The sequence below is a fragment of the Meriones unguiculatus genome, chromosome X (assembly GCF_030254825.1).
Source record: "Meriones unguiculatus strain TT.TT164.6M chromosome X, Bangor_MerUng_6.1, whole genome shotgun sequence".
NCBI lineage: Eukaryota > Metazoa > Chordata > Mammalia > Rodentia > Muridae > Meriones > Meriones unguiculatus.
In genome coordinates, this window is record NC_083369.1 from 24701482 (window position 1) to 24845660 (window position 144179).

The following is a 144179-nucleotide window of genomic DNA, read 5'->3' on the forward strand; positions in this document are numbered from 1 at the left end:
CTACCTAGTCTCTTGTTTATGTTTTCAAGGTTAATCCTAGGATGGGTGACTACAAAGTTTGCCTGTGTAGATTTACTTAAAATGGATATGGTCCTAAAACACTTATCTAAGGAATATGCCAGAATTAGAGATTATAACATTCTGTTTTACAGGATGCAGTTTAGAGCAAATAACTAAAGATAGACAAAGATTAACTCACATATGCTGGCCCTCAAGCTTGTCAGAGATCTGATGACTATGTCATCTGATATATGTAGATTTTATTATTACACAGAGTCCCAAAATCCTAGCAGTAACTTCCTAAGGTCTCTGAGAAGATTTGGGTACAACAACAGATGACTGCGACTCTGGATTGTGGTAGGCTGACCACTGGGCAAGGCTGCCCCAATGGGCCCACCGCTAGGGACCAGTCTAAACTGTGGACAAAATTGTGGACACCTGGAGAGTCATTGTTTCACGTTGCTGAAGGTGAGGTGAGTTCGGTGTCTCATATTCTTTTTTTCCACAGAAACAGTCTCTTGTCTTCTGTGCCTGATAGCCAGACTGCCTCTGCTTGTGATACCATGAAACCACAGGGGCCAGGGATAACTGCTTAGGTGGTGGACTAACCACCTAGTCATCTCTGTCGTTTTGATTGGTAGATAGATTCATTTAGCTTATAATTTATCCTTCTCGGGTCTCTGATCACACTGATGGCTAAGCTAAGCTAATGGTAGCTTTGCAGCTAAAGAGCAGATAGTTACATCCACTGTTAGTCCATTAGTCACTTTATTAGCTAGTTAAAACTACTAGGTACTGGATCTCTCATTTAGAAAGAAAGGCAAACAGGTTTGTCTTACTCACAGGCTTCATGTTAACTGCCTATGTCTTATGGTGGATAACTAGATAGAAAGACATAAAGTTTATATAAGACCTGAGGATATAAAAGTTTAAATTATGAGGATCTAAAAAATTGTTTGAGGGTCTAGGAAGATATTTCAAGGTTGGTAAATGAAAGTTACAAAGGAAAGACTCTCTAAAAAGATGTTTCAAATTTAGTAAATTTAAGGGAGATTGGGGGGTCTAAATAGGTTTTCAGTTGGTAAATGCAAGTTGTAAAGTGTTTGTGGGTCTAAAAAGATGTTTTAGGGATTGGGAAATAGATGAAGTAGGGAAGGAATGCTAGGAGGGAGGATTGTCTGTGGGATCCACAAGCTCCATGGGCCTGGGTGGAGGAGAGGAGGATGCAGCTGGTGGTCTGTTGCAGTGCTTGGGAAGACTCTGAGAACTGAGTCTTGGTGAACAGAGATGCTGGAGTAGGTTTGTGGCCAGCCTCCCTAGTCTTCTCATTCCACAATCTCTTTTAAGATTTATTTGTCTTTTAAATATGTGTATGTCTGTATGAGGGTGTGTGCACATGTGTTCAAGGCATCAGAAATTGGTACTGGAAGTCAAACTCTGGTTTTCTGCAAGAGCAGTCCATGCTTTTAACCATGAAACCATCTCTTTGGCCTTCAAAATTCCCACAGTCCTTTAAAATTTCACATTTTAAAAGTCCAAGTTGGCTATCCATTGTCATTTCTACATCTGGACCCAGAAGACCTTAGCAGCCAGACCTTGCTTCTGTCAGTCTCCAGCTTCTAGTTGTGTCAATTCTGTCACCATGTGTGATGCATGCTTGATTCAGGGCTCCACCCTGAAGAAGGTATTAGAGGTACTCGAAGACCTCATTAACAAGGCCTGCTGGGACAACAGCTTGTGTGGTGTGAACCTGCTGAAAATAGACTCACTGCATAGTATAGCTTCTTGGTGACCACCTCCACAACCCCCCAGCTCTGAAATCTTCAGCACATACTACTGCAACCACAACCTGGTCTCTGAGTGTGAACCTCATCAGCATGACCAAAATATTAAAATGTTATGGTAATGAAGACATAATTACATTAAGGGTTGAAGACAAAGCTGATACCTCAGAACTAGGATTTTGAAGCACTAAATCAAGAGAAATTTCAGACTATAAAATGAAGTTAATGGACTTAGAAGCTGAGCAACTTGGAATTCCAGAACAAGAGTACAGTTGTGCAGTAAAGATGCTTCTTCTGGTGAATTTGCACCTATATGGTGAGATCTTAGCTATACTGGAGATGGTGCTGTGATATCCTGTGAAAAGAACTGGGTGAAGTTTTCCACAAGCAGAGAGCATGTAAATGGAAACAAGTTGTCAATAACAATTAGTGCTGACAAAGAGAAGAAGCTGTAACCAGAGAGATGAATGAGCCAGTTCAGGTAACCTTTGCACTGAGGTACCTGAACTTTTTCATATTAACACCCAGTATGCCTGCAGATGTATCCCTTGTTCTAGAGTATAAAACTGCTGACATGGGACACTCAAAGTATTATTTAGCTTCCAAGATCGAAGATGAAGAAGTGTCTTAGGCCTTGCTAGAATCTAAGAAAACTAAGTCTTTGAGAACTGTTTTCTGAGATGCCAGCATGTTCTGAAGCCTTTTCCGTCACCAAGTTTGTACCTGAATACATATGTAGACATCGTCTATAAACGACGTAATTTTTTCTCTCCATAATTTGATTAAAGAGTAAATTTCCAAGTATAAGCTGGTTTTGTTAAATATTTCTGCATTGGAAATACTGATGATTTTTATAACAAAAGGATCTTGATGTTAAATGCACTTTTAAGAAAATATTTTCTGTGGCGGAAGAAGATGATGACGGCTAGTGTGCACCTTAGCTGAAGGGCAAAGGAACTGCAATGCCGAAATTGGTGAGTGAAGGGGCTGATCAATCCTGAACAGAGTTATCTAGGCTTCCAGGAAGAAAAAGACTAACTATGAACTGAGTCCATCTAGAATCAGGTCACGGCTGACTTTTCCAGGAGGAGACACCCAGGGAGGTGATCCCTAGGCACTTCCCGTATCCAACTCCTTACTCCCTCTTTGGAGGAAGCAGGAGGCGGCCAGCAGAACCCACCACAGACCACACTGTCTCTACTTCAGCCCCAGTGAAAGCTGCAGCTTCCACCAAAAAAAAAAAAAAAAAAAAAAAAAAAAAAAACCCCTCAGATCTGGGGCTGAGTAAAACCAGTCCTTTCAGCACACTGCTATAACTCTGCCCTGGCAGAGCAGAAGGATAGAGAAGCACACAGCAGCTTCACAGTGCCTGGACCCCATTGCTGCCAGCTGCCCCTAGCAAACAAACTTCAGCTTGGGATCTGGGACTGTGGTCATTCAACATGTCCTGACACTCTCCCGGGTCCAGCGCAATAAGTTCTAGAACCAAGTCCTAGCACCGGCGCCCCCCCCCGGCAGAGAAACCCCCGACTCAGGATCAGGGACTGAGAAGTCCCTACCCCTCCTGGCACTCCCCTGAGAGTGCCACCATAAGCTTGCCATAGCAGAGAGGAAGGTCAGAGTGGAAGAACAGAGAGGCAGCCTGCCACAGCCCACAGCACCCCCTCTCCAGCTCACCCAGCAGCCCCTGGCAGAGAAACCTGAGTTCTGGATCTGAAGACACTCAACCCTACCTGGTACTCTCCTGCAACTGCCCGACATATGACATATGCGCTAGCACCAGGCACCTTTTCGCAGAGAGATCTGGGCCCAGGATCTGGGATTGAGGACACTCAACCCAACTCTTTCTGGTGCTACCCTTGGACCAGCCACCATAAGCCTTCCCTGGCGGAGGGGAAGGTCAGAGAGGCAGGGCACAGTGCAGGTGGACACCGAGTCCTGCTGCTACAGTGCCACAGAGGTGACTGTTAGCCCGCATTTGCCCCAGCAGGATCAAATCAGAGAGTAGAGAGCAAGGGGAATCCCTGTGCAATCCAACCAGTCCTGAAAGGGAGTGAGTGTGCCTTCTAGGGAGTGTTTGCCCCAGACCCAGGGCCTCTCTACATAAGCAACCATACAAGAGATCCCTGCCACCCACACCCCTAGTGTGGGCACCATAGAGATTCTTGGGATAGTGACCCCAACGCTGAAGCCTCTGCCTTTTGGGACTACCAGTGAAATCCAGGCAAACAATCCCTGGATCCCAGACAGAGCTGCATACTAGTGGCCTGCAGGCCACTGCAATAGTCAGAGAATCTGCGTATGCACACTGTGCCTGCTAAAAGCCCATGCAAATAGCGCCAGCATCACATTCCTTACTTAGGTAAAACTGAAACCACAACGCACACTCCCAAACCAGTGAACCTCTCTCATCTTCCTGAATAAACAGTCCAGAAAACAGAAAGAGACAATCTTAGCCTGATCTACAAACTCCAGGAGCAAACAGTGAGAGATATAGATAGCCAGATGGCCAGAGGCAGACGTAAGAACTCATCCCAAAAAATCAGGACATTATGGCTTCACCAACAACCCCACAAATCAATGAACACTTCAATTCACTAGATACACAAGAAAAAGACTTTAAAACTATGTTTTTCAAGCTATTAGAGGCCCATAAAGACAAAATGAACAAAGCCCTCAAAGAAATAGCCACAGAAATCAATATGAACAAAGAGGAAATAAATAAAGCTCTCAGAGAAATGACCACAAAAATTGAAGTAAACAAAGAGGAGATGAACAAAGCTCTCAAAGAAATATCTACACAAATGAAGGCAAATAAAGAAGAAATGAACAAAGCTCTCAAAGTAATACAGGGAAATACAGCCAAAAAAGTAGAGGCACAATTAGCGATATATAGAGAGGAAACAGACAAAAAAAAATAGAAGCCATCATTGAAAAGCACGACTTCACATTCAATCAGATGAAGGAAATGGTGCAAGACATAAACAGAATTAGAATCAATAAAGAAAACACAAATAGAGAAAAACCTGGAGCTGGAGAACATAGAGAAAAGATCAGGAACTACAAAGGTAAGCATCACCAACAGAATATAAGAGATGGAAGAGAGAGTCTCAGGTGCCAAAGACACACTTGCAGAAATTGACACGTCTCTCAAAGAAAAAATAAAATCAGAAAAGTTCCAAACACAAAACATCCAATCAAGGACACCATGAAAAGACAAAATCTAAGAATAATAGGAGTAGATGAAAAAGAAGACTTCAGGCTCCAAGGTCTGGAAAATATTTTCAAGAAAATTATAGAAGAGAATTTTTCCAACTTAAAGAAAGAGATGTCCATAAACATACAAGAGGCCTGCAGAACAGCAAATAGACTACACCAGAAAAGAAATTCTTCATGTCACATCATAGTCAAAACACTGAATCTGTAAAACAAAGAAAAAAAATTAAAAGCAGCAAGGGAAAAAGGCCAAGTAACATATGAAGATAGACCTATCAGAATCACACCAGATTTCTCAACAAAAACTATGAAAGCCAGAAGGGCCTGGACAGACAACATGCAGTCCTTAGGGGACCACAGATGCCAACCCAGACTACTATACCCAGCAAAACTTTCAATCAACATAGATGGAGAAGTTAAAATATTCCATGACAAAACCAAATTTAAACAATATCTACACAGTAACCCAGCTCTACAGAAGTTACTAGAAGGGAAATTCCAACCCAAAGAAAACAACTACATCTAAGGAAACAGAGGAAATAGATAACTACACAAGAAAAAAAAATACAGGCAATGAAACTCAGCAACACCACCAACCCCACATCAAAAGAAAGTAACAATTGTTGGTCACTAGTATCTATCAACATCAATGGACTCAACTCCCCAATAAAAATACACAGACTAATAGAATGGTTGCAGAAACAAGATCCAACATTCTGTTGCATCCAAGAAACATACCTATGTAACAAAAATAAACTCTACCTCAGAGTAAAGGGCTGGAAAAATATTTTTCAAGCAAATGGTTCCAGAAAACAAGCTGGAGTAGCCATCTTAATATCTAATAAAATAGACTTTCAAACAAAATTAATCAAAAAATATAAGGAGGGCCCCTATATTCTCATCAAAGGAAAAATCCACCAAGAGGACATCACAATTTTGAACATCTATGCCTCAAATACAAGAGCGCCTACATTCATAAATAAAACATTATTAAAGCTTAAATCACACATTGATCCTAATACCTTAATAGTGGGAAACTTCAACACCTCACTCTTATCAAGGGACAGATCAACTAGACAGAAACCAAATAGGGAAATAAAGGCACTTACAGAGTCCCTAAATCAAATGGACCTAATAGATGTCTACAGATCTTTTCACCCAAACTCAAAAGAGTATACCTTCTTTTCAGCACCTCATGGAACCTTCTCCAAAACAAACCATATAGTTGGTCACAAAGCAAGCATCAACAGATACAAGAAGATTGAAATAATCACTTGTATTCTGTCTGACCACCATAGACTAAAGCTGGACCTCAACAACAATGGAAATAACAAAAAGTTGACACGCACATGGAAACTGAACAACTTGCTACTCAATGACAGTTGGGTCAAGGAAGAAATAAAGAAAGAAATTAAAGACTTCCTAGAATTCAATGCAAGTGAAGGCACAACATTCCCAAATTTATGGGACACATTGAAAGCAGAGCTCAGAGGAAAATTCATAGCATTAAGTGCCTTCAAGAAGAAATTTGTAACATCACATACAAGCAACTAAATGGCCCAACTGAAAACCCTAGAAAAAAAGAAGCAGATACACCCAAGAGGAGCAGACAGATGGAAATAATCAAACACAGGGCTGAAATCAATCAATTAGAAACAAATAAAACTATACAAAGAATCAATGAAACAAAAAGCTGGTTCTTTGAGAAAATCAACAAGATAGACAAACCTTTAGCCAAACTAACTAAAAAGCAGAGAGAATCTATCCAAATCAGCAAGATCAGAAATAAAAAGGGTGACATAACTATAGACATGGAGGAAATCCAAACAATCATTAGGTCATACTACAAAAGCCTATATGCCACAAAATTTGAAAACCTAAATGAAATGGACAATTTTCTTGATAGAGTCCATCTATCAACATTAAGTCAAGATCAGGTAGAAAGACTGAATAGCCCTATATCCCTTAACCCTCAAGGAAATTGAAGCAGTCATTAACAGTCTCCCCTAAAAAAAAAAAAAAAAAAAAAAAAAAAAAAACCTGGGCCAGATGGTTTCAGTGCAGAATTCTACCAGACCTTCAAAGAAGTACTAACACCAATACTCCTCAAAGTATTCCACAAAATGGAAACAGAAGGTATATTACCAAACTCATTCTACAAATCCACAGTCACTTTGATACCTAAACCACACAGGAACCCAACAAAAAAAAGAACTTCAGTCCTATCTCTCTTATGAACATTGATGCAAAAATACTCAACAAAATACTGGCAAACCAAATCCAAGAACACATAAAAGATATCATCCACCATGACCAAGTAGGCTTCATCCCAGGCATGCAAGGGTGGTTCAATATACAGAATTCCATCAATGTGATCCACCATATAAACAAACTGAAGGAGAAAAACCACAAGATCATCTCCTTAGATGCTGAAAAAGCATTTGACAAAATCCAACATCCATTCATGTTTAAAGTCTTGGAGAGATTAGGGATTCAAGGAGCGTACATATACATAGTAAAGGCAATATACAGCAAGCCTATAGCCAATATCAAACTCAATGGAGAGAAACTTAAATCAATCCCACTGAAATCAGGGACAAGACAAGGCTGCCCATTCTCTTCATATCTCTTCAACATAGTATTTGAAGTTCTAGCTATAGCAATAAGTCAACTAAAAGAAATCAAGGGAATACAAATTGGAACAGAAGAGGTCAAAGTTTCACTATTCGCAGATGATATGATAGTATACATGAGTGACCCCAAAAATTCAACCAGAGAACTCCTTCAGCTGATAAACACCTTCAGTAAAGTGGCTGGATAAAAAAAATAACGCAAAAAAAATCATAAGCCCTCATATATACCGAAGACAGAAGGGCCGAGAAAGATATTAGGGAAAGAACACCCTTCACAATAGCCACTAATCACATAAAGTATCTTGGAGTGACTCTAACCAAGCAAGTGAAAGACCTGTATGAGAAAAACTTCAAGTCTCTGAAGAAAGAAGTTGAAGAAGGTATCAGAAGATGGAAAGATCTCCTGTGCTCATGGATCGGTAGGATTAACATAGTGAAAATGGCTATTCTGCTAAAAGCAATCTACAGATTCAATGCAATTCCCATCAAAATACCAACACAATTCTTCATAGATCTTGAGAGAATAATTATCAACTTCATATGGAGAAACAAACAAACAAACAAAAAAAAACCCAGAATTTCCAAAACTACCCTGTACAACAACAGATCGTCTAGAGGCATCTCCATTCCTGATCTCAAGCTGTACTACGGAGCAATAGTAATAAAAATGGCATGGTTTTGGCATAGAAATAGAATAGTGGATCAATGGAACTGAATAGAAGACCCAAAATTAAACCCACATACCTATGGATATTTGATTTTTTAACAAAGAAGCCAAAACCATTCAGTGAAAAAAGACAGCATCTTCAACAAATGGTGCTGGTCCAACTGGATTTCTTCATGCAGCAAAATGAAAATAGATCCATATTTATCACCCTGCACAAAACTAAAGTCCAAGTGGATCAAAGATATCAACATAAAACCAGATACACTAAATCAGTTAGAAGAAAAAGTGGGTAAGACATTGGAATTCATTGGCACAGGAGACAACTTCCTGAACAGAGCACAGGCTCTAAGAGCAACAATTGATAAATGGGACCTCATGAAGCTGAAAAGCTTCTGTAAAGCAAAGGATATAGTCATCAAAACAAAATGACAGCCTACAGACTGGGAAGGGATCTTCACCAACCCTATATCTGACAGAGGGCTGATATCCAGAATGTATAAAGAACTAAAGAAGTTAAAAAGCAGCAAATCAAGCAATCCGATTAAAAATGGGGTAGAGAGCTAAACAGAGAATTCTCAGTAAAGGAATGCAGAATGGCAGAGAAACACTTAAAGAAATGTTCAACGTCCTTAGCCATCAGAGAGATGCAAATAAAAACGACCCTGAGATTTCACCTTACACCCATCAGAATGGCTAGGATAAAAAAACTCAAGTGACAACACATGCTGGAGAGGTTGTGGAGAAAGGGGAACCCTCCTCCATTGCTGGTGGGATTGTAAACTTGTACAACCACTCTGGAAATCAATCTGGCATTTTCTCAGACAACTAGGAATAGCGCTTCTTCAAGATCCAGCTATACCACTCCTAGGCATATATCCAAAAGAGGCTCAAGTAAACAACAAGGTCATTTGCTCAACCATATTTGTAGCAGCTTTACTCATAATAGCCAGAACCTGGAAACAAACCAGATGTCCCTCAACGGAGGAATGGATACAGAAATTGTAGAACTTTTTTTTTCAGATTTTGAATTTTATTAAATATATTCAACACAGGTTTAAAAGCAGATATTTAAAAAAAGAGCAGATATTTTTGTATTTGTTATTTTTAAAAGAACTTTTACACAATGGAACACTACTCAGCAATTAAAAACGAGGAAATCATGAAATTTGCAGGCAAATAGTGGGACCTAGAAAAGATCATCCTGAGTGAGGTATCCCAAAAGCAGAAAGACACTCATGGTATATACTTACTTATATAGACCTATAAGATAGGATAAATATACTGAAATCTATCCACCTAAAAAAGATAAATAAGAAAGAGGACCCGGGGTTAGATCATCAATCCTCACTTAGAAAGACAAATGGGATGTACATTGGATGTAGGAGCAAACAAGTAAGAGGACAGGAGCCTACCACTGAGGGCCTCTGAAAGACTCTATCTAGCAGTGTATCAAAGCAGATATTAAGATTCATAACCAAACCTCCAGCAGAATGCAGGAAGTCAAAAGGGCGGGGGGGGGGATACGACCTGGAAAGGATAGGAGTTCCACAAATACCAAATATATCTGGTCACAGGGGTCTTTCATGAGACTGTTTCTCCAAACAAGGACCATGTATGGATGCAACCTAGAGCCCCTGCTCCGATGTAGCCCTTGTAGCTCAGTATCCAAGTGGGTACCCTAATAAGGGGAACAGGGACTGTTTCTGACATGAACTCGATGGTGGACTCTTTGTCCCCTCCCCCCAGGGTAGAGCAGCCTTGCTAGGCCACAGAGGAGGACTTTGCAGCCAGTCCTGAAGACACCTGATAAACCAGTATCAGATGTAATGGGAGGAGGTTCTCCCCTATAAGTGGACTTGGAAAGAGGCAGGGAGGAGATGAGGGTGGGAGAGTGGGATTGGGAGGGAAAGAAGGAGTGGGATACAACAGGGATACAAAGTTAACAAACTGTAACTAATATTAAAAAAAATAAAAATTAAAAAAGTATCATTTTCTTGTAAGAAAAAAAGAAAATATTTTCAATTTTAATAAAGTTAACTGAATTTCTAAACAGGCCAATTTATCTTTAAAAACTCAGTATCTATCTAAAAGTCCAAAGTCTCTCAACTGTGAAATCTTAAAAAATAAAATAAAAAAATAAGTTAAAAACTTTCATACTTCAAAAGTAAAGAATCAACAACAACAACAAAAAAAAAAACAGTTACAATCATGTCAAAGCAAAACCAAAATTCAACAGTGTAGATGTAATCCAACATCTGGGATTCCCTCATGTTCTTCTAGGCGCCTAAGGTTTGGGAAGCGCCACCTCTCATGTTTTGCCACTCATAACACCTACAGCTTGTATTCTAGACTCAGGCTGACTCCAGCCCGCAGTTGCTGCTGTCCTGGCTGTTGTCCCACAGTGCTGAGGCTGCACCTTCACCAATGGCTTCTCCTGGGTTCTCTTCACAGATTATGGCCCCTGCCTGACGGTGCAAAGCCTCAGCTTCTCTCCATGACATCATCGGTACTGGGGTTTTCACTGCAGCTGACGCTGCACCTTCACCAATGGCTTCTCTTCACCTCCCATGATGTCAAGTCTCAGCCTCCTTTGATTACCTCTCCACGCCTTCAAAACCAGTACTACCTAGAAGAGTCTTAAATGTTATCAATTTCAGCTGTCAACATTCAATTTAGCTTTTGGCCCACCCCTGAATCACAGCTTCTGTGTGCTGGCCCAAAGGAACTATTCCCAGAAAAATTTACCTTAATCATAGCTGATTTCTCTGCCTCAGCTAACCAGTGTTCCAGAAAAGCAAGAAAGAAAAAAGAAAAGAAAAAAAATCATTTTAATGATTCTGGTCTCTTACTATTCACAGCTGATTCTATATCTGCAGCTGACCAAAAATCATATGTTCATCTTCAAAATACCACATAAATGGCCTCTTAACTCTGAAACTTCACAAGTCAGACCTCTGTATCTGAATCTTAGAATTTCGATCTTCTAATATCTCACAGTAGCCCACTAAATTCTGAACACTCAGTGACTTTTCCAGCCCAAAGTTCAAATCTCCATCCATAATCCTCCCCAAAATAACATGATCAAATCAGTCACAGAAATAGCCCCAGATCCTGGTACCAATTCCTGCATTAGTTTGTCTTCTAATCCTGTGATAAACATTATGACCAAAATCAATTTGGGTGAAAAAGGACTGCTTAAAGTCCATGAAAAAGAGAAGCCAGGACAGAAAGTCAAGGCAGGAACTTGAGGCAGGAAGTGAGTAAGAGAATACGAAGAGTCTTGCTTATTGGCTTCCTCCTCATGATTAATCACCCTACTTTCTTATACCCCCTTAAACTATATGCCAATGGGTAGTACCACTTTCATTAGTCTGGGATCGCCCATATATATCATTAACCAAGAAAACATGCTCCATGGGCTGGAGAATTGACTCACCTGTTAAGAGCACTTGTTGCTCTTACAGAAGACCTAAGTTCAGTTTCCAGCACCCACATGGTGCTTCACCTTTTGAACATACTAAAAACCACTCAATTGTACATTTATTTCTATAAATCATACATTATATGAATTACATATTGTTGCAACTTCCACAAAAAAAGAAAATTAAGTATGTGATACACGAATATGTAGAATAATTTTGCCCTAGTCTCCTTTCTCTTGGTATTATAAAACACTGACTAAAAGCAACATAGATGAGAAAAGTGTTTATTTCATCTTACAATTCTAGGTCACAGTCATCAGTGGAGGGAGGCAGAGCAGGAAATCAAGGCAGGAAGCAGAAGGCAGACCACAGAAGAAGACTGCTTTCTGGTTGCTCAGGTTCACATTCAGGTAGCTTCCTTATATAATTCAAGATCATCTGGGTTGGGCCCTCCTACATCAATTAAAGATCAAGAGAATCCCTCACAGACATGGCCACAGGTAATTTATAGAACTCTGGTTCCAGCCTTGCTCTTTGCTTCCTGTCCTGCCATAATATAAACAGCTTCTACCACCCACTCCTGCCACTGTGAAGTTGATTGTTCTGCCACACATCACCTCTATGATGGACAGAAACCCCTTTGAAACCATCCATGACTTACTATTATATGCCGTGACCAAGACAACATATAGAAGACAGAGACTATTGGGGATTTACAGTTTCAGAAAGTGAGTTCATGACCATCATGGAGGGGAGCATGACTGAAGGCAAGCAGACATGGTATGGAGCAGTAGCTGAGATCTTACATATTATCTACAAGCAGAAAGCAAGACAAGCTAACTGGATATGGTTGGGCTTTTGAAACCTCAAAAGCCCACCTCCAGTGGCATACCTCCCCTAACAAGGCCACACCTTCTAACCTTTCCCAAATGTTTCACCAACTAGGGACCAAGTACTCAAATATATGAACCTATGGTAGCCACTGTCATTCAAACCATCACAGTGCCCAAACATATATATGGACCAGAGGGTAGAATGAGGGCCAACTTGAGATCTGGGCTACCTCTGACCTGTTGGAGCTACTAAATGCTGGTTTGTAAGTTAAATTATGGAGATTTATGAACCCTTTATGCTGGATGCTTGTAGTTTTCAAGAGCTTCAGACTGCAGATTTGGAGCATAAGAACAGTCTAAGAGGAGTGGTTCTCTTTCCAGTGTTTTGAAATTCCCCCCTATATCTGCACATTTCCCACATCCCCAGAACAACACAGAGATGGGCACTTTGGATGCAAGCCAGAGGAGACAGCAGCACCTCTGCCACAGCCAAAATCTCACCAGTTTGAGCACTTCATTGGCTTTTGTCCTGCCTTTATTCCAGGAAAAAGTCATGTTCCTGAAGGTACTGTGCAGAATGAGGAATAAAGACCTGGGAAAAGTGACTAGAAATGTGGGAATCTGACTGCCTTTCTTCAAAAGTCACCCCAGGTGAGGAAAAGTAATCTCAGTTACCATGGGGGGGCAGCAGAGGCCAATTTACAGAACCTTAAACCTAGACTAGGAACTCCTGGCTTATGCTGTCTGGGTGCTCTAATTCTTGTCTTGGATCAGCCCCATCCCACACTGGGAGCATCTTTCTGCAGGACAGCACACACCTGTCCCAATGGGTGAAAGAGTGATCCAAAAAGCACTCAGAGAAGTCTCGGAAAAGGAAGGTTTCAGGAAAATAGGACAGTCTTGGGGACCAAAAATGTTACACTAGAGAAAACTGGTAAGAGAGAAAATATTATCTGCATACAATTCAGTCCCCACAATCCCCCCTCACCGTATTTGAGCACAGGAATTCCTCCTTCCCAACTGACTATTCGTACATTCTATTTCCCTCCTTTTGATATTCTATGCTGAACTCTCCTAGCCTAAAACTACTCACAAGAGCTGCTTAAACTTCTACCCCAGATCTCATTGGCAACAACATTTTTTTTTTATGCCCACCATGCTGGGCCTTTCTGATATGGAAAAGCTACCTTCGTAGTGGCCCCATGAATTCAGGGTATTTAGGTATTGTAAGGATGTAATTTGCTGCTATTGAGAATAATTCCATCCTCTTCTGATATACCAGAAGGGCAAGCAATTTCTTGGGGAAGATGGGGAAGAACACGATAGTGGTTACCTGTGCTAACTTGTTTAGCTATAAACTCAAAGACTTGGCTGCTTAAACTCTACAAATGAGACAGAATCCAAAAGCACTTTTGAACTGGGAAACTTCAAAGGAGAGCTAAGACTTGAGAACAGGAAGAACAAGGCTGACCTAAGCCCCAGACACCAGGCACTCCAGAGGCCACATAGCCAGTGCAATCAACTGGTCCAGATAGGAGTTTAGATCAACAAGGGACGATTCTGAGTCTCAAAGCAATAATTGGGGGAAGCCACACATGTGTTTCCTCTTAAATTTCCTGACCATGTTCCAGGTTCAAACCAATCCCAGGAGACCTCCTAGCTTATTTACAACAGGTCCAGGTATTTGGCTCTATCCTTTTCTTCTTAAAGCTGCTGTAACAACCCATCCCTTTGGGTTAGAGTGAGATAAAGCTGGACTAACATACTCCCCACTGATAAATCTAAACACAGTCTTCAGATACAGGAATCTACTGATAACCAAGAAAGCAAACAGAAGTCACACACACACACACACACACACACACGCACACACACACACACAAACACACACACACACACACTGCATTTACTAGGTTTGGTGGATTATTATACTGGAATAAATATAAAATGGCAAAGGCTCCATCTTCCAAAGTCTTCAGAGAGATGGCATTTGGAACCTGTCTCCTAGATGGCCAATGGAAGCTCATTTAAACTTCTTTTCTCCCACTCTCCTTATCCTGAAGATGGAGGTTATTTTTTTCCCTGATGTATTCCCTTTACACTAATACACATATACAATCCTCCCAAACCATACCTAAAGCATATTTGTGCTGGCCACTCTTCTTTGCATAGGGAATCTGGATCTCCAAGGACATGTGCACTGGGTGCTGAAAAGAATTGCTCAACCCACAAGCCTCTGCTATACATAGAAATTGTCCCCTCTAGGGAGTTTCTTCCCAACAGAGAATCAGACTTAATAATCTTCCTGTGAATGTGTCTCAAGCAACAGAACAGCACAGAAGGATACAAGGAGAGAAGGCAAATGGAGTGGTTATCCTGTCCTACAAAGACTAGTTTAAGATGGATTAATATGTTCCCAGGGCTATGTACAATACAGTATAGAGCCATCGTGATATTTAAGATGCACACCAACCTTATAAAGCAGAAATCTCCTTATTTTATTGAAGGGGAAATTGGTTGAGATTTTTGGTATATGGAAGTACTAACCTGGGGTGTCAGATCTGCCTGACCCCCAAATGAATAAATATTGTGTCCATTACACATGACGAGTGGATTCCTCAAGATGGTGGAAGATCTGGGACATCCAGAACAATAAACTAAGGCCCACAAGGCTAGACTTAAAAGGCAAGCTCAAAACAATAGAAAATGGCTAAATTCACAGGAGAAGACCCACAGGGCCTATTGGGCACATGAGAACCACAGAGCCAAAGCACAGCTTGTATCAGGTTATGCCTCCCACCCATCCAGGGACAATAGAGAAGCAGGTTCTTGGAGGTGCTATGAGAGAAGCTGTGAGTCCAGGAAAACCAAAGCAACCACCATTGGGAACAAAGTCCCAGTTCATGAATGGGTCAATATCCAATGTGACATGAACTCTACCGCACATGCCCGAGTCTTAAGACTTACAGACAGTCTTTCTAGTGGCAGGGGATGAGGGAAACAGTGATATTATGTTGGTTCATGGAAGATGAAACTCTTTTTTTATTCCCCTGGGCCTACCTATTACCACCTCCATGAGACAGCATCCCTGCTTACAGTGAAACGGAATGCTGAAAGAGAAGTTTTCTGGCCTTTGCAGAGTCATCTGGGCCAAGACCTTTCCTTGGGCAAGAAATTTCCTGGCTTAGAGACTGACTCTGAAGAGGATCTTCAAAGCAGTGCTAGTGGGTCCTCATCCACCTACTGCTAGAGAGGAAGTTCACCTCTGTCTCCATGGGTAGCTCTCTTGTTGACCTATAACAAAGTACTCTGTGAGAAGAGAAGCGGAAGAAAGAAGCTCTGTGGGAGAAGAGGCCATAGACACCCTTTGAATCTCTCCTCTCTCCACAGGGCTCTGGGTCTCATTATGATCTTAACATTGTCACTCCCTTGGTAAATGAAACACGGGGACCTCCAGGTCAGAATGAAAAGATCTTTAGGAGGAAGTCATAGTAGAGGAAAAACTCTTGTTTCTGGGCTCCCCCCATAGTGAGTTCTGTGATAGAGCCTGATTCTCTCTCTCTTATGTCCCCTATTGACACACACACACACACACACACACACAAAGCATTGGGTATGTATCACTTTTTTCCTTAATGCTCTGGCCTGAAAGGGCTGCAAAGTTCAACCCTGACTTTTCTTGAACACACACACACACCACACACACACACACACACACAATCTGAAGCACTCTGAGAAGCAAAGGACCTTGTCAAAACCAAAAGCAGCCCAGCTTCCACAGTACATGTCTCCCAGCCAACCACAACTACCTTTTCTTATAAACATTTTTTTATACTACATCCAGGCTTCAAAGCAGCATAAATTGGGTCTTTCCCTCAATGTCAATGGTACATGCTCACAGAACATGTACTTCTTGCCTCTAACCTCAGGGAGCAAGGGTTTGATGGTAGAAATTCCTCCACACCCAGAGTCCCAGAGTCATAGTCTCTCCCTTGCCCCACCAAAACCTGGCTTCCTTCAGTAAGGAATACATGTTTGTTTGTTTTTGTTTGTTTGTTTGTTTGTTTTTTCCTGAAAATCTCCTCAGAAGTCAGTTGCAATTGATATTATTAGCCCACATTCCGGTGAGAACTAACCCCCACATTGTGCTATTTAGACTGACAACACTTCAGCCTTACAATAAACCTTAACATCCAGACACCAAGGTTTCAATTGCTGGGAAATGATGCCATGACCACAGCATCTCTTATAAAGGAAAGCATTTAATTGGAGCTGGTTTACAGTTTCAGAGCTTTAGTCCATAATCATCATAGTGGGAAGCCTGGCGGCATGCAGGCAGACATGGAGCTGGATAGGTAGCTGAGAGCTCTACATCTGGATCCAAAGGCAGCAGGAAAAGAGAGTGAGAGACAGTGGGCCTCGCTTGAGCTTTTGAAACTTCAAAGTCCTACTCTAGTGACACTCTTCGTCCAACAAAGCCACACCTTCTCTAACAAGACCACAATTTCTAATAGTGCCACTCCCTGGTAACCAAGCATTCAAATATATGAGTCTATGGGAGCCACTCTTATCAAATCACCACAACAGTCCAATAAGGAAGTGATTCTGCCACAGAGAGCACCTGATTTCTCTCTGCTGTGAAATATGGGAACTTGCACTCAGCCATAACTATGGGCTAGGGATGTAGTTTAGAGGTAAAGCTCTGTCTAGTTCTTTGCAAGGTTCTCTGAATCCTCTTTGTACAAACTGCTGTCTCCATGCATTCAGTAACTCTGGAGGCAGTCATAGGCAATGGTTATATTTCTACTAGTTGTGGTTCATGTTTACTATTAAAGATATTAGAAGGTTCATTATGGTAAAGCCCTACCACATGATTGAGTGTGGACAGTTTAACCTGATGCATCTATTCACTAACTCATTCATCCGTTCAATAAATATGGAGCAATATGTTCTAGGCACTGTTCTTTGTACTACAGAAACAATGAGGAGCAAAACAAGATATGATCTCTACTCTTACAGAGTTTGGGATGTAGTGAGAGAGATAGTACTTATCCAAAAAATATACAAATAAGGATAAAAATACAAATAAATTCTTTAAAAAAAAAAAGGAAAAACATTTACTACTAGGGAAAGCATAGTATCTGGACAAGTATTTGGCCAAGACCTGGTAGAACATATTAACAATCCTTCCTTTTGAGAGTAATTGGTATTATTGGGGTTTTTGGTATAATAATTCTATCAGATTTAACTTTTAAAAATATTACTCTGGTAGTTATGTTTTTTAAAAGTCGTTGGAGGCAAATGGATAATGTGCAGAGAGTGAAAGTTTACGGAGCATTCCTGAATGGGATGTCTTCATCAATCCCCTCTCCTCAAAGCTTGATGACTTACGTGGAAGAGGGGGCAGAAAGACTGTAAGAGCCAGACATGGTAGATGACTCCAAGGGAATACCATCTTCCAGATACAACAGGACCAATATACATATGAACTCACGGAGACTGTGAGAGTACACACAGTACCTGTACAGGGTTAACCCACACTGTATCCTAACATTGACAGAAGAACATAGACACAAGATCCCACCCTAATCAAGAATCTATTTGCAACTGATACCTTCTGGGAAAGGGGAAATTAGTCTTCTCTAATAAGTGTTACTAAATATATCAACCATACTTCAGGGCAGACCCTATTCCCAGGAGTAGCTGGCCAACACAAAATGAACTCTGTGGGCTTTTGGGCTCATTTTGTTTTGTTTGGTATATTTTGTTTTATTAATCTTCTTCTTCTTCTTCTTCTTCTTCTTCTTCTTCTTCTTCTTCTTCTTCTTCTTCTTCTTCATATTCTTCTTCTTTTTCTTCTTCATATTCTTCAAGTTTGTGATGATTTGTGTTGTTTTTCTTGTTTCTGAGCAAGAATCAGAAGAGAGAGAACAGAGAGATAAACATGAGAAAAAGAGAGAGAAACTAGAGAGGATGAAGTTGGGTGCTAGAGAGGTGATAAAGGTCTTAGAGTTGGGTGAAGGAAACAAATGTACTCAAAATATATTGTATTAAAATGTTTTGAGAAGAATTTTTTTTAAATGGCTGAGGGGCACAGTGTGGATGTGTAGATACCAGTTTATTTTAGTAAATAAAGTGGCATGTGATGAGCAGGTGGCTGGCAGTACAACTACTTATGTATGGCTGGACTAAAAGACTTCCAAATACAGAAAACTTACTGACAGATTGGATATGAAGAAGAGGGAACTCAGATGACTCTTTGTCTTTGGAACTGCTATTCAATATTCCAACTGGATATTTGAGAGTATCATTGATTAAAAGAGAGGGAACTGATAGAGAACCCAGCTCTAAGGGGGAAGATGATGGGCTTGGCCTTGAATTGTTATTTGAGCCATAATTAAAACATCTCAGTAAAGACAAAGATGTGGTATGCAAACCATGAGTATGAATGCATGAGATTTCCCGAGGAAACAGTAGAGAATAAGAAAGATAGACTCTGGGAACTCTAACATTTAGTCTCAGTGACTCAGGAGGCAGAGGCAACTTGGGCTGCTGACTAAGTTCAAGGTCAACTTTTGGAGCTACTTGAGACCTCTGTTCCACAATAAAAAGTAGAAAGGGGGCTCTTGATGCGGATCAGCCATAGATCAAAGGACACCTTAAAACATTCTCAAATAGGCAGGAAGAAAAACAGAAAAAGGAAGTTTATGAAAGAAAATCTCAACAAAGAAGAAATGGCCAATCATGTCAAAGGCCACTGAAGATTTGGGTAAAATAAGAATTGAAAACATCTTTTGAATTTACTAACACTTTGGAGAAAGAAGATTCAGGTTGTTTATGGGAGGTTGGAGTAGGCTGAAACAAATCTTCTTGTTTCAGAAGAAATTTCTTTGGAAGGAAAGAGTGACTTGGGGAGCATTAATCTAAGATAGGAGGGACTATTTCATCTGCTACTAAGAAGCACCCACTTGAAGGAAAGTGGCTTACTGTATGGGAGAGAAAATTTAATAACAGGAGACAGTAGGAAGGGATAAACTATAGTGTAGTTCCTGAAAAGAAAAGATGACGACTCCTCCACCATTACATACAAGAGGACCTATGGAGAAGATAGAAGAGCCGATGTGTAGATACGGTGGCAGTGAAATAGGTGACAAGGTTATCTGCTAAAAGTAAGAAGGTAGACATGGTTTGAAAAACCATGCGGTTGAAGGTTTGATAAAAGAGTGAAGAAGGTTATAAACAGTCATCTTGGAGAATGAGAAGCACTTAAGAAATTTAGTACAGAGAAGAACTGTAAAGCAGTGATGAGGGCTTTACTGAGGTACAGGTGGTGACAGTGAGTGGACATAACTGAGCTATAGAGGAATATGATGAAATTGAAGAACCAGGAGACCCAAGTGATGGTTGGATAATCAGCATATACACCCACCGATATCACCTCGGATGATGGCTAACCTTGTGGTGGTAAGTGGGGAAGTCAGGGAGACAGAAACCAGAGTCTTCACTGAGAGAGTAGTTGTATTGTTTTTCTAGGACTGACCTAACAAATTGTCACAAACTGAGTGCCTTGAAACACAAGTTAATGAATAGACAGGCCAGAAATTCTAAGTATGGGTGTCAAATGCTTGGTTGTTTCTATTGGCTTCCAGTGAAGAATCTTTGCATGACTTACTTTCAGCTTCTGGTAGCCACCAGCAATTCTTGGTGCACAGCTGGATCGCTCCAATCTCTGCCTCTGTTATCATAGGTCTGCAAGTTGTCTCTGTGTACAATTGTATTCAAATGTTTAAGAAAATCAATCATGGAACTGGGGCCCACGCCACTGCATTATGTTCTCATCTTAATCCAGTCTTAATCTTCAAAGGCCCTGTATTCAAATAAGTTTGTAGGTCCTTCATAGGTATTCTGAGATTAGGATCCCAACACATCTCTTTAGTGGCACATTTCAACTGACTACAGGAAGAATGATCAGGAGATTGGTTAAGTGACGGCAGTGGGAGTATCTAAGACATCCAACGTGATATAAGACTCCAAAACGTGTGGTTTGTTCAACAAAAAGCAGAAGATCTGAATGTGGCAGTAAAGGGCAAGCAAGACTCTTAACCAAACAGCTGACCGCACAATTCTGGAAAAGGCAACTAGCAGATCTCATAGAAGAAGGCTGCAGGGGAATCAAGGGTCCTTTATCTAGAGCTAGGTTTCAGTTAGGACATAGGTCTTGAGAATGCCAGTTGAGGAGAGCTGACAGACTGGCAGTTTTGGAAAATAAAGAAAAAAATATAATGAGCCTAGATTGACTGACGATAAAAGCAGAGCAGTTTGTGAATCAGTGTAAGGATGGATATGGGGCTTACATGTTGGGAGCTGACTGAAACTTTTAAAACATGTAGGGCAGAATGAAGTTATTCACAGAAGCTTTGAGGAGGTGGGCTCTGGACCTGAGCCTAGTGGCTAGAAATGTGTCACAGTCTGCCAGAGTTGATGGCAGCTGTGGTACTTTCAAAATATGCACACTGAAGGCTCTAGAGTACTAGTGATTCTAGGGGAAGCCATCTCAGCTCCTTTGTTTCCTAAAGTGCATATTAGGATAAGGCCACTCCATCAGTTACCTAGAAATGCTGCAACCTTCTTCATATTAAAAATGGGAACTGAGCCCAGAAGGTGCTGGAGCATGCCTTCACTCCCAGCACTCGGGAGAGAGGCAAGAGGATCTCTGTGAAAAATATTAGATTTTATCTTATATACAGTATCTATATTTTAGGAAGATATGAAAGAAGAAAGTTAATTCTTTGAGGGAAAGGAAGAGGAGCAGAAGGAGGTTAGAAGGGGCATATTAAAGGGTAATGTGGATGAATTTTATCAGAGTATGTCTTTTGTGTATGAAAATGTTATAATGAAATGTATAATGAAATGTTATAATGAAATGTGTATGATTATACACTAATAAATGTTTTTATTTGGAAATGAAATGAAAGCTAAGTGACAATATGTACAAAGACATAAAACAATATCAGGTGCACATTATGTTCTATGTAAGTGTTCATTTTGATTGTTGGTTATTCTCTCTCCTGCCCTCCTATTTAATCACTTGATACTGTTCTGCTTGCTACCACCCCCATGGCTTTTGACCCCAATCTAAATGAGCTCAACCTTCTGTTCTGTGTGCTCTTCTCTGAAGCTGTTTACCTCCAGACTGAAGAAGCCCAGAGCTTTCAAGTGTTTTCCATATGGTGTTGCTGCTGTTATTCCAGCCTGGTAACTCACTTTTAGATATCTTGCACTTTGTCATTGTATGGCAGTTTAAATGGGCTGTCTAGACTAGATCCCAGTGCTCCAGGTAGGATGTAACAAGTGTGGGAAAGAGAAAAAACATCACTTCTCTTGCTCTGGTTCTATACTTCTATTAATGCAGCCTAAAAATCTAATGAGGTTTGTTGGCAGCATCATCACTCTGTTGGCTCACAATGACTTTACAATCAAATCAAGTTTTTTTTTCCACATATGCTGTTGTTAAACCAGGCAGTTGTCTTCTATTCTGTACTAGAGGAACAAACCAGCTATAATTGCTAGGAGAAATTCCTGTGCAGCAATCAAAGTCAAGTATCAGAAGAATTTTGTTATAAGGAAAAGACAGTCCAGGCAAGCTGTTGATAGTTGGGAGTCATGATAGATGCTACAAGCTTCCTACCCAATAATGATTTTCCTCTTCTTCCTTATTTACAGAATTCCACCATTGTTTAGAACGGCAATGTGCTAAGCAAAAAATACTGCATTTCCCAGCTTCTTTTGTAGCTCAGATTGTTCATAAAACATAGTTGTAGATAAAGAGGTATAGGTGTCTATCACTGGATACAGAATATCATTGTGAATGAAAAAAAAGCTCTATAAACTGATCTTTGCCTTTAGTCTTCTCATTAGGTGTGTTCCTGGATCCTCTTGTCTAGAATACAGACAAGAAGCTCAGAGATAAAGCACAATGCAAATGAATAAAAGCCCATATTAAGAATAGTAGAGGGCTTAGCGGTTAAAAGCACTAGGTGCTCTTCCAGAGGACCAGAGTTCAATTCCCAGCACCCACAGGCCAGCTTAAAACTGTCCGTAACTCCAGTTCCAGAGGATCTGGCACCCTCACACAGACATGCAGGCAAAACACTGAGTGCATTAAAAAAAAGAAAAGAATAGTAGATATGACAGAAAATTAGGAACAGTACTACCTCAAGATCCAGCTATACCACTCCTAGTCATATATCCAGAAGATGCCCCACCATTCAATAAGGAAATTTGCTCAACTATGTTCATAGCAGCTTTATTTGTAATAGCCAGAATCTGGAAACAACCTAGATGTCCCTCAACTGAAGAATGGATACAGAAAGTGTGGTACATTTACACAATGGAATACTACTCAGCAATTAAAAACAAGGAAATCATGAAATTTGCAGACAAATGATGCGATCTAGATAAGATTATCCTGAGTGAGGTATCCCAGAAGCAGAAAGACACACATGGTATATACTCACTTATGAGTGGATATTAGCTATATAATACAGAATAAACATACTAAAGTCTATAGTCAAGAAGGAGCTAAACAACAAGGAGGACCCTAGCAAAGATGTTTAATCCTCATTCAGAAGGGCAAACAGGATAAGCATCAGAAGTAGGAGAAGACAAGGAACAGGACAGGAGCCTTCCACAGAGGACCTCTGAAAGACTCTACCCTCCAGGGTATCAAAGGAGATACTGAGACTCATAGCCAAACTTTGGGCAGAGTGCCTGAAAGCTTATGGAAGAAAAGGGAGATAGAAAAACAAAGCCAAAAAACCTGGGCCCAGGGTGGCCTGCAGAGACCAATACTCCAACCAAGGACCAAGCATGGAGAGAACCTAGATCCCCTGTTCAGAGGAAACCCATAGGCTGCTCAGTTTCCAAGTGGGTTCCCTAGTAAGGGGAACAGGGGCTGTCTCTGGCATGAACTCAGTGGCTGGCTCTTTGATCTCCTCCCCCTGGGAGGTGCAGCCTTGCCAGGCCACAGAGGAAGATGATACAGCCACCCTTGATGAGACCTGATAGGCTAGGTTCAGATAGAAGGGGAGGAGGTCCTCCCCTATCAGTGGACTAGGGAAAGGGCATAGGGGAAGAAGAGGGAGAGTGGGTGTGATTGGGAGGAGATGAGGGAGAGGGCTGCAGCAGAGATACAAAGCGAATAAATTGAGATAGATAGATAGATAGATAGATAGATAGATAGATAGATAGATAGATAGATAGATAGATAGAATGTAAAGAAATGGAAAAAAAAGAATAGTAGAGATGAAAAGCCATGATCTTTCTATTGGGGTGGTATTGATAACCAGGCTAGCTTAAACTGCATCATCATCATCATCATCTGGGTTCATCCACTCAAGTTACTGAAGCTATAAGAATGCACCTCCACACCTGACAAAAGCCAGAGTATTAAGGATGCCACTGAACTGCCTTAGTAGCCCTAGATCAAGGAAATCTTGTTAAATGAAGCAAATAAATCTTTATCTATTTAAGCTACAACTTTAGATTTCTTTATTTTTGTGGCTGAAAAAAAAATTCTAACTGGAACAAAGTAATAACAGAAAAACTAAGGATACAAATGAAACACAAGCATTATTCTAAAAATCAAAAGAAGGGGCTACTTAGAAATACACATAAGCAATTGGACCTGCCTGGACCCTTCTGGGATGGAGTTAAATTCAGGTTCAGGGTCAGTACTTTTTCCCTAAATAGTAGGCTAAAAGAGCATTGCCAGGCCCGGGTCTTGATAGAATATAGGTATGAAGCTAGGACATGGGTATAGGATATGAAACTGAAGGCTAAGTGTCAGAAGAAGTGGGTAATGAGGCAGAGGATCAGGGAACTTGAGAGCAAACTCAGAACAGCATCAAAAAGACAAACTTGGTGCTGTATTACAGGTAGGGAGTTGGGTCAAGATGGGTTTACTTTAAGCCTATTCATCTAAGTGTAGGTGTGGGCTATAAACAGAAGAAAAATTCCTCAGACCATGGAAGTAGAAGGTCCCCCCAGTGTGATATAGGCAGAGCCTGACAAGCTTTAACTGAAGTTGTGCTTTAGCCATCCTGACACTATTCTTAGATTCAGTCTTCATTGTGTGCTTTTCTTTCCTGCTTTTGCTCATGACTTTTTAAAGACCTGGCTTTAAGAGAAGGCCTCCTGTGCAACCACACTTGTCTCTTTAAACACTTCCCACTTTGTCTTCTTCCTATTGTCAGTATTTTTCCACGGACACCTATCCCTCTTTCCTCTATCCCAATTTGTCTTCTCCCTTGTCAAGGTTCTGGGTGCTCTTCCTGGCTAATGTGTGTTCCCTTTGACATAACCAGCCTTTAGCCTCTGGTCTCTGCTTGGGGTGCAGACGGAGAGCAAGGGCTAGAAAGAAGCCTGACTGGAGCTTACCAGTTGCAGGATGCAGTGTGCCACTCCAGTCCCCCTTCTAACCTTGGCTTCTTTGTTCTAGCAGAAGCCAATGCTTTTTTCAACTCTCCATCCACTTGCCAGTGCCATCTAGAGTGAGAGAATAGATCCTCTTCTGATCCTTTGTGTGTTTCAGGTGCTAAGTGGGTAAGTCATTGTGATATTGTGCTCCTGTGATAAATGGACCTTTGTGAGACAGTTTTCGCTTTGTGTGCACAGAGAAAAAGAGGGAGTCTTGCCGTAGTGTCTTCCCACAGAAAGCTCTAGAAGGTGTTCAGAGATGATCACCTAGGCCAGTGAGGCTGCTCTTTCAATTGACAAGAAAGAGTGTCAGTCACTGTGGGCCTGCCAATCAGCATAAAACTAGGCATCTGTAAGCCACTAGCCTTCTTTGTTAAACATAATACTGAATCCTCCAAAGAATGATAGTGGCTTAAGGATCCCGGCTAGTGTCACTAATGGAGCTCTTTAGTTCCACCCTCCTTCTTCACAGAATTGTCTCCATTCCTCAACTTAGGCCACTCCTAGGTCTTTTCAATTATACTTCTTCTGTTTTTCTCCCATTTTCATTCCTTCTCCAGCTCGGCTCATGCTCCATTTGTCCAGTCCTCAATGCCTCTCACTTGGGCTCCTCAACAGTCTCCTAAGTCATCTTCCTGCCTCCAGTCTCGCCCCCTCCAATGTAACCTCCATGCTTCAGCAAATCAGTCCTTTGAAAATACAAACCTGGTCATTTTATCGTCTCTCAAAAACCATGAAACCTCTTCTATTGATCCAGGTATCTTTTGTTGGAATAAAATCCTCATGATTAAGTTTCTGTCAAATGCTCAGCCTTTGTTTTTGCATTGTTCCCCCTTTACACCTAGCCACAGCAAACTACTTTGTAGGTTTCTAAACATGTTTTTCCTATCTTTGCTTCTACACCCTTACCCATGACTTCCTTTCTTCTGCGATACCCTTCACACATCACGTTCTTTACTTTCTGTTCAGCCCTTACCACTTCAATGAGCGTCTTCCTATCCCAAGACATACATTTTACTGGTTTCTCTATCACTGATAGCTACATGGAATGTCATGCATTCTCAGTCGATGTTTGCTAACTTACCTGGCTATGGGCAAAACTGTCTCTGAAGAAATCGTTCAGATTTGACTAGTCCATCTCTTTATGGAAGGGAGACATCTCATTGATATCACTCTTTTTAAATTGGGTTACAATTCCTTCTTTAACATGTCTGCTCCCTTAATTCAACTGTAAGCACTTTCATAGCAAGGCTATATCTGGACAATTGCAGCGCCCCATGTAGATCCAGGGAGTGCTTAAGTAGAAGGAATAAATAGGCCTCCTGAATGTCTGACAATTTGTTTTTCTTTTGCCATATCTTGCTTAACATTGCCTAAACTCACAAACATTGTCTTAACTCACAAATATATGTGGCTGCTTTCTATTCCTGAAATTTTTCTCTCTCACTTCACCTATGTGGAATGTCTTCACTCTTCCACCTAATTCTGTTACTGAAAACCAGCTCCAGCCCCCCCCCCCCATCCCCAAGCATCCTTTGCGGTTTAGCTCTGAGTTGTGCTAACAGTTGGTATCTTCTCATGTTGCCAAGAAAGAGAAAGGATTCTTTAAGGCTACAAAGCGTGGTCATTTTTTAGAAGTGTTCCTTGAACCCAGTTTTATCCGTGAATTCTACTAGCCATTATATGTCTGATTCCCTCATTCTGAGGACTGTCATTTACTTTAAGGCAGGTGTGTGTCTTCTACTCCTTCATCCTTCTAAAGCCTTCCTGAAGTTGTAGAGACCTAAGACCAGACTCCCAGGGTTTCTGTCGGGATGCACTGGTTATCTGAAGTGGTTTAAGGACACAAAAGTTCAGCTTCCTTTCATGCAAATCGAGACAACGCTAACATAATACAAGATTGTTAAGATTAGAAGAATAAAGCTAGTCAAAGCCCTTAAGTGCGGTATCCAGCAAGTTGTATGTGTGCTCAATAAAGGCTCTTTTCTTTATTGTTATGATTAGTAACAAATCTCTGCTGCAGTAGTCCGTTAAAAAAAAAAAAAAAACGACAAGGAGAGAGTTACAGAGGAAAGAGGGAATGCAGAAAGGAAGTATATCATAGGAGCAATCTGAGATTTTTGTGGCGTCCAAACCAGGTTAGTAGCGCGGCAGGACATTTGTGCGTCGGAGTTGAGCTCCTAGAGCCATGTGAATCGATGAGCCCCGAGCACAATGTTCCACCTGGCGCAGCTTCCCTAACTCTAGCACTCAGGTATTCTCGGCAGCCTGTAGAGGGAGCCAGGAAGCTAGGACGGGGCTTGGGGGAGAGGCTGCTGGAAATCTTCCTAAGGGCAAAAAAACGACACCCCACCAATACTATACTACGGGTCTCAGTGCACCGCCTTGCCACCTTCAGGACGTACTCCTAGCTCTGTCTCCTGCTGCTGCTAAACTGGGAGCTGTCCTTCAGCACCAGGGACAGCCTTGGCCTCAGGCAGGACGGTGAGGGCGTCTGCGGAGTTAGGGACTCCGGACCGGTCCGATCCGCAACTGGCTTCAGTGTCCCCTAGACATGAGGACGAGGACAAGGCTACCCAGGGAGGTAGCAAGAACCTGAGGAGATGCCTCCTGCTTCTTAGAATCAACCTCAGAAGTCTCCTAGCCCTCGGGGGGGAGCGAAGGGCGGTCCTGGGGAGGGAGGCTGGCGCCGGCTTAATGGGGGAGGGGGAGCTCCAGGCCTGGGACTCAGCGTTTGGCGAGTGCACGCGGGGGGCCGGTCGGGTGAACCGAGGCGCTGAAGTCAATGGAGTTGGGGGTGGACTGGAAACATCCCCAAACAGCACAGGCTGCCGCCAGCGGGGGCTGGGGTTGGGGAGGGGGGGAGTCCTGAGGCGCAGGCGCAGTCGGGTCCCCAGTCCCGCTCCCTCCTCCTCCTCCCCGTGCCTCTTTCCCCGCCCTACTCCCCCCCAAACACACTCGCAAACGGGCTCTCAAGGTGTTCTCCGCACAGCGGAAGATGGCGACAGACTGAGGGGGCATGGCCAGCGGGAGCCACGGGGCCATGCCTTTGGGCAGCCGCCACAGCGGTGCGAACCAGAGGCGGAAGCGAGAGGCGCACTAAGTAAAGCCCGGCGTCCGCGTCCGGCGTCTGTGGCGCTGCGGGGAACCAGGTGGCCAGCCCGAGCCGGAACTCTGGGAGCCGCCGGTGCGGAGCCAAAGCAGAGCCTGCCCGGGACCGGCTCCGGCAGACGGTCAGAGCACAAGTGAAGCACGAAGGGCCAGCAGCGGACCGGCCGGTCGGCTGGCCTAGGAGGGCGCGAGCGAGGCAGGGAGCTGCAAGGAGCGGGCAGACGGGCGGGAGAGGAGCAGAGCGGGCGAGGGGAGCGGAGCAGAGCAGAGCGCGGCGGGGCCCGCACGGCGGCGCTGAGGGGCGCAGAGCGGCGCTGAGCCGAGACGGCCTGAACAGAGTGCGAGCTGGGGGTCGGGGGCTCGGAGTGAAGTGTCGCGGAGCCTGGGGCAACTGAGGGGCCTGATACTAAGAGCAGTGCGGCGCCGCCGCCTCAGCCGCCACCGCCCCAGTGTCCCGCACCGCCCCCCGCCGGGACGCCGGGTTGTGCCTAGCGGGCCGGGCGGCGGCTCGCCACCTGCCAGCGAGAGAGCGCGTGAGGGGCGTGGAGACAGCCCAAGAGAGCGTCCCGCGACTCCGGCCTGAGCGGGGGACCCGGGCCGTCTGGCCTGCCTAGCCATGCGCCCCCCATGGTAGAGCCTGGACGGCGCTGAGGAGCGCGGTGCGGTTCACAGCCCGCCCTCCCGAGACGGCCGTCCGGCCTCGCACCTGCCTACTCCCTCCAGCCTGGACCCCCCTGAAATATGTTCAGGGGCGCTTGGATGTGGCCCGAGAAAGACACCGCCGCTCTGACTCTTCACCGCCGCCGCCGCTGCTGCTGCTGGGCTCCCAAGCCAAGCGACAAACCTTGCGCTGATTATGAGCGGGCGCAGCGATGGCGACTGTCGCTGGCGTCCCTGCTCTTCTTCACCGTGCTACTCGCTGACCAACTGTGGCTGTGTGCTGGGGCCCGACCCCGGGACAGTGAGCTGAGCAGCGCCGTGCGGCCACCGTGGGGGGCCGGCCGCGAGCGGCAGCCTGTGCCTCCTCGCGCGGTGCCGCGGCCGCGGCCGCGGCCGCCGCCGCCGCCGCCGCCGCCGCCTGGAGAACCCAGAGCGTCCTCGGGCACCTGCAGCCCTCGATACAGCAATCTGACCAAAGCTGCCCCCGCCGCCGGCCCCGGGCCGGTCTGCGACGGCATCCCAGAGCCCACTGGGCTGGACGCAGCTTGCACCAAATTGGAATCTTTGAAGAGACTTTTCGAACCGACCACCCCAGCTCCCCCTCTGCGACCCCCTGACTCCCCTTCCCATGCCCCGGCCGAGTTCCCCTCTGCCAAGAAAAACTTGCTCAAAGACCACTTTCGGAACTTCACTCTTTCCTTTTGCGACACCTACACTATCTGGGACTTGCTGCTTGGCATGGACCGCCCCGACAGCCTGGACTGCAGTCTGGACACACTGCTGGGGGATCTGCTGGCTGTAGTTGCCAGCCCGGGCTCGGGGACCTGGGAGGCATGTAGCAACTGCATAGAGGTGTACCAGCGACTGGACCGACATGCTCAGGAAAAATATGACGAGTTCGAACTCCTGATGCATAAATACTTACAGGCAGAAGAGTACTCTATCCGGTCCTGCACGAAAGGCTGCAAGGTAGGGATTGGCAATTCACACCACATTAGCTGCTTGGCCAGAGGCAGTGTCTGTGGCAGTGAGACCAGGAAAAAAAAATCTCTCTCTATATCCACCGCACCACTCCCACCATTCCCAATGTAGCACTGTGTCACCCTGAACCCCTCCCTAGAGAAGGAGCCGCAGTGATTCAGGTCAACTTCTATGAGTTTAAGGTTTGAACATTTTAAGGCTGGAGCTTCCTGGTGCACTGCTTCCTGAATGAGGGGGAAGTGGGGCTCTGGACTGGCAAAGCTGTAGGAGACAAGTCTGTGCTCGCCAGTCTCCAATCCTGTTTGGCCCTGAACCCCTCTCCTGTACTAGAATCAGTCTGGGACTGGCTGTGAAAAGCGGAGATGAGGGGTGTTCAAAGGCAGGAGGAAGAATGTTTGACTACCTAATCCTCATCATTTCGTTCCTGCCAAAGGATGAGAGGCTAGGCAAAGCCTGGTGACAGGGTACACCAACCATACTGTTGACCTTATATGACCTGAGGTAGCTGGCCATCTCCTAGGCAGGGGAGCCCAGGTATGCCTGCCTTCTCTTAAGAAGAGAACCTGTAGGCTTCTGTCTTCTGAGGAAAGCCAGCTCAGAGAACAGGGCTTATCAGCTCGTGGAAGGGCTGTGAAAGGTTGGTGCATTATAAAACTCCCATTGCTCCAGAGTGGTGACAGGAAAACCTGGCTTTCTGGCTGCTAGTGATGGCCATCTAGGGGAAGTCAGAGAACAGACAACTGTAGAAGGGACCTTCCTATGGAAGAAGTGAGTGTTGAGAAATTTCTTGAATCCTCAGTAGTGTTGTTCTTTATAGTAGGTAGGTGGGACTATACATACTTGGGGCCTGAAGCTACTTCCCTGTATTTCCTGCCTGGCCAGGTGGCCTGCTTTGGAGACAAAAGAACAGCAAGGTCAAAAGGTCAACTGACAATGCCACCAGGTAGGTCTCACACATTCTGGAGCTGGGGGCATTCAGCTGGAGAGTGAGGCTTTTGCCTCCTCCTGTAGAACATCTCATTTTAAGGCTTTGAGGAGGGGTAGCAAGTGTCTCTTTACAGCAAACTGCTCCTGTGGACTTCTGCAAGGTTCTGCTGTTATCTGTGCATCCCTTAGGGATTTGGAGTGGAGGACTGGGGAGAAAAGGAGTAGTTCCTTGATCCTGACTTAAATTTCTCCTCCTTTTTCCTATTCTCCTAACCTCGCAGTCTCCTCCCGCCTCACTCAGCCTCAGCTGACTCACTGCCTCACTCACACTACCAAATGAGATATTCCGCTTCTTAAAGGTGTACAGACAAGACAGACAACATATACAGCCATGCATCACAAGAAATACTCTGGACAAAGTCATACAGAGAAACAGAAAGGTTTTCACTTTCATAAACAGTGCTGTAGAAGCAGGCACTATGTCACACATCTCCCTATAGTGTCAGAGACATGCAGTCAGACATTCAATAACATGAAGACATTTTGTCATACAGAGCTAAAGACACATGCTCTAATTGCCTGACACAGACACAGGTCCTCAGTGAGAGCAGAGGGATATGATCCCCTGGCAGGCAGAATAAAAGATAGCTATATTTTGCAGTCTCCTGTCTAAGCTCATGGCCACAACTATTCTTTTTTTTTTTCAGTCTCCAGAATGAATGAAAACCATGACACAACTTTTCTATAGGGTTTTCTCCCTGTTATAGTTGACTCCAAGCTCCTTCTGACCCTACATTACATTAAAGTCCCTCACATTGATTGCGATACAAAGCAGTTTGATGTCTGGAAAAGCAGACGTCTTTGATTCTGGAGGTCTTATCACCTCTGTTAGGGCTTGTTAGCAGTTTGCTCTTGGGCATGTTACTTTACTTCCTCTAAGCTTTCATTTCCTCATTTGTAAGAGAGGAAAAATATCCTTGCCCTGCCTATGACCTGAGTGTTGCCTGAGATTTAAGTGGGAATGCATGGCTAGAAGCATTTTGGATTAAGAATTCAATACCTGACATAGATCTAATATTAAGGGGTTTCAATCATTCATGTATATTATGAGAGCACAACTGCCTAGATTGCCTCCATTTTACAGATTAGGGAACTGAGGTGCAGAGGGGTCAGACAGTTTGCCCTGGGCAATGAGCAAGAATTCCAATACTCCAGCTCGCTGTCCTCATGCCAAGCCTTTGCTTTTCGCCATGGCTTCAAGTTCCCCAGGCCCTGTCTCCTGTCTCCTTGTTTGTTTCTCACCAGCATTCTCCTGCTCTTATTGTCTTATGCTGGCAAAAGGACTGTGCTGGCTCTTTAGTTCTTCTCCTGTTTTTTTTTTTTTTTTTTTTACCTCTTTCAGAGCTTTCTCCTTCAACTGGGGCCCAAACTTCAGTTTGGCCTGAGTCTTTAATTCATTTTTCTGATGACATGAAAGAAAAAGTCAGCCCCGATTCCCTCCTTGAAACCCTGTCTCCTCAATCACTTACCCACCTTCTCACAGGTCTTCTTTTTACCATCCTAGTCTTTCCCCTGAGCTCATAGCCCTCCTTTCCAGCCCCTACCCCAAGTGGGATCCTGTGGAGATAATGCTCTCTTCCCCCCCACCCACCAGAATCCCCTTAAATTCGATCCTAAAGTCTTAGGCCAATATGAGGATTCTTCTAAGTCTGTAAACCAAGTCTGGAGCCTGGTTCTAGAGCCAGGTGATCCCCTATCCACAGAGTCCTTGTGCCTCAATCAGATCCTTCTGTTGTGGCCCTAGAAAGGTTGTTTTCTGCCTCTGAGATGTCTGCCCCTGTTTTGGGCCACACAGGGCTCCAGGAATCATACCTGTCCTCACTGCTGCCTGTGACACCTCCCAATTTAGTACCAGCTGCAACATTTTCTTAATGTGAGACTGACTTCCTCTCACATAGCAGAGAGATGTAGCTAACCCAGGCCAATGCCCATCCCCATACTGGTCTCCCTGGTCTGAAGGCCATACCCCATCCTTCCCTTGATTCCCTGTGAATGACCTCCCCACCCCCTTCACATACACATTCTATCTTTCCTTTCGCCTTGCCCAGGGTTACCATACAAATAAACCCCCTCCTAGATTTTATCCTCCTAATCTTATCAAGCTCCTGCCTGCTGCTGATCTCTCCCACCTCTGCCTCTTTCCTCCACTCAAATCGGAACACTCAGGATGAAGAGATGGGGAGCATGCAAGCAAAACTCTGGCTTCTTTTCTCACAGCTATTCCTCTAAGAAGGCAGAGAGACCCAAGAATAGGGACATTGTCAGTTCTTTAAGTGGCCATTAGCTGCACTAATCAGCTAGTTTGAGGAACTAGTCTGTATGACACCCACTGGCAGCCTGCAGGTTTCATATTGGATCAACTGAAGAAGCTGAGAAGACTAGAACCTGAATTTCCTGGAGGGTGTTAAAAGAGTTTGACTTGGAGAAGAAGAGACTCAAAAATATGTCCCCAGATTTCACACTTCAGAAGGGTTTCCTTGTATAAAGGATTCATATCTTGATTGGCCCCAAGGGACTTCATAGAAAGTCCTGCATTCCAACCTAGATTTTTCACTTCATTCCAGTGTGACCTTGAAGCTATGAACATCAAGTCTCTTAGCCTCACTTTTTTCTTCTCTCAAATGGGGCTCATTCATCAGAAAAGTCTATGAATCCATTATTAATGAGAAAGTCCAAGCAGCATCTAGGCTTAGCACATCAGAGGTTCTTCATTCAGGTTTTTTTTTTTTTTTGCAAAGATGGAACGAATTGCCTCAGAGTTCCTGTCCCTAGGAAATATCTGTCCTAATACAGGTGAACTGCTGGGTGAAAATGCCATGGAGATGACTCTAGAACCGTATGTGTGTAGAAGAAGGAATTGGATCAGGTAACCTCAGAGGTCTGCTTCAGTCCAGAAGTTAGGCATTGGAGTAGAGCCTGCTCCTTGAGAGCAGCATTGGACTGGAGAGTGTTTGTCCTCAACACCCCCACACAGGGAGAGGGTGGGAGGGGGCTGTCCACCTTCTACCCATACCTACTGGGGCTCTGCTATTCCTCCATTCTGGCTGGCAGCTGTTTCTGCTTCACTGCCTTCTCTCCTCCCACCTGCCACAGCTTTCCTGCCAAACAGGACTCTCAGGCTCACACTAGAGATGACAGGTAGTAAGAGGTAAGGGCTTGAAGTACTGGGCAAAGGACAGGAGTCCCAGGTTGAATAGTTGTCTCTCAGATGTTTTCTCTGGCCCACAACTCTGAAAGCTAGAAAGGGTGCTCTGGTCCATGTTTGGAGGATGAGGAAAACCATCAATATGGAGACTCCTGGGAATTACAGCAAAGCTGGCCCTGAGGTTGGGCCTTCCAGATCCACAGCAGTTCATCAAATCACTAAGGACTGTACACATAGTGTTCTAGGAAATGCCAGTGACCCAGAGTAGAAGAATAATCACAGAGAAGAGGTAATACTTACAGCTAGGACAAGGACATAACGAATTAAAGTTGGGAGTGACAAAGCAGTTACTTGTTGAAATATACTTCTCCAGATCCTTGACCTACATCCTGACCCAACTCCCTCCACTCCAACTCCCATGTTCTTCCTACATTGTGGCTCATGCCCAACATTTCCCTCCATATTTCAGTGAATGCCACCTGGACAGTGTTTTATCACCTTAGACCCTTCCCAAACCACATTCCACACCTCACCTCTCTAACCCTCATCCATGTGTCTACATACCTCTGCTCCTCCCAAAACTTACTTCTAATCTTCCTGGAATGATTACTTCTTGTCTCATTTTGTTCCTCTCCAACAGTTGAATATTCCTGTGACACTCCCCATCTACTTCCAACCTCCTGACCTTTAAAACAGATCTCACATGCTTCTCTGCCTTGTCTGCCTCACTTTTTTGGCATCATACTTCCTGCCCTTGGCACATCCATACCCCCTCACACCTCACACCCCCCACACTCTACTCTCACATTACCTCCCTCATCCCTATCTTTCTGCCCCTGTTTTCTTTCATCTTCTGATCTTCTCTTCTTTTGCCTCTTTCCCCCTCTGTCCTTCTCTCTTTCTCTGATCTTTCTTCCACATTTTTTCTCCCTATTCCAGCCTACTCAGGGCAGACATGCATGAGTGCATGCACACACACTCATATACATAGACACACCGGCACACACATCCCCCAGTCTTCATGGCTACTTCCATCATTTCCACAAGCTGGTGGCCTGACTACTAGTACTTGTCACCATAGCAACGGGAACCTCCAGGAAGGATGTACTGGTATCTCCTGAAGATGGGGTTGGGGGAGTAAAGAAAGAGGAAAGGAGCCCAGCAACCTCCCACCCAATATTATTCTGTCTGGAAGTATCTGCTGAACATGGTGAAGGTGGGGGTGAGGAACAATAAGAAGTGGGTGGGACCAAACTCAAAAGAGAGACAAGGAATTCTGGATACATCAAAAGACTGGAGGGTCCTCCCAACCTATGTGAACATGCACTGGTGACTTCTGCAGACATTAGTACCCCAGGGAAAGAGTATACCCACTCTTCCCTGTGTGGTTGGCGATGTAGGCCAACACCTAAGCCTCGGGGTTGGGGGGTTGTCTTAGAAAACTTTCACTCTCATGGCAGTTCTTCTGGTCAAGTAACCTGACCCTTCGTTCCTCTCAGTCATGTAGCATTCCAGCCTCGTGTATATGCTAAATACTAGGAGCCACCTCTCTTTCTGGAGACTATGCACAATTTGGGGACCCACAAACCCAGTTCTCCGGCGATGGTCAGGTAGAACTCTGGAAAATGGTTATGTCTGAATTCCTGTGGTTACAGGTGTACAGATCAGAATCTATACAAGGAATGACAAATCAGTCTTTTGTCCATGGGCATAAGAGAGAGTTCAGAGAAGCCTGAATTTATGAGATGCTGAATCAAGTCGGATTTTAGAGGAAAGAATAGGGGCACCAAGTGACCAAGTGGGCTAGGCTTGGGGAGGTGGAGGAGTTACTACAGAAGGAGAAGGGTTGCTATAGCCAAATCTCTTGCTCAAATGGATTCTGGAAAAGGGATCTGGAATCTGAGTCACAAGTTTCTGGGCAGAAAGATGAGTCCAGCTGGCACCAAAGAAGAAAGGGATAAGAAAAGGAAGTCATAAAAATAAATAAAAATACAAGCTTTTGAGTACCTAGGAGGTGTGGGTGTGTTGGGGGGGTTATATATGTCCATGAACTCAGTCTTACAATAAACCTAGCAGGAACGCACCATTGTTATTCTTATTTTACAAATGTAATAGTTGAGGTTCCACAAGAGACGACCTCCCTAAATTACAGAGGGCAGGGAGCTGGGATACAAACCTGCCTCTGTTCTTTCCACAGTGCACAGATGTATAGAAGATGTTAATATTCTCTCCCAGATGTAGGAGGCCATGCCCTGCTGGCTATGAATAGACTGGTGAGAAGGGAGGCTGGGTAGAGGGGAGGGTCAGTAGAGCCTATTGGAAACTGAGGGAACCCTCTGGACTAGCTCAGATTCAGAGTGAGGTCTCACTATCCTCTTTGTTCAAGATACCTGTTTCATGTCCTTAAGATCCAGTAATAGATTTTTATTCTTCTCTTGGCAGCCATTATTGCCTATAGTTCTTCATGATAGGTTATCCAATCCCAAGTCATCAGCCTTATACACATAAACACATGAACAACATTAAATGGACTTAGCAGATTTATATGCATGTATGTGAACATGTGACAATAATAATTAAAGAAGAAAAAGTCATCAATTTGAGTGAGAGTAGGGGGTGACATGGGATGAGTTATGGGGGGAAATGGAGGAGTAGAAGTGATATGAATATAGTACATATGTAGGAAATTCTCAAAAGATAGTAAATTAAAATTTGATTTAAAAAGATCCAGTAACAATCACTGAGGTATCCTCTTAGGACAGAGACAGGAAGATAGCAGTAAAAGTTTTGTTCATGCCTTTTCTGCAGGCTTAAAAAAGAAGGGAAGAGCTGAGTTCCACTTGTGTTGAGGAAAGGTACTTTTGTTATCTTCTCAACCCCAATCTACTGGAAGTATCAGCCTGGGAAGAAAAGGAGAAGATGCCCTACACAGACCTAATGCCTGCCTGAGCCACACACACCCCAGCACATGCTGGCAGGTGGTAGAATCAAAACAGATAACAAATGCAGTGAGATCTTGTCATGTAAATCCCAGGCCAGATGAAGCCTGGCCCAGAATTTAGATGTCCAGTTCCCTTGCAAGGATTTGGTTGAGTCCCCAGTCTTAGATGCCTCATCTTCTCCTTAGAAACAGAAAGGAAGAAGCAGTCCATAGCATTCTGTCTAAGAGAAGGCCATGTGGTGGTGTGAATGTTACTGGAGTTTCCTATCTTACTTGGTTTGAAGCAGATAGAATGTCTACCCAGCTGATTTGTGAAAGCTGAAGTGTGTCTGTTCAGTGTTCAACTGAAATTAATTCTTCAAAATTACTATAGACTCAAAATCTTTTTAAAATATATATTTCTTGATTATTAAAAATGTGGCCTTTGAGAACTTTTATAAATTAGAAATATAACAGAAAAAAGGGTTTTAGAGAAATGTGGGTTTTTTTTCTATTGTCATGAAGTATACATAACAGAACTTACGATTTAAGTGTGAGTGGAATTGGGTACATTTCCATTTCATTACCACTTCTAAAATATTTTCATCCTCCCAAACAGAAATTTTCTGTTAAAGAGTAATTCCCCATTTCTCCTTTACTCTATTTTCTGGCAAATCAGCAATCTACCTTTATCTCTTTGAACTTGACTATTCTAGATAACACACAGAAGTGGAGTCATACATGATTTGTCCTTTTGTTTGGCTTATCATATAATATATATTATATAATGCTTTTAAGGGTCATTAAAGTTTCAGCATCTATTAGTATTTCATTTCTTCTTGCGACTGAATAATATTCCATTGTGTGCATATGCCACATTTTGATTATCTATTCATTTTAAGTAGATATTTGAACTATTCTGCTTTTTAGCTATTGTGAATAATGCTGCTATGAATACCATTCTACTAATATTTGTTTGAGTACTTATTTTCATGTCTTTTGAGTATCTTTAAGAAAGGAATTATTTGGTCATATAATTCCATGATGAAATTTTATTAGTTTGTTTTGAGAAAGGCTCTTGCTATGTAGCCTAGACTATTGTTGAACACATGGTCCACATACCTTAGCCTCAACTGCTGACATTGCATGCATGCACCATTATGTCCAGCTTACTCTTTGAGTAATTACTTTTTGAGTAATTATCTCTCAATTCTCTATAGCACCGGTGCCACTTTACATTCCATTCTTACATTTTGCATTCTGCACCACTTTATATACATACCAACAGTGAAATTAGCAAGGTTCCAAATCTCCACATCTTTGTTAAATTAAAACTTATTATTTTCTGGGTTCCTTAAATAAGAATACCCATGTTGATGTAACCACATGGTTCCCTAATATTTTATTGTAGATCTTTTAAAGTTACTGGTATGAATACCTTTCCATGTACTTAAAAATGCATAAGCTCCATCTTTGTTGAGTATGATATTCTATCACAAGTTACATAATTGATTTAACAGGCCATGTACTATTAGATATTTACATTACTGCCAACTTTTTACTATTATAAGTAATCCTGATATTAACTATCTTTGTTCATAAATTCATATCAGATTTATAATTTTTACTAATAAAGGCTATCTGAATCATTTTTCTTATTCCTGTACTTTGCTGTGTTTCTTAAATCACAAATGATGCATGCTAATTTATCAAATCTGAAAATATGGAGATTTATAAAGAGAACGTTAATAATCCTCCTATTCAGTCTTTCCTAGTTTCAGTGCCCTAAGGTCCTGGATGTTAACAATTTGTGTATATGTTCTCTTTCTCTGTAAGCTTACATAAACAGCTACACAAATTACTCTTTCTTTGTTTTGCATACAAATGGAAGCATAAACATCCATTCTTCAGAATGAAGTTTAGAACAAGACTTACAGAATCACAGTATTAACCTTTTTAATGCTGGTTGCATACATTACTAAATCTCTTTCAAATTACTGGATTATTGTAGTTTATTCCCTCAACAAAAATGTGAGGCTAATTTACTTGAAAAATGATCTAGCCTTAGCTTCTCATTGACATTACTTTGGTCAGACATTTGTTTTTCTTGTTTAGAAGCCATGTGTAGAGCTTGTTTGTAAATTGTTATGTTTTCTGTTTTTATCCATAGTTTGTTCCCCTCCATATGGATTAATGATATTAGCCTGTTTTGATCACATTTGTGGCAGACTTGAAAAACTTGCTTTTCGAATCTGAGAACTGAAAAGAGAATGAGAAGGAAGGGTGTTATCCTAGTCATGCAATATCCTTTATCATACTTAATTCTTACAGCCGTCTTATGAATTGTACACATACTGTCCCCATTTGTGGACAAGACAGTCTCAGAGGAGTCAAATGACTTGGAGTCATCAAACCCATAGTTAGATCTGGAAATTGTGTGTTGGCAGGCAGCACTACTACTCAATCTGTGCTAGTGTGCATATGGATAAAGCTCTCTACTTTTTCTTTAGAGGCATCATTTACCTCATCATTCAGAGGCAAGGGTTGTAAATGTAACTTTTATTTGCCTGACATAATTGTCATCTCCAAAGCTTACTGCCTCTGTCTGCTAGCTTAGGCCTAGTCCTGGAAGCTTTTAGCCTCTCTACAATCTAATCTAGGCATAGAATGTTTCAGCCTCTGAGACTTGCTGCTGAATAAGCTCACACTTTCTATCTCTTTCTGAACTCTTGCTGGCTGATTCAACTCAGCTGTCCTAGCTCAAACTCCTCTCCAAGCCTGACTGAGTCAAACTGGCATGTTCTAGCTTCTGGCTCCTCATTCTCTGGCTTGTTCTGTCTTCACCTGTAGCTAGCTTATTTTCTCTTCAACCTGTCTCTGTAAAACTCTCTTGGTAAAACTGACTCCTCTCTCTCTCTCTCTCTCTCTCTCTCTCTCTCTCTCTCTCTCTCTCTCTCTCTCTGCCATACCGTATTCTACTGTCTCAACTCTACTGTACTGCTCTTAAGTAGCTTCTCTTTCCTGACTCATTCTGTCAAATCTTTCTCTGATTTGTCACTTTGTCTGTCCCTCAAATAGACATCCCTTTCAAACATGGCTGCTTCCATCTACAAACTAACTTTACCTTCATTGTTTGGGATTAAAGGTTTGTGCTAAGGCCATGTCTGCATTGCAGGCAGGGGGATGAAAGGTGTATCATATCAGCCAATCACACAAACCAAGAAGATCTTTGGATGTGATCTCTTGCCAGTACAGCCATGTTGCTCAATTAAAATTACTCTACAGAGGATAATTTCTTTTAGAAGGGACACAGCCTGCCTATCAAGAAAGGGTGAGTCAGAAAGGTCATCAGTCTTGCCTGCGCTTTTATAACCAGCAGGGGTACACCTGGGATTTTGACTGCAGGTCTGTTTGAGTTAAAGGTGTTTGACCCTACCTTCCCACCACCCATGCTGGTTACTTAAAACAACTATCTTCTCAGATTCAAGTTACAGCTCAGGGAAGGAAAAATACTTGGCTCATAGTCATATAGCAAATTAGTGGCCACAGCTTCTTTCTAGTGATATGTCCAACTTCAAACAGCTAATTCTTGGCAGGGGCAGAACCAGAACCAAGCTTTGACTAACTATCCATCTGTTGGAACAAAGGCTTCTTGAGAAAGAATATTTATGGAGAATGCTATGAGGAAGGGGTAATTTCGCATGTTTTCTGCTCTCTAGCATCAATCTTCCAGTATAAGGCTACTTCAGACTACCGGAAGCCCCCAAATGGTAGGACTTGGGACAGAAGAACTATGCCCTAGAGGTAATAAAGCATTTCTACTAAAGACAGCTTCTAGTTCTGTACTAATCGTGTATGTGTGTTGGGGAAGAGGGAGAGAAAGACTTTGGAAATATGGTTTGCCTCTTGTTCATTTTTTTTAATTGGTTTGCAGTGCTGGGGCATGAACTTTGGGCCTTGCATTAGCTGGGCAAGTGCTCTACCATTGAACCACATCTCCAGTATGAACAGAGTGCTTTGATAAGAGAATGGAAATGTACATTTGTGGTGTCTAGTATTCAAATGTTCTTTCTCCCACAACCACTTACAAAGAAAATTCTACTTCTGATTTTGGAAAATCATTCTCCTCTATCCAAGCCTAGCATCTCTCCTCAACTTGGCCTGAAATTACACCAAAACTAAATTTGTTTGAGTTGCACAGTGGTAAACTGAAAGAACTGTCTCCAGGGCAGTATGGTTGCTATATAAGAGCTTGGGCAGTGAAGTGAAGGTAATACTGATTTCAGATTCTACTTTTACATCGGTCTTTTCTATAGAATAGTTGTTGTGACATTCATTGCATTGTTTTTTGCATTTGAAAGTATGTGTATTTCTGTGTGTGTGGGTTGTACATGCACACAAGGGCAACTTCTGGGAGTCAGTTCTCTTTTTCCACAAACTAAATCCTGGAGTTTGAACTCAGCTCATCAGGCTTGGAGGCAATCATCCTTACTGCTGAGCCATTTTACTAGCTTTTTTTTTTTAATTACAGTTTATTCACTTTGTATCCCCCCATAGGCCCCTCCCTCCTCCCCTCCCGATCCCATCCTTCCTCCCCCTTCTTCGTGCATGCCCCTCCCAAGTCCACTGATAAGGGAGGTTCTCTTCTCTTTCCTTCTGATCTTAGTCTATCAGATCCCATCAGGAATGGCTGCATTGTCATCTTCTGTGGCCTGGTAAGGCTGCTCCCCCCCAGGGGGAGGTGATCAAAGAGCAGGCCTATCAGATTATATCAGAGACAGTCCCTCTTCCCATTACTATGTAACCCACTTAGACACTACAGCTTTTAATATAGTCTTTAATCTCACTTGTAACCCCACTTTTTTCACCTTCAAGACTAAGAAGTAGGGTCATTATGAGGCTTGAGGGGCATAAATCATCCTAATTTCTTATAGTGTCTCCATGGTAGAAGGTGTTCAAGAAATGCTAACCAACATCATGATTATCATTGGCTATGAGTCTTGGATAAGTTATTTAAACTCTTTGCTCCTCTCTGTCCTTATCTGTAAAGATTTGTATCTCCCTCGAGGGGTGATTATAGGGAATCAATGAGTTAATAAATGTCAGGATTAAATGCTTAGACTAGAGCCTGGCATATAGTAAGTACTTAATAAATGGTAGCTATTTTCTCATCTTAATTAGATGTATTTAGTCCAAATGATTGCTTAATACTCAATTGAAATTCTCAACACTCAGGTGTGTTCCTGAGGAGGAGGAAAAGGTAATGTTTGAAGAAGAGATAAAGTGTCTGGGATGGGGGTGGGAATTGGAAGCTAGAAGGCAACAAACTGGAGATATTTTACTAAGCATATAAAGACCTGTTTAGGTGGGTGAGGTAGGAGGTGGAGAGAGAGAGAAGGACTCCAGAAGCCCTTGATTTGCATTATAACCAAAGAATAGCTGTAGTCACCTTTGATTAGGTCTCTGTTCTTCCCAGCCTGTCCTCCTCCCACCTGGAGGAAGAAAGTGAGGCAGGGGAAGGGAGCTGTTGTTGCTCTTTTTCCAGTGATTGGTGATGGCTGAAGATGGTTTTCTGTAAAAAAAAAAAAAAAACAAAAAAACAAGTGTGCCATGAAGGGAGGAGTGCGCACAACTCAAAAAGATGCTGTGCTTGCCTGTGTCACACTAATGTCATCCCTGTGGTGACCAGCACAGTCACTGTGCAGAAAAGCCCCCAAAGCTTCCTTCCTCTCCTCTTAGCTTCTCTCTTTGCCCCTAAAACTCCTTGTTTGTTCTTTTGCTTTGTTAAGTGCACCTGGATGGAGCTATAGCTCAGACACTGGTGATGGATTAGCGGCCTCCGGGCATCTGGGGTACGGCTATGTGGACTGAGTCCCTCAGAGTTGGTCATATCAAGTCTTATTTTGCTTTCCTGTTTTTGAGGTGCTTGACTGCAGTTGAGTTTTCTATCTCTTTTTCATTTTATCAAAGTAATACATATCCATAATATTCAATTACGCTCATGCTACACATATGTACTGTAAAAGTCCATGAAGATATATTTATATGTGCATATGTTTCCAGTTGCCAGTGATTTTGCTCTCCAGATTTATGCACTTGAAATTTTCTTGGTTGCTTCTGATAGGGCCTGGGTTAAATGTTAAATATTATGCCAATATTACTACTACTTGATTTTCCATGCGTACATAACATATAAACAGATAAAAGTCCACCATGTACATATATTTGTTCATGTATTATCACACATATTTATCCCTATAGCTTATCTGACTTTTAAATAATATATAAATATGAATATTTTCCGTTGGAACAGTAGCCTTCAGCTCACTCTTGAGTGTTAAACACTTCTGATTTTTCTGACTATGATTGTTTTACTAATGCTTACCTTCATATTCTAAATGGCACATCAATAGGCTATTTTGGGTTTCTTCTCTTTTAAATATCTATTGACTTTTTTCTTAATCTGGTTAGAGGAAGATTTAGCTTTCTTACTATTGCTAGCATCATATGTGCACACACACTTCCCCTCCCCTCATACATTCAATATTGGTGTATACAAAGCTCTGGTTCTAACGGTTTAATTTCTTTACATTTTTACTTTTATAATTATTGTCTACATGTAGCAATATAAAACTGAATGATTAACCTTTTATTCCTTGGTCAACTTGCTTTCTTGGAGTTAATAATGGCCTTTCATTTCCCCTTTGCTTGGTTTTCTTTGATATTTTGCTAACATATCCCCAATTTCTTTATTCACTGTAAAAGTCCATGAAGGTATATTTTATAACCTATTATTTTCATTTTTCTCTTTCTTGAGAAAGTTCTTCACATTGTTCACTCTGAACTAGCTGCTAAGAACTTGGTTTTCAAGTACTTGTTGAACATCTTCCAGTCTGTATAAAGAGGCCCTGTGAGACCTTGAAAAGAATGCATGTCTAAGTAAGATATGATGATCTCTGTTCCCAAAGAACCTGAAGTCATAATTATTTTCATTCTATGCAGAGGTCTCATTGGAAAGCTTGAGCTCTATCCTGGGACTTTGAATTAGGCCAACTCTTTGGTCCTGCACTGGAGGCAAGCTTCCCTTCTCCATCTGCAATGAGTTATCAGAAGAATAAGATATAGTTCCCCAGAGAGCGAATGGTATGTCAGGCTACATTAACAGAAACAGTTTCTAGGACAGAGGCTTTTGTGACAGGGAACAACAGGGAACTAAAAACCACATCCATTGAAATAGTTGAAACCTGGGGATGTTTGACTTCTTGGAAGCTTTGCATACACATACTTACATTTAGTTTTCTTTGCTTGCATTCCCTTTCCAAATTACTATAGTCTGGCTTCTCCCCCTGCTGCTCCACTAAAACTGTTCTCACGGTGAGGAAACTCTGTCTTAATTACCCAAACCAATGTGTTCTCACTTACATAAATATTTATCTGCTGACCCCGCCCCAGTCTTTGACATCATCTCCTTCCTTAGTTTACAGAATGCCATTCCCTTCCTTTTGCCCCTTTAATTGCTCTACGGGACCTTGTGCATGCCACGTAAAAGTTCTACTGCTGAGCTACACCTCCAGCTCTTCTTCAATTTCTTAAACCACTCATCTGTCCATCTTCATCCCATTTCTTTCCTCCACCTGTACTTCAATTAAGTTAGTGTTTTCTCAGGAATCTACTGTTGAACTCTTTGTCTCCTCCTTTGCCTTCTATATTGCTTTATCACCAAGGGTAAGTAAGCTAGGTTACACTATCATAACAAGTAATCACCAAATATCAGAGACTTAACACAACAGATGGTTATTTCTTGTTATGATTCATGTGGATCTACCTAAGACAGGTCAGCATGGGTAAGGCATCTCTTCAAAATGATCACTATATAGGGAAGAGGGATCATCCATCTCAACTTTGCTTCCACAGTTAGAAGCAGAAGAAAGAAAATGGCAAAACATGTGTCAACCCTTAAAGTGTCTCCTCAGAAGTAAACTGTATCACTTCAAGTCATGTGATGGCCATGCCTAACATTAAAGAGGAAAGCACAGTCCTACTGTGTTGACTAGCCCCTTAGCTGCCCATGACTTGGAGCCTTTATCAAGACCCTCATCTTTTTTATAGTTAATTTTTTGAAACAGTCTCATGTAGCCTAGATTTTGCCTAAATTCACCACGTAAGGCAAGACTAACTTGAACTTGCAGCTATTTCCTCTTGTTCTGCCTTCGAACTAAGTGCTAGGAATATTGGCATGTGTTGCACATCAGGTTCAGATCCTTCTTTAGAGCTCTGACCACTAGTCCAGCTACATCCTTGACATTCCCATCTAGCAGATCCACATATACGTGAAAGTCAACATGACCACAAATTGAATTCATCTTCATTCTCAGATACACCCTTCCCCCATTTCTTTCCTTAATAAAAGAATCTAGCCAGGAGTGGTGGGTGGCACATGCATTTGATGCTAGCAGTTAGGAAGTAGAGGGAAGAGAATCGGAAGACTTCAAGGCCAACCTTGGCTACATAGTGAGTTTGAGGGCAGCCTGTTCTACATGAGGCCCTCTCTCAAAACAAATTCAAAAAAATAAAATGAAATTGGGATTCATCTTACCACGCAAGCTGGAAGTCTAGTGGTTATCCTAGACCCCTCTACTTTGGGGGTTTTCCATATCTACGAGTAATACTGTTGGGTTTATTTCATTAACATTTTTTTCACATCCATTCCTTCTTTTCAATTTTTCCCCTCAGGTAAGACACTTTAAATTTTATTCGACCATTTTCTTAACCATTGTGAACCAAAGGTCTCTCTCTCTCTCACACACACACACACACACACAAATCTTACTATTGGATCTTAACATTAATTCATTTAGGGGTATATTATTCAAGTGGATACTATTGCTAACCTCAGTGTTAGAAGAGGTTCCTACTCTCATAAAATATAGTTATTCATTATTACCTTCATAGTATTTCAATACTTGAGTTATTTTTCTACTCTCAGATTTTCAATTCTGCTGCTACTGCCTTAGTTGAGGCCCTTCTACTATCATATTCAGGTTGTTGCAATAATCTAGCTTGTCTTAATGTCAACACTCCATCCTCCACACTTTCAGACAAAAGTCTGAAATGTCACAAAAGTGATGTCCAATCTCTCCATAATCCCCTAAGATAGGGTCATATTCAATTACCCAGACTGGCTCAAATTTGTAATACTCCTGCTTGTGATACGCCCTCCAGTAGCGGGGATTACTGACCTGCACCACCAGGCTAGGCATAAACATCTTTAAATAAGCAGTTATGTCATGCCCATTAAACACTCTCCATTGCTCTTAGGAAGATTCCTAGTTTCTCGCCAGTATCTAAAGCATATTGATATGGTCATGTCCTCTCTGTGCAGCACATGTTCCTTCACAACCTCCCATTCACACCCTCTAATTACACTGAACTACCTACATTGTCTGAGTCCAGCATTATTTCCTACTTCCAGTTTATTATGCCTGCTGATTCCTTTGAATGAAGAGCGTTTATTCTCTCTCTATTTCATCTACAGAGCTTTTATGCCTTTTTTTTTCAAGCCTGAACCTTTTCCACATGGAGATCTTTTCTGTCCTTCAGCCTTCAAAACACAGTTAATCATTCTTCGCTTTATCCTACCATGGTGTCAAGTACATGTGACATCACACCGAAATTTATACTAATTGGTTCACATGGTTATTTCCCTTGCTCAAGACAGGAATCTTGTCTTATTCATCCCCTTTGTCTGTAGGGGATGACATAGCTCCTAACATAGAGCCAGACACTCAGGTATTCAAGGTGTGTTCAGTGAACAACTAAATGAGGAGACTCGTTCGGAGAAGTCTATGAATTCCTAAGAGTTGGCTTGAGGAACAGGGCTGTAAGTGTTATATACGACCTCAGAAGAACTAGTAAGATACATGATTAAAGTCACAGAAAGGCATTTATTTCGGCTCCAAAGAAGAAAGAACTTCATTAGTCACTAGAGTTGTCTGGAGCTATGGGATGCCCTATGAGAAGATGAGCTTTCTATGACAGTGTTTACAATTAGAAGCTAGATGGCAATTTTCTGAGCTGCTGGGGTGGATTTGGAGTGATGACTCTCACAGTCATTTCCATTTGGAATAATTCTGAACATGCTTCCTCTGCTTATCTAATTTGGCATCAGTCTTCTAAGGTCCCTTCAGAACTGTCCCTGGATTATGGATACTACTTCTCCATTAGTCCACTCTTGGCCAGACTAGGCACATGTAGCCTTTGAGCAGGTGATCTAGGAGCCTTGGCAGTATGAAGACTAGCTTTAGGTTCTCACCCATGTTACCAGCCATCTCCTTCACCTTTCCTTCAGGCCTGACCAGACCACTTTGATTCATAACTGCTCATACTAAGAAGCAGGACATCTGTAGCTTATAGACCCTTAAATAGAACCCTGTAATGCCTGTAATATGATTCTGACTTTACCTTTCCCAGCAGACTAGTGCTATCTGCAGAATTATATCCATTCTCTGACACTTACCTTATTCTGTTCTGACCCAACTGTTGGCACCCAGGGGAGAAAAAAAGAGCACTTTCTTGTGCCCAAGAGAGTCCTTCTCATAATTGAGGATTGCTGATAGATGCTGAGCAAGACAGAATCAAGTTAGTAACCAAGGTGCCTCTCATAATTCTATCTTATTCAAGGCATTCCATTTCTATGGACCTCAGTTTTCCTATGGGTAAAAAATGGGCGTTAGGTTGGTAAGTTGTATACTGTGGCTTTTTCAGACAGCACATTTTGTCCTAAGCTCAGCCCCCACCTTTGCTGCTTTCCTTCTACAAGCACTAAAGCTATGCCTCTTGGCCAGAGGTCCCATGAGTACATTAAAAAGATAAGCAGCCATGAAGAAAAGGTCTGTAGGGAAGATTTGGATGCGGAAACAGACCCTAGGGAAGGAAGTGAGTTAAAACTCAGGAAGGAACCTGCCTACTTCCTGGTTGGAAAATAACTGAAGCTTTCTGCCTAGAGGGCTTTTCCACCCCAACCCTAGGAGCTGCCAGTGGCCTCCTCTCTGTAAGCCTTCTGGCCCCAAGTCCTGACTTTGGAGTGTGACTGTGCTTTTACACAGCCCTCTATGAAGTCAGACATTTCTAGAGGAATGTAGAACTAAAATGCCCTGGCCAGGGCTACAAGCCAATAAGCTGAGGATAAGTCTGGCTGGCTCATTCCACCCCTCCCTAAACTGACAGTTGCAGAGCTCAGGAGGGGTGGAGATCCCCTTTGTCACATCCCTCTTGTTTGAGGGGTGGTTCTGTTGCTCAGATAGGAGAAGGGATAAGAGAGCCTTCCTAGCTTCCGTTTTGGGTTAATTGGTGTTCTCTTTAGTTATTCCCTGTTTCCTTTCCCTCCCAGTTCCCATAGCAACTGGGCTGTAGCAGTCAGAACTTGACTGAGACCTGTGGTGGCCCTATGAGTTGGGAAAAGGAGGGCACTGGTAGTTCGTCTTTCTATCAATCACCTTCTTTCCCCCATCCTGTTCCCTCGAGGATCTAGAATGGTTCCACTCAGAGAACAGCACATAATGGAAAGGGCTTTTTTAACAGGGCTTGAGTAGGAAGATTCTTTAACTGTAGAATAGATCTTCTCAGCTCTCTTCTCCTATCGAGGCCCCTGTTGTCTGGATTTGATTGCTGACAGTATTTTTCAATAGGAAGATTATGAAACCAGGTTTCCAGTTCCTTCCTCTGCCAATATTTTAAGAGGTTGTACTCAAGTTCCTCTCCCCTCTTTAGACCTCAGTTTCTCCATCTATACAATGGTAAAAACTGACATTCTCAACCCTGGCTACATGTTGAAAATTGCCTAAGGTCATTTTCCAATTACAGATGTGTGGGAGTCTGCCTGCAGAGATTCTGATTTTGTTAGTCTGAGTGGCATGTGAATCAGACAGATTTATTAAAAAAAAAAAAAAAAAAAAAAAAAAAAACAACTCTCTAGTGGTCCTGTATACAGCCAGAATTAAGAGTTTGAGAGCAAAAGATCTACACAGGTTTCCCAACTTCCCTCAACCTCGTTCTAAGACATGTTGTCCTCTTCCTACAATGCTCACCTTCTCCCAGCCCTTTCCTATCCTTCCAGAGGAGTACCCAGGCCTCCTGTCACAGCCCCAAAGCATCCAGCCCCCTTGCACAGTTATCGCACGGAAGAGACAGGACAAGGTAATGAAAATGTTTTGGGGAACAGGGTTTCAGAGTCTAAGGTGGACTTATTGCCAGTTGGTAGCACTGTGACATGTACTATCACCCGAGATGGGCCCCAAGCCACCTCAAAGCATATGGGCCCACAGTGGCTCAGCTAGCCAGGAATTAGATTACCTATGAGCTCAGTGTGGCACTTCTACTTCTATTCCCCTCATTAGCTTCTTGCCTGTTCCTGCCTCACCACCCACAGGCCTGGTGTCCTCCCCAGGCAATCTGCTCACCCACTTGTTGCCATGGTGACTCCAACTGGGGATGTGGTGACTGAAGGGGGGTCGGCTAATTAAGGAGAAAGGCCATATTCCCACTGTCAGGCCACCCCTTCTCCCTCCCCCACCTCTCAGATGAAGGAAGTGCCCAGACTCTATAGTGTGTTACTGGGCTAATTGCAACTGCCTGTAAGGAGAACAGGGATGTCACAGGGGACTCCTCATCTAGAAGCAGGAACATTGGACTGGAATTGCTAAGACTGTCACAGGGCCCTCTGAGCGCCGGCTCCACTGATGACCACAGAGTACGGGGCTGATTACACAGTTTGGGAGAGAGTGAGATGGGCTCTTGGTCCATGCTGCAAAAGTGGGATTTGTGGCTATGGACAAAGATACATCATGGCATTTAGGGACCCAGAAGATAGAAGGGGTTTTTAGATAGAGCCTTTGGCTCTTGAGATTTTACCTTTTTTCTTTTTCTGCCTCAATGTCCTCTATCTAAACTTTGATCCTTTCTTTCTGGCCTATTCTTGTTTCTGTTTCTCCATATTAATACTCTCTTGCTCCTATTTTTTTTACTACCTTTCTTAGCCCCTTCTCCCAGTATCCCCCTCTTGCCTTCATCTTACCCCTTCTGCCTTTACCTGAGCTTATCTCCCTGCTTTTTTTCACCTTTCTCTCACATTCACCTCATTCTTACCCCTTTATCTCATGTACACCTCAATCTCTCCTTCTGTTCTTTCTCCACTGTTATCATACCCCCATGATTACTACCATGTCTCACCCTATGTACCCCTACTTTTTATTACTTCCTTCCTCACACATCTTCTCTTTTACTACCTAAACCACTGTCACTTCCTTTTACCCCATAAGCACCTTTCTTGTTGCCCTCTTCTACCCCTCCAGTTCTCTTTCCCTGCCTCTTACCTTAGCCTGTTCTTTTTCACTATTCCTTGGCCCCATTACCCTTCCTTTGTAGATACATTTCATCTTCGTTGTTTCATCTTTGGGAATTTGTATAATAAGACTGATGATGTGTGCACTACACATGCATACAAAAATATTCAGTGGAGCACTGTTTATCATGGCCATAACTTACAAGAAATTCAGATGTCCATGAACATGAGTTTAGTCCCATTTCCATACTATTCATATGAAGATACATTCTCTTCTCTTAGTCCATGTGTACTTGTTCATCTCTACATTTTTTTGCTTCAACTGTTGCCTCATTGGCACATCTTATCTGTAAAAATCCTTCTTTAAGCCCAATCTTGGTGGGAGTTTGTTTGTTTGTTTGTTTGAGATGGGAGCTCGTGTATCTTCAGCTGGCCTTAAACTCACTATGTAGACAAATATAACCTTAAACTCTTTTTTTGTTGTTGTTTTTTCAAGACAGGGTTTCTTTGTGTAGACTTTGGCTGTCCTGGACTTTGTAAACCAGGCTGTCCTCGAACTCACAGAGATCAGCCTGCCTCTGTACCCCTGAGTGCTGGGATTAAAGGTTTGCTCCACTGATGCCTGGCCATAACCTTGAACTCTTGATCCTTCTGCCTCTACCTCCCAAATGTGGGGATTATACCCAGTTACAGTGCTAAGGCCTGAATACATGGTGGAACTACAAGTGTGTACCATCACACCTAGCTCATGGCATGATAGGGATTAAACCTAGAACTTCATGCATGCTATGCAAGGACTCTGCTAACTGAATCACATTCATAGCACCCAACATCGACTGCTAGCTCCTCGTTGAAATTTTTCTCAATTTACTCTTAGCCCTAAAGAAGCATAATTTAACCCTTCCCATGGAACAAATCTTATGTCACAGATTCGAGTTAGGTGTGTCTACTCATGAAACTGGAATTTTTATGAGAGAAGGGACCTATTTATTTATTTATCCTATGATAAACAAATGTATATAATGATTTTTAAAATGTATATAATACAGAATATACAGTGGTTAATAGAGACGCTTATGACCTTAAATGCAGCTCACAGTTTAGTAGAACTAACAGAAACTAAAACAAGGATGCAGACAATGTAACATCTGTGGTGAAAGAGACACTCTCGGCAGAAGTACTATTTAATCTGAGCTCTGAAAGATGTAAAGGTCCCATTTATAACAAAGGTAGGGTGAAGAACATTCCAGGCCATGAGATCACATGTGCCAGGGCCTGGAGGTATAAAGAAGTAGGGCACATTCAAGAAAAAGAAAGAAAACCTCTGTGCAGCATGATGAGCTTGAAGAGAGATAGAAAATGCGGTTAGAGAGAGATGGGTAGATTTGTGCAGGGCTTTGAAGTCTGTGCTTAGACCTTAGGCTTTTAGTCAAAATGCATCTAAGAGCTTGAAGCACAGGAATACAATAATTTGACAACAGCTTGAGTCCACTCTTGTTCTTATGCAGTAGATTAGAAAGAGTAAGAGTTGAGGTAGGAGGCTTCTGTCACGCAGGTAAGAGATTATGGTGGCCTTTGCAAAGGTGTGACTTTGGCTTCCCCTAGGGGACATTTGCCTAAGGCTAGAGGCATTCTTTTCATTGTCACAATGTGGGAGAAAAGACATTGCTATTGGTGTCTAATGTATGGTGGCCAGGGATGCTACTCAGTATCCTACAATGCACTGCACAACCCCTCTAACGAAGAATTATCTCTCTCTAAGTGACTCATGTTTTTCTGAGAAACCATAGACACAAAGAGAGACAAAGTATGGAGAAGGGGAGCTTCCTCAGTAGAATGGGTGTCTAGGGTGGGAATGGGCTGGATGAAGGAAAAAAAAGTATACTAATGAAGTAGAATCACAAAAAACGGCTCCAAAAAGCAATGTAGCAGTGTCCATGATGTTCGCTCCATACCAGGGCTGAAGCCAACAAGACAGAGCCTGGATTAAGTAGATCTCCAAGACACATGTGGTGCCTGGTAAGGCAGATTCCAGTTTCTATTAAAAATAATCCTTCACATTTGTATTGCCCTTTAGAGTTTACAAAACATTTAATCCATAATAGTCCAACAAGATAGAGCATGAATTATTCTTATCCCCTCGAATTTAGAAGATTAGCACCATCAGCAAAGGAAATGACTGAAGTTTGCCACATTATATATAGGTAGCCTCAGAGAAATCAAAACACCTCCTTGAAGCGTGTATAAAATGGTAGAGTTGAATGAAATGATTGGTAAAGTTCCTTTGATTCTGACATAGGATTAATTTTATGATTTTGCATAACAGTTCTAAATCTTGGATGATGGTAGATTAGAGAACTGGGGAGCCCTGGTTTTCAGATAGAGAGATTTTAGGGTACTATGTAGATACCTCCCACAATCCTTTTCCAAACCCTGGGTTTAAATTGGCTTGGCTCCATAGAGAGACACAGGAACCCATCTCCCACATGGCATTGAGCTGATGCTGTTTCCTTTCCTCCACAGGCTGTCTACAAGGCCTGGCTGTGCTCAGAATACTTCAGTGTAACCCAGCAGGAATGCGAGCACTGGGTGCCCTGCAAGCAATACTGCCTGGAGGTGCAGACCCAGTGCCCCTTTTTCCTCCCTGATAATGAAGAAATGGTGTATGGAGGCCTCCCTGGCTTTATCTGTACAGGTAAAATCAGGGGCACTGGGGAAGAGGGAGGAGATGAAAGAGGCTAGGGGACATGGGGACAGGAAGTGCATCAAGGGGAGTCAGGCTAGATCAGGAGGTCAGTGGCAAAGGGAGTGGGCAATCAGGTCACCAGTTTGGGATAGGGCCAAATGGAACAGAACAAAAAGACCAGAGTGGCCATATCTACTCAGGATATGCTAAGCCACAAGTCACTCTGGAGAAACTGGGGTAGTACCTGGAAGAAAGGACCTTAGAAGGGAAGATGTGAGGGCTGGCGGGGAAGTTTGTTTAGCAGGGTTACCTGAGCCTCAGCTTAAAACATCCCTTTTCTGGGTAAGGCAGAGTCATCAGCCCCCTAAACACCCTCCCCTACACAGACCTTCCTTATCCCTTGGCAGGGTTACTGGATACTTCACCAAAGCGGCCGGAAACCAAGTGCTGTGATGTGCAGTGGGCGTCCTGTGAGTCAAAGAAGAAGAAGCTCAAGGAATCTGAGCCCCCCCAAACCCACCACCAGCAATTCCACCACTCCTATTTTCACCACTACCACCAACAGTACCACCACTACCACCCCCGCCATGACCCCCCAAGTCATGTCAGCAACAAGCCTTCCCTGCTGCCGGTGTCTGGGGGCTCACGCCTCAGTCCCAGCAGGATCTGGCTCTGCGTTCTTGTTCTTATGCTCCTCCACACTATAGTGTCCTTCTCCAGCCATGGTGGTGGGGGACTGGGGCTGCAGACACTGCCTGCCCTAGAGGAGGGCCTGACACAAGTTCAGTGATAACAGGGAGGGAAGACAAACCTCCACAACATACTGACATCAACTCCAGCCCTGCCCCAGGTTGGGGGGAGGGAGCACCTCCCACAGGAGGTGTAGAACCAGGTGGGGGGGTGGGGATAAATGGGGGAGCAAATATTATCCCCAATCTACTCCTGCCCTAAAAGCAGCTCAAAGAGAATAGTCAGAGGGGCCCAAGGAGCTGCAAAACTCACCCAGCAGAAAAAGGTAGAAGCAGCAGGTGTCCCCTCCCAAGCCCCATTCCTGGGGCTTAGAATCAAAGGGGGGGAGTAGAGGCTGAAGTTGCCCACTCCTGCCAAAAGCCCTGACCCCAGGGAAGGAGGCTGCTTACCCAGCCTCAGCCCTTCAAGGAATGTCGGGGGGGGCACAAAGGGGAGTAGTTCTCCCCCCTCCACATTCCTTTCGTTGCCAAGATCCTTAATTCCCTCCTGCCCATATCCCTACAGGTGACAGCAGACAGTGTGGTTGCCCTCCTGCCACTTCAGCGCACCCTGAGTGTGGGGCCATCACTGCTGAAGCATCAGACTGGGGGAACTAGGCACATGGGGTTGCAGCTAGAGGTGGGGTTGCCCAGTTGGGCTGCCCCCACCACCCTAGACAATGAGGATTTGGAACCTAGATATGGAATGATTGATAAAAGAGAAGGAAGCTAAAGAAGGGAAGAAGAAAAGGGAGAAGTGGACAGAAAACCTGAAGAGATGGTTGGACTAAGAACGCTACCTGGCTTTGGGGAGGTGGGTGATTCATATTGAGGCAGGCCCAAGAATGCCCCCCCCCAAAATCAGAGAGATGTGCATAAAGAGATCCCTGGGGAAAGAGCCCAGGAGCCGAAACCCAGAAAGTTGAGGGCATATGGTTGGACTGCCACTGTCTGGAGGGCCGTATCTTACAGAAGGTGCACACACCCCTAGGGCTGCTTTTGCCCTGGAAATCTTGGCCTTGTGGCCACAGACCTTTCATTTCCAATCTCCACAGGGAGGAGGGAATTGAGCCCAAGTGCGTCAGGCCTGGCCTGGGTTCCCACACTCCCCCATCTTGCCCTAGCCCAGGCCTCCATGAAGGAGAACCTGGTGGCTTTGCCCCAGAGCTCTCCAGAGATGAGCCTCCCCTACTCCATCCTGTGTCCGTCCCCAACCTACCAAAGAGTATTCATCCCTTCCCATCCCTGACCTTGTGGCCTATTGTCCCATCGAGGGACAGCTAGACTCCTCCTCACCCTTTAGCAGGTCCCTTTCTCTAGGTACCCCTTGCCGTTGCTGGACAAAGTTCCGAGACTGGCAAGAGGACTCTGACTAGAGACAACATGCTGCTGCTGACCTGAGAGACTTGTTTAGTCAGGCCAGAGGGGATGAGTGAGAGATGAGACTTGGGAGCCCTGCTTACACAGATCTGCAGGGGCTGGGGGCACATTGCCTGGGCATCTAAAAGCCAATGAAAGCTGACAAGAACAGGATTCTTGTCTGGAACAGGCCTGTCCAAGATTCTTTGTGGGACAGGCCAGGGACTTTCAGAGACCAAACGGATGAATAAAGGGAGGACAGTCCTGGAGCAGCATTACAGAGAAACAGCTGTGTATGGGGGTTGTGGGGGGAGCTGCACCTTGCCAGCTTTGGGATGAATGGAAGCCCTTCCTAGTAGACAAAAGTTCTTTGATTCAAGGGCCACTGTTGGATCCCAAATCCGCTTCTTGAGCCTATGGAGCCCTTTTCTCTGCCAGTTTACTCATATCTCACAGCCTGTCCTCTGCCTGGACCCTGTGTCCTCCATCTTTTGGCCCTCAGCACTTCGGGCCTGGCCACATACCCCATCCCTAGAGTGCTCTTTTCAGCTGGGGAGGGGAAGAGGTGCTGGATCCTTCCCAGATGTGCTTATGTATAAGGGAAAGGTAGGGGCCCTAGTACTGCCTTCTAACTTCTGCATCCTCAGGAGAGGAAAAGGAACTGGACAGCAAAGGGGGACAATATAGTCCCAGGGAATGGACCATTGGAGACTCCCATTCTCTTTTCCCCTCACCAAGTGCCCTGGAGACCCCTGGCTCAGACCAGCCCAAGGCCTTGCCCAGTGGCAGGGGAAAGGGGCACCACACTCCACCTCAAGTCATTTGACCAACCCCTTGATCTTCTGCCACCTCCCCAGCTGCCCCTGCCCTCCGTCATAGGCAGCAGAGCTAGGCAGCTTTCTTATGCCATTTTCTACACTGTGCTTCATGAGTAGGACTTTCTTGCACTAGTTCCTATGATTGAGTCGCCAAGCTGGTTCCCTAGTAGTTTCCCATTCCTTCCTCCTTTCCCTGGCTATGGTTCAGTTGTCTCTGCCCTTGATCTTGATCTTACCTGCCTCCGTGTTTCAGTGAGAGTGTCTGTATGTGTACTGCTTTTTGTTTTGTTGCGCTGTAAGGCAGAGATATCTCTGATCTTGTTTAACCCCTTAAAGAAATAAATTATAAGACTTGATAACTCTCTCACCGTGGATTTATTCTGTGCGATCCAGCTTGCTGCTCTAGGCAAAACTCGAAGCTCTGAGAAGGACAATGGGCCAAAGAACGTCAACATTCAGTAGTTTAAATCTCGGGGGGGGGGGGGGGGCTGGATATAAACGTTGTAGTACACCATTCTAGACAAGGAAATCACAAAGCCATCCAACTGGCAGCGATCAAGCCGGTAACTAACATAAAGGACAAAGCTAAGGAAGAGTGCAGGTTCAACCTGAAGTGGTGAAAACTTTAGGACATGTGGAAAGGCCAAAGCTCAAGGCCAAGTTTTTCTGTGGGAAAGTGAGGCATGTGGCCAGTCCTTATCTTGAATGCAAGGGAAGCCAGGACTCGAGATTTTGAAATGATGCCCCATAATTCCTAAAAGGTAATCATCTGCCCTACCTCATTTTATATGGGCCACTGCACCAGGCTCATCTTCCACTGCAGGAGCAAGGAATACTCAGTAATTGCTGCTGAATGAGCGGTAAAAGTGTTGTGCCCGCGAGCCTCTTTCATAAGAGTGGAGGAAAGGAGAGCATGATTAGGCTGAGCTTCCAGATTACTTTTCAAGGAAACATCCCCAGTTTCCTCCAAAGCAGTGGGACATAGTGTTTAGCACATGGCCTGTGATACCAGACTGAATCTAAAGAGTTGAGTCACCACCTTATTGTGAAAATAAAGTATGTATATAATCACTTGACACAATAGCTATCAATCGTTAATCATTTCATTTTCTTTTGCTCCCACCTCAAATGTTATCAAGCTGTCTCATCCTTTCCACTAAGCCACATCCTTTCCACATAGGCCACTCTGCTTGGCCTAAGATAATAATAGCATAACTATTGACTAGCTAATCTCTTGTCCAATTACTCTGGCCCCAGTCAATCGCCTGTCTAGCACAGTCCCAGGTACTGTGGAGGAAACTAACACAATGGCCTTGGATGGGGTTAGGAAGATGGCTCAGTGATTAAGAGCACTGGCCAGAAGAGGAGCCTGGTTCATTTTGCAACATCAATATGGTGACTCACAACCATCTAGATAGCTCCAGTTCCAGGACATCTGGCATCCTCTACTGGCTTCTGTTGGCAACAGGAACGTGCATGTGATACATATACATACATGCAAGCAACCCTCATATACATAAAATAATCATAAAAGAAACTACGATGTTTGATTTTGTTAAATGACAAAGCTAATTTTCCTAAAGCTAACATACTACATGCCTCTAAAACACCAAGCGCACATACACAGGTGCACACACAACATCCAAAATATCAGATGGTTCCTCTGTAGAATGAAAGGAAAATTCTGAGCATGACACTCAGAGCTCTTTGTTTTCTGACCCAATCGCACCAGTATGATAGTGTTCCATAATGCTGATTCACTTAGGTCTTAGATGGTGCCAGCTGGGTGCTCCCTGAATGAAGCATCTTTTCACTTCCTGCCCTTCGCTCTCATTTGTTTCTTCTTAAAAGGACTTCTCCTATCTCTGTCCATCACCACCTTGCCTAGATTTCAAAATCCAGGTTAAATATCCTCTCTACTATAAACGCTGTCACATCCTCTCTTCTCCAGCAGAAAATAAGCTTTCCCTGTATTTTGGTAATGCTTTGTGTTTTAATCACAGTACATAACGCATTCTGCCTGTGTTCAACTTATTTATTCACTCAGCATATACCTATGGAGCAATTACAATATGTCAAGCACTGTGTTGTCTGCTGGCAGTCCAGAAGGATGGATGTGTTCTGGACACACAACATGACTTTTTAAATTCTACCATAACCTTCTCACTATAGCATTTACGGTTAATGCTATTGGCTTCACACATGTCCATGTGGAGCAAGGCAGGCTCACTTGGCCTTGGGTATAGGACAGAGAGATGGATTATCTATAAGCTACTAACATGAAACGTCAAATGGTGGGAAATATACAGAGTAGGGAAATACAAGGCATACTGGCGGTGCCAATCAAGTAGCTCTACAAGCTTTATGCCACCCTTTGACTCCTGAAACAGGCTAGCCTCACCCTGCAATGACCTCTCTGAGTGTACCCATCTGTCTAGACCCAGACCCTGATACTCTTCCTCTGATCAGTGCAACTACAGCCAGCCTCTATTCCAAAAAGAAGAAGAAGAAAAAGAAGAAGAAGAAGAAGAAGAAGAAGAAGAAGAAGAAGAAGAAGAAGAAGAAGAAGAAGAAGAAGAAGAAAGAAGGGAGGACTTCAGTGGCTACAAGCCCTGGGATGGCATCACAATCACTTGGAGAGCACTAGCACAGGCCCCGCCAGGGGGAAGAAATCTAATTAGTGTGTGGTGAGGAGGGTCCCAGTGTCAGCCTTGCTTAACAAATTCCATGAGTGGTTCTAATGTACAGCCAGGCCTGGCAATCACCAGTGCAAAAAGTCTGCAACTGCGCGAAGTCCTTGTTATTTCAGGAGAAGTGGCGCTAGAGAAAGGCTTCATTGTGAGTGACAACCAACACGGCATAATAGAGTCAGAGGAAAGAGAAAGTCTTGCTTTGGGACTCTAACCTGGGAAATTAAGTTGAATATGTTGGGGAAAATTTTTTTTAATTTCTATTTAAAATGTGTAAATAATTGTAAACGCACTAACTCTTAGAATGGACAACGACGACAATGGCTCAAGCGTTGCAGGATAATGTGATTTTCCAGACCAAAGTGCATGATAGCACGGTGTTGACTTTTGTGGCACAGTCATAAGCAAGGTTTTGTTTGTTTAAAATTAGAGAGCTTCCTCAATTATCCCAAGGACCTCTTCTAATTCTTTGAGAGTTGTGTTCTCTTTGAAACCTAGACATTACCCAGGTCAATTTGCCACTGTTAACTGGCCTCTCTCTGCTAAATCCCCATTTAGTTGTTGTTTTTTTAATTTTGTTTTATTTAAATGTATTTAAAAATTTATTTAAGGGCCTGATTCCAGCCCTTTCCCTCCTTTCCTCCCAGTCCCATCCTCATGCCCTCTCCCCCCACTTCCCCCTCTCCTACAGGAAAGAAAGGTCCCCACAGGATATCAACTCACCCTGGCACCTCAAGTCATTTTATGTCACATAGAGATGGTCTCCAATATCACTTTCATTGACTTCATGAAATTTTTTTAAGGCTTGCAATTTCACCCTGAGATTCACCTGCACTGTGCTACAATTCTTTAACAGTTAAAAAGAGGCTAAAAATGATCTTAGCATAATGGATATGGATAAACAATTGGGGCAAGTGGGAAGAAGAGCTTATTTGAGACTCAAAATCATGACCATTTTATGCTATGATGACTTTGACCTTCTACCCAACATTCACAGAGAACTTTTTCTCTTTTGGGATTTGATCTCTAAAACAAAGGGTTGGGATTAGATGTTAAATAGTTAAAGAACAACTCCAAGTAACATAAGTGAAGGCCTTGGGTCCACTTGCTAGCACAGAAAACACACAGATAAAGAAAAAAAATGCAGAAGTCCATCACAGCCACAGGCTCAAAGTTCTGTTCTACTGCCATTATGTCCTGTCACAAGCACGGGGTTGGGGGGCACACAAAAACCTTTTCATTTAGTACTGAATGTCCGTGAGGATAACTGCCTTGGAGTACAGGAGGAGCATCAACAGTTACTCAAAGATGGCATCTGCTCTCAGCAGCTCCTGGCTTGGATAGGGAGAAAACCCTGAACAGAAATCTCAACATGCCAATACATACTGAGAATGTCTTCCATACCCATTGGTGTCACCTAGTTCAGACCACTTACTAGACCAGAGGCAAAGATGTTTCACAGACGACCCATCCAATAAATGGCCCTGATATCTGAACAGAGAGTTCTCAAAACACACAAACACATACACAGCTAAGAAATATCTCAAAAAATGTTCATCATCCCTAGCAAATATGGAAGTGAAAATGAAAACAACTTAGCGAGTTCATCTTATCCCAGTCAGAGTGGCAAAGACCAACAACATAACTGACAAATGATGCTGGAGGAGTTGTGGGGAAATAGTCTTTTGGTATCTGAGCTTGTATCCTCCCTGCAGAAATCTTCTCAAGATGGAAACCGCTCCATATTCCCCTGCTAACAACCTCCTGTAGTTTCACATCATACGTGGAATAAATCCGCACTCTCCATGGCTCATCATGCTGTACACAGCCAGAAACAGCTTGCCTTCCCTCCCTCCTCATCACTTCTTGCACTTCCAATCACTCCGCCTATTTTCTTTCTCTCTGTTATGCTGAGCTTATAGTTGCAGTTCCCCAACTTCAAAGTTTTGCAAGGCTGACTTTATTGTCAAGTTTCAGCTCACTTGTCAATTTCTCAGAGGGCTTCTCTTTGGACTACTCAAGTACAGATGCCCCTCTTGCCTCAATATTTTAACATGTCACCCTGCTTTTTATACCTCTAGACTGCACGGAACCTAACTTAAATTATAAGTGGACACAGAACAATGGTTTTCACATCTTCTTTCTTTTTTGTTGTCTCTGCGTTTGAATAGAAGCTTTAAGGCAGACAAGGACCTTTTTTTGTCTTTTTTTTTCTTCTGTAATTTCTCTGGTGCTTTAGTCAACATCCACAGATTGAATGAATGTGGAGGTGTTAAATAGTTCATTTGGGTAAGAAATAATGGTTTAGGATGTGCAGAGTGGGTGGCAAGAGATGAGCTTGAAAGATTGCCTAAGGTAAAAACATGAAAGGCCTTGAAGGTCAGTTAGACAAGGAAATCTGGACTGGCTTCACATCGTGGTACATTGGGAGCCATGGAAGATTGTTGAGCTTGAGAAGAATATTGTCAGCTGATCTGAGGTAAGATCCAAGTCATGCCACTTTCTGAATGGATTGGTGGATGATGCGAATGGAGGGTCTGGTTTAGAAAGCTAATCACCACAAATTGCCCAACTTTTGCACCCGTCTATCTTCCAGGTGCTTTCCTCGAGCCAGCTCCAAGCTTTCCTGCGGGGGCAAAGGAAAAGCCCTAACTGCCTTTCCCTGACACCGGACGCTGGGTGGCACTGTGGTTCCTCCTACCCGGGCGGGAGGCGTCAGGGAGGAGCAGCGGTTGAACAAGGCCCAGACGCAAGGGTCGAGGCAGTTCTTCCTGCCGGCCTTCCCTCTTTGGCCTCTTTCTTCTTCTTCATGATCTCTTTGCGTCTGGGCCGTTTCCCGCCTTCATCCGCACCCAGGCCCTCGGTTGCCTGCTCCCCTCTGCCTCTGGAGGCCTTGGCTTTCCCACAGCCCTGTCAAGCCAAAGGCATGGGCGGGGCGCAGGAGGCTGGGCGGAAGTTGCCGGCCTTGGGGCCCCTGAAGGCCGGGGCCTCCCGGAACCTTGCCATACAATGCAGCTCATCATCCCAGAGCCTCAGCCACAGCTTGGGAACCAGCCGCCCCTTCTAGCAAGGCTGGAACGAAAAGAGGTACAAGGCTGAAGGAGCAGCCTTTTGGCGCAGAAGGAAGAAAGCCACTAACGGGCATTTACTGTTCGCACTAATAGCCTGCCATTCCCCCCTGGCGATTAGAGCAAGAAGCCAGCCAGTTATCATCTGGGACTCTTTTGGCGCCTTCCCCTCTCCCACTGTATGACCCGGATAGTGTCTGGGTGTCTCTTTGCTTCTATCTCTGACTTTCCCTCTCTCTTCCTTCTCCTCCCTCTTCTTTCCTCCCTCTCTCCATTTGCCTGCCTCAATCTTCCCATCCCCTCTTCCTACTCTCTCTTACTGATCCATCATCATGTCTGCTGTTTTGTCCCCAGATCCTCATTCTTTCCACACCTGCCTCCAGCCTCCTGCCCTTGCCGAAAAGACGCCCTGGCACAGGGCCAGGAGCCTTCTAGAGCTATGGTCTGGCTTCCTGCTCCTGTCATGGTTCCCACTGGTTGGTAAAAGCGAAAGCGAATATTTAAAGTCCTCCACACTCTAAGCACACCATTTCGACCTGTGGGCTTCAACTCTTATACTCAAAGGCCTACTTTGGTGTGTAGTTTTAGAACAGTGGGAGGCTCTGCGGAACCCTGTGAAGGGTTTCAAGGGCATCCGTTTGAAAGGTCTTCATTCAGGAGTACATTGTGACAAGACTGGAGACCAGACGCAAAGAACATGCGCCCGCCTTCCTGGCGCACCTCCGGCCCTCTGTGTTGTCCTCTCCCATTCAACAGCTTCTGAACTGCTCCGCTTTGTTACCTTTATCCCTCAACATCTCCCCCTCCTGAACTTCCTGCTGCTTACTGGATGGTTATTCTCAGCAAGCATGCACTGATCTTATCGCAAAGTGGCTGATGACATGCATGATCAAGTTTCTCTACAGTGTTGAGCCTCACTTTCAGCAGGGAGCTCTTCTGTTGTTATTCTTATGGAGTCTAATATTTACAGACTGTGAGACAACAGATAGTTCTTCATAAAGAAAAATACATATTCTATGTGTGTGTTTAGCCTTGTTGAACTCATATAAATTAATATGAAAAAAATCATAAAAGTAGAGTCCTTGAGATAGCTCAGATGGTAAAGGAACTAGCCACCAAGCCTGGAGACCTGAGTTTGATCAGTACCCACAGAGTGAAAGGTAAAACCTTCTAAACTTTCGTTGTGGAATGTTTCTGTGTGTGTTTGCACACATACAAATAATTAAGTGTAATAAAAATTTTAAAACTGAAAGTGAAAAAAAAATGGCAAAGGGTGATCTGTTGGCCAACAAGCACTTATGGTAAATTTCAAAACGCCCGAGCTCTTGAACACCAGAGATCACTGCCCATGGTCAGATAATAGCCATAGATGTGGCCTGCTGGGAGAAATAGCTTAAATCCAAGGACAGAACTCAAAGGAGGATTTAAGGACAGAAGGAGACAGCTCATCATCCCTGGTTTTGGGTAGCTTTCCCTGGGAAATGACATCTTCTTGTCTATAGACAGGCCCCCCCTGCTAAGAATATCCCATGTGTACTGTCCGTATGCACACAGTGCCCTGCTGACCCTCACAGTAACCCTATGCTAGGACAGATGACTAGCTGGGGCTTCCAGGTGACAAAACTGAGACCGACAGACACAGAAGATCCACCCACTCCAAAGCGACAAGCCAATAAACCGGAGTCAGAAGCAGCCAGGCATGCTGGTACTTGTCTGTAAGCCTCCACACTTGGGAAGAAGAAGGATCACTGAACAGGTCAGCCTGGGTTTCCTAGTGAGTTTCATGCCATACTGGGCTACCTGGGAAAAAGCTCTCCCCAAAACCTAAAGGTTAAGGACTGCACTTGCCAAGCATGTTCAAAGCCACGAGTTCCATCCCAAGATCAACCAAAGAGGAGGAGGAGGAAGTCCAGAATTGAAAAGTAACTCCAAGTGTTTACTTTTCTAGTAACACTTTTCTGCCTCTACAATTGAGGCCTCTTGAGGTCCCAAAGCTAAACCGACTGACCTAGCTCTCTGCCCTCTCCTTGTTCTCAAAAGCAATTGAAACTTCAGGCAGTAGGACTAAAGCCAGGTTAAAAGGCTCACTCCTGAGCCATACCTTGCCCAGGCAGGAATGCTAGCAAGTGAACTCGGCCAGTGTCGAGGTTTTTAGGACTATTTATGACAGCCAGCCTCGTTCCAGAGTAAAGTAGAGATCTTTCAACAAGGCTTCCAGCAGCATTCAGTTTAGCTTGGTAGTGTTAATCTCTACAGTACGTAAGTGGTTGTATATTTGTAATCATTAAAAACATAGCCTAGGATTATATCCCGACCCTACCACCTGACCTGTATGACTCTGGGGAGGTGACTTACATTATCTGAGCCTTCTATAGCTCATCTGTTAAATGGAAATAAACAATAGTACTCTAGCTCCCTAGGTTACAATCAATATTATCATCAATTTTGACCATGTTTTCCCCATTTCCTTAGATCCTTTCTACCACCCAGTTATGTCCTCTCTCTCTCTCTCTCTCTCTCTCTCTTTCTCTCATCTCCTGACCCTCTCTCCCTCTCCCTCCCTTTCTCATATCACAACATTGAAAATAAAATCAATCAAACAACAACAACAACGTAATAAGACACAAACACACACACACATACACACCAAAACAAAACATAACACACACACACACACACACACAGACAAGCACCAATGACAGCATGGAGTTTGTTTTTCGTTGACCAATTACTCCTGGGCATGGAGCCTGCGCTGGAGTGTTGTTGATATAGCCAGTGACACTCCATTGGAGAAAACTGATTTTCCCTTTTTCAGCAGGCGTCAATTCTAAACAGCTTCTTTGTCAGCATTGGAGCCCATGTCTAACCTCTAAGAACACTGCCTGACACATAGCAGTAAGTGCTTGGAACTTACGCATTTTCTATTATTTTTCTGTCCATGCTGGGGGAGAGTTCATTTCAAGCCGAATACCTGGCTTCTCCATTAAGAGATGGCAGTGCTGGCAACTGGAATTGAGTCAGCTCTAGAAGTCATCTCCATTGTCACACCTTCCCCTTCAGTCCCTCCCTGAAACTAGGTGTTAGTTTTCATCTGTCATCCTGCATGAAGCTGGCTTCCTGGATTTTCATTATCTGCCTGGCTTCTGAAAGTGGTCTGCCACTGCTTCAAGTGGTTCAAAGAGGAAAAAAAAAAAGTCACCAGTCGGTAATTTAGTTAGTGGATGTATCTCAAGAAACCCCTATCAGGCCAATCTGAGATTTTGGCTTCCTTTTTCATAATGTTCCAGAAAGCCATTTAGTTTCAGGAAGACCAAAGGTCTGGAAAAACACCCAAACTGGTAGTGGGCATCAAAACAGGGCCATAGCATTCCACATTCAGCTCTCCCACCTCAAAGTTAAGTTTTAAAAGGTGCCACAAGTACTCTGAATAGGATATGCTTGCACCTCTGTTGAATGATGTGTACATAAGAACAGCTATTGTAACATCATGAGTTATATAAATCACTGGAACTCAGATTGCAGCAAAAGAAGATAGGTTCAAGGAATTTTGATGCAAATATACAATGGCATATCATATAGCTACTTTAAAGAATGTGAATAGCATTATGGCAAGACGCTTTTGCATTTCTAAGGGAAAAGAATGGAAAATATAAGCATACATACATGAGTACTGTTTTTTTTTTTTTTTTACTATATTTCTTCATATTCCTGTTGAATTTTCACCATTAACCTCATAAAAATGGACCTCATTCTCAAAAGTCATCTTCAGTATTCTCCCAAAGAGACCTGGAACTACCTTCCATTCAGGGAAGTCCCTACAAGAAACAGCCTAGAACCTGCATTCATGCAGGGCTTTGCTTGGTAATGGCCGTTTACATAGTCCATACCCAATGACCAAATCAGGCCCACTCTTGAACTTCGCGTCCAGGTAACTTCCTCTTCTTGGTAAGGTTGGTTATACTCAACCCCTAAAACTTTATGGTGTGAGCCACCTCTTTGGTACCTGGGTGTGAAAACTTCTGGGGACTCTAGCCAAAGAGAAAGGGAGTCTGCTAAGAACAGTGCACCCAGAGATCAGACTGCCATGAATCCTCCTATTATTATTATTATTATTATTATTATTATTATTATTATTGAGACGTCTGGGGTGGGAACACTGAAGCAGCCCAAAGGTATGCCTCTGGCAGTTCATCTTTTGCCTGATCAGAGGCCCACAGTTCAAGCCCCAAGGCAGGTGTGAAAGGCCCAAGGTACTGTGAATACAAGGAAAAAAGACAGCATATGCCCTTTCAGGACCAACAGTATACATTCTGGAAGCAAGAGAATCAGAAGAATTCTAGAGAGATAATCTTGTGCATGGCCTTCTCCCAGAGTTCTGAGGTGCCTTCAGGTTGCACGGGTAGATTTTAGGTAGAAAATGAGAGTTGGAACATTTAATTTCATACCACTGAGTTGATACAAATGCCTTCCCCCATAATCCTGTTGACTCGGTTTATAAAATAAATGATATAAATTTGAACTCAATGAACACCTGTTAATCACTGCTCTCACTCTTTTTAACAGAGTGGGAGTTTACATAGATTTCATTAAAAGAGAGAGTTCAATTCTTCAAAAAGGTCTCCCATTTTGACAGAGGAGAAATCTGACTCATAGGAAAGAAAAGGACTTTCCCAAAAATCACACAGACTGGCAGAGGTACAGTCGAGACTGAAACAGGCCCCTCCTCCCAAGCCTGAAGAATCTTAACTCTGAATTAAGAACTGTGTTGCCCTAAGGAATTTCTTCCCCAGTAGGAAACGGCTGAAATGGCTATTCAGAATTCTTCGGCATTCAACCCTAGCCATCATTTTTGTATACCATGCGGCCTTTTTATGGAACCTCAGCATTTACTATGCCCCAATCTAGGTTTCTCTCTGTCAACGCACCTTCCTGCTGCCAGCTCCACTCTCCTGGGCTTCCTGGGATTCCCTCAAGCCAGGACTTGGGCCAGGAAAGCCAAAATTTACTACTTGCTCAACATGCCTTGGCTCCCAGCACCTGGGTCTGCGCTCCAAGCTTCTTGGCCACACTTCCTGGGGGCTCACATCCCTTGCCTTGTTCCTGCTCATCCACCCCCTCGCTCCCAGGTGTAGGCCCGTTAACACTCCCTTGCTGGCAGACATCCTTTCAGGCCCTCCCCCTCCACCCGTTCTCCTGAAACCACTGGGGCTGCCTGAGACCTCCTGCCTTTTATCTTGCCCCAGAAGCCGAGCCCTCCGGTCCCTTAATTGTTCAGGTTGCTCTTTTCTGAACTCACTCCAATTGAGCTCCATAAATTGTAGATAATTGGACTGTCTAACTCAGATTACGATTCCCTGGGGCAGTGTCTTCTTGGTCTGGTACAGCCCTGCCCACAAAGGGAGGAGGCAGGGGAGGGACTCAGGAGAAGGCCATCCCAGCAGACCCCAGGAAGCAGACAAGGGGTCACAAGACCTGATATCTCTAGCAACCACTTTTGCAGCATGTATCCCTGTTGCCTGTCTTATCCTTATTGATCAGCACCTGTGTGAAGGGCCAGCCCTTCTCCACTGGCCATGTTGCCAGTAATTGGCTACAACATAAAGTAAGTTTTCAAACAGTGTCCAAGTCCCAGGTTTGGATGAAAGAACCTCCTTTGGGGACATCAGAATGAGTCACCAGCAAATAGGTGCTAATGGGAGAAAAGTCAGAATACAGAGAATCCTGGGAAATTTCCACATATTATCCCTTTCTTAAAAAACATAAAATTATGCCACGTCCTATTTCGGGCACAGCTAGGAAGGTTGGCTTGGCTACATCCTAGGCATCCAAGGAGATTCAAATGGTTGTCCCACCGAGATATGGCTAAAGCAAGGAGTGAGAGGCTGAGGCAATAATTCACTACAAATTCAGGACACCCCATCTGCATACCATGTCATGATTTCCCATCACTTTGGTAGGCTCACGGTCAGGAGACCCCCTAAAATCAACTTGTTGGTCATTCTCACTGGATATGGGAGGCATTTCACCCCACCTCCACCCCAGTTATGCTGCTGATATAGGCTTACATATTTCCACTGTGTCAAACGTTTCCTGTCCATCAAGTCTGCTGAAAGCAATGAGCCCACCATCATATCTCAAGGTGTGAAAACATCCTGGAACCAAGTAATTGAATGACTTAGTAAATGCACTTATCGTCAGAATTCTCTCACATTCTCAAGTGACATAGAATCTAGCTCTTTTCTTCCAATGTGTTCCTAAGACCATGGAATTATCTCGTGGAAAATGAAAATTAGAGGTCCTATTACCCATCTCTCACCCCCAGTTGTTCTGTGTACAAATGTTCTCAATTAGAAGGTTTCTAAGATTTCCATAAAACAAGGCTGAAAGCAAAGCATCTGAGCTCAAGTCAAAGGAGCACTCCATCTTTAATCAAAGACCTAGTCTGAGAGCGCCTCTTATCTAAGATCTAAATGTCATGGGTGGGTGCCAGAATAGGAGCAGGATTGGAATGCCTTCCCAGGGAGAATTTGAACATTTATACATCCATCAGAATATCACTAAATACCTACTATAGTTCAAGTGCCCTTCTAGGGGCCTTCCATCACTCTGGCTGCTTGGTAGAAATATTGTGGAGGAACCAAACAGCAGATATTGAGATAAGTCTGTATGTGATATCACCATCACCACGCTCAGTGAAAGCAGTATCAATGGAGAGAAGTAGATATATTAGAGACAATTTAGAAAATAAAGTTGCTTGGACTTGACTAATTAATTACAAGTGGAAGTTAAGGGTGAGAGAGAGGCCATTCTGAGATAGTTAAAAGTCAGTTTCTATTGTTAATGATGAGGTTATCCACAAAGCTAAGGAACATAGGACTCTGATTTTATGGTTTTATGGTAGAAGATTCTGGAAGATAACAATCTTAGTTGAGAGCACATAGAATTTGAGGAAGTGGAGGAGAAAACAAGATGCACAGACCTAGAGTTCAACCCAGAGGTTTGGCATAAAACAAGGATTTTGTTAATCCTCATTATGTGTTTATTTTTGGAAGACATATATGCAGAAATAAAACATGACGACTAAGGAGAGAACTCTCAAATTTTCCAACTTTTAGAATACACATAAAGGACTGCATATAGTATGTCAGTGAAGACTTAGAAGAAATGGGCAGGGATGTGGGAAAGAGTCATGCTACAGGAGAATCGTGAATGCCAGTAGAGGGTTTTAAAAGGCTGACGTGTTGAGCATAGATGCTGTACATGAACAAAAAAGGTCTGGAATATCTGTACGGATTCTCCCCTGACCATTGCCTGGACAGTTAGTGGAATATCGAGAACCCCATCACAGTGGGGTAAAGTATAACTGAAAAGTGAAGAAATGGAGATGATGAGTTAGACTACAGCTTCAAAAAGATTAGTTGGTATCAAATATATGAAGATGATAGCTAAAGGGAAATACAAGATCAAGAAAGACATTTTTAGGATATGAAAGGTGTGTGTGTGCTTGTGTGTGTGTGTGTGTGTGTGTGTGCTTATTCTCAGTTATCAGAGGATGAAGCTGACAGAGGTTGAAGATTCAACAAAGGAAAAGAGATGGTGTTATGATCCACAGCATAGAAAGAATAATTAGCCTTATACAGGAAAACAGTAAAAGGAAAAAGGGAAAGAACAGTGGGGGAGGGAAACAAGCTTGTAGTTATGTTCTTATCCCACGACTGCTATTTACAAAGGTGCAAAGGTTTAAAATAGTGGCCAAGAAATATGGGAGCTGGAGAAAAGAGAAAGAGAAAAGGGGAACAGAGATGGAGAGGGGGAAATAGAACTAACACGATAAAAAATGATTATATACTAAAATTAGAAACTACATATTTGTAGTAGCACCATACAAATGGCACCTAAATTTCTTCAGACATTCTGTTCTTTCTGGTGGAAAAACAGGAAGGTTAGTGGTCACATTGATCCAAGGTTTGGAAAGTTTAAGGTCAGAACAACAAACAGATGGGCAAAAAGGCTTTGAAGATAAGGTTAGTGATGAAAATAATCAATCTTGGGACTCAGGATACGCTAGGGATGGATGGGTGCAAAGTTCTGAAATTCTACAGAGATGGAAGAGGTACTGGAGGAGGGAAGATACCAAAACTTTGAGGAGGTAAAATTATAGGTGATTCTGATGTTAGCAGGTAGCAGGTTGTCGTTCTTGAGTGTAGCAGAGATAGGACTCTTTAGAGTTGAAGCACTATGTGAGAAAGCTGGCTGTAGGTGGAAGTGGCCATGGAAAGCTTAAAAACCTTCCTTGCAACCCTGGCACACTGGACTCCTTTTAGAACTTGGAAATTCATGGACAAATTGTAGCCCTGAAGAAGCAGATTCAATTGGCTTAAGCTAGCTCCCAGCAGTCATACTTTCTAAAAGTTTTCCAAGTAATTGCATGTTAGAAATGAGTGAACTAGAAATAGGAGCAGAATAAACCATCTATGGCAACCGAAATGCTTCAACAGGACTTGGAATTGAGAGGGATCTAATCCTGCCCTGATGGGATTAGCCGCACTAATCTATAAGTGAAGAGATAATAATTGAGAGGACAATTTGTTATTACATGCATTTAGCAAAATAATAGCAGTAGTTTCCCTCTCTGAGGCTTGTGACCTCCCCATCCTCAGGCTGTTGGGAATCTTTACCACAGCAAGCCTGGGTTTCCTCCTGTGGAATGGGCCTTAAATGCAATCAGAAAGTGCTTGGTGACCGCCATAACATTTACTGCACTCATGGATCTATCTTGACTTGCCCGTCATCTCTGCATTTCACAAGGTTCACAGCTGAGTAGGACAATTGGAGACAGTGTCACTCCCCACCCCAGCATCTTACACAGCAAACAACTCCCAGTACTAAGGAAGCTAGCTGACAGGAAGGAAATTTCCTAGTCAGTGCCAACTTGATTTCTCGTTGTTCCATGACTACGGTATATGGTGTTTCCAACAAGTTCTGGGGTCCAATCAAAAGCAATAGCAAAAACCTATTTTTTTTGGGGGGGGGAACTACAGAACACCTTTCACCAACAATGACAGGGAAGATGTTCCACAACTGGCAGAGGGCATTGTATTTGCCAACCTGTGGTTTCTGGGAGAGACGTAATCGCCTATGTAGGATATCTCTAATTAAATTACTTTATAGAATCAACTGTATGTATATATACGGGAAGCTTATAAAATAGGTTACAATATGGCTTTTTCAAAGACCCTTAGTTAGTTTTGCTTCCTTTTACCTCCTCTTCTGCTCTGTACTCCCATCCTTCTCTGCATCAAACCTCATTGCCCCTCGCCCCTTCATATCATCTATGTCCTACTATCCCCCCTTGGTTAATGCAGAAACTCACATCTAATAAAAGTGCAGAGAATAAGAGATTTTTGAGGTCTTGTCCATAAATAGAATGTCTACATCACAGTCCCTCCACACAAAACTTAGGCTCTTCTCAGAGAGAGGCCTGAAAGAGTGTAAGAACCAGAGGTCTGGGAAGATTAGAACAACACTTTTTTTTTTTTTTTTTTTTTTTTTTTTTACTGAATGGGATAGGACCGTTGCTCATGAGTTCATAGCAGCAGTGCTGTGCCTGAACAAGGCCTGCTTGCAATTGACACAGTCAACGTTTCAGCACAGACTAGGAAGGGGCTCATGAACCCCTACCCTTTGCAAAGGAGCTATTTGATAGTCAATGGCTGCTTGGAGAGGGAAAGTCAGTTTTCTTTAAGGATATAGCCCCTGGTGGGTCTACTATGCTCCAGTGGGTGACCTCACATCCATGAATACATGGGCATAGGAAACTGAACTTGGTAGAGTATAATCATTTTAAAAGGAGGACATGAAGATAGAAAGAGGTGGGAAAAGGGGGAGCTAGATCTGGGAGGAATTAAGGGGAGGCATAGGAGGTGAATGTAAATAAAATGAATTGTATGAGTGTATGAAATTCTCAAAATTAATAAACAAATGAGACTATCAATCCTCTAACAGTGGCGAAATATAGCCGGCAATGTGAGTAGGTGGAGCAGTAGAAAGGACGATAGCCCCAGATGAAATGCTTATGAAAGGAGAAAGAGGCTTTACTTAGTAATGCAGATCAGTAGTGTGGAAGCAGCTGCAGGGATTAGGGTAATGTAAACCCCCCCCCCATTTTGAGGCTCTGAACTAGTTGTGTTGGGGAGGAGGCTGGGTGGTGCAGGAAACATAGTTCCAAATGAACCTGATTTCAATAGTTAGTGTGGGTGATAGCTCATGAACCCTTAAGAAGAGATTTTGAGTGCAGGGAAGTTTGATGACCTTTGAATTCCATTTCCATAACACATACAGGAACAAGGACTAGCACCCTGCTGTGCCCATGGTTCTATTTGCATTGGTAATGACAGAGCTTGAGAGTAGAGATCTCAGAGAAGGCTGCGGTGAGAGAATAGAAAAATGTTTGCGTTTCTGTGAGACTCCTGTGTTTCTCATTCTTTTTCCCACATCACAAAGGGCTAAGTAATAGATTTGGCGTTCCATTCATTTCAGTGAATTTCTTATAGTGGTTTTCCCCTTATGTCCTTACATCTCTTGATCAAACTCTTGGATTTTTCTCAACTTCCTCAGCCATTTATTTATTTATTATGTACAGTTTTTCAGTAGCCTCTAGCTTGAAAAGACAACATTGTGACTTGATTTCACCATGCTACCTTCTATTCAAGAGCCAGAGAATCTGGGCTGACAATGTGGCTCATGAAGCCCTAAGTACCATTCCAATTACTGCAAACAAAAAGTCATACAACGGTCCAGGGACTCTGTGTTTGTGGCTGGTCCGCTTGATTTTTGCATTCAAAGTTTGGACGAGCATTTGCTTCCACAAGCTTGGTTCTTTCAGGCAGAAGAGGCACTATAGGAGTCTCAGAGACAACAGAAAAGAGCTCCTAGTTAAAAAAAATGTCATGTCTTTGATCTCTGAACACTTCTTACTAACTTAATGTCAGTGTCAGAACATTGACCAGTGACGTTTAGAAAGCAAACTGCAAAAGAATCCTGTGTCAGTGGAGCCTATGCTGGGGCTTCTACTGTGAGTTACTTAATCTAAGTGTAGTTTTTTTTCCCCTACATTCCTTCTTTCTTTCCTGCCTTCCTTCCTTCTTTCCTCCTTCCTTCTCTGTTTTTGTCTCTGTCTCTCTCTTTCTTGAGAAAGAATATACCACAAGCTGGCCTCAAAGAGACTCACGACCTATCTGTGTCAGCCTCCCAAGTGCTAGTATTGTAAGTGAGCAACCTCACTCAACTACCAACAGTGTTTTCAAAGAAAACGTCTCCTGTGGTCGTACTGAATCCCCACTCCTGCCCCTATCCCACCTGTGTTTCCCCCCCACCTGCTTAGCCCAAGTAGTACCCTGCTCTAGCCTTGCTAGAAGAAACCAATTCTTTTCCTAGAGGGAGAAAAAGTATCAGTAGAAGATTCACAGCCTGTGATATGTAGAATTTCAGGATGGCTTTGCCCCTCAACGTTACAGTTTGCATCATTCTCTCCCCTCAAGCCAGGGTGAGACCTAGAAATATAATGGACAGTAATTCATACTATTACATTGTTATATGGAAAAAGAGATATTTTGTGTGTAACTAAGGTCCATCTTCAGTTGACTTTGAGCTTAAAATAAATGGAGATTATTCAGAGTGGATCTAATTTAATCATGTGAGTCCTTAAAATTAAGAAATAGTGTTGCTGCATTTAGATAGCCATACACAAATGATAAAACTGTACATGAAGTTGACACATTACATAAAAACTAATTGAAAAATGGAGGATAGGCTGGGGTATAGCTCAGTGTTAATGTATAGTCTGTGTTTTTGTTCAGACAAAGTCTTGTGCAGCCCAAAGTGGCTGGTGAGGTAGCCAGAGATAACCTTGATTTCCTGATCCCCCTGCTCCATCTCCCAGTTGCTGGAATTATAGGCCTGCCACATCACAGCCAGTTTTCAGTAGCAGAACACTGTTACTATGCACAGAGCACTGGATTCAAAACCCTAACACCAAACCAAACCAAACGGAAACAAGAATAAACCCTCAACTCAAAGGGAAATGTAGATTTAAATATCAAATATAAAACTATAAAGCCCAGGAAACATAGGAACTCTTTAGAACACAAGAACTGATGAAACATTCTTAGGCTTGATATGAAAACCACACCCATGAGAGAAATAGGTGGTGAGGTTGACTTCATCAAAAACAAAAATTTGGGGGGCAGTGAGGTGGTTCAGCCAGCAAGAGCACTTACCACACAGGCTTAACTACCTGCATTCCATTCCTAGAATCCACAGTGAAAGAAAGAATTGCTTCCTGACTTCCACATGTACTACTGCATAGGTGCACATGCACACATCAATAATAAATCAAATTCTAAAAATTAAAGTACAATCTTTTGATTTGGTGCACAATTCTCCTAATAAGGAGGAAAAACAGCTATATAGAGAGAAAATATTTGTGAAACATGTGTATGATAGCAGTCATTATCTAGACTACATAAAGAAGTCTAAAAATATAACAGTAAACAGATAAACAACCCAATTAGAAAATAAGGAAAAGGCATGAAGAAACATGTCCCTGAAGAACATCTGCAGATATTAACTGTGTAAATGCAAAGATGCTCAACATCAACAGACATGAGGGAATTGCTAATTAAAGTCACCTATCCAAAAGCCTGAAGGAAATAGTGACAACACCGCATGCTAGGGAGGATGTGAGAAACAGCATCACACATTCCTTTCTGGTGGGAATATAAGTGTATGCTCTGGAGAGGACTGGACCAGTTTCTTTAAAACTATACTCCATTTACCACATAATCCAAAATTACACTAGAAAGGAAAATATCAGCTCAGGACACCCAAGATCAAGTTCTCAGCACAAAGGAGATTTATTTGCCCCAGAGGGACACAGGGTAGAGATAAGGGACAAAGACAGGAAATAGAGGAAGAGGGAGAGGGGAGGAAACAAAGGAGAGGGGATAAAGAAGAAAAAGGAGAAGGATAAAGGGTGTTTTTCATGAAGTAGGACAAAGGACTGACTGCCTCTGAATAAACAGGAGACAGACATGGCCCATAGGCAAATGGCTGTTTATGAAGGTTAAAGAGGGAATCCCATGTTAGGATGCGGCGTGTAATTTTTATTGGACAGGTTAACTAGGTGAGCCAAAGGTGGCATTTGATTGCCGGACTTCAATACTTTGATAGCTGGATTTGGCAGTGAGCCTCCGAAAGAGGAAGTAACCAAATAATGGAGTAGACCTTAGGAGCTAGCTTTAATAATGCAATCTAATGGTTTTCATCAAGGCAGAGGGAATGAGAAAGAAGGGCAAGGCCTGTCAGAGCCATGCTTACCACACTCAAGCTGGCCCAAGTCCCTTCAACACTTTTGGACATGTATTTATTACAGAGCAACAAAAAACAACTGTCGACACACAAATCTTCACACATGTGGGCATATTGTCTTTATTTGCAATTAATACACTAAAATGTCTCTGACTGAAACTTGTACATTCATAACATGGAATACTACCCAGCAATAAAAAATAAAATCGACTATTGATATCAACACATAGAGGAGGCTGAAAGACATTACGCAGAGTGGGCAAAAAGCCATTCACAGAAATACCACATATTGTTATTAACTTTCTTAAGATAAAACAATTATAGAGTTTGCGGCTGTACAAGGTAACCTTTAATGCCAGGATCCATTCTGAATCTTGACTGCATTGGTGGGTAGTTTCAGGAATCTACACATGCTAAAATGACATAGAACTTAACAGTGGCAGGTTCTAGGGTATGATAGTGTAGTATACTTTTATAAGATGTATAATAGTATAATTGTTGGGGCCAAGGAGAAGGCTCAGTGGGTAAAGGCACTTGACATGAAAGTCTGATGTCCTGAGTTGGATCCCTGACAAAGGTAAAACTCCACACAGTTGTCCTCTAACCTCCATATCTGTGCCATGGTATACACACAACCACTGCGCTGGTTAGTTTTATTTCAATTTGACACAAGCTAGAGTCATTGGAGAGGAGGAAGCCTAAACTGAGAAGATGCCTCCACAAGATCCCACTGTAGGCAAGCCTGTAGAGCATTTTCTGAATTAGTGACTGATGTAGGGAGGGCTCAGCCCACTATGGATGGTGCCAATCTTAGGCTGGCAGTCCTGAGTTCTATAAGAAAGCAGACTGAGCAAGCCCTGGGGAGCAAGCCACTCTTCCATGGCCTCTGCATCATCTCTTGCCTCCAGGTTCCTGCCTTGAGTTCCTTTCCTGGCTTCCTTCAATGACGGACTGACTACAATTTGGAACTGTAAGCCAAAAAAACCCTTTTCCCTCTGCTTTGATTTTTGGTCATGGTGTTTCATCATAGTAACCCTAAGACACCCACACATCACACAGAGGGTGAATAGAAGTGGAAGGAGAGAGAGACAGAAAATGTTTTGACACTGGAGATGCAACCGTATTGAGAATTACTTATGGCAGGATCCTCATGACAATGACCTCAGTAAGACCTTTAGCGATGAGAGTAATCCTTGACCAACAGCTGGCAAGAAAATGGCAGCTTGAGTCCTACAATCACAAAGTGAACACTGCCAGCAACCAGATGAATTGGAGCCCTGCAAACACCTTGATTTTAAGCTAAAGAGACCTGAGCAGAGAACCAGCTAAGCTATGCCCAAATTCCTGGTGCATGGAAACCATGAGCCAAGAAGTCCTGCTGTTTTAAGTCATGAAATGTATGATAATTTGTTACACAATGGTGGATAACTAATGCATAGCCCCAAGGCTGAGGTGCCATTAAGCAACTGAGAGGTTTGCTCCCAAAGGCCACAGCCTAGACCTACATAGTCTGACAAAAGAAAGCAGCAACATCAGGAGAGATGAGCCAGTTTCAGAGTTGAAACAGATGCTCATGGTCTTTCCCCCCAAATGACTTTTTTTTAGTTTAGAGTCTTGAACAGCCTCCAAACCACCCCAGCTCTGCTGGCTGCTTGACCCTGCAGTCTCCTGTCACATCCCAAATATGCTGTTCACAATCACAAATGAATTGCACATTGATGGCGCTATGCACTTGCCCTTCTCACTGCAGATGTTCAGCTGTAGCTAATTCCCTTTGCAACTTTCTTGGCTTCACGTGGGGTGGTGGCCTTGCACCCAAAGTGCCAGCTGCTCTCACAACTCTGCCCTGTCCACGAACAGCTGCGCCAAGCCTCTGGAGCTTCAGACTCTAGCCCTTCTCTCCTTCCTTCCCGACCTTCAGCTATGCAGGATAACCAGGCCAGCCCTCAGCTAATGCTAGAAAGGTCAAAGACGTGAGAGAGGATTGCATAGTGGGCTGTGGAACTTCCTTTCTCTTTTTGTTTCTACTGATGTGTGTCATGATCATTCAAGTAGTGATCTTGGGCTGCCTTAACAAACATCCTCCAAACTACAAAGCTGAAAGAACAGAAAATTATTTTCTCACTGTTTTAGGGACTACAAAGCCACAATCAAAGTGATGGGTAATTGGGTTCCTACTGAAGAATTTTTTCAGGCTTGCAGGCTGATGTCTTTTCATCAGCTTCTCGTGTGGGTAGAAAGGCTGGTCTGGTGGGTATCTTTTCTTCTTCTAACAAGGGCACTAGCTCTATCAGATCAGGGTCTAGTCCTTAGAACCTCATTTAATCCTTATGGCCTTATTCCAGACTCTCTCTCCTGCTAGTCACATTGGAGGTTAGGGCATCCACATATGAATTTAGGTGGGACATAACTTTCAGTCCACAGCAATTGCCGTCTAATGTGCTGCCAGATTTATAAGTTCTAGCAGCAGAATTTGGTGAGGAGTAAGTGCAAGAACCACCTGATCCCGCCCTCACAGACCTTGTCTTATTTCCAGCCATAGGAGGCAGTTCCAACTTGAGGTCACATGTGTGTTTCTCCTTAGAGGTTACAGTGCCTTGGATGAGTTTCTGAACTTCAGTTTGCCTCTGTCAAGTGGAGAGGATAACACTTCAACCCAGCATCGGCCCCTTGTACAAAGTAGGCAGGGGATACAGATGAGTGGCCTAGCCCACTGCACTGCTCAGACCACTGTCCATTCCAGCCAGAGCATGCTTTTTCTGTTTCAGACAATGTTCTCCTTCACACTGGGGTGAGAAATGAGATTATTCCACATTGTTGGAGCAGAGACTGGAGTAGACAGAATTTCTAAGAAAAGCCCAAGGATTACAAGCCCCACTTCCTGGAATCTATACATGCAGTTCACTGCATTTCTCAGTCATGGCCCATTTGACTTTATAAAAGGAAGACACTGATACGTGCTATAACATGGACAAATCTGTAAAACATTATGCTAAGTGAAAAAGTGGTGGAAAACATGTATATGCCAGGTGGTTGTGGAGCATGCTTTTAATCCCAGCCCTTGGGAGGCAGGCAGATCTCTGTGAGTTTGAAGCCAGCCTCGTCTACAAAATAAATTCCAGAATAGTCGGGGCTACACAGAAAAACCCTGTCTCAAAACATCTATCTATCTATCTATCTATCTATCTATCTATCTATCTATCTGTCACTAAATCCCAACTTGGTGCCCCAAGAAGTCAAATTCTCAACGATAGAAAACAGAATAGTGGATTGTCCTGGTGAGCTTTCCCCCTTCAACTTAACACAAGCTAGAGTCATCACAACTGATTTGAAAAAAAAAAAAAGACACCCCAACCAAATTGGTTTGTAATGTGATGTACTTTTTGATTAATAAATGATATGAAAGGGTCCAGGTCACCACTGTAGGTGGTACCACCCCAGAGAAGGTGGTTCTTTATTATATAACAGGGCAGACCAAGTAATCCATGAGGAGCAATCCAGTAAGCAGCACTCCTTCATGGTCTCTGTTTCAGCTCCTGACTCCAGGTTCTGCCTTGCTTATATTCCTGTCCTGGTTTCCCTTTGTGCAAGAATGTAATCTATAAGATGAAATAAACCTTCCCCAAGTTGCTTTTGGTCATGATCTTTATCATGGCAACAGAAAAGCAAAGTAATGCAGGAGGGTTTATTTGTTTGTTTGTTTTTTAATGGGTTCAGTGTTTCACTTTGAGAGGATAAAGAAGTTCTGAAGCAGATTTTGGCAATGGTTACAGAATGGTATAAATGTATGTAATAATACTATATTATATGTGTAAATGGGATAATTGGTATGTTCTCATATATTACCACCACAAGAAGAGGTGTGGTCAAATGATGAATGGATAATGAAAATATGGTACATTTACACAATAGAATATCATTTAGCTGTAAAGAAATATAAAATTATGGAATTTTAAGGTAAGTAGACAGAGCTAGAAGGAAAACCATCCTTAATGAGGTAATCCAAACCCAGAAAGATAAATATTACATATTTTATCTTGCTTTTGAATGTTTGATTTGAATTTTCTGATATGTGTGTCTCATTTGGAATATCCATAGAGGTCAGGAAAGTAGTGAGGGCTAGAAGGGAGCAGGGGCTTTTACAGAGAGGAGAAAGGGGACTAATGGAAGCTAAAATGTTAAATGCTATATGTGGGGGTGGGCAATTGGCAGGGCAGAGGATAGGAGGGAATAAGCGGAGGGATCACTAACACTAAAGACCTTTCCAGAAAGTCATGTAGAAACTTACTTTTATAGCACCTTCCTGAAATACATGCACATATAAAAAATGAGTCTAAATGGACTCACCCTATAATGGGGTAATAGTGCTCCTACTAGACAACATCACAGGCTAACAAATACAATCCTGATGCCAGGCATGGGTTACTTCTTTTCGCATTATTGATCAGTGAGGTCCCATCGACTCCTCAAACACTACAGGCTATTGCCAATGATCTTTGTTATCTTCCACATTTGACACTCATAGCTTATCGCTAAAGACACACATCGCCTGAGTCATAGAACATGGAGCAATCAAGCTGATACTCATCTGAAAGCTGCATCAACTGGTTAGCTGTCACAGGTGAGACAGTGTTATCCACACTGGATGAGAGAAGTTATCTTCCATCTTATCCAGCTGCTAGTCTCTAACAGCTACAATAAGGACTGACCTGGAAAGACGTAATCACTGGTACAACAGTGACAACAATGTCATAGGAATAACCAACCACTTTCTGTTTGACTTTAAGGCTCACTCCATAAGACAAGACCCACTGTTACTGGGACTGAGAACCTATGGCTAAATAGGCCATAAGCCCTAGCAGAACATCTATATCACACCCTTCCTCCCAAGGCTCACGAATCACTAAGAGCTAGAGGCAGTAGATGACTATAACAAAACAGCTTTTTTTTCTGGACACAGCAGGGCACATGCACAAGGCCTATGCAAGCACGAGCCAGACCAAATCTCAACATGGAAAGGGTAGATGGGCATGGAGTTTCACTACCAGCTGGGGAGCAGTTGACAACTGATAGCTGCTGGGGAGGAAAAGCTCCTTTTCTGTAGAGTTCCTTTTCTGTGACCCTAGTAAGTCAAACACACTCCAGCAGAAAGGCACCCATTCAAGAGCATGTGGACCACACAAATTAAACTTGGTAGATTTAAAAAAAAAATCAATACTGGGGGCATAGATCTGGGTGGAGTTGGGGCAAAGGAAGTAAATATGATCAAATATAGTGTAGGAAATTCTCAAAGAACTAATAAAAAGAGAGAAAGACAAAGGAGGACATCTGGATGGATCTAATCTAATTATGTGAGTCTTTAAAAGCACTGAACTTTCTCCATCTGTTGGCAGAAGGGAATGACAAGGAGATGAGAAAGACTTGAGGCAGTGTTGCCAGTTTGAAGAGGGCGCATGAGAAGAAATTCAAGCATCCTCTCCAGGCAGTAAGTGACCTCCAGTGACAGCCAACACGGAAATGTGGTCTGAGACTTACAGCCACAAGGAAGTGGAGTCTGCCAATAACCTAAATAAACTTGGAATTCGATTCTCACTTGGCTCTAAACTTCCAAGCCAGCTCAAACCTTGATCTTAGGCTTATGCGACCTGTAGAGAATCCAGCTGAGCCCACACAGATTTCTAATTTACAGAGCTGTGAGGTTGTCCACAGGTACTGTGGTAAGCTGCTGTGTTTGTTTTAACTTGTTATACCATTCCCAGAAACCTAACTCATGAGCCTAGGGGTTTTACTTACAGAAGGAAGGTCACAACAGGCCCGACAATGTATTGCTGTAAGCTGTACTCATTTGGGTATTTCTCCATAAACATATCAGCATATTCGAGTGACTCCCATGTGACAGGTACCTTGCTAAGACTTGAGAGTGCATTAGCCAGGCATGGCACTATCTGTGAAACCTGCAGCCTGGTCCTGGGACTGGACAATGACCGGCCATCTTCCTGGCCGAGGCGGAAAACTCTAACATTCAGGAAGCCTTACCCTTTACAAGGTCTTCTAAGTATTTAAATGTTTGGTACCATCCCCTAAAGCCTGGGTGCTGTAATTGTCCCATAGAACATAAGTACTCCCTAGTGCTGTTATGGAGATTGAATAGTGCTCTCAGTGTCTTTTTTTAATTTTTATTTTTAATATTAATTATAGTTTATTCACGTTGTATCCCAGCTGTAGCCCCCTCTCTCCTCCCCTCCCAATCCTACCCTCCCTCTGTCATCTCCTCCTATGCCCCTCTCCAAGTCCACAGATAAGGAAGGTCCTTGTCCCCTTCCCTCTGACCCTAGCTTATCTGGTCTCAACTGAACTGGCTGCAATGTCTTTCTCTGCGGCCTGGTAAGGCTGCTCCCCCATTAAGGGGAGACAGTCAAAGAGCCATCCACTGAGTTCATGTCAGAGACAGTTCCTGTTCCCCTTACCAGGGAACCCACTTGGATACTGAGCAGCCATGGGGTACATCTGAGCAGGCATTCTAGATTATATCCATGAATGGTCCCTGGTTGGCTCTCAGTGTCTTAAATAACTTAAACTATATACTAAGGATACTGAAACATTAGAGAAGGGCAGGAAGTAAAGTATTCTAGGGGGTCATTTTCATAATTCCTACTGGGCATTTCAAAAAGAACCCATATAGGGGGGTACATGATGACAAATACCCATTTTGTGGGTATTAAAAATGTGGCTGAGGATGATTAAAGACTGCCAAAAGATGGCAGAGATACACAGTAGAGATGGGCAATAGCCCAGGCATGCAAAGCAAAATGATCTGGAGTGGGATTCTGGATGGAGAGGCCAGAAAGAAAGAGGGAACGATTGACAGGGAGGCCCTAGCCATCAGGCTCAGCTGCTCAGAGCTTGAGCAGAGATTCGGTTTCGGGGACCCGATCCCAATTCCAGACCCTCCTGGGCAATACTGAGACCTAAGAAATAGGGTAAGTGCCAGGGACAGCTCAGAGCTCTCCAGTACTTAACAGCCCTTCCCAACCCACTGGTAATCAGTTGTTTATATGTTTGTTTGCAAGACTGGTTTCTGCTTCAGTGAGGGGAGCTTGGATCCCTGCCCCGGGGGCCTGGGTTCTGACTTACACAACCCCTCTTGGGGCAGACTCCCTGCTCCACTTGGATGACTTCCCTCAGCCCTCACTGTTTGTTGGGTTTAGGAACAGTGGACAGAGACGTTTGGAGTGGGAGGAGTCTGGTGCTTCAGAACTGGCCAGAGAAGCAAAGGGCTCTGGTTCACCACAGGCCCAGATATCTGTGGGGGGAGCTCTGGGCAGGAACTCAGCCTCTATGGGAACCCTGAGAAAATCAGACTGAAATCCTGCCCAGGGAAAGCTGCAGTTGTTCAAGGAGAGCTTCATTTCAATACATGTGGTAAGTTTTTTTGTTGCGCTTATTCAGTCTGTAGCAGCTGCAGAGGGAGAGGCCCATGAGGGGGCAATGGAGCTGGAGCTGGGTGGCAGGGAGGGGAGATGGTAAAGGCTGGGTAACTACAGAAGGAAGAGCCTAGCAAAGGGAAAGGAGGAAGCTGAGGCATCCAAGGCTGAACAGAGAAAATTGTGGGGAATGCAGGATTGTTTCAAGGAAGAAGTGGGAGCGGGGCTTGCAGCCTATGGCTGGGATGTGAGACTGACTGGAGTGGCCCATGATGCAGAAATAGAGATGGGGCCAGAGGAAGGAGGGCATGAGAAAGCAACTTTGTTTTCGTCGTTGATGGAGTTTGTCTGTTATGAAAACTCAGCATGTGAAGTGCTTTCCTATTGCAAAACTGAAGAGATAAAATTCTGGAAGGTCATTCCCAAGGATAAGTGAGGGGCACCTGAATGAATCATCAGAGAAACCCTGGGCGAGGGGGTGGAGTTCCTAAATTGAGCAGGAAAGGGGATGGGGCTCTAAGCCTGTCAATCTTCTCCATCCTGCCAACAAACAGAGAACTGGAGATGTCTATCAAACAAGACACTGGAACCGCGTGAATCCTGTTGTGTGTGGGAAGCACATGGAGGGGAAAGCAGGAAGAAAGGGGTTGTCTGATACTTCCCTTTGAAGGAAGCTGACTTGATACATAGAACTAGCAGAGACCTTGTGATTATCTGACACGACCTCTATTTTACACTCAAAGAACTGGAGCTCAAAAAAGGGAGATCTGCCCAAGGTCACAGAGTTAATGAACTAAGAAAACAGACTTCAGAAAGAGGCCACACAGGCTCATACGCAGAAATGATCTCAGATATTAGTCCAGAGAAGGTCTGAAAATGCCTGTCAAAACAATGCTACTGTCCACTCCTTTACTATGGTAAAAAATTAACCAGAACTTCAGGGCTGATTCAACTTCAATGTCAGTCTTAACAGAATAGCTTGGCAAACACTAGAATAGGTTACAATTGGCACAAGCAATGAAAACAATCTATTTCAGGTCCATAGTGTGTCATAGAAGGATAGATATGCTCACACTGTGAGATTGTGTCTCTTAGAAAAAAACAAAAACAAAAACAAAACAGAAGCTATACCCTTAAAGTCTCACCAATATTATTGCCCAAATGTGAGCTGAACAAAAATGACACCAACAAACAAGCCAAGTCGATGGGGAAAAGCCCACAAGACCTCAGTCCTACACAAAGAACTACAGGCAACTGAGTAAAGCTGGGAGCAGGAGAGATGATCCTCCCTAGGGAAGAGCACACCAATTGGTTGTCCAGTGCCTAAAGGTAAGCCCTGAGAACATACATACAGGTAACATTAGATGGACTGAGCAGGATATATTAAGGAATATATATGTATATGTAATAACAATAAAAAAGAGCCAATGAACATGAAGGAGAGTGGGTAGGGGCATATTGCATGGAAAAAAAGGAAAGGGAGAAATGTAATGAAGTTACAATCTCAAAAAAGGTAGTAGTGATTTTAAAAAGAGACAGGTAATGAAAAACAAAGAAAATCACAGTTTTTATCTTTATTTATTATTGTTGTTATTATTATTATTTGACTAGCAGGCAAAACAATGGTTTCCATTATGATATATTCATAAATGTATATCATTGTGATTATATCATTGAGCCATCTAAGAAGAGTTCTGGACACACCTGCCACACAACTTGAAATGTAGCAGAGGCCTCTTTTGGGCTACATAAAGAAAGTTCCCTCCTTACCCATGGAACCAGACTAATTCTCTCCAGAACCAGAAAAGGTACCCTGGGCAAGTACAGAGTTTTATGGAGCCAAAAGATAATGTAGCAAGCAGTACTGCCCAGTCCTCTGGCAAAGCTAGATGGATAAAGCAGATTCCAGAAACGACAGGGAATCCTACCAGACTGAGTGGTGGCACCAAGCCAAACTTCCCAGGTAACAAGTCTGAGTAAAATGGTCGAGCATCCAAGTCAGACAGAACCAGGGCCAAAAATAAGAATGGGGATTGAATGCTCTATCATCTGCACCAGCCGAGGCCATCTGAAAACTACCAGGAAAAAAAAATCATCATAAACTGTAAACTCATTTATTTCCCAGCTCAGTAGGTAAAGATCATAGTTCAGATCCCTAGCATCAACATAAAGACTGAATTAGCATAGAGGCCAGTCTGTGATACCAGTGTGCAGAAAGCAGAGACAGAGCTCAGAGCAAGCTTGCTACAGTGATCTTTGGGTTCAACAGAAAGTTCTCATTTCAGTATATATCGTGTCCAGCAATCAATTTTAGGCCTCCGAATTCACATGCACATGCATGCATGCGCGCACATTGAAAACAAATATACGCATATGTATATCATTCCCATACACACAAAACCAAAAACAATCATGTAAATTGTCCTTTAGGCTTAGATTAATCCCAATGAAAATAATTTGGCTGTAGAAGGATCAATATGGCTAGAAAATTTATTAACTACCCAGAGGAGAGGAATGGAAAAGGCTTCATAGGCCCAGATGAAGTCTCAGACTGAAGAGATGGAGCCCATGGTAGATCTAGAGGGACATTTTTATGAGATTTAAAAGTTCTTGGAACTTTACCTCTTGGAAAGTGAATGTAGATGAATGTGGTCTAATAGAACACTATTTGAGGGTTTTGAGTCTAAAGGCAGGATAAAGCTGGTAAGAGCTGGGGATATTGCTTAGTGATAGTAAACTTGCCTGGTGTGTAAAGATTCCATCCTTATCACTGAAAAGAAAAAAGAAAAAGAAAAAAAAAAGAACTGGTGAGGATTCTGATTGTAAAATATTACTCCTAGAGAGATTCAATTATTTTTTTTTTACTCTCTCACCTTTGCACCATGTGTGTGAGAGATAGATAGATAGATAGAAAGAACACACAGTACCTAGTCACATAAAACCCTATTTTCCCACAGACAGATAAGATAGAAGATTGAGGTTTAAAGGAGATATAAACAATTCTTGGCCCACAGCAGATGGATAAAGAACCAATATACTTAATAAAGTTTACTTTAATTCTATCCCCTTCCTCTCACCCCACTAATAAATCTTTGTGCTGCAAATACTATGCTAGGGGCTAGGGATTCACATGTGAAATAAATCACTGCCTTCCATTATTTTATAATATAGACAGAAAAGAAACTAGGTAAGGAAGCTTCCTTTGCAATGAAGTCTCTAGGAAAGGCTTATGTGTTCGTATAGGCTTTGTGGGAACACGGGGATAGTATGGCCACAGTCTACTAAGTCAGGAATGGCTTCACAGAGAACACCACAGGTGATATAGGCTCTGAAAGATGAGCAAGATTTGTTTAGTGAACAAGAGGCTTGGGAAAAGCTTTTGAGCAAAATGTATAGTCAAATCTCAGATGGTGCACACCCAAGCCTAATTCAACATTGCTGAAGCAGTATATGCTACCCTGTTAGGAAAAGAAAGTCAGTTTTATCCCATGGCCTATGGTATATCTGTGCATTATTAAAGAATTTCCATTAAGAAAGTGGTTTATCTGGAGGTGGTGAGATGGCTCAGTGCTTAAGATCACTGGCTGCTCTTCCAGAGGGCCTGGGTTCAAATCCCAGCAACCACATGGCAGCTCACAACTCTTTGTAACTCCAGTCCTCAGGTATCTGATGCCCTCTTCTTACCTCTGTGGGCACCAAGCATGCAAGTGGTGCACTGATATACATTCAGGTTAAACACCCAAACTCAGAAAAATAAGTAATTTTTAAAAGTGTATTACCATAACAGTGATATTTAAGCTAATCTGGGGGTATAGTGAATTTAAAGGGTAGATAAAAGAAATTCTGAGCACAATGAGACTAATTGGAACAGTGGTGACTAGGGTTGAAGAAAAGGAACTGTATCACAAAATTATTGGGAAGACTGAGCCTTTGGGGCTTAGAAATGAACTGGATATTAGAGAGCATGGTGGCACATGCCTGTAAGCTCAGCCCTCGGGAAGCTGTAGCAAGATGATCATGAGTTTGAGGCAAATCAGAGCAACAAAGTAAGTGCTCTGTCAACCCAATTGGAGAGAGGTTGAAGAAGGAGGAAAGAAAGAAAGGGAGAAACAAACTGGGCAATAGGACTGACGTGGGGGTAAGAATCTCCCGCTTGGCGGGTACTCGAGTCTCTGCATACATTAATGTAGTATGTACTGAGTTTGTAACATGAGAGGGAGAGGGAAGAAATATACCATGGGGTCAGGGAAGAGATGACCAGTTACATTTTGAATTACTAGATCAAAGAATACTTGGTATGTTCTGGGAGGGCAGTTCATAGGCAGCTCAGAAAGGAATTCGAGCTAGGAAATTAGGAAATAACACTGAGAGGAACAGGGAAATGGCAATATTTAAAGGAAAAGTACGAAGGAAGCCTGACTGATCTTAAGGAGGTTAAACACAGAGTTTCCACTTGACCCAGCAACTCTGCTAAGTATATGCATTAGTTACTTGTCTTGTTGCTGCACAAAAATACCTGGAAAATACACTTGAGGAAGGAAGATTGTTTTGGGGTTATGGTCTGAGGGTACAGTCCATCATGCTGGAGGAGCCATGGTGTCAGGAGCTGGGGAAGTCTGTGGCAGGAACTTGATAGAACGAATCACATTGTATCCATAGTCAGAAAAGCAGAAAGAGAAAGATGCTGGTAGCCAGCAACCTGCCACCATCCACCAGGCATGTTAGCCTCCTTTATCCGAGCAGTCATCTGGCTGAATAAATGAATGAAGCAAACAGACACATTATATAACAAAGGCATGTGTAAATGTTGGATCATAGGAGATATTTCGTTTCTCTATAGAGGGGTCAGGGAGTGAGAGAAGACAATGCATTGGGTTTAATGGAGGAGACTGTAGTCTGCCTTGGCAGTTAGGACCAAGCAGGGAAACAAAAGCGTCCTAATATTGCTGACTTAGTGTGAACCTGTGTAGCGATGGGTCTTAGGAGAAGCAGAGAGATGCCCAGTCTGTGGACATTCCAATTCCCACAGCTGAAAACACTAATCAAGCAAATAAAAAGCTCATAGCCAAATTTGACCTAAGGTATTAAATATTTCAAGCTAAGAGATGTCTTCTTAGCAGTTGGACACATTTGCACTAAGAAAGACAGGGAGTTTCAATTGTGGCAGATTGCTCAAAGGAAAGGTATTTGGGAAGAGAGAGATGAGGGGTCAGTCAGAAAAGAAAGATGAGATTGCCCTGCAGACTATCACAGCAGATGCTGAGCCTGATGGCCAACTGTCGGGCAGAGTGAATGGAATTTTATGTAAGAAATGGGAAATAGTAAGAGCTGGAGAGGACAGGAACTCCACAAGGAGAGCAACAGAACAAGAAAATTTGAACACAGGGAACTTCCCAGAGACTGATACTCCAACCAAGGACTATTCATGGAGATAACCTAGAACCCCTGCACAGATGTAGCCCATGGCAGTTCAGTGTCCGAAAGGGTTACATAGTAATGGGAAGAGGGACTGCCTCTGACATAATCTGATTGGCCTGCTCTTTGATCACCTCCCCCTGAGGGGGGGGGGGCAGCCTTACCAGGCCACAGAAGAGGACAATGCAGCCACTTTTGATGAGAACTGATAGACTAAGATCAGAAAGAAGGAGAGGAGAACCTCCCCTATCAATGGACTTGGGGAGGGGCATGCATGCAGAAAGGGGAGGTAGGGTGGGGTCGGGAGGGGAGGAGGGAGGGACTTATGGGGGGATACAAAATGAATAAAGTGTAATTAATAAAAAAAAAGAAAGAAAGATGAGATTGCCCAAATGAAGTTAAGTGGAGCTGCCATATAAAAAGCAAAGTCCTGGCAAAAGAACAATGAAAAGAGAAAATGCAAACTGTCTCACTTCCTCTGCTGGACACCAGTGACTTAGAGGACACTGTAAATGTTTACTAGAGTGTTTGTTGAAATATTATGCTGAGCCCAGGGCCCATGGCCAACACTTCTGTGCCCCGATACCCTGTCCATGTTTGTAGACTGGTTCAATGTAGACTGAATAGAAGACTAAATGAACAGAGGCAGGTTGACAAGATATATTGTTCATGAAATCATTCAAAGGAAGGAGGGGTCTCTATGTGTAGTGATGTTTATTGTAGCATCATCTGTAGTAGTGAAAAATGGAAGTAAATAAATGATATTATAGGCACTCATCAGAACATTATGTATCCATTAAAATGACAATGATGAATACATTGTAACTCAGCAAATGATTATGAATTTGTGTCCATGCTATGATTACATGTAAAAATGAGCTATGTCCTGGGGAGGAGAACATAAAAAAATGGAAACATGTGACTCATTGTGGTGCAGCATTGTCAACAAAGTGTTTTTTTTTTTTTTTTTTTTTTACTTTTGTCTTCATGTTGAATCCATGACCTTGAAAAAACAGTGTGCTGGGATGAGAGATGGAGATCAAACAAAACTATTCTACCCAGTTGAAAGGAGGTAGAGACTGGGGCAGGAGCTGCTGGCAGGGAAGGGAAAAGAGGCATGTTTGATAGACACACATGGTTGTTGTCTGCCTTCTGCCACTCTGCTCAGCTGTGACCAGGATAGATATACCTCTGATGTAGCCAAAAGTCAGGAGTTTGAAATCAGATGTACTGATGTTCACTAACTACCGGATGTTTTGGACAAATTCATTGAGTTCTCTGAGCTTCAGTGAAGGAATCTGTAAAGCATATTTAACTAATGTCACCTCCCAAGGTCACTTAATAGGGTAAATGAACAAGGACATAGATGAAAAGCAATTTGGAAATAAAGAAGCTCATATAGCTAGAAAGAGATAGTAGTATCATCATTGTCATCATTTTAGTTATTACTATGTCTTCTAACTTAGATTGGAGTTCCATCCATTAGGGAGTTATTTCAATAACATGGAAACGTCTCTTCAGGAACTCAAATGAATCAAGAAGTCAGGATGACTGAGTGAGCTGTCCCAGAAGCAGAAAGACTGACTCATATAGACATATAATATAGGGTAAACCTACTAAAATCTGTATATCTAAAGAAACTAATCAAGAGAGAGGACTCTGACTAAAATGCTCAATCCCCATCCCAAGAGGCAAAGAGGATGGACACCAGAAGAAGAAGAAAATAGGAAACAACCTAGGAATCTGCCACAGAGGGCCTCTGAAAGGCTCTGCCCTGCAGACTATCAAAGCAGACGCTGAGACTTATGGCCAACTGTTGGGCAGAGTGCATGGAATCTTATGAAAGAAGTAGGAAATAGTAAGATCTGGAGAGGACAGGAATCCCACAGGAGAGCAACAGAACCAGAAAATTTGAACACAGGGGTCTTTCCAGAGACTGATACTCCAACCAAGTATCATGCATGAAGATAACCTAGAACCTCTGCACAGATGTAGCCCATGGCAGTTTAGTGTCCAAGTGGGTAACCTAGTAATGGGAAGAGGGACTGCCTCTGACATAAACTGATTAGCCTGCTCTTTGATCACCTCTCCACTGAGGGGGGAGCAGCCTTACCAGGCCACAGAAGATGACAATGGAGCCACTTCTGATGAGATCTGATAGACTAGGATCAGAAGGAAGGAGAGGAGAACCTCTCCTATCAGTGGACTTGGGGAGGGGCATGCATGCAGAAAGGGAAAGTAGGGTGGGGTCGGGAGGGAAGGAGGGAGGGGCTTATGGGGGGATACAAAGTGAATAAAGTATAATTAATAAACGTTAAAAAAATTAAAAAAATAAGTCAGGATGAGCCAAGTGAGTGGCCCACCCCTGAAATCTTAGCAGTACATCAAGATGGAGGATTGAGATCATGAGTTTGTGAGCAAGCTGGGGCTACATAGCAAGTTTCAGGCTATCCTGTGCTATATGGTAAGGCTCTGTCTTAGAAGTTAACAAATAGATAAATACAGTCAAAATAGGCTGGTCTAGTTTTTCATAAATCTGGCTGCTATTAGCCAGGGGTTATTTTTCTTTCTAATTTTCTTTCTAATTTTCTTTCTAAATGAACAGGTCTTAAGTAAGACATTTGGAGATAAAGGCACTTTTAAAACTTCAAAATTGTATTTGAAGCTGAGATTCACCCCCAAAATGGTTCCTGAGGCAGACAGTCTTGGTTTTGTATGGCAGATTGACTATATTTTCCTCTGGCTTCTATGTACTTGGATTTGGAATAGATGTATAACCTCCCTCCACCTCACTGCCTTTGTCTTTGAAACAGAAAATGCAACACATGGTTGTGGTGAGGATTAAAGGTTTTAATACACGAAAATCATCCTACGTAAACCAATGCCTGACACATAGACCTGCTATGAGGCACTGACTATTTTGTTATTTGTAGTCTTTGCTTTGATCCCATATGGAGGGACTCAGCCTGACCCTGGCAGAGAAAAGAGAATATGCAATCTGGTGGTAGGCTCATGACCACTCCTTCATAAACTCTCTAAAGTCAAGTTTCGTGTGCTAAGTCCCTGACTTGCTGTGTTTTTTACTACTTGATTTCTTAGTGAAACTGGTTGTCTCCTGACTTCATATGCCTATTTCTGTCATCATCACCATTCACACCTTCTATATGCTATGGTCTGGTTTTCAATGCAGCTTGAACCATGCTTCCCAGAATCCTTTAATGCACTCAGATCCCACCATTCTACTTTAATTTTACTTAACCCCAATCTCACTTTGTGGGTATTTTTGGAAACAAAACAACAACAACAGACACTGGATCTGGATCTGTCTTTCTGTAATAATAAACAAAGGCAAGCGACCCTAGACTTATTCCCTGATTGGAGGTTAGAAAGTAGCAGACAGAAGCTGGACATCTGTCTTCACTGTACATAGTTTATGCTGATGACAGACTAAAAAGTGCCTGAACATGTTTTGCACTTCATATACTTTTAGTTAGTTATAAAGATGATTCTAATCCCCAAAACTCGAAATGGCAGTCTAAATCTCCAGAAATGGGCTCCATGTGAACTAAAGAAGGATTTCTGGAGGTTAGATAAAAGCTATCATTCCTCAGAAACTCCTGAAGGTGGTTCCACTCTAACAAAAGGAGTCCTTCCCCTCATCACTGCAAGAAAGGACCAATGGCTGTCCATGGTGCCTGTTAGCATACCCAAGCACATGCTGGCCTCCAGGCTCCCTCCGTACCTGTTGCTAGTACCTGTTCAAAGTTCATGCTGGTATCCTAATCCTTCTCACTTCCTCCGCATCCCTAAACTTCCTCTAGAACAGGAGCTTCTCTCTCTCCAGCTACTCATCTACTCATTCTTCTTATAACTCTGCCATTTTACATGCTTGTCTCCCTCTCTCTATGTCCCCGCTCTCTGCCTCTGTCTGTCTTTCTCTGTCTGTCTCTTTGTCTCTCTCTTTCTCTGCTCCTGCTTCTCTCCTGGCATATTTACATAAAAACCTTCCCCTTAACCATGCCGTGAAGCTGTTAGGTCTTCAGTTTATACATATAGATGATCCTTCACTTACGGTGGTTTGACTTTTGATGTTTTTACTTTATGGTGGTATGAAAGCAATACACATTCAGTAAAAACCATTCTTTGATTACATTCTTTGCCTAAGCTAATAATATGCAGTGTACTGCCTTTTCAAGATGTTGGGCAGAATGATAAAACAAAAGTGAACAACTGACTATTTGAGAGTATGTTCAACCAGTGGCCCATTGGCCCTATGTGTCCCATGATAGCTATGAATGTGATCCAATATATTTATAATTGACAGAGCCATGTCAAAATATCAAAAGATTGGATATCCCTGCTATACTCTACTGTATTGTTAATCTGTAACATTCAGTTGGGTGTGTGCAGTTAATACATTTTCAGCTTAACAATATTTTGAAATTAGAAGTCTGATGGGAAATAATCCCATTATAAGTCAAAAAGCATCTGTTTTAGTGTCATCTGGCTGTGGTAACAAATTCCCACAAACTCAGTGGCTTAGGGTGACACTCATTTATTTTTTCATACTTCTGGAGGCCAGACATCCAAAATCCATATCACTGGGCTGAAATAAAGGCTTTGACAGGACCACGATCTTTCTGAAGGCTCTAGGGGAGAATCTGCTTCTCATCTCTTCCAGCTTCTGGTGGCTGCTGGCATCTCCTGGCTTGTGGCCACATCTCTTCATCTCTGTCTCCACGGTTGTACTGCCTGCTCCTATTATCTGCATGTCAAAGTTTCCTCTGCCTCCCTCTTAGAAGGATGTATGCATTTAGTGCTCACCAAGATAATTCAGGACAATCTCTTGAGCATGTGATCCTTAACTAATATCTGCAAACTTGTTTCCTGGCATAAAATAACATGTGCAGGTACGGAGGATGGTTATATGGACATACTGTTAGGCAGTGCTTTTAGCTTATCTCATAGGCCAAGGTGTTGCCCCCTTTAATTTCCCTTAGGCCCTCTGCCTTGCCCTCTGCTGCCTGAAAAATGAGGCCATTCAAGCTTCATGACTTTTGTTCCTGTCTCTTCTGTCTATGTTTATGGTCTGTTTGCTGTCTGTTATTTGTTTTAACGGCCACTGCAGGGCTCTGAGTACCCTGTGGCCAGGGAATTTGAGCGTTCTTAAAAGAAATTCTCTCTTTGGCTGTATGGGTACAGGCCTGACAGGGGGAGACTTTGAAGAGTGGCTTCTCTGAATAGATGGACCAGTTGCATGCCTGGAGCTTCCTGCCTCTGTCTGTGCTGCCTTTTCCATTCAGCTGCTTCTTGTTAACCCAGCTCCTCAGACATAGTTTGTTTTGTGTTGTGCATTTAGGCTGCTGCACTGCAAGTTAGGAAAAGCAGAAGCAAAACCAATGTAGAGGAAAGCAAACATAATTTAAGCGAAACATGCTGAATATAGTCCTAGGATGCTATAGTGTCAAGAAGGTATATATGTGGGTCGTCTGGAAGGCAAGAACTGCCCCAGATGCCAGGACTACCTCACTTTCTGCAGTTCTCCTGGTATGAAATGCTTTAGGCTGTAGAGTGCAGGTTACCAGAATCAGTACACTTAGATTGGAGTCGTGGATTTGTTATTAGATAACTATTGGACTTGGCTAATTTTCTGTACTTTTTGAGCCTCAGTTTCCTCTGTGCTGAAATTGAAGAGGGGGAGTGTTAATAATAACAATTAGCTTTTGGTAAGGAGTCATTGAACAGCTTATGTGGAGGGCTTTATAAAATATAAAGCACCAGAACCTGCTCCAGTTTATCAGTCTTAGCTCACCACTCAGTCCTTTTCTTATTGCCCACTTTTCAGCTCCCTGAGGGTATTTCACACTAATCTTTTGTTTCAGCTAATTCAATCCCTATTCTTTTACTGTTTCCTGAGTCATGTCATGCTCTCAACCTACCAGGGAACAATTTGCTTCCCACCTATTGTTCTGCTTCCAAGGCAATTGCTTGCAGGTCAGTCATACATTAACATTTACAAACAATATGTATATAGAAACCTTACTGCAAAAGGGATTGCAGTGATTTGAATGGATAGTGTCTACCTTAGGCTCATGTTAAGTAGTTGGTCCCTAGTTGGTGTTTCTGCTTCAAGAGATTATGGAAGTTTTAGGAAGTGTAGCCTTGCTGGAGGAAGTACGCCGCTGGAGGTTGGTTTTGAGGGTGTATAACCTTGCTGTACTTCCTGTTCTCTTCCTCTCTTTCTTGTGTGTGAATGAAAATGTGATCAGCCAGCTTCTTCCTCTTGCTGCCTTGCTATCCCTTCCTTGTAATGGTGGACTCTATCCCTTTGGACTTAGAGACAGTAATAAACCCTTTCTTTAAGTTATTTGTCAGGGTATATTATCACAGCAACATAAAGGTAACTAATACAGGGATTGTTTATCACATCTCCAAATATATGCATACTGTCTTACTGGACATTAGGTCCTTAGCAGTGGAGTTTGAAGTTCGTTGCTTCTCTCCACCACAAAAGTATATCAGGTCTCGTGAGCAGACCTTCCTCCCTCTCCTAGGTTTTTCTTCCCACATCATCATAAGTTCATATCTTAACGTAATGCTTCAGTAGGAGCATTTGTCTATTTCAAGGTTGACAGAAAGAAAAGAAAGGAGGGGAGCAGGAAAGGGAACAGACAAGATGCAGTCTCCAAGAGCCCCCTTTTTGACAATTCTACAATCCTCCAATATTCCATTTGAATTTGAATCCATCAATGAATTAATCCATTCATGAAGGTGCAAGTAGCCAGGTTCTACCCCCATACCTAATGACTAGATTCAGCCCTTCCAGATGCAGGCGATGAAGTTCTGACTTAGAGAGAGAGAGAGAGAGAGAGAGAGAGAGAGAGAGAGAGAGAGAAAGCTCAAGATCAGACCAAGAATCCCAGCAAGTCCAGGCTACCTTGGAAAGCTTTGCACCCCAAGAAACCCTGTAGAAAACCTGCCTGCTGCTCAGTACTTTGCTGCTTCTTACTCAAGCAGGGGAAGCCACCGTCTTGTGTCTTTCCCAATAAACTTTTTATGTGAAGTTTGTTGTACAGTGTGAGTTTGTAGTATTCCTTGGCTCCTGGTTGTCAGGATACCTTTCTCTTCATAGAATCCTCATAATTCAGTCACTTCTCCCAAACCCATCAGCTGCCAACCAAACTCCAACATATATGCACCCAACATAGGAGGCATTTCATGTTCAAACTGAAAGAACCAGGACTGATCCCCCCACCCCAAAAGCCACCAGTCCCAGGAACTAGGCCATAGGTCACCAATTCCAGAAAGAAAACAATGGAGTTCCCTATCCAAGGAGTAGCCTGGAGAAAACCCAGTAATATTTAACCATCACCCCTAGCAATGGATTATCAGTGAAGACCTGGAATTTACCCAGGTGTTCTTTACATTAGGGTGAGTAAATCAATTACTGTTTGGCTTGGCCCTTTGGGCAAACAATTTCCTCTGGACACCCGATATTTGCTAAATGTCAATCAATCATAAAACTGCCTAGCTGGAATTTTTTAAACCTTGCTGCAACCCTAAATAAAAACCCTCCTCCCCCTGAGCTCAAGGGTCTACACTCAAGAACTGTTGAGTCTGTGATGGTGTGGGCCCGAGTTTGTAATAAAAAGACCCTCCTGAGTTTTCATTGCAATCAGCTCCTTGGTGGTCTTTGGGGCCCACAAAATTTGTACATAACATCTTGTGGGCTTGTCCGAGATCCGTAAGACGCCCCAGGACTCTCAAACCAAAGGGTTAAGGACCAGCAGATATGTGTCTTGTCTGTGTCTGTTTGTCTGTGTCTGTCTATGTCTTGGTGTTTCTGTTTCGGGCCTTGAGGCAAAATCTGTAATATCAGAGGTCAGGAATAGAGCCCCTGAATTTTGGTAAGAGGTTATAGAGTTTTCTGTGATCTTTGGATCTCTGGATCAGGACAAGGCAGGTTGAGGCCCACACGTGGCTTTGCTGCTGTCCTACTTTCAGATTTCCCACTGCAGGAGCAGTGGGAACTGTTGTCTGGCTCTGTGTGTGTTTTTCTGCCGTGGGAGTGGCAGGATCTGGCTCTGTGTACGTCTTTCTGGTTGACTGTCTTGTCTGTTGTTGCTCTGGCCTCTGGTCTGGCAGAGCTTGGCTGCTGCTCTGGCCTCTGGTCTGGCAGAGCTTGGCTGCTGCTTCTGTCTCTGGTCTGACAGAATGATAGGCTGTTGTTCCAAACTCTGGTGTAGTTGGGTGGAGCCCGACTGGGGCAGGCCACCCGTAAGGGAACAGGACAGAAGGCCCATCGAGGGAGGGGTGGCTGTTCCAAGTTTTGGTTTTTTCCTTCTTCCTTTCTCTTTGCCAGTGTTGCACTGGTACATTCTTTTCTTGTGTTATTGTGTGTGTGTTTGCTTGTGGTGGTCTCGGTAGGTTGGTGACCAAATAGCTGTGCACCATGGTGACTTTGCCTGCCGTATGCTCCTAGCACAATAGGCTGGGGCACCTCTGGTCACTGGTGGAAGCATGCCTTGGGCCAGGGACAGGTGGAAAACAGCAAAGAGCAGGGCAGGCAGGGAGCTTGCCCAGGGTGATGGGCTCATTTCCACCCGGATGGCTGGGAAGGCCTAGTTGGTGAAGATGGCTTGGGGAGGGATGGAGTCAGTGTCACCCATGGAGTGGAGCCATTCCTATCCCAAGGGTTGCTGCCCTTGGGCAGCAGCTCTAGCTGAAATCCTGTGGTAGAGGAAGCTTATGCCACTGTGAAGAGTGCAGCTTGTGCAAGCTTGGCCTCCAGGAGGAAAAGTGGTGAAATTCCTACTTCTCTTCGGGGGTCAGCATGAGTGGGCATAGGTGAGGAGGCATACCAAGGAGTGGCTGCACCATGCGGTGCCCCGGGAAACTACGGTTAGCAAGTCTCAAACTTCTTCGTAGATTCAACAGATAACAAAATCTTTGAAATTGCAGCAGGATGAAGTAAAAGGGGGTTTATCTGTCTGTTTTAAATGAATGAATGGCCATTACATGTATGTCTATATGTCTGTATGTATTGGTTATAGATTAACAGTGATTGGATATGTTTAAAGGTTAAATTCAAACTCTTGTTTAAAACATATGGATATGCATATATATGTATGTGTGTGTAACATCTATAGAAACACAGATGTTTTAAAATAGCAACTATGTAGCCTGCCATGTAATGTGACTGTGCCATCTTGAAATTGTCATGTAGTATGGCATAGGCCAAAAAAAAAAATTACAACCTCTTAGTCATAATGAATTCTGTTTATCATCCTATCTCCTTTTAGACTAAGAAGTCAAGTCTCAATTTTAATTGTTATTGATTTTAGAGACTTGAACTATTTACAGGTAAAATTTGGTTTTGACTTTTAAATTTAAAAATGTGTTTAAGGCTATAAAAACATTTTAAATATAATTCAGGCTTGTACTTTTGAGACATGTTGTGTAATTCAACCATGGTTTGTGAAGATCTATTCATATGTGAAGTGTGTGCCTGGCTGCCGGTTCCTAAATGAAAGAATCAATGCTGTTACTTTCTGGCTTATAGGTTTGGAATGGTCAGAATAGTCCAAGAAGAGTTTTAAAATTGTTCTACACCGTTCCGTTAAGCAGTTGGTTCTGAAACTTACTTGATTACAATGGTAGAATTTGGTTATGGAAAACTGTAAAAGCTCCACAGTGCTATACAGCAGGAGGTTACAACACCACCAGCAACACCTGACGGCTATGTTTTAAATTGCTGGCCACAGCCTGTAACAGCATGTGGCTTGCCAGCATGTTGGTTCAGGGATAAAGAGGAGGGAGCCATGGTTTTACTGCCATCTTTGTCGAGGGCTGCCATCTCTGTTCACTTCCCTGTTTAGTACTGAGTGCAACTTCTGTCCTTTAAGCTTTTTGCTGTTTGGTCTTAATACTACAATATGATAGAATCAACAAGATTTGCCAGCCCCTCTATGAACTGTATGATTTCAAGTTTTGCTTTGATTTTACTTCAGAAATATATTTAAAGTTATGCTAGTGACTGCCGTTTGTTACAAGATTGAGCTTTACCTTGTCTCTTGTTTATGTTTTCAAGCTTAAGCCTAGGATGGGTAACTACAAAGTTTGCCTATGTAGTTCTACTTGAAATAGATATGATCCGAAAACACTTAACTACAGAATGTGCCAGAATTAGAAATTATAACATTCTGTTTTACAGGATGCAGTTTAGAGCACATAAGTAAAGACAGGCAAAGATTATCTCAGATATGCTGACCCTCAAGCTTGTCAGAGATCTGATGAATATGACATCTAATGTATGTAAGTTTTATTATGACAGAAAGTCCTAAATACTTGGCAGTATCTCCCCAAGGTCTCTGAGAAGATTTGGGCCAACGACAGATGAATTCAACTCTGGGTTGTGGTATGTTGACCACTAGGCAAGACTGCCCCAACTGGCCCACCGCTAGGGCTAGGGCCCAGCCTAACCTGTGGACACCTGAAGAGTCATTGCTTCACATTGCTGAAGGTGAGGTGAGGCCATTCTCTCATGTTCTTCTTTTCTACAGAAATAGTTTCTCATCTTCTGGGTCTGATAACCAGACTGCCTCTGCTCGTGATGCCATGAAACCAGAGGAGCCAGGGACAACTGCACTACATGGTGGACTGGCTAGTCATCTCTGTCATTTTGATTGGTACATAGATTCATTTAGCTTATAATTTATCCTTATCAGGTCTCTGATCACATTGGTGGCTAAGCTAATGTAGCTTTTGAGCAGGCAATTAGATCCACTGTTAATTCATTGGCCAATTCATTAGCTAGTTAGAACTACAAGGTACTAGAGCTCTTATTTAGAAAGGCAAATAGGTTTGCCTTGCTCACAGGCTTCATGTTAACTGCCTGTGTCTTATGGTAAAAATACTAGATAAAAAATGTAAAGTTTATCTAAGGTCTGAGAATATGAAAGTTTAAGTTTATGAGGATCTAAAAATTGGAAGATGTTTCAAAGTTAATAAATTCAAGGAATATTGAAGGGTCCATGTAGGTATTTTAAGGTTGGTAAATGCAAGTTGTAAGATGTTTATGGGTCTAAGATGTTTTAAGGTATGTAATAATATAAAAACATAATTTAAGGCAAAATGAAAGATATTTAAGATTTCCCCTCTATGTTATTGTTGTACTTACTTTGTTATAAATTTCAAAACTTCAGATTTATGGCATTGATCAATAGAGTTCTGATAAGCTGATGGAGCCCTGACTGCTTATTATCCAGTCACAGGCTCAAGATGTTAATTTCCCTTTGGTTGTCTTCTGGAGAAAGACTTAAAGGTTCTTATCATGCTAAAAACATCTCTGTCTAATGTGTATATCTCTTACACCAAAGCCATAGTTTTTACTAGGTCTTAATGGCATAAGTCTACTCCTGCTGTCTTGCAGACTACCTATTACCTGCTTTATCTGAATGAGTACACCTGCCTGATTTTAAAATGGGATTTTTCCCATGGTCTTTCTCACTTTCTCCAATTACTAGACAATTTTTAACTTCTGTCTCTAGTATAAATTTGTCTCAGCAGATTTTCACTTGGCTGACGGACTCTATTCAGGGATCAGCTATGGATTGCAAACTGAAATCTGGACTTGCTGGAAGCTGAAGTAAACCAGTCCAGCTGATGGGATGGCTCCTTGTCTCTTCAACTGGATCACTAGTTAGATGGTTTTGATAAGTGCTCCATTGCCTAGCTTTTGACTAGCCTTTCAGCCTTCCCGAGTTCCTAATATCGTCATCCTAATGTCAGCCTGAAGAAGAGAGAGAGAGAGAGAGAGAGAGAGAGAGAGAGAGAGAGAGAGAAATTCATAGGCCTTTATCCTACTCAATAGGCTGAAATGCTCAGTCAAAAGGGGCTCCCTGACATTAGCTATTATCTTGGGGACCTGTATAGCTGGAGTAGGAACTGGTAATGCATCACTGGCTGTACAAAACCAGAGTTACAACAGCTTAAAGGCAGATATTGATGAAGATATTCAATGCCTTGAGAACTCAATCACCCATTTAGAAAAGAATGTTGATTCCCTGGCAGAAGTAGTGTCACAAAACAGAAGGGGCTTGGATCTGTTGTTTATACAGCAGGGTGGGCTGTGTGCAGCCCTTAGAGAGTAATGTTGTTTTTATGTAAACCACTCAGGAATGATTAGAAAATCCTTACCAAGAGTAAGAGAAAGCCTACAGAGATGCCAGAAAAAGAGAAAGAATTCCAGAGGATTGTTTAAAATCCTGGTATAACAGTTTTCCTTGGCTTACTACCTTTATATCCACCTTGATGGGACCCCTACTCATTTTGATTTTTACCTTTTGGCCTTGCATTTTAAATCACTTGGTAGCTTTTATGAAGAAAAGCTTGAGAGCAATACAGTTAGTGATACTCAGATCCCATTATGGAAGGGTAAATCTGGAGGACACTGTTCATATCCGGAAGACCTGTGATTGGGTCTTCCCATGACCATGAGAAGGGGAGAATGAAAGAACCAGACCTGACCCCTGACCTCAAAAGCCACCATACCTAGGAACTAGGCCATAGGTCACCAATTCCAGAAAGAAGACAATGGAGTTCCCTACCCAAGAATAGCCTGGAGAAAACCCGGTAATATTTAACCATCACCCCTAGCAATGGATTATCAGTGAAGACCTGGAATTTACCCAGGTGTTCTTTACAATAAGGTGAGTAAATCAACTGTTTGGCTTGGCCCTTTGGGCAAACAATTTCCTCTGGACACCCGATATTTGCTAAATGTGAATCAATCATAAAACTGCTTTGCTGGAATTTCTCAAACCTTGCTGCAACCCTAAATAAAAGCCCTCCTCCCTATGAACTCAAGTCTCTACACTCAAGAACCGCTGCATTGTCAGGGTGTGGGCCTGAGCTCGAGCTTGTAATAAAAAGACCCTCCTGCATTTGCATCACAGTCGACTACTTGGTGGTCTTTGGGGTCCTCAAAACCTGGACATAACAAAACCATAGCAAAAGGAGACAGAGAAAAATGACTTAAAGATAATTGACCCTTTTTAGAATGGGGACAAGGAAGAGGCGAGACTTCAGAGAAAAGATAGAGCTTATTCTGCAATATAAGACACATGCAGGAGCTTTCCAGAAAGAGGACGGATGAAAATGTCATTTTAAGAATAAAAAATTTACATGGTCAGATTCAGAAATATAAGAAATCATGGCCCACCCACACTAATTTCTTCAGAGCTCACATGTATCTTTCCCCTTATGGATCATTTATATATCTTTAATAAAACTTAATGTCCTTAGAAAACCCTTATGATAAACTTAGTCATTAGTGAAAGTGTATGTATGTAGTAGTATATTCAGAGATTACTTCAATTTACAATAGAAATGTCTTACTCTCATTTCAGGCCTTTATTCATGATCTCTCCATATCAAAGGGGATCTAAGTTCAAGATACAAATACATGTTACCATCCAAATGAATAGTAAAAATTGCTTAGTGTGATATGCTGAGGAGTCCGAGGCTGTACATGGACACAATCTTAGTGTGCTAGGATTGATTAGGAATGTCTGTCAGGGGTGAAGAAAAAGGAGCTGTAGAACATACATCATATGTTTGTGATGTGGGCTTGGATGTTCATACTTGCATTCTCTTATCCCTCACCATCTGAACCTTTGGGCATTAGGATGAAATTTTCTTAATTCATTATGAATTCGCAAGTCTTTTCTTCTTAAAGAATTTGATCCTCACAAAAAAAATGAAAAAATAAAAATGAATATTTGTTGAGAATTTATACATTGAGGAAATACCAACTAACTTGTCTACTCCAGGAAATGAAAGTAGCTCCCATGACTTCCATACGGGGCACACAGCTGTGTGTTCCACCAGGGACATCATTGTGTCAAGCCAATGGGGTAAATCTCAAATGTTGGTATTCACGTGGGAATGAAGCATGATTTTCTTTATTCCAAAAGCATGGGTAATGTTCACATCTAACCAAAGCTATGCGCAGACAATACTATTATAATCTAGTTCTATAGTTTTACTTTAACCCATACCATGTTTACTGGCCAGTGAATATAGAAAAAAAAAACAGCTATTTCTTTTTACAAAGACTTGTAAATCATACAACCATAGTCAGCACAGCACAACATACTTTCTCTCACACAGTCACTGCTTAAAGCTTGTTCTGTGTCTCCTCTCTTATTTCACACCACACTCTTCATCTTTGTATTCCTAAGAATACCTCAAATTCTCACTTCAGGCTTGTTCCAGGTCTGGTGTAGTGCCCTGCAAAGGGAAGATAAGGAGTACTCTTGCTGAGCTCATATAAAAAGCTCCAGGGCCAGTTCCTGAGACTCAAGAGTGATAATCATTACTCTCCTGTAAACTGGCTATGAACTGGGTAGTGACTGCAAGCCAGACACCAGAATTGAAGTGTGAACCCTTTTAAGGCTTAGGAAATTGGAAACAGCAGAGCGAAGTTTTTCACTGCTGTGAGCTAGAAATGGAAAGATGCAGGTGGTAGAGGTTGGGACCTGACACATTTGTGACCAAATAGGGAGGAGGCAGGACAGGGCAGGAGGAAAACAAGAGCTGTTGAAGCAGCCAAGTCTTATTACTGGTCAGTGTCTCTCAGTCACCTGCCTGCAAAGGGAGCTACAGCCTACTGGAGTTATGCAAGTGAAAGCTGTGGGGGCAGAGGAGAATCCTGGGACAACTGTCCTAAATTATACAGTTTCCAGAGAGGGTCTATGGGGACTCAGTTGGAATTGTGGGATCCAGAATCTGTAATATAAAAACTCAACTCACACTTCCTATTCTCTCTTTTCCTTTAGGTTTCAGTAAAATTCCTTTAGAGAATATAAACTGTGCTAAGGAAAAGCAGAAAGTTCTTTTTTATTTTCCACTGTGGGCTTGGGTTTTAAAGGAAGAGCAAGAAAGCCCAAAAGGTTGGGCATTATGTCTTCAGTTATTAATTTTTCAACAAATAGTTAAATATTTGTGTGTGCTAAGCATTGTGCTAGCTGCTGAAGATTCAGAGAGGAAGAAAATACATTGTGAAACTTCGTTTCTAATAGACGGACACATTCACGTAAAGAAGCCACTGAACTAAATAATTAAAAATGGCTCGAGACCTAGCACTGCATACACACACACACACTGCTCAGGCACACACATTCGTGCTAAGATATAATCAGGATAGAAGATGGTATAACAGGGCATATACATTACTAATTTTAACAGATGAACTCAGCTCTTCATGAGTAAGCACGAAAAAAATTATTTCTTGCTCTCAGGAAGGGTATGTTTACTCCACAAAGACTTATTCATTGTTCACTATGGGTACTGAGATTACTTAGTTTGAATATTTAGAGAGAGACAGAGTGGAGAAAACATACTCTGTTATAACTCTTTTGGCCCACAGCAATGCAGCATGTGGTTCAGGTAGGCCTATATGGATGTAAGGAGTCCCAGAGCTACAGTCTAATGATATTTTGATGACATAATATTTGAAGCAGGATATGGTGACCATGTGTCCCTGCCTCACATGAAATGGTCATTTGTGGGATGGGAAGGAGAAGTTTCAGATAAGAAGAACTTTCGTGTGGATGTCTAAGGAGAAAGAATTTTGGGCCTTTGGAGTGTTATGAAGATTTGGAATATATGAAGAACTTGGGGATGAGTTTGGGGTCACTGCTGCAGCCATTTCTTCCTACCTAGAAATTGCCTTCCCAGAATTCATTTAACTGATAGCATCTGTGTTGGGGATTGTTCTGATATTTTATTTTTATGCTAATTACTGTACCTCAAGATCTGGTTACACCTATCCTTGTTTCGTAAACCTGCCTAAAACATACCTGATTGATTGAATAAATGTCCTATAACTGGGCAGGGCAGAATGGGGTAGGAGTGTCTAAGGTTCCTAGGCTTCTGGGACAGGAGAAACATGGGAAACAGATGAATGGAAAGAGAGGAGGAAGGAGAATGCTGTGATGGGTTAAGGTAGAGAAAAATCCATGTGGGCTGAGAGAAAGGACTCCAATAATGACATGAAAAGGCCCAGAAGAAGAATACAAGCAAGTATCATGGGATTATGGATAAAAGGTAGACCAGTTGAGAAGGATTAAGGTAGGTGGCATTGGATAGGAGGGGTTGGGAGATGGATGATGAGGTTATTGAGCCAGCGTAGGTGAAATATCTGCCTGTCCCAAAGTAAATAAGGCAATTATAAAATCTAACAGATGTCTAGGTGTTATTATTTGTGACAGCGGGTTAAATAATACCACCATGATAATCTTAGGTCTAATAATGAACATTATGTAACCCAACATTCATTTTTTATTTACTACAACACATCTAACTTTCCATTCCTTACTTGCTTTTTTAAAAAAAATGATTTTTAAAATTATAATTATACTATTTCTCCAATTCCTTTTTCCCTCTCCAAACTCTCCCATGTACCACCTTGTTTTGATTCAAATTCATGGCCTCTTTTTCTTTGTTACTACACACACACACACACACACACACACACTCCTAAGTATAAAATACATCCCACTCAGTCTATTTAATATTGCTTGTGTATAAATCAGAGCTGATCATTTGGTACTAGATAACCAATTGTTGTTTTCTTCCCAGGGAAGACTATTTCTCTAGCTATAAGAATTCATTAGTTGCCTGTAGTTCTTTTTCTAGTGTTGAGGTGTCTTATAATTTTTCTCTTCCATGTTAACATGTCTATTGGTATCATCCTTGTTCAGGTCAGGCTTTGGTAGCCATATTGGTGAGACTTCATGGTCTAGCTTTTCTGACACTTCTAGGAGACAATTTCACAGCAAACTTCTTGTTTGTATGGCTCTTACAATCATACCACTCCTTCTTGTACAATGAACCCTGACCCTTAAGTGTAGGACTTGTGTTATGGATATATCTGTTAGGATTGGGATTCACTACTCTGCATTTTGATCAGTTATAGTTTTCTGTAATGGTCTCTATCTACTGCAAAAACAAGTTTCCTTTATGAGGGGTGAAAATTACACCTGTCTGTGGTCTAAGGATGTAGAGTATAGTTAGGGGTTATACTAGCTTAGTAGAGTGGTGGTTGTAGGTTCTACTCCAAAAATCATGAATTCACTAGCCCCAGATAGGTAGCTAGGTTTCCAATAGCAGTCATGATTTCCTACTTGTTGAGTGGGCCTTAAGTACAATTAAAGAACTGTTGGTTACTGCCAAGGTATGTGTGGCACTATTGCACCCCTAGAGTTTTTATGCCATGCTGGTCATTTTTGTGGTTCAGAGCTGGGTAATACTGTAAGTTGCTTCCCTTCTTTGGAAGCTTGCATGGTACCTTCTGGTACCACAAAACCTTGTTCTCAGGGAGGAAGCTTTCAAGTTCAATCTAGCTTGGATCATCTACATACCCACTTTCCTAGTAATCCTGAAAATCTTGCCTTTACTGTAACTTAGTTCTAGAGTCTTCTCTGATCCATCTGCTATGAAAGTTTCTCCTATATGATCCTATATTATTCACCAATTTTATGTAAGTATTTAAATGTTTATCTATTATATTATATGTATCCTAAGATCAAGAAATATGTCTGGCCTCCAATAAAAAGTGATTAGCATTGTCTACCACATAATAAGACCTTGATAAGTATCTATTAAATGAATGAAACCATATTTTCAAAATGTCCTCTCATAATATTTTACTCATTCGTTTGTGTGGTTTATCAGTCAGCAGACACTCAGTTCTTATTAAGTGTTAAGTATTTTTTCATATCCTGGAGTTAGTGATATATTAAAAACTGGAGGTTTCCTTTGATCTTTATTGCCTTGAAAGGGCAGGGTGGCCTTCCCCTGCAGTTCCAGCTCTACCCTTATTTCCCAAAGATGAGTCACTTTCAGGAAGACATTTCTACGAACGCGAGAGTATTCTCCTCATACATTTTTTGTGACAAAAATCCCTGATTATCATTGTGGTTGGCAAGCATCTGTTCTTCCTATGAGATGGATTGATATGTACTCAAGTGACTTCTAGCTGCTGAGCTTCCTGAGCTTCAGACTCGTCTTCTGTGAAAAGAAAACGTTACCTATTTCATAATGTTGTTGGAAGAATGAAGTGAAATTCCATAGGTGTCTCCTAACACACTGTTCGGCACAAGTAGGGCCTTTGAGAAATATGTGTTGCCTCCCTCTTTAACTTCTTTGGGAGAAAGGGCTACATATTATTTATTTAGTTTTGTATAGCCAGTTCAGGACACGGCACAGTGGGCCACAAATGTTTGCCAAGTTGAATTGTCAGATAGTACCAAGATTTTGAGGGATAGCAAAGACTCAGTTACTATTAATTTGGTATAAAGTGTGGGAAACAGTAAGAGGCAGCTGGAAGGAAACAGTTTTCAGAGTTAAACTCAAGCTGTAGTCATCTCCCTAACTCTGGCTCTGCTAGTGTCTGTAATTGTTCCTTTTCTAGTCACTGTAGCAAAGATGTAGTTTAAGTGAGGGAGGATTTGACTTGGATCATGTTTTAAGGGTATATAATTTATCATAATGGGAAAGGCATGGTGTTTCTGAAAGGATAGGAGCATGACACCTGCTCATTACTGTGCAGATCAAAAAGTGAAGTGGACAGATCAGGCAGGAAGCAAGACCAAATTCTTCCAGCTAGCCACTACTTCTTGAAGGATCTACATTGTAGATTCTACAACACCCCAATCAGCACCACTAAGCCGGGACTCAAGTGTTCAAATGGATGAGCCTGCTGGAGACATTTTACATTTAAACTGTAACAGCACTTCTTTAGTCATTGTGCCAGTGACGTCTTTTATTCTTTCCTTTCTTCATATTGCATTATTGCGTCTCATCAATTAATTGCATTACCCATATCATAATAAAAGCATATACATCATGTTTAGTCTTCTCACGCGAATGATAAATTCCTTAAGGGAGTGTGCCTTACGTTGCTTTGTAGTATATGCATCTATTCTATGTATTCTAACAGTTGAGCTCTTCTCACTTTGATATATTTGCCTTTGATAAGAAACCTGTTCCTGTAGGTATCATTTCTGTTCAACTAAATGAAGTTCTTTGAATATTATAAGCTTTATTTCTCCTGCAGGGTTCACTATTTGTTCAGGCCCATGGTGGGTGCTAATTGCACGATATTTAATGGATAAATGCATATTCTCCCACAAGAGGGAGATGCCATTTCATTATGCAAAGAATATGTCTACTCAACTAAACATTTACAAGTATTGGTGTGTCAGGTAAAATCAGATTCAAGTATAAAAAATAACAAATAAGTTTTTTCTTCTGAAAAATGAAAATTGTGTTACCATTAATATAAAAATTTGAAAACTAAGATTGTTCTAAATACTTTCAAAGAAAAACTCAATCAGTGTTAATATTTAGTGATTTTCATTTCAGACATCTTCCGATGTACATGTTCAGAAAAGAGATGGATGGCTAGACAAAAATGATTTTTATGAAAATGGAACATTGATGTGTAGGCCAGTTTTATTAAAAGTAGTCAATTTAGTTTTACTAGAATTTAGCAGAAGTCTGAAATGAAACCACAGAAATTTCTAACCTTTGGATAAATGTTATTTCACCTTAAGAGATATTGATTCTATACTATGGAAAATAAGATTGTCACTGTAATATCCCCGTTCACCTTCTCTTCCTTGAATTCCAAGTATTTATAAGTTATGATTTTCCTTCCTGTGAACTCAAACATGTTGCTCTGACATCAACACTACACTTATTTAAGGCCTGTACATAGAATATAAATATTTATTTACTTAAATAGAATTAATTCTATTTCTTTATCATGAGCTCTCTATTCTCAGACATTTTTAAATTTTATTTTTCTTGTTGTTGGTTGGATATCTTAGAAGGTCCTATGAATGGTTTCTTTCCTGGGTCATGCTTTTTGCTTTTTTTTTTTTAACTTGAAAAACTAACTGATTAGATAGGACATGCTTACTTTAAACTTGAATGTTCAGAGTTTTATATTTTCTTTCAACTTGGGAAGCCCAAGACTTTTTTCTTTGTACAAACAGTTCACATTTGTTTTCCTATTTGAAAACTGAAACCTTGTTTCTTTATCATTATGTTCCAAAGTTTAGTGTGTCATGGGTCTTGATATCAGCTACTCTTTAAGTATTTGTCTAGAGCACAGTACGCCCTTTTCTACAGATTCACTTCTTCACTTGTTTGTGGAAATTTTTTGTAGAATATTTTTAAATACATTTCTATAAACTTTCTAGTTTCCCCGTTGAAAGTCTCTGAAATAGCCCAGTTAGACTGTGTTTTCCACAACTATAACCCTGCACATGGTTGGATAACCTCTCTTTCTTAAAATCTTTGATTCACTATGACTACCACAATATTACCATAAATTCCAATGGTTATATTTTCATGGTGATTATTTTTATAAAATCTTGTCTCAAACAATATTATTTTTGTTCATAATATGTTCACATAGGCCTCTCATGTATTCATTCTGTTGTGCATTAATGTTAAGTTGTTATTTATTGAATTCCTATTCCAATACAAAATATTCCAGTTGTACTTGTTCTTGAGTTCTATCTTTGACATATGTTTTCTTTCAAGTAAGTTATTTATTGGAACCATTGGAACCTCACTTTTTGTTATATAAAAAAATAATATAAGGGAGCCTTATATAGCTTTTATACCTTACAAAACTACAGGATGGAACGTGTCCAGATCTTGGAGTAGAAACCACCTCTTCATGATGCTAAACTTTAGAAAATCGGGGAAACAAAGGACAGATAACATATGAAAAAGAGAAAGTAAGAATATAAGAAGTCACAAAAGAGATTGTACTCTAGCTCAAAGACCTGAAAAAAATAGTAAAGCCATACAGGGAGAATAAAGATTTAGTCCTGCAAGATTTCTAGTGCAATGGGAGTGGAGGTTGAGCCAAAACTCTTGTACAAGGTAAGCCAGGCCACCCTGGTTTAAAAGGAGACTGTCAGTTCCTGCCACAAGACAAAGCCATAGGTGTCACAATTTTTTTTTTTTTTTTTTTTGACAGGCTCTCATTAGGTAGCTCTGGCTGTCCTGGAACAAAGATCCACCATTATCTGCTATCTGAGTATTGGAATTAAAGTTTTATGCCACCACACCTGGACACTGTCACAAGTCCTATTTCTAGTTGGAAAATGTGGCGTGAATGACGACTTTGTGACAAATCACCATTGGAGAAGAAGCCCATTTTGACACTCCCTGTAACTTGGAAGCTTATGACAGGTGCCGTCTTGAGAGGGGACACATTATAAGAGACTGATCTACTTTGGACATCTGGAAATAAGGATCAATCACAAGCCAAAGAAACTAGGGAAACAGAACCACAGCCCATGTGTGGGTAATGGCTACACAAGGAAGTCATGGTTGATGAGAGGGCTGGACAAAGATACAGTAAGAAGCTCATGTGGCAAGAAACTCAAGTGATGAAGCATTAACCTATTGGTGGCCCCATCCTCTTTGGTAGGAGTGTGATAACTACATAGAATAAAAGCTCCTAGCCATCGGATCGTACCTGTTCTAAATCTGTGGCTACCATACAGTTTTCCTCTCACAGGACTGGGAGATCTACAGTTCAGTGGACATTTCCTATGGCCTCCTCTCTTCCATGCGGTGTTTGATTTTGAACAGAAATAGCACTGAAACAGGTCTTCCAGCCAATGTGTCTCAGTGCTTTACCTGATACCTCCTATCCCAATACACTCAAGAGATACGGTAGCCGTCCCAAAGTACATAAACTGGAGACTATCTAGAGCAAGAATCTGGCACACAACCCGCAACAATAATAATAATGAGAAGTGACTGTTGGAACTTAAGGGAGGGAAGCTCATAAATAATTCTGTCACTGCTGAGACAGTAACTTTCTATATTTCTCTGAGAATGTCATAGAATTTATTTTGAGCATATTTTCCAACTCCTTCTAGATTCGTCCTCAGCTCTCTACCCATCTAACTTCATGTTGTCTTTCTTTTTAAAACTCATTGTGTTCAGATTTTGCTGCCCAAAATACTTTTAGATGTGGAGCCCTCCACAGAGCATGGTGGACCTACCAGGGTTCACATCCTCAATGAAAACTGATTCAGTTATCAATTGTCAAAATTTCCTCTAGATAGTGTTAGGGCTTTCCTGCCTCATGCTGGGATTTTTGTCTGGCGTGATTCATTCATACATCTTGTGCATGCTGTGACAATTCATATGAGTTTGTATACGTATGCAATTGCCCTGTTGTATTGGGAAACATTATTTTCTTATAGTCATCTATTACTACTGGCTCTAACTATCATTCTTCCTCCTCTTCCATACAGAACCCTAAGACTTGGGGAGAGGAGTGTTATATAGATATCTCATTTAGGGCTGAGCATTCATAGTCTCTTATTTTTTGCACTTTAACCAGTTGTGTCTCTATGCTAATTAATGTGATGGTTTAAGTGAGAATGGCTCCTGTAGGCTCAAATAGTTGAATATGTGGCCCTCAACTGGTAGATCTTTTTGGGAAGGATTAGGAGGTGTGGCCTTGTCAGAGGAAGTGTGTCACCAGGGATGGGCTTTAAGTTATAAAAGATGCCCATTCCCAGTTTGCTTACAGATCAAGATGTGAGCTCTTGGGCTAAAGAGGTGGCTCAGTGGTTAAGATCATTGTTCTGCTCTTCCAGAGGTCCTGAGTTCAATTCCCAGCAACCACATGGTGGCTCACATACTAGACGCTTGCTTCTGGCATATAGGTGTAAATGCAAATAAAGCACTCATATACAAAAATAAATAAATAAATCTTTAAAAAAAGATGTGAGCTCTTTGCTATTCCTGCTGCCATGCTTTTGATGGGGCATCACAGACTCTAACCCTCTGATGCCACAAGCTCAGTTAAACACTATGTTTTATAAGACCTTGCCGCCCCCTAAGGGAGGAGCAGCCCTGCTAGGCCACAGAGGAGGGCTTTGCAGCCAGTCCTGAAGATACCTGATAAATCAGGATCAGATGAATGGGGAGGAGGTCCCCCCCTATCAGTGGACTTGGAAAGGGGCACGGTGGAGATGAGGGAGGGAGGGAGGGACTGGGAGGGAATGAGGGATACAGCTGGGATACAGAGTTAATAAAATGTAACTGATAAAAAAATTACAAGAAAAGATTTCCAAAAAAAAAATAATAATAATAAGTTGTTTTAGTCATGGCATTTTGTCAGAACAATAGAAAACTAAGACTAAGCTTCTCTGATAATGGTTGAAAGATGTACTCATCTACATAAGGGTAAGTCATTAAAAACTGTTTTAATACTATTCCCATTTAGCAGAATAATAATAGTAGGCTCTCCTTTAGGGTATATGACCTATCTAGCCACAGTTTTATTTCTTACTTCCGTTCTTATATATTTTATTTATAATTTTACTTGTATATTTTTATTTATTTTTCAGTTATGTATCTCTTGTTCTCCTCCACCATTTTCTTTATGCTTGTATCTTCTTTTAATTTTTAAAATCTATATAATCTTGATTCTTCTTTACTATTTTCCTTTCCCACACCCTTTATTTATTTTAGTTAATTATTATTTTTGGTTTCAGCTAAAGTAATTTTAACATCAGTGCTCACTCTATATTATTTTTGCCATTTTGTTTTTTATGCCCATGAGTCATATAATAGCTGACTTTAATCAATTTAAAGTACATTTCTCCATCTAGTTTGTCTTGGTGTTATGGCTGCTATAGTAATTAATTTTCTCCTGTTTGAATAGTACTGGGGATTGCACCTTCCAGTGAAAGCCTAATACAACAAACACATTTAAATAAAAATGGAAGACTTAGTTATCCCATCAGGTGCACAGACTGTAACACTGAACACATAAACACATGCCACAAAAAGCAACATGGCTCCTCCAAGAGACAGTGATTCTTCAACTATTAAAACGACACTAAAATAGATAAAAATTCACATGTTTACTTTCAGAACAGATCAGGGATTTCAAAGGATATATAAGCATGAAGATAAATGAAATAGGTGGTTCAATTCAGGAACGTCATTAGAAAGTAATCAACATGAGTGAGAAAGTTGTCAAAGAATCAAAGTTTGAGAAAAAATATAGAGATGTTGAAAATGGAAAAAAAATATCCAGTGAAATTATTGTTTAAAAACTACACTAAGAAGAAAAAAAAAATACCAAACTTTGAAGAATAAGTAGAGGAAATATAATACTCAGCTGTCAATAAAAAATATTATAACTGTAATTACTAACAAATTTAAGAAATTATCGAGAGACCAAACCTAAAAATCTGTAGGGCAGAAGAAGGAACTGAGATAAACACTAAAGGGACAGAAAATCTATTCAATAAAATTTTAACAAAAAATACCAATTCTGGGGAAAACAAGTGGACATCCAACCGTAAGAAACATTTAAAACCACAAATAAACATTACCAGAAACCTCTCTATAACACAGTCAAAATATCCAAATTGTGAAACAACAACATAATGTTAAAAGTTGCAATAAAAAAAATACCAATTCCATTAAAGAGACAAATGCATCAGAAGAACATCTGACCCCTCAACAGAAACCCAAAAGGACAAGAAAGTCGTGACTGTTAACCGAGAGAGTTGTATCTAGCTGATTGCTTTTTTAGTTGACAGAGAAATAAAGACTCCTCAGAATAAACTCAAGCTAAAGAAATTTATAACCACCAAGCCAGATAGAATACACTGCAGGAGACGGTGCATTCCTAAACAAGACAGATAAAATAGTAGAAGCCATGAAAGAGCAGGAAAGAATAAATTTTATAAGAGGAATAGATGAACCAAGTAGAATCAGGAAAGAATAAATCATCTCCAACTTAGTAAGCCACCAAAGTACTACTGGGGAGAAAGAAAAACAAACAAACAAACAAACAAACAAAAAAACCCAGGCAATAATCCTTAACTAGAAAATAGAAGAAAATTACCAAAATGAGCAAACCTCTCAATAATAATTCTAAATAAAAATGGACTTAATTCTCCAATTACAAGCTGTAATCTAGCTGTCAGAATTAAAATAGAAGGCACAGTTGTCTGTTATCTCCAAGAAATACATCTCAGTGGCAAACACACACATAGACAGAAAGTAAAATGGTGGAAGTCAATTTATTAAGGAAATGAAAACTGAGAATAAGCAAGCATGGTTATTATTATAACAGATAGAACTGACTTCAAAGCAAAACTAGTCAGAAAAGATAAAGGCCATAACATATTAATAAAGGGAACAATCCATCAAAAAGATACAATTATAAATGTATAAGCATTGAACTATGATACTCCTAGTTTCATAAAATAAACACCATGGGCACAGAAGTTCAGACAGACAGACAAGTATTTCTTCATACAAAAACAGTGGGTTACTTTAAATCTCCATTCTTATCAGTAGATAAGTCATGGAGACTAAAGATCCACATGGAAACTCCAAAATTAAATTGTATCATAGTTCAAATGGACTGAATAAACATCTACAGAATATGCCATCCAACAGATACAGAGTACTTATTCTTTTTAGCAGCCTGTGGAACCTTTCCTAAAATGAATAGTAAGTATTCTGAATCATAAAGCAAGCCTTAAATACAACATTAAAAATAATTTATTTTATATTACCAGATCATAAAGGAACAAAACTAGAGATTAATGGCAAGAGAAATCATACAAAACACATGAGCACTTGGTGGTTAAATAACACTTTCTTTAGTTACTGAAGAAATAATGGAAGAAATTTTAAAATCCTGGGAATCAAGTGAAAAAATACACCTAATCAGAGTGTTTGAGAGTACAATGAAGGCAGCTCCTAGAAAAAATTTACAGCTATGGGTAAATAACCCTAACCCTAACCCTAACCCTGGTACAACCACTCTGGAAAGCTATCTGGCGCTTTCTAAGACAATTAGGAATAGTGCTTCCTCAAGACCCAGCTATACCACTGCTAGGTATATACCCAAAGTTTGCTTAAGTACACAAAAGGGATACTTGCTCAACCATGTTTATAGCAGCTTTATTTGTAATAGCCAGAACCTGGAAACAACCCAGATGTCCATCAACAGAAGAATGGGTACAGAAATTGTGGTATTTCTACACAATGGAATATTACTCAGCAATCAAAAAGGAGGAAATCATGAAATTTGCAGGCAAATGGTGGGATCTAGAAAAGATCATTCTGAGTGAAATATCCCAGAAGGAGAAAGACAAATACGGTATATACTCACTTATATAGACCTATAAGATATGATAAACATAAGGAAATCTAAACACCTAAAAATGATAATCAAGAGAGCAGACATGGGGTAAGATGATCAATCCTCGTTTAGAAAGACAGATGGGATGTGCATTGAACGTATGACAGGAGTCTACTGAGCGCATCTGAAAGACTCTAACTAGCAGTGTTTTCAAAGCAAAGACTCATGACCAAACCTTTGGCAGAGTACAGGAAACCATAAGAAAGATTGGGATTAGTCTGATACCGAAAGGATAGGAGCTCCACAAGGACCAAATATATCTGGGCACAGGGTCTTTTCTGAGACTGACATTCAATCAAGGACCATGTACGGATATAACCTAGAACCTCCGCTCAGATGTAGCCTGTGGTAGCTCAGTTACCAATTGGTTTCCCAAAGTGAGGGGAACAAGGACTATTTCCAACAGGAACTCAATGACTGGCTCTTTGGCCTCCCCACCCCCCAAGGGAGGAGCAGTCCTGTTAGGCCACAGAGGAGGGCTTTGCAGCCAGTCCTGAAGATACCTGATAAAACAGGATCAGATGTATGGGGAGGAGGTCTCCCCCATCAGTGGACTTGGAAAGGGGCACGGTGGAGATGAGGGAGGGAGGGAGAGACTGGGAGGGAATGAGGGATCGGGACACGGCTGGGATACAGAGTTAATAAAATGTAACTGATAAGAAAAAATAAAATTAAAAAAAGAAATTAGAACAACTACAATATATAATTTAACGATGTACCTCAAGTTCTTGGATAAACAACACAAACAAAACGTAAAAGTATTAGACACAAGAAATTAAAGATCGGGACAGAATTATTTGATGAAGATTTATGCATAAAGCATCAATAAAGCAAAGCATTGTGTTTTTGTGTTTTAAGAAAATAAAATAAACAGGACCAGCAAACCCTTATCTAAACTAGCAAAAAGAAAATCAACTTAGAGATGAAAAGGAGATGTTACCATGGATTCCAGTGATACCCAGAGGATCATTGGGGATACTTTGAGAATACATTCTAAAAGATTGGAAAAATCAAGAAGATATGAATAAATTCCTTGACTTGTATGACCTATTGAAATAAAATCAAGAGAATACAAACAACTCAAACAAATTTACAAAGCAACAATACTAAAACAGTAATAATCTCTAAACAAGAAAATCCCAGATTTGAACAGATGAATTCTATCAGACCTCTAAAGGAGAGCTAATACAATGCTCTTCAATTTATTCCATCCAATAGAAGTGGGAAAAAAAATAAAAAAACACTACCAAACTCATTCTATTAAGCTAGTATTACCTTGACACCAAACCAGATATTTTAGGGTTTCTATTGATGTGATAAAGCACCACAACCAAACTAAGTTAGAGAAAAAAAAAGGGTTTACTTGGTTTACAAATCATATTCCATCACTGAAGGAACCCAGCATAGGAACTCAAAACAGGAACCATGGAAGCAGAGATTAAAGTAAAAGCCAAGGAGAAACTCTGCTTATTAACTTGTTTCCCACGATTTGCTCACATTGCTTTCTTATGCAGCCCAGGACCACCTGTCCAGAAATAGCATTGGGGCCTCCAACATCAGTGATTAATCAAGAGACTGCGCTACAGAATTGCCTACAGGAAATCTGTGGTCAAGGCATTTTTCTTAACTGATGTTCCCTCTTCCAAGATGACCCTAGTTTGTGTCAAGTTGCCAAAAGCAAAACAACAACAGCAAAACAGTAACCAGGACATCAGATAAGGTCATAATAGAGAAGAAAACTTTAGAAGAGCACTTTCCAGCTTCTCATGACCCCTTTGAAGGTCAAATGGCCCTTTCACAGGTGTCACACATCAGGTGTCCTGCATATCAGATATTTACATTATTACTCATAACAGTGACAAAATTATGGTTATGAAGTAGCAACAAAATAACTTTATGGTTCCGGTGTCACCACAACATGAGGGGCATGCATTAAAGGTTCCCAGCATTAGGAAGGTTGAGAACCGCTGTCATAGAGCAATATTTTTGCTAAACATAGACATAAAATTTCTCAATCAATACCTGTGGACTGAGTGCAATAGCACATTAAAAAGATCATTCTGACTAGGGTAAGATGGAATCCCCATGGCTTATTGCAACCCTATTCCTAGGAGCTAAATTATGGGAAAAAAACTAAAAATCTAACAACAGAGGAATGGATAAAGAAAATATGTTACAGATTTTTTTAAGTAGGAAAGAAAAATGAGGTTTTGTCATTAGTAGAAAAGTGAATGCACTGTCAGTAATCAAAGCAAACAAATTAAATAGTCTCAGAAACACAAATGCATTTTCTCTCATTTGTGATTTTAGATTTTATGTAGTGACATGAATTCATCAGTGCTTATATAAAATGAAAATAGAAATTCGGCTTCCTAGGGAAACAAAAAGGAATATATTAAAGGTGAGAAGGGAAAAAATTGGAGACATGGGCAGGAATATACTCAATATGAAAAATATTCCTTTGAGAAAAATATTTAAAAAAGCTTTGAGGTAGCAATTAAAAATAAAAAAGAGAGAAAGAGAGGGAGGGAAGGAGGGAGAGAGAAAAAGGGAGCGAGAGAAATCACATATATTAAAGAAGAGAGTTTCATTCCAAGGATGCACGGATGATTCAACATATGTAAATCGATGTAATAGAACACATAAATATAACTAGGGATAGAAATCACATGATCATCTCAAAAGATGCTAAATTGACCTTTGACAAAGCTCAACATCCTTTCATGACAAAAGCTCTGAAGAAACTGAACATAACACATGTAATATACATAGCAAATATGCTAAATGGAAGGGGAGACTAAAAGCATTTCTTCTAAAATGAGGAAAGAGATAAAGGTGTCCACTTTCACCACTCGGATTTAATACAGTCCTTAAAGCATTAGCTAGAGAAATAAGGCAGACTCAGGAGATAAGTATTGCATCCTTTCTCTCCTACACAGGATATCTCTCTCTCTCTCTCTCTCTCTCTCTCTCTCTCTCTCTCTCTCTCTCTGTGTGTGTGTGTGTGTGTGTGTGTGAGAGAGAGAGAGAGAGAGAGAGAGAGAGAGAGAGAGAGAGAGAGAGAGAAATATCATGTATGATCAATTTCTGTGGAGACCAGATTGGGCATTGGATCCGCTGGAATTGGGGATACTGATGGTTGTGAGCAGTACGTGGGGGCTGGGAACTTAACCCTGATCCTCTGCAAAAGCAGCAAGTTCTCTTAACTGCTGAGCCACCTCTCCAGCCCAGCACATCATTACTTTTATTGCTGAGTATGTTTGTGTGTGTGTACTACCATTTGTTCAACCATTCTTCCATTGAAGTACATAAGAGTTGTTCCTTCCTTTGTGAGTTTTTATATGATTATAAATTTTCATTTCTCTAGGCTAAAGCCCAAGACCACAATTTGTGCTCAGTGTGCATTTACTGTCTTGCTTGCCTAACATGTTTTTTTTTTCCTCCTTTTTTTTGGTGAGGTTTTGTTTGCATGGTAACCGTACAGTTTCTCCCTTTTGCTTGCATTTAACATGGGAAAAATTACTATTTGCTTTAATCCAATTTTGCTTAATTCTTCATGATATCCTTCCTAATTTATCTACAGCCCTCATACTGAACCCACCAAGGTCTTGTGGGAACGTAGAACATTGTATTCTGTAGCTTTCATGTAAATTGTGGAAGTGGGAAAGCTCAGCTAGGACCTGGGCTATTATTGCTTTTCTGATGTTTGGTTTTAGGTTCATGCATGACCCATTTCTACCTTCCAGCAATGTATTTCATCATCCAAAGCTTCAATGCAGTATATTTAAGAACTAGAGAAATGGAATATCAAAAATATGGGGTTGGCTAGCAGTCCTCCTTGTTTTGACTAAGATCTTGCAGGAAAATGTGAACGTTTCTTCTCTTGAGAATGTTTTCTGGACAGTGCTCCAAATAATCAGCCCTTAACCCCTAGCTCCTATCCCATGCTCCTGTTGACTACTTTCTACATTTGCTGGGGGTCAGTGATGGGTGACTTCTAGGGTTTTGCCGATTTGATATTTTCTCTCAGCGCTGTTTCTGGTGTGGGAACAGAGTTCGAAGCCTTGCGGTGATGCCTCCAAGGGCTTGCAGTTTGCCTCCCTGGCTGCCAGCTGAAAACATGTGAGCTTGAAATTTGGCTCTCTTCCTTAATTGCATGCCACTATTGACATTGTTGCCATCCTTTCCTTAATGATCCTGTATTATTTGTTTTCTCAGGTATTTGTCAGTTATATAGTCATCTTACCATCACAGCATACTAAATAGACAAGATAAATCAACCTATGCAGAGAGAAAGGGCTTGTTTGGGCCTCAGTTTTAGTTGTTGCAATCCACAAATGGTTGTTGCTGTTGCTCTGAGGTCTTTTGCCAGGTAGCACATCAGAACTGGGGCCATGTGCCATATCAAAACTACTAACCCCATAGCCAAGGAGAGTCCTTGGAAGTCCCACAATCCATTTCAAGGCAAACTTGCAATGACTTAAGGATCTCTAGCCAGGCCCCCTATTTCTTCCTTCTCCTTCTTCTCCTTCTTCTCCTTCTCCTCCTCCTTCTTCTTCTCCTTCTCCTTCATTTTCATATTCTCCCCCTCCCCTCTGTGCGTGCATGTGTGCATACATTCGTGTGTGTGTGTGTGTGTGTGTGTGCGCGCGCGCGCATATGCATGTGCGGTTCTGGAGACAGAATCCAAGACTTCATGCATGATAAGTCAGTGTTCTATTACTGAGCTGTACCTCCAATCTCCTTTTGAAAAAGTAAAATAGGTTCTGCATTGATTTTCTAGTACCCCAAATAGCAATACCATAGGGACCAGTCCTGTAAAGCACATGGTTTCTGGGTGACATTTCAGAATCAAAACATAAAGCCAGTCATGGTGTCACACACCCATAATTCTAGCACTTGGTAAACTAAGGCAAGAAGGTCTTGAGTTTCAGGTAAGCCTAGGTTTTATATATCCAAGGCAGCCTCAGTTGTATATCCAGACCCTGTCTCAATACCTCTTTTCTCCCCCCCCCCCCAAAGATTCAAACTATAGAAGAATTGGTGACTGGGAATTGAGCAAGAGTATGTGGGTCAGGGGCCTGGTGAGTTGTGTTACAGTTATTTTTAAAAATTATGTTTGTTTCTCAGTTTCTCAGCTATCACACAAATAATTGAGACTTTAATTATATTATTTTAAGCTTCACAGAACAAGAGCTGAGCAGATATTACTCTTTTTTTAATCCTCTAAGTTAATTTGGTTTCCTCCCAGCATACATCCAGAGATATCACACTTTGTAGCATTCTTATTCCAGCTCCCCTCTTCTAAAGTCACCTGGACCTTTTCCATTGCTGAATCTCCTACTTCCTCATCTAACTCCTCTGACTGGCAGGAAGTACAGTCCTATTCTCTCTTGCTCAATGATTGGCTGCAAGCTGCTCTATTGGTATATCAGGGGACAATTGGGGAGCAGTGTTCACACAACATTCAGATAGGAGATTCTCAGAACAAGGATTACAACCAGATATGGGAGATACAGAAAATTACACAATAATCTTATGCCTATATATATGTGTCAGGCATAAAGGCACTTGCAACCAAACTAGACAAATTGAGTCCCATCCTCAGAACCCACAAGGTGGAGGAAAAGGACAAGTTGTTTTCTAACTTCCATAAAGATGCTGGGGCACACACACATACACAATAATATATAAATTATTTTTTAAATATGAAGATTCTGTAGATCAGCTTAACTTTATAAGACTTCCCCTTGGCTCTCAGATGATATTTTCTTAATTCCTATTTGGTGCTGAAGGCCCCAGGCTGCAGAGGCCATCTCTTTAAGGAATGCAAAGGAATGCAAAGCTGTAGGCTAGTCACTGCTTCCAAGGATCAGGAAAAAAGGACATAAATTACAAAACATTGGCAGGGTATATTCAGAGAGCCAACCTGGGACTTCTGGGTACATGTATACCTTGCTCTCCATTACTTCTCTTATCCAACTCTTCCAAAGTTCTCTCGGTTTGACTCCAAGTTCTTTTTCACATGTTACCTTTTTCTGTCTTGTGGTCATTATATTCACATATGCCCTCACCATCTTTTCCCTGAATTCCTATAACATTTTCCTACACAAGTCACCATTCCTGTAGTTTCTTTCCAATGTTTACCATCTTCATTTTTTCCCAATTTCTCTAAAACACCATTTTGACACTTGTGATGAGAACAAGAGCTAGAACTGACCAAACAGATTTAGCGACAGAGACCTCAATTCTTGTCCTTAGCCACAAACCTGAAATATCCTTGGTTCTATTGGCTGCTTTGTCTTTTCCAGAGGACATAAGTGCCAAAAAGCTTTAGAGACAGTGGTCTTTGATTTGGTTTATCGTTATCTTCTTTTACATGGCTTCCTGGAAGCTACTTGTGAGGGTGTGTCTGAAACTTCAGTGCAGACAGCCATACTGTTGGTGGACAGCTTCAGAATTGGATCTCTGGATCTTTGTGGTGGAAATGGATTAAATCTATTATAAACGTAGTAGTGATCCTATGCATCCCTGGACCTTGTGCACTCAACTGCTGTCTAAATTTTATCTCCTCTTATTTAGAGTTTGTCCATACTCAGATGGTCTGGCAGCAATCCAATTCCATCAATCTGGGTTCCCTGATATTCCTCCAATGCCTAGAAGTCAGCAAGAGTGAAGAACCCTAAGCTCTCTATGCTCCAATTTCAGCCCAAGAAATTTTAGGGTCTCAACTCTTGAGAAATGGAATGATAGAGTACCTAGACAGGGATCAACAAGTTAATAAGCCATCAAAGATAGGCCCCTTTTCCTCACAACAAACCTTGGACCCCACCTTCCAGTTTCCAAGTAACATTAGAAAGGGAGAGAATATCTTTGCCCTTCCTTAAGATTGAAAAAGTAGAGGTACTGGGGCTTTGTTGAGGCCAGCTAAAGAAAAACTACATGTAAAACGATACTCACCTTTCTTCCTGAGTCTGATTTTTAATTATTGTATTGAAAAGACTAAGAATCCACAAATGGGAACCCCAGATAGCTGCATAACACTTGCAAGCCTGAGAAGTTTCCAAAATTAACTCTTTCTTTATGTACTTCATTTTCAAAGAAATCTGTGCCAATGAGTTCCAGGGTCTTCCTCACCTTTTCTTCTAACAGGTTTAGTGTGTCTGGTTTTATATTGGGGTCTTTGATCCACTCGGACTTTAGTTTTGTGCAGGGTGATGAGTATGGATCTATTTGCATTTTTCTTCATCTAGTCATTTAGTTACACTCGCACTATTTGTTGAAGATGTTATCTTTTTCCATTGTATGGTTTTGGCATCTTTGTCAAAAATCAGGTTCCATAAGTGTGTGGGTTTATTTCACGGTCTTCTATTTGATTCCATTGATCCACCAGTCAGTTTCTATGCCAGTACCATGCAGTTTTTAGTATTGTTGCTCTATAGTAGAGCTTGAGATCAGGGATGGAGATACCTCCAGAAGATCTTTTATTGTAGAGGATTGTTTTGGCAATTCTGGGTTTCTTGTTATTCCATATGAAGTTGAGAATTTTTCTTTCCAGGTCTGTAAAGAATTGTGTTGGTATTTTAATCTCATTCAATTGGCATTGAATCTGTAGATTGCTTTTGGTAAGATGGCCATTTTTGCTACGCTAATCCTGCCAAGCCATGAGCATGGGAGATCTTTCCATTTTCTGATATCTTCTTTTAATTCTTTGTTAAGAGACTGGAATTTTTTTTTTCATATACGTCTTTGACTTGCTTGGTTAGGGTTACACCAAGGTAATTTATTTCCTTTGTGGCTATTGTGTAGGGTGTTGTTTCCCTAATTTCTTTCTCAGCCCTTTTGTCTTTTGTATACAGGAGGGCTATTGATTCTTTTGAGTTAATTTTGTATCCAGGTACTTTGCTGAAGGTGTTTATCAGCTGTAGGAGCTCTCTGCTAGAATTTTGGGGGTTACTCACGTATACTATCATATCATCTGCAAATAGTGATTCTTTGACTTTTTCCTTTCCAATTTGTATCCCCTTGATCTCCTTTAATTGTCTTATTGCTCTAGCTAGGACTTCAAGAACTATGTTGAAGAGGTAAGGAGAGAGTGGGCAGCTTTGCCTTCTCCCAGATTTCAGTGGGATTGATTTAAGTTTCTCTCTGTTTAGTTTGATGTTGGCTATAGGCTTGCTGTATATTGTCTTTACTGTGTTCAGAGCATCAATCAATAAATGGGACCTCATGAAACTGAAAAGCCTCTGTAAAGCAAAGAACACTGTTGTCAGAACAAAATGACTACATACAGATTGGGAAAGGATCTTCACCAACTCTCTATCTGACAGAGGGCTAATATCCAGTATATACAAAGAACTAAAGAAGTTAAAACACAACAAATCAAGTAATTCAATTAAAAAATGGGGAACAGAGCTAAACAGAGAATTCTTGATAGAGGAATATCGAATAGCAGAGAAACACTTAAAGAAATGCTCAGCTTCATTAGTCATCAGGGAAATGCAAATCAAAACAACCCTGAGATTTCACCTTGCACCCATCAGAATGGCTGAGATAAAAAACAAGGGACAACACATGCTGGAGAGGTTGTGGAGAAAGGGGAACCCTCCTCCACTGCTGGTGGGATTGTAAACTTGTACAACCACTCTGGAAATCAATCTGGTGCTTTCTCAGACAATTAGGAATAGCGCTTCTTCAAGATCCAGCTATACCACTCCTGGGCATCTATCCAAAATATGCTCAAGTACACAAGAAGGACTTTTTTTTTCTTTTTTATTTATTTATTTATTTATTTATTTTTATCAGTTACATTTTATTAACTCTGTATCCCAGCCGTGTCCCGATCCCTCATTCCCTCCCAGTCCCTCCCTCCCTCCCTCCCTCATCTCCACCGTGCCCCTTTCCAAGTCCACTGATAGGGGGGACCTCCTCCCCATTCATCTGATCCTGTTTTATCAGGTATCTTCAGGACTGGCTGCAAAGCCCTCCTCTGTGGCCTAACAGGACTGCTCCTCCCTTCGGGGGTGGGGAGACCAAAGAGCCAGTCATTGAGTTCCTGTTAGAAATAGTCCTTGTTCCCCTCACTTTGGGAAACCAATTGGTTACTGAGCTACCACAGGCTACATCTGAGTGGAGGTTCTAGGTTATATCCATACATGGTCCTTGGTTGAATGTCAGTCAACTATGTTTGTAGCAGCTTTATTTGTAATATCCAGAAGCTGGAAACAACCCAGATGCTCCTCAACTGAGGAGTGGATACAGCAACTGTGGTACATCTATACAATAGAATACTACTCAGCAATTAAAAAAAAGCAAAACAAAACAAGGAAATCATGATATTTGCAGGCAAATGGTGGGAACTGGAAAAGATCGTCCTGAGTGAGCAGAAAGACACACAAGGTATGTACTCACTCATAGAGACATATAATATAGGATAAACCTACTAAAATCTGCACACCTAAAGAAACTAATCAAGAGGGAGGACTCTTGTTAAAATGCTCAATCCCCATCCAGAAAGACAAAAAGGATGGACATCAGAAGAAGGAGAAAAGAGGGAACAAGTTAGGAGCCTGCCACAGAGGGCCTCTGAAAGGATCTTCCCTGCAGACTATCAAAGTAGATGCTGAGAATTATGGGCAACCTTTGGGCAGAGTGCAGGGAATCTCATGAAAGAAGTGGGAAATAGTAAAATCTGGAGAGGACAGGAGCTCCACAAGGAGAGCAACAGAACCAAAAAATCTGAGCACAGGGGTCTTTCCTGAGACTGATACTCTAACCAAGGACCATGCATGGAGATAATGGAGAACCCCTGCACAATTGTAGCCCATGGTAGTTCAGTGTCCAAGTGGGTTCCATAGTAATGGGAACAGGGACTGTCTGTGATATGAACTGATTGGCCTGCTCTTTGATCATCTCCCCCTGAGGGGGGAGCAGCCTTACCACTCCACAGAGGAAGACAATGCAGCCACTCCTGATGAGACCTAATCGACTAAGATCAGAAGGAAGGAAAAGAAGACCTCCCCTATCAGTGGACTTGGGGAGGGGCATGCGTGGAGAAGAGGGAGAAAGAGAGGGATTTGGAGGGGAGGAGGGAGGGAGCTATATGGGGGATACAACGTGAATAAACTGTAATTAACAAAAAATATTTTAAAAATCTCCCATTTTCCAGAAAAAAAGCTCACCCCTCAAAAAACAAACAAAAAAACACCTTACCATGATGTAAAACAATAAGAGTTGTTAAAACTTATAACCCACTTGATGATTCTAGGGACATTTTAATTGATTTTAGTATGATAAATGGTTTTATTCTCAAAACAAAACTTGAGGTACTGGCTGCATTCTCATTTTACATATGAAGAATTTATAGCATAAGAACACTCAAATATTTCCAAGACCATATAGCAGATATGTAATAGAAATGAGATTCACACGCTCGTGGGATTTTCCAGTTCATTCTGTTAAATCATATATACTGTCTCCTTACCACATACCTCTCTCCTCTCTCTGTCTCTCTGTATATTTTGCTCGCTCTCTCTCTCTCTCTCTCTCTCTCTCTCTCTCTTTCTCTGTCTCTCTCTCTCTCTCTCTGTTAGCAATTAAACTTAGGAACTAGTGCATGCTAAGTTTACACTCTGTCCTTGAACTATATCTCTAGCTCTTGGCTTTTTGAGACAGGGTCTATAGTTCAGGCTAGTCTTGAATGTACTGTGTAGCCCAAGCTGGTTTTGTAGTTGTGATCCTCCTGCTTCAGGCTCTTGAGAAAGGAGATAACAAGAATGTTCCACACCATGCCTAGCCTAGCAATCATTCTTTTCTCCACAGCCATGTACAGCATTCTGTCCAAATCAAGCTACTTGCTGTCTTCTGAACATACCTTCTGTACTTTGTCATTTTTCACATGGCCCATTTTCACTATCACCTGCTTGATACAACCTCATTTATTTATTTTCTGGTGCTCTAACTTTGCAGTTCATGGTTTGCCATACTATGAAACAGTCAGCTTTCTCAGTATAGTCAATAAGGCCTAGTAAGATCAACCTTCAAGCATCACTTTTATTTTCTTATTGCAAACTCTACATGACTTTCAATCTCCCAACCACACCTATTGACAAGTTCCGGTGCTTTTGTCCATGTTCTTCCTTCTGATTGGAATTTCCTGCCTATGTGAAAGACTCACACATAGGCTTCTAGGCTACCATGTCTCAGACCTTCAACTAAGATCACAGTAATGTCTGTGTTAAAATCTTTCTGCTCTATACTGACCTGTCTTCACTTAAATTCTTTTGAGCAGATTTGCTTATTTTCTTTTCAGTGTCTGTCATGCATGATTATTTCAGATAAAACATTTATCATACTATCACACAACTAAGTTTTACATAGATGTCTTTTCTTTATTAATCTCCTTGAGGCAAATTATCCCAATTTTTAAAGTTTGCTGCATGGATGAGCACAACAGTACACATTTATAATCCCAGAACTCAAGAGGCTGAGAGAACAGAATTTTGAGCTCTTGGCCATCCTGGGCTACATAGAGGGACTCAATTATAAAACAAAGCAAAAAAGTTGACTATAATTTGTACCTGCTAAATAATTGCTACACCAAACAAATAGTTGTCAGATGAATAAATTTTAATTTTCCTAGGACCTAATACAGTGCTGGGACAGTGGATGCTCAATGTGTTATTCAACAAGTGCTTACTTAGGTGCTGAAGCTACACCTTCACTATTATGTGCTCTTTTTCTAGGAAGTTTTTAAGTTCAAAAGGATTTTTTCAGTGAGAACTCCCAGTACCTATGGGCTAGCTCTCAGTGCAATGGGCATAGCATGACCTTGGGTACAATGGCTTCAGGAAAAAGGCCAAGCAAAATTTATGTGGAGCTTAGGCAAAATATTTGTTAACACCTAAGAAGCTTTGCATTGCAAAGGTAGCTAAGACTTCTTCGATCTGTGATTCACAAATCTGAGTGGCTGTCAAACAGTTAGGTAGTCACTCTCCATGGTGTCTGCATATCTTGGGAAGAGAGGCATTTAGTGCCTTCATTCTGGATTTTATGTCCAATGGTGTGTTTCTAGAGCAGACAGCCTTAGAAGAAAGATATACTACCCCCTCCAGAAGAGTAGGCTTATTCTATCCTATATTGTATAGATGATTTTACATTATGAGGGTAAAGATGCTTACCAGAATTTAAAAAAAAACAAATCTCTTCTAAGAAAAGGTAAAAAAAAAAACTTCTTTTTTTTCCATTAATTATCTTATTTATTTACTTTACACCCCAGTAGGAAGTTCCCCTCTCTTTTCTCCTCCTAGCCCCCCCTTTCACCTCCCCTCCTCTCTCCTTCTCTTCTCTCCTCTCCACTCTTCTCCTCTCAGTCCTTCCCTCTCACACCCCCTTCTCTTCTCCCAGCCCTTTCCTCTTACTCCCCCCCCTCCTCCCAGTCACTAAGAAAAGCTTCTTATATTTGACTGATTTCTCCAGCTTATATTCCAACTGATATTGATCACTTACATGTACTAAGCACTTGCTTTAGGTACCAAAAAACACAACTATGAACGAAACAGTATCCCCGTATTCACAAAGCTTATAGTCTAGTGGTGGCAAGCACACTGAGTCCTAGACAAAGTGGATACTTCAGTAAAGAAAGCAAAACAGAAATGCAAATGAGAATGTCATGATCAGCACCGAGGCCATTTTAGCAACAATAGAAAATGAACTAGTATCCTTGACTAGTGTGAACTAGGGCCCAAAGTCAGTCCTTTGTACTCTTCTCTGAGGAGGTAATACGTGAACGAACATCTGATTAAAGGAGATTTGTTGCTAGGCACGGTGATGCCTTTACTCCCAGCACTTGGGAGGCAGAGGCAGGTAGATCTCTGTGAGTGTGAGGACAGCCTGGTCTACAGAGCAAATTCTAGACTAGCTGGAGATCTTGTCTCAAAAAATAATAAAACAAATTTTGTTTTATTTTATTTTGTCTGCATTCCAGACACTGACCGATTTGGTGGAATTAAAATTCTCTAGCAACCCCATCCAACTCCTGTGTGTATCTGAGTACACACACATATTAGTTGCTCCTTTCCGCTGATGGCTGAAGTTCAGAATTAACCAGCTGCATTAGGGGCATGTTACAGCGCGTTTGAGGTACCCCTAGTCTGAAGAGCTGGCTTTCATTCATTTGACAGACATTCATGAAATCTAACATTTATTTGTATTAGTTACTTCTCATTGTTTTCACCAAATTCCTGACAAGAAACAGTTTAAGGGAAGAAGGATTAATTAGTTTTTGGTTTCTCTCCATCAAGGCAGAGAAGGCATGGTGGAGAACAGCTTTCAGCTGGGGCAGCAGAAATATGAGTCTACGATGTGCCTGGAATTATTATACACAGTAGATTTGCACCAGCAGGAGAGGACCCCTATTCTCATGGAACATTCTACTTTGAACAAAAACCACACACATAAACAAGAGAACATTTAATTGGAGCTGGCTTATGGTTTCGGAGGTTTAGTCCTTTGTCATCTTGGCAGGAAGCAGGATGGCTGGTGGTGTGAAGGCAGGCATGGTGTTGGAGCTCAGAGTTCTACATCTTGATCTGCAGGCAGCAGGAGACTATGTGCCACACTGGCTGTAGCTTGAACATAGACAACTTCAAAGCCTGCTCCTACAAAGACACACTTCCTCCAACAAGACCATACCCACTCCAAGAAGGCCACACCCCCTTATAGTGTCACTCCCTATGGGCCAAGCATTCAATCACAAGATTCCTTGGGAGCTGTATCTATTCAAGCCACCACACCCTCTAAGTGATGCTGTCTTCTCTCATGTGCCTTTAGCAACACAAGTTGGAGAAAAAGAGTTGTCTTACAGGTTGTGGCTTCCAGATATATTCTACTCTTCAATCACCATAGCCTTGAATCCCATACTATCACCCATCATCTATCCTCAAGGCAGGCAGCTACTCATCTTAGGTCATTCACCCTTATGCCTTCATATTTGTGGCACTTTCATTCTGAATAGTATATCTCTTGTACTATGAGTTGGTGATTTGTTTTAATACTAAAATATATTACACTATAATGCTAGAAACTGCATATATTACCTTTTGGAGGTGGGGAGTCGAGACAGAGTTTCTCTGTGTAGCCTTGGCTGTCCTGGACTCTGTAGATTAGGTTGGCCTCGAACTTCCTGCAAATCGCCTGCTTCTGCCTCCCTGAATGCTGGGATTAAAGGTGAGTAACACTAAGCCCAGCTAACATGCATGATCTTTCCTTCAGTTTTTTTTAACTCTCTTTTCTCTAAAATGTCTTGTTTTCTCTGCCTTTTATGAGTCCTGAATGCAGTCATACTACTGACCTTATCAATACAGCAAACTTCTAATCTTCACTTTTATCAGTTCCAGGCATCCCATTTTCAACATTCCCCTTCACTCTAAGTCATTCCTTTCTTACTCGGCCCCTTAATGATACCTTTTCTCTATTCATTGAATTTATTACATTCACTCTCCTTCATAAGTGAATTTGCCTGAAGAAAAGTATACAACCATGCTGTTTTGTCACATTTTACGTTCATGAAGGATATCACTCTGTAGCATTTTGTTCCTGTAGCATCTTTTCCTAGCTTTAGATTTAAATTTAAGGTAACAAAGGCCTCATTCAGTATATTGAGAAGTACCTTCTCTCATATGTGTGTGTGTGTGTATTTTGACATATATATATATATATATATATATGTGGGCATGTGTTTATGTGTGTATATTCATATATTCACATTAGTATATATGTATATAATATATACATACACACATATCTATACATGTATATATTTACATGTATATATGTATACATATATATATAGAGAGAGAGAGAAAGAGGGAGAGAGGGAGGAAGAGAGAGACAGGAGAGGGTATGGTGCTGGATGTGCTGGCATGTTCCTTTAATTCCAGAACTTAGGCAGAAGCAGTTGGATATCTATGAATTAGAGGCCAGTCTGATCTACAGTTAGTTCCAGAACAGCCATGGCTATATAGGGAGACCTTGTCTCAAAAAAAATGTGATCAGAATATAATGTATGAAATTTTTTCTCAATAAAAAATAGATTTTTTTAATAATTAGTAGATTTTGTGGGTAAAACCATTTGAGTCTGGAAAGTTTTTATTGAACTATTCATGTTATTTATTATAGTAAGTGTTGATGGTTTGTTTTTGTCAGGGAATTGGCTTGTTGCACCTGAGTTGTCAAACTTATGAAGATAATATTATTCTTTAGTATTAATTTTTTATACTTTGATGTTTGGGGACCACAAAAATTACCATATGAAAACAAAGATTTATAATTACGAAAGAGAACACAAAATGTTACTGAGGACATCTCAACAAAGACAGAGAAAAAGGAACAAGAGAACAAAACTCAGAATTGACAAATATAAAACAAAGAGTAATGTTTTAAATAATGTTTTAAGTAATGTTTTAGATTTAAATCTAAGCATATCTAAAGTTAAATTAAATCAACATAACCTCAGCATTCTATGAAAACAAAGAGATTGTCAAACAAGACAAAAAGCAAAACCCAACTGTATTTGCTGCCTAAAAGTAATGTGCTGGAAATATAAAAATAGAACTGGGTTAAAAGGACCTAAAACCCCTGCACAGATATAGCCCATAGACTCAGTCTCCAAAATGGGCTCCGTAGTAAGGGGAGCAGGAGGTGTCTCTGGCATAAACTCAGTGGCAGGCTCTCTGATCACCTCCCCCTGGTGGGTGCAAGTTTGCCAGTCCACAGAAGGAGACAATGCAGCCAGTTCTGATGAGACCTGACAGCCTAGGGTCAGATAGCAGGGGAGCAGTCTCTCCCCTATTAGTGGACTAAGGGAGGGGCATAGAGGAAGAAGAAGGAAGGAGGGTGGGATTGGGAGGAGACTAGGGAGGGGGCCACAGTCAGGATACAAAGTGAATAAATTGTAATAAATAATAATAATTAAAATTAAAAATATTAAACAGCAAAAATATAGGGAAAATGTACAATGGTAATTCATCAAAAGGAATATAGAATGACTATTAATATCAAACAGGGAGATTTCAGAAAAAGAAGGTCATTTTAGAATGATAAAAAGTTTCACTTTATCAGAAACAAATAACATTCCTAAATGTTATGCATCTAACAAAAGTCAAAGTTTATTAAACAGAAAAATGATAAAAAATAATAAGACTGCAAAGGAAAATATACAGACTGGGAATGGTGGTTCATACCTATAATCCTAGGATTTGATGGAAGGAGAAGGACCCCAGGATCAAGGCTAGATTGAGCTATGAGATCCTATTTTAAAAGCAAAAGCAAACTACTAAAGAACAAGGAAGCGTAAGATAGGGAAATGGAGATAGAAGAGGAAAAAGTTTTATGATTCTTATTGGAAATGTATTTTGTTTTTTTGTTTTGTTTTGTTTTTTGATAGAATCTCATATACAGCCAAGGCTCAGATGAAATTTACAGTATTGTCCAGGTTGGTCCCAAGATCCTATTGCCTCAGCCTCTCAAAGGCTGGGATTTTAAGAGAAGACTATGTGCACGGATTCTGACTGGAGATTAAGGTACGGTTTTCTTTAACATCTCACAGTGCAATTTAAGGACTGTGCATCTGAGTAATAGGGTTCAAATTATCTTATTTGTGTTCTCCCTAAACTTACTATGTTGAGACTTAATCCATAATGTGAAGGTATTAAAAGGGAACATTTGGAATATGATTAGATCACAAGGGATCCGACCACATATATGATATTAGTTCTCAAAAGAAACTTGAAGGAGACTTTGTCTTTCCACCATGTGAGATCACTTAAATGATAGTATCTCTTAGGAACAGACACTAACTTACTTAGACTTCCTAAACTCCAAACATGTTTGTAAAATATCTGCTTATGAATTATCTAGTTTAAGGTATTTTTTATACTGGCCAGAACTTTTTGGAATGTTCTTTTCAAGTATACATAGAAAAATTATCACAGCAAACTTTATTTAAAGCAATAAAAGAAATTTAAGACGATTTAAAATTCTCAAGTTGTACAAAGCATATATAACATAATGAAATTAGGAACCAGTAATACAAAGATATCTAGAAATTCTTCAAGTATTTGAAAACAAAATAACATCCTTCTAAGTAATCTATGAGTCAAAGAAGAAACTAAAGGGGTAGTTGGGATATACTGTGATATAAGTGCAGACGAAAATACATCAGAATTAATGGGGTTCTGTTAAAACAGCAAGAAGGGGATAGCTTACAGCACTAAAAAATCTATAGTAGACAAATACTCAAGAGTTGCCATCAGTGATCTCTACTTGCCTTTAAGAAACTAGAAAAAACAAACAAACAAACAAACAAACAAACAAACGGCCAGGAATGGAATTTAACGTCTATAGTCTTAGCACTAAGAATATTTCTTTGAATTTGAAGCCTGCTTAGTCTACATAATTGAACTCCATGTCAGCATGGACTACAGACTGAGACTGACTAAAAAAAAACATCAAACCTAACAAAAAAAAAACTAATCAAAGATCAAATTTAATAAGAAGATATAAGAAAAAAATGATGGTAAATAAATACTGAAAAAGGTCAGAGTAGGAACCAGTGAGTAACAAGAAACTGTCTCAAAGTGTGAGGTGGGGACTAACACTTGTGGCTGTCCTCTGACCTTGCACATGTACATCATGTCCTGTGCCTGTCCATATAATCACACCTTCTCATATACACACACACATGCCGTATATATACGGCTTTTTAAAAGAAAAGATATGAAAAAGATGAGGCATGGAACACAGGACAATGGCAGGATGCTTACACAGTACACGCGAGACACTAGGTCCCATTATCAGAAACAGAATGGAGGAGTGTGGTGTATGTGTGAACACATCTGTGTACGTGTTTTTGTTTCAGTGTGGACATGACGTGTGTACACGTGTACATGTGAATGCGCGTGCCCACGTGTGCTTGCGGAGGCTGGAGGTTAACATTGGGTGTCTTCCTTAGTTACTCTCCACCTTGGCTTTTAGATGGAGCCTCTGACTGAATCAAGAGCTTGACTTTTTGGCTAGGATGCCAGGTATGCAAGGATCTACCTACCTTGCCTTCCCAGCACTGGGCTTGCTGCCACAGCTCAATTTTCCATTGTTAGTGGAGATACAAAATCAGTTTCTCATGCTTGCACAGCAAGCATTTTACTGACTGAGCCATCTCTCCAGCCCCATTAATACATTCTTTGGAAGTAAACTACTAAATCTCACATAAGAAAATTAAATAATCCGGACGACATTACGTTGCGTAATAAAATTGAATTCTTAGCTAAAATTTCTTCTCACAGAGAAAATACCCAAACCTCAGACATTCAGTAAACAATTATTTTCTTGAGACAGAGTCTACATGTAGCCCTGGCTGGCCTGAAACTTGCTATATAGACCAGGCTGGCCTCATACTCACAGAGATCCACCGGCCTGTGCCTTCTGAGTACTGGGATTTAAGACAGGTGCCACCACACCCAGCTTCAGTAACAAATTATATTTAAAAGTTAAGGGGGAAATTACATCAGTACTATACTAACTCTAACAGAAAATGGAAAATTAAAGCAATATTTCCCCAGTTTTATCCAGATACTAAACATTTCCTGAGGTGAGCATTTCTTAGATTTCATTTTTTCCTGAAAACATTTTCAGCAAATTGAGTCTAAGAATGTATAAAAGGACAAACAGAAGACCTACCAGAAGCCATACCCTTATAGAAAGCTCTCTCTCTCTCTCTCTCCCTTTTTCTCCCTCTCCTTCCCTCCCATCCCCCTTTCTCCTTCTCTCTCTCTGTCTCTTTGTAGCTACCAATTACCAATGCTCCTTTGGTAGGATTTTGTAAAGATTGAGCTTGCATGGGCCTTACAAGCATACCACTGGGGGCCATGGATGAATATCATCAAAATACAGTATTTGAAATTATCAAAGAATTAATAACAATTTTATAAGATTAATGTTGTCTCACAATGAAGCAGAATTGAAGAATGTAGGGTGGACTAGATTAAAAATCAAGAAAAAAAGCATAAATGAATTAAATAACAAAAGATAACATTCACTATTTATTTCTGACATAAATTCTCAGTACCAAAGTTAGAATTGTAGAACAATTCCTCCACATGAAGAACAGCCTCAAAAATCCTATAGATAATACAATGCTTATAAGTAAGGCATCAGGAGCAGGTAAAATAAGATCCATTTTCACTTTTCTACTTAACATTGTTTTGGATACTCTAGCCACTGCAATAAAGCATGACCATTAAATAAAAGACATCCAGACCGAAAATGAAGAAGCAAAACTGTCTTTATTTATAGATATAATCATCTGTGTAAAAAAAATGTGAAGGCATTTTCAGAAAGTATACTTAAATCATTAGGTTTATCTAGCAAGACTGCAGAGTGTAAAATTAATATACAAAATGAATTATAGCTCTATATACTAGCAATGAAAAGTCAATAATTGAGATTAAGAAAACAATATTATTTACAATAGCAATAAAATTTGGGGCAACGAGTCTAATAGCTAATCAAAACTCTTGCAGATAAATCTAACACAAGGTGACAAATATCTATAATGAAAGCTACAGAGCATTACTAGAAGAACTTGAAGGCAGCACAAGTGATTGGAGAAATATGTCTTCACAGGGCCAAAGAACCAATATTGTCAAGATGTCAGATCTCCCTAAAATGATATATATATTCAAAGGAAACACCAGTCAAATTTCCTACAGGCTGTTAAATCTAAAATCCATGTGGAAATGAATATGCAATAGTTAAAAGGACTGTAAGGAAGAACAAAGACATGAACTAATGTTCCCCAATCACATTTTTCTTTAAAGTTGCAGTAACAGAACCAGCACAGTGCTGGTGCACACATAGACAAATAGCTTACTAGAATAACATAGAAAGTCTAGAAATAGCCATATATATATATGTATATATATATATATATATATATATATATACACACACATTCATGGAAAACTGATTTTTGATGAAGATTTAAAAGGATTTCAGTAGGGAAAGGAAAGCTTTTTCAGTAAATAATGGTGTAACAATTAAATATGTGTGTGTACGTATAGAAAGAAAGAATGAAGAACTTAAATTCACATTCTTCTTTATGGATTAAGAAAAAAATTAAGAAATTCACAAGTAAACATATGGAGTTAAAAATAACACTTCTGAGGTAACCCAGACCCAGCCTACACACTATGTCATATTCATGGATACCAGCTATGAATCTTTAGATATGTGTGTCCAAACTGAAATGAATACCTATAGTGGTCAGGGAACCAGTAAGGGGCCATAGGGAGGGGCTTTCAAGGGAAGGAAGATAGTTTCAGGAGAGCCAGGGACACACAGAGAAGCCCTGTCTTGAAGAAAACCAAGGGAAGGAAGATAGAATGCAGTTGGTATTAAGGGAGAATGAAGGATAATTTGGCAAGAACAGTTAAGTGGGAGAAAGGATAGGTGGGCAAAGGTAGATGAGAGAGTACAAGTGAGATAACTAACAGTAAAAAAGCTTCTCAGAGTATTATATGAAAGCCTAGCACTGTAGAAGTTTCTAAAACATACACATAAATGTATATTAACGATTTAAATGAAGTTATTCTATAATGAAGGTCAATATCCCTACTTGACATAGGCTAACAAATAAAAAGCTCAGTACCAGGACTGGATTACTTCTTTTGAAATTTGTCTTTCAGTGGGGAACCATATCCCCTCCCCAAACATTACAAACATTGCAATTGCTCTTATTTACCATCCAGAACCTAGCTTTAAGACCCCATTGCTACAGATACCAAACACTTGAATTATAAAATGTGGAGAAATCAAGACAATACTAGATAGCTATCTCTCATATTACTGGAACTTGCTTTGTATAATAGTGGTGGTACATAGTAATCAATAGTCTTATCCAGCTATTAACCCTTTGAGCTACAGTAGTACATAACCTGGCAGTATATACCCATTCCCACAATTGTGGCATGAATGGCAAAAAACATGCTTACAGGAGAACCTGCTATTATTATTGTGCTAAATGGACATAGTATTAGAATGCTCCCCCAAATACTTAACTTTATTCCCATAGATAGTGTATATCTCATTTTCATCAGAGAAACTTCATTTTGCAATAGATGGTGATTAATAGAGACCTTCAACAAGTCAATATGTAGGTAACAAGACTTTGGAGTATTCAGCCTTAAATGGGACATATATCACGCCTCAATACTCTCAAGGCAACAGTGCATTAGAGGGAGTGGGAAGATGATAAGCGGAAAAGATAGCAGTCAGTTTCACTGAAACTATATTCACTGGACACGACAGCAGTGTTTTGTACGTGAACTCACAGTGGCTATGACTGTTTGCACAAGACCTGTACAATATTAAGACAGACAAAATCCAAGCATGGAAAAGGGAAGAGAGCATGACGTCCCACCCCTAGTTGAGGAGCCATTGCAATTAACGTCTGCTGGAGAAACAATTTTCTTCAGGGATTCAGACCTTGTATGGCTACATATATTCTAGCAGATAGCTCTGTAAAATGACAGCAATAAGTGGAATAAGTAGACTCTGAGCTTTAAAAATTACAGTGACAGAGGGAAGGCAACACAAGGGAAGGAGGAGGGAGGAGGGTTAAGCAACGCTAAGGATGTTTGGAAAAGCCATAGTGAAACATTATTTTATGTTAAAATATGTAGTGAGAGAAAGAGAGAGCATACATATATAGTTTGAATATAGTTATGCCACTACAGTTTATAATAGTTCCTGCAAGAGCCATAGACTCTCCAGCACAAATGCTCCAGTGCCAGGCATGGGAATCCTCCCTTGAAGTTGTAAGACAAGAAAGTAAAAAAGCCTCCCAAAATAATATAGGCTATTGCTCTTGCCATTGGCTGCTTCCTAGAACTTGAAGGTAAGACTCTATTGCTGAACACATGACACAGTTCTGTCACAACACTCTGAGGAATAAGGCTAGAAGTGACCTGTTAGCCTCCTCCCTTAGGACTCTCTCTTATAGTATCTCCAAGTGCTTTGCAAGTTGCAGAGGGAAACAAGCAATGAATATTCTTACCCTGTTGTAAAGCCTATAATCACAGCAAGAGTTGTGTGGCAAGATATTCCTAAGATTGCAATAGTGGTACTTATATCTTAAAGGCAAACCGTAGCTCTCTAACTGGACTAAGTCCCACCCAATAAGAGGAAATTTGTGTCTGGTATTGTAACCTAGACAACGACCCATGGCTGGTGAGGTCATGAACCCTAGATGAGAACCTACTACTGCAACGAAACAAGTATAATTTTTAACTGCATTCCAAACGCTTATCCTTATGCCCACAGATACTTAGCTCTCACTCCCCATCAAAGAAGTTTCTTTTTGCGGAAGACTCAGACCACTACAGAAAGCTACAACTATCTCAAGTCCATAGATTGTAGGATGCCCAATCCCATCTGATACATCAGCAACACAACCCCTACACCTAAAGCTCAGGAGACATCATAGAAGAGGGGGTGGAAAGACTGTAAGAGACAGAGAACCAGGACTTTTGCTGTAAAACAGTACCTTCTATATAATATAGGAAAGCTTTTCTTGTGAAATCTCAAAATTATGGTTGCCTAAAAAAGACCTACATAATGTCAGCACCAAGTGACATTCTAATGCGAATGAGAGAAATATCATAAGGACCCACCCGTAGATGAAGAGTTATAGGCAATTAATGGTTGCTGAGAGAGGAAGAATCTGTCTTCCCAAGGATGAGCCTCTTGATAGGTTATATAATCCCAATAGACTCTATTGGGGTTATCTGTCTTAATACTGTATACAAGTCTCATGTAAACAGTCATAGCCACATAATTCATAGTGAAACTGATCAATAGACTTCAGTTGCAGGGTATTTCATATATTACATGTACATTTAAAGAGGAAATTATGAATTTGAGAGGTAGTGGGGGAGGGACACAGGAGGTGTTGCAGGGGATGAGAGAGAGGTGTAAATGATTTAAATATAACACTCATGTATGGAATTCTCAAAAGAATTAAAATTTTATTCAGGAATAATGATTTATGCCTTTAAACCCAGCACTCTTTTGAGGCAGATGCTGACCAGATCTCTGAGGTTAAAGCCAGCACAGACAGGCAGAGCTACATAGAGAGAGACCCTGTGTAAAAGAATTAAATTTTAAATTAAAGACAGAGAGAACAAATGAAATTAGGAGGGAAAAATGGTGAGGGACCAGGAAGGAACTGAGAAGAGGGAATGGGGGTGGATTTGACCAAAACACATTATTTATGTGGTGTTTTGAATAATAATAATAATACCTACAAATAGGCTCATAATTTGAATGCTTGGTCATCATGGAGTGACACTACTTGAGAAAAAATAGGTGTAGCCTTGTTGGAGTAGGTGTGGCCTCAGTAGAGGAAGTCTGTCACTGGCGTGAGGTTTCAAAAGCCTAAACCAGGCCTAGTCTCTCTGTGTGTCCCTCTACCTGTTTCTCTCTCTTTCTCTCTCTCTCTCTCTCTTTCTCTCTCTCTCTCTATGCCCCTGCCTGTGGATCAGGGTGTAGTTCTCAGCTACTGCTCCAGCACCATGCCTGCCCACATGCTGCCTACATTTCCTGCCATGATGATAACGGACTCAAAACTCAGAAACTGTAAGCAAGCCCCAATTAAATGCTTTCTTTGGAAAGAGTTGCTGAGGTCATGGTGTCTCTTCACAGCAATAGAACTATGACTGAGACAATATGCATGTACGTCAAGCAATAAAAATACATTTTGTGAACTTGCATTAGATAAAGCTCCTATCTGAGGAGCTACTGGCAGTTGATGACTGCAGAAGGAAGAAGAGTCACTCTCCTTTGAAGGCATGGCTGCTGGTACGTTGTTCATGCCTAGTCAATGGTAGCCCATTCACTGGATGATTCTAAGTTTCTACTGAAACTTAGATGGTACTGAACCTTCTAAGTTTCATAAGGTTCCATTTATTGATGATCTTAGGACTGTGATAATGGTGTTCTGTTCAGAGCTGAGTTTGTGCGGGGTGATATATATGGATCTATTTGCATTTTTTCTACACACAACCATCAAGTTTGACCAGCACCATTTGTTGAAGATGCTGTCTTTTTTCCACTGTGTATTTCGATCTTTTTAATTAAAAATCAGGTGTCCTGGTATCTGTTTTGAAACACTGCTTGGTAGAGTCTTTCAGATGCCTTCTGCGGTAGACTCCTGTCATACGTCCAATGCACATCTCATTTGTCTTTCTAAGTGAGGACTGATCATCTTACCTTGTGCCTGCTTTCTTGTTTATCTTCTTTAGGTGTATAGACTTCATTATGTTTATCATATCTTGTAGGTCTATATAAGCAAGCATATACCATGTTTGTCTTTCTTCTTCTGGGATATTTCACTCAGAATGATCTTTTCTAGATCCCACCATTTGCCTGCAAATTTCATGATTTCCTTTTTTTATTGCTTTTTGATTGCTGAGTAATATTCCATTGTGTAAAAATACCACAATTTCTGTATCCATTCCTCTGTTGATGGACATCTGGGTTGTTTCCAGGTTCTGGCTATTACAAATAAAGCTGCTATGAACATGGTTGAGCAAATGTCCTTGTGTAATTGAGCATCTTTTGGATATATGTCTAGGAGTGGTATAGCTGGATCTTGAGGAAGTAGTATTCCTAATTGTCTAATTCTTAATTTCCAAAGTGGTTGTACAAGTTTACATTCCCACCAGCAATGGAGCAGGGTCCCCTTTCTCCACAACCTCTCCAGCATGTGTTGTCACTTGAGTTTTTCATCTTGGCCATTCTGATGGGTGTAAGGTGAAGTCTCAGGGTTGTTTTGATTTGCATTTCCCTAATGGCTAATGATGGTGAGCATTACTTTAAGTGTTTTCTCTGCCATTCGATATTCCTCTATCGAGAATTCTCTGTTTAGCTCTGTTCCCCATTTTTTAATTGTATTACTTGGCTTGTTGCTTTTCCAAACCTTTGGCAGAGGGGAGTTAGTATGATGTGGAAAGGATAGGAGCCCCACAAGGACCAAATATATTTGGGCACAGGTTTTTTTCTGAAACTGTTTCTCCAACCAAGGACCATGTATGGATATAACCTAGAACCCCTGCTCGGATGTAGCCTGTGGTAGCTCATTAACCAATTGGTTTCCCATAATAAGTGGAACAGGGACTATATCTGATAGGAACTCAATGGCAGGCTCTTTGACCTCCCCATCCCCCAAGGGAGGAGCAGTCCTGCTAGGCCACAGAGGAGGACTTTGCAGCCAGTCCTGAAGATACATGATAAAACAGGGCCAGACGAAAGGGGAGGAGGTCTTCCCCAATCCGTGGACTTGAAAAGGGGCAGAGAGAAGCTGAGGGAGGGAGGGTGGGATTGGGAGGGAATAAGGGAGCGGGATACAGCTGGGATTCAGAGTTAATAAAATGTAACTACTAATAATAAACAATAATAAAAAATAAAATAAAAATAAAAGATGCAATAAAGGCCTGTGCATGGAAAACTATTTACTTCTGGTATCCCAAGCAGTGGAGACATTAACATTCCAGTTCGGCCAGTCATGAGGGTTATAGGCCACTAGGGAGAATTGTTTATCTTAATCTAAAGGGTTACGTAAAATAATTAGTACATTAATGAAATAATACGCTTTCCCTTCTCAGAATATGCTCCCCAAGTCCACTCCTTTACAGAGGGCATCCATGCTGCAGTACATTTCTGCCCTGACTTTCTGACTCATTCAGAAAAATAAATGCAATTTTTACGTTTTTATGTACTTTTTCTAAGAACGCTTTACCCCCCCGCCAAAAAAAAAAAAAATCAGGTGTCCACGTGTGTGTGTATTTATGTCTGGATTCATGATTTGATTCCATTGATGTGTCTGTTTCTTTGCCCATACAATTTTTCAGAGACATTGAAAGGACAATGCTCAATTTCATATGGAAAAACAAAATCCCCGAGGGGAGGTGAAACAATCCTGATCAATAAGAGAACTTCACCACCCCTGATTTCAAGCTGTATTACAGAGTGTGGTAATGAAAACTGGATGGTTTCTGTGTGTGTGTGTGTGTGTGTGTGTGTGTGTGTGTGTGTGTGTGTTTATAAGAGAGAGAGAGAGAGAGAGGAGAGAGAGAGATTCCATATGAAGTTGAAATATCCATTCAAGATATCTGAAGAATTATATTGGAATTGTGATGTGGATTGCACTGAACCATAGATTGCTTTTGGTAGTGTGGCCATTTTTACTATATTAATCCTACCCGATCTTCAAAGGCTTGAAGTTTTTATCATACACGTTTCTTGTTTTTTATCATACACTTGCTTAGTTAGAGTTACCCTAAGATATTTTATATTATTCATGGCTTTTGTGAAATGTGTTGTTCCCTAATTTTTTCTCAGTCTGTCATTTGTATATAGGAAGGATATTGATTTTGGTGAGTTAATTTTGTATCCCGCTACTTTGCTGAAAGTGATTATTAGTAGTAGGAGTTTCCTGGTGGAATTTTTAGGCTCACTATGTACACTATCTTATCTTTTGCAAATAATGATACTTTAACTAATTTCTTTCAAATTTGTATCCCCTTGATTTCCTGTAGTTATCTTATTGCTCTAGCTAACACTTTAAGTACCATATTGAATAGATATAGAGAGAAGGGACAACCTTGTTGATTTTAGTGGAATTATTTTGAGTTTCTTTCCATTTAAGTTTATGTTGTCTATGAGCTTGCTGTAAATTGCCTTTTTTTTTTATGTTTAGGTATGTCCCTTGTATCACTAATCTCTCCAAGACGTTTATCATGAAGTGGTGCTGAATTTTGTCAAATAACTTTTTTTTTTGCATCTAATGAGATTACCATGTGTTTTTTTTCTTTCAGTTTGTTTATACGGTGAATTACATTTATCAATTTACATGTGTTGAACCATCCCTGCATCTCTGGGATGAAGCCTACTTGATCATGATAGATAATCTTTTTGAAGTGTTCTTGAATTCAGTTTGCAAGTATTTTATTAAGTATTTTTGCATCTATGGTCATAAGATAAATTGGTGTGTAATTCTCTTTTTTTGTTTTATCTTTATATGGTTTGGGTATCAATCAGGGTGACTGGGGCCTCATAAAATAAATTTGGCAATGTTCCTTCTGTTTCTATTTTGTGGAATAATTTGAGGAGTATTGGCACTAATCCTTTAAAAGTTTGGTAGAATTCCACATTTAAGCAATATAAACAGTCCTATAAACCCTAGTGAAATAGAAGGAGCCATTAAAATGCTCTCAACCAAATATATATATATGTTTATATTGCTTATCTGATCTTGATTAACTTCAGTAAGTGGTGTGTATTGAGAAAATTATCCATTTCTTCTAGATTTTCCAATTTGGTGGAGTACAGGTTTTTAAAGTATGTCTTTATGATTCTCTGGCTATCCTATACATCTGTTGTTATGTCCCCCTTTTCATTTCTAATTTTGTTAATTTGGATATTGTCTCTGCTTTTTAAATAAGTTTAGATAATGATTTGTTGATCTTGTTGATTTCCTCAAAGAACCAAGTCTTTGTTTAATTTTTTTCTCTGTATTGTTTTCTTTGCTTCTATTTTATTGATGCTAGCCTTGAGCGTGATTGTTTTTTGGCATCTACTCCTTTTGTGTGTGGTTCGTTTCTTCATTTTGTTCTAGAGCTTTTTCAGCTGTGCTGTTAAGTTGCTAGTATGAGATCTCTCTAGCTTTTTGTTATTGTTGTTTGTTTGCTTGTTTTTTATGTAGGAACTTAGTGCTATGAACATGCCTCTTAGAACCACTTTCATTGTGTCACATAAGTTTGGGCATGTTGTGTGTTCATTTTAATTCTATTTTATTTCTTTCTTAATTTCTGTTTTGACCCAGCAGTCATTCTGTAAAGAGTTGTTCACATTCCATGAATTTGTAAGCTTTCTGTTGTTTCTGTTGTTGATGATATCCAGCCTTAATATATGGTGGTCAGATAGGATGTTTGGTGTTATCTCAGTTTTCTGGTATCTGCTGAGAATTGTTTTGCACACAAGTGTGTGGTCAGTTTTGAAGAAAGTTTACAGGATATTAAGAAGAAGGTATACTCTTTTGTGTTTGGATAAAATGTTCTGTAAATATCCATTTGGTTTTATAACATCAATCCAGCATTTCTCTGTTTAGCTTTTGTCTGGATGATTTGTCTATTGACAAGAAGGGTATTGAAACCTCCCACTATCAGTGTGAGAGGATCAAGATGTGATTTAAGATGCAGTCATATTTCTTCTACAAACTTGGGTGTTCTTGTGTTTGGACTCAATGTCTGGACACCTTAATGTCTATGTTGTTTTGCATAGACATTAAGAATTGTAATGTCCTCTTAGAAGATTTTTGCTTTGATGACTATGTAGTGTCCTTTGCTATCTCTTATGATTAGTTTCGATTTGAAGTCTATTTTGTTACATATTAAAATGGCTACACCAGCTTGCCTCTTAGGTACATTTGCTTGGAATATCTTTTTACATCCTTTTATCCAGATAAATGTTTATCTTTGGTATTAAGTTTTACTTTTAAGTGCAGCAGAAGAATGAATCTTGTTTGTTTGTTTGTTTGTTTGTTTGTTTTCATCTGTTCTGTTAATCTATGTGTTTTTATCAGGTAGTTGAGACCATTGATTTGAGAGATATCCATGTGTATTGTTTGTTGATTCCTGTTATTTTGTTGTTGTTGCTGCTATTGTTGTAATGGTGGTGGTGGTGGTGGTGGTGGTGTGTGTGTGTGTGTGTGTGTGTGTGTGTGTGTGTTCCCCTCTTTTGATTTCCAGCTCTGGGACCATTTATTCTTTTTGTTTTCTTGAGTGTGGTTAACGTTTTTAGATTGGAGTTTTTCTTCTAGTGCCTTATGTATGGAGGCCTGAATTTTCAGATAGATATTGCTTAAATTTGGTTTTATCATGAAATATCTTATTTTTTCCATAGTGATTGAAAGTTTTGCTGGGTATATTAGTCTGAGCTGGCATCTGTGGCCTCTTAGAGTATGCAGCATATCTGTCCAGGTCCTTTTGGCTTTTAGAGTTTTGACTGAGCAGTTAGGTGTGATTCTAATAGGTCTGCCCTTATATGTTACTTCGTCTTTTTCCCTTGTAGCTTTTAATGTTCTTTCTTTCTTCTGTACATTTAATGTTGTTGTTATGAGCTAAGGGAACTTATTTTCTGGCCTAGTCTATTTGGTATTCTGAATGCTTTTTGTACCATTATAGGCATCTTCTTCTTTAGGTTAGAAAAATGTTTTTCTATGATTTTGTTGAAGATATTTACTGGGCCTTTGACTTGGCTTTCTTCTCCTTCCTCTATTCCTATTATTCTTAGATTTGGTCTTTTTATAGTGTCTCAGTTTTCATGGATGTTTTGTGACAGGATTTTTCTTTTTCTTTTCTTTTTTTTAAGATTTAACATTTTCTTTGACTGAAGTGTCCATGTCTTCTATTGTGTCTTCAATGCCTGAGAATCTCTCTTCCATCTCTTGTATTTTGTTGGTGAAATACCTCAGAGGTATTACCTCTGAGGTTCCTGTTTTAGTTCCTAAAAATTTCATACCCACATTTCCTTCAGTTTGCATCTTCTTTATGGGTTCTGTGTCATTTCTGGTCATTTTCTTCCACTATTTTTGTTTTCATAGATTTTATATCCTCTATAAGGACCTCTGTTCATAAAGGCTATTTTAAGGTCTTTTGCTTATACTTAAGCTATATTGTAATATTCGTGTCCTTCTATGGTAGGGTTACTGGGCTCTAGTGGAGACATATTGTCCAGGTTGTTATTGATCATGTTTTTATGCTCATACCTAGGCATTTGTGTTTTAGAAGACTGTATTTCTAAGTGGTGATATCTGGTCCTGTCTTTGCTGGGCAGGTGTTTTGTTACTTGGTTTCTATTGCTGTCTCTTGTTCTTAGGAGACTGTGGTGGCTATATGTTGCCTAGTAGGAAATTCTTCTGGTATTCTGATATATATGGCCACTGGGGTTTCTGGGTAAAATGGGTTTCTGTGTATTGGGGGCTTGCACTTAGTAATGGGGTTGGCCTAGAGAGGAGTGCTTAGGCGGTCCACAGAAGAAAAAAAAAA

The 144179-nt window shown here is 41.4% G+C and overlaps 1 protein-coding gene, 1 long non-coding RNA gene and 1 pseudogene across 2 annotated transcripts; all 3 read left to right on the top strand.

The window, feature by feature from the left end:
* Window positions 1-1642: 1642 nt before the first annotated feature.
* Window positions 1643-2415, top strand: LOC110539307 (proliferating cell nuclear antigen-like; annotated as a pseudogene).
* A 25555-nt stretch (window positions 2416-27970) lies between these two features.
* Window positions 27971-56125, top strand: Nalf2 (NALCN channel auxiliary factor 2). Its single transcript, XM_021626152.2, has 3 exons — window positions 27971-29772; window positions 52699-52870; window positions 53269-56125. The coding sequence occupies exons 1-3, from the start codon at window positions 28885-28887 to the stop codon at window positions 53649-53651; spliced, it is 1443 nt and encodes a 480-aa protein (XP_021481827.2). The 5' UTR covers window positions 27971-28884; the 3' UTR covers window positions 53652-56125.
* A 26050-nt stretch (window positions 56126-82175) lies between these two features.
* Window positions 82176-110645, top strand: LOC132650040 (uncharacterized). Its single transcript, XR_009588393.1, has 3 exons — window positions 82176-82314; window positions 98098-98253; window positions 108796-110645. It is a non-coding gene; the product is annotated as an uncharacterized LOC132650040 (long non-coding RNA).
* The last annotated feature ends 33534 nt before the right edge of the window (window positions 110646-144179 follow it).

Bases quoted from the DNA above. Each gene is read 5' to 3' on its own strand.
- Nalf2 (XM_021626152.2), top strand. From the start codon at position 28,885: ATGTTCAGGGGCGCTTGGATGTGGCCCGAGAAAGACACCGCCGCTCTG. The intron at 29,773-52,698 runs GTAGGGATTGGC...TTTCCTCCACAG, and splicing joins CCTGCACGAAAGGCTGCAAG to GCTGTCTACAAGGCCTGGCT. The intron at 52,871-53,268 runs GTAAAATCAGGG...ATCCCTTGGCAG, and splicing joins CCCTGGCTTTATCTGTACAG to GGTTACTGGATACTTCACCA.